The 124,709-nt window shown below is 53.2% G+C and overlaps 3 protein-coding genes and 1 long non-coding RNA gene across 4 annotated transcripts; 2 read left to right on the forward strand and 2 right to left on the reverse strand.

Annotated features, from left to right (window-relative positions):
• Nucleotides 1-4,091: 4,091 nt before the first annotated feature.
• On the reverse strand, nucleotides 4,092-4,901 carry PRLH (prolactin releasing hormone). Its single transcript, XM_032413211.1, has 2 exons — nucleotides 4,802-4,901; nucleotides 4,092-4,255 (listed from the first exon to the last, which is right to left on the reverse strand). The coding sequence occupies exons 1-2, from the start codon at nucleotides 4,899-4,901 to the stop codon at nucleotides 4,092-4,094; spliced, it is 264 nt and encodes an 87-aa protein (XP_032269102.1).
• Nucleotides 4,902-16,881: 11,980 nt separating this feature from the next.
• On the reverse strand, nucleotides 16,882-57,516 carry MLPH (melanophilin). The gene is made up of 15 exons (XM_032407810.1): nucleotides 57,353-57,516; nucleotides 50,708-50,838; nucleotides 37,383-37,604; nucleotides 37,128-37,240; nucleotides 34,278-34,381; nucleotides 32,968-33,084; nucleotides 31,634-31,835; nucleotides 29,332-29,471; nucleotides 25,428-25,613; nucleotides 24,996-25,151; nucleotides 23,442-23,534; nucleotides 22,724-22,801; nucleotides 21,127-21,184; nucleotides 19,008-19,108; nucleotides 16,882-17,044 (listed from the first exon to the last, which is right to left on the reverse strand). The coding sequence occupies exons 2-15, from the start codon at nucleotides 50,815-50,817 to the stop codon at nucleotides 17,018-17,020; spliced, it is 1,707 nt and encodes a 568-aa protein (XP_032263701.1). The 5' UTR covers nucleotides 50,818-50,838; nucleotides 57,353-57,516; the 3' UTR covers nucleotides 16,882-17,017.
• Nucleotides 44,023-46,643, forward strand: LOC116634507. The gene is made up of 3 exons (XR_004299989.1): nucleotides 44,023-44,190; nucleotides 46,292-46,451; nucleotides 46,560-46,643. It is a non-coding gene; the product is annotated as an uncharacterized LOC116634507 (long non-coding RNA).
• LOC116637680 lies at nucleotides 56,380-90,287 on the forward strand. The gene is made up of 5 exons (XM_032413213.1): nucleotides 56,380-56,561; nucleotides 57,367-57,483; nucleotides 57,621-57,981; nucleotides 78,632-78,795; nucleotides 90,039-90,287. The coding sequence occupies exons 1-5, from the start codon at nucleotides 56,380-56,382 to the stop codon at nucleotides 90,199-90,201; spliced, it is 987 nt and encodes a 328-aa protein (XP_032269104.1). The 3' UTR covers nucleotides 90,202-90,287.
• Nucleotides 90,288-124,709: the final 34,422 nt, after the last annotated feature.

A 124,709-nucleotide genomic window follows, 5' to 3' on the forward strand; every position in this document is an offset into this window, starting at 1 on the left:
CTGTGAATTGTGCAAGACTGTTGAATCTCAGATCTGTACCTCTGAAAGAAATAATGCAATATATGTTAAGAAAGAAAAAAAGAAGAAGAAGAATGTAGCAGGAGGGGAAGAATGAAGGGGGGGAAATCGGAGGGGGAGAAGAACCATGAGAGACAATGGACTCTGAAAAACAAACTGAGGGTTCTAGAGGGGAGGGGGTTGGGAGGATGGGTTAGCCTGGTGATGGGTATTGAGGAGGGCACGTTCTGCATGGAGCACTGGGTGTTATGCACAAACAATGAATCATGGAACACTATATCTAAAACTAATGATGTAATGTATGGGGATTAACATAACAATAAAAAAATTAAAAAAAAAAAAAAAAGGAAAGGCAGTCTCCAAAACCAGCCTTCACCACAACTGACAGGTGTTTATGGAAGGTTTTCTGTGCCATGCTTTGCCCACCTCAGCTCCATTCCGAAACCTGTGATGGGGCGGGGGGGCAGTGGGTGTGGAGCACGCAAAGCGATGTGTTCCCCACGAAGACTCCTGGGAATACCACTTCCAGGTCTGCATTGGCCTCAGGTCCCGAGGAAGGCCGGCCTGGGAGCCCCCTGTCCCGCCTGCCGCCTGGGAAGCTGCTCCAGCCCTGCTCAGCCTCAGTTTGGACCTGGCTCCTCTCTGGAGCTGGGTGTGTGTGTGTGTGCACGTGTGTAGGTGGTGGGGGCAGGAGGCTCCGAGGGTTCAGAAGTGGCCCCTCGGAGGAACCCTGCTGACCTGCCTGCGACCGTACCCCTTCCTTGTCTTCTGTTTCTGTGGGAGGGGTGTCCTCCGACCACCCTGGAGGAGTCCCCTTCGCACAGTCAGAAAGAAAACCACAAGGCCCAAGAAGTCACTGAAGTTAAGGCATCAGTAAAGCCAGATTTAATACTTAACCCAACTGCAGTTTCAAGCCCCTCTGGAATGTAACTTTAACCTGCCACACTGGAATTTCCTGGAGGCACTCTTCTGAAAGACCCCTTCGCCTTTACAAGGGCGACCTTGCCTAAACAACATTAATGAATTCCTTAAAAAAAGGGAGGCTTCTCTCTACGTTTAGAAAGCTTTCCCTTTCTGCACCTTGGCAGAGCATCTCTCTGCTGGCTAGACTGGATGCTGCCCCATTCATGAGTCACTTAATAAAGCCAATTAGATCTTCAAATGTTTGAATTTTGTTTTTTAACAGCCCAGAGGGCCCAACTCAGGGATCCATTCTCCTTCTTTAATAAATTCTAAAATTTATTCCTGGCGCTCTTGGGTGGCTCAGTCCATTGAGCTGTCCGCGTCCGACTCTTGATCTCAGCTCAGGTCTTGATCTCAGGGTTGTGAATTCAGGCCCTGCGTCGGGCTCCATGCTGGGTGTGGAGCCTGCTTAAAAAAAATTTATCCTCTTCCCGGGGCTCCCACTGGCCAAATTGAGGACAATCTGAGCATCCAAAATTATTTGTCGGTGTTGAACAAAGAGAGAGAGGTGGGTGGGACCTCCTTTAGAAGAATCCAGCTAATAAATGTGGAAGGAATCGGAGAATCTCCTTTGTGGGACAGGGGTGTTCAGTGGGTGCTTAAATGACTGGCTGGGGGCTCTGGGTAGACCGGCTCCGCCTCAAGCACACAGTGAGCCACAGGAAGGCCCCTTAGAGTCGAGATCTACCTCTATGGGAGGGTCAGGCCCAGCATCTGCCAGAGCGGGGCCCGGACTGTCCATCGGATGAGGTGCAATAGGAGGGACACAGAGCCCTTGTGTCCCCAGTGAGTAACCAAATCCAGCTGAGGCCCTGGATCTCCCTCTCAGACCACAGGAAATGCGGGGACAGAACAGGAACAAAGTAACAACCCTCCGGGTGAACAATCCACACATCACACACTGGATCATTCTACAGGATACTGTGTCTGGGCTCTTGTAAAAGTCAACGTCACGACAAAAAAAGTTCAGGGACTAATGAGCAATACCTAACAGCAACAGTGAATTTAGATTGCAACCTGGTTTCAAAAAAAAGAAAGAAAGAAAGAAAGAAAGAAAGACTTTCTGGCCATACTTGCGGATTTTTGAATGTAGACTAGAAACTAGATGATATTATGGAATTATTCAAAAATGATTTAAGCACAATAATTTTATGATTATGCAGGAGACTGTCCTTATTTTGAGGAGGAACATGTGGGAACATCTAGGGGAGATGTCATGGTGTCTACAACTTACTTCCAAATGGGAAGGGGGAGAGAGAGAGGGAGAGAGAGAGAGAAACTTGGTAATAATTGTTCAGTCTAAGTGGCAAGTACGTGGATGCTCATCAGACTACTTTTTGAACTTCCTTGTGTGTTTGAAAGTTTCATGATAAGTTGTAGGACACATAAACCCCCCGCCTCTTCATCCGTCCGGGGCACAGATGAAATAGCGTCCTGGGGCTGCCCATCCTCACGTCACTGTGTTGCCCTGTCTGAGCCTCACCCTGAGCTGTGAACTCTTTTCTAAAAAAGTGTGCAATTCAGTGGCGTGAGCCCATTTATAGTGTTCTGCAACCGTCACCTGAGTCTGGTTCCAAGGCATTTTCACCCCCACCATTAAGCAGTTACCCTGACAACCAGCAATGTCTCTTTTCTGCACATTTCATATAGATCTGGTCATGCAGTGTATGGGCTTCTGTGTCTGGCTTTTTCCACTTAGCATCACGTTTTCAAGGACCCAAGCTGGAGCATTCAGCCCAACTCAGTCCTTTTTAATGGCTGAATCATAATCCGTGGTGTGGCTGGACCACGTTTTGTTTATCTGTTCAGCTGTTGCTGGGTATTTGGTGTTTCTACCTTTCTGTCTATTGTGAATTGTGCCGCTGTGAACATTTCTGTATAAATATTTGTTTGAACACCTGTTCTCACTTCCTTTGGGGACGGAGCCGGGAGTGCTATGGGCCATATGGTGACTCTATGTGTAACTTTCTGAGGACGTGCCAGACTGTTTTCCTGGCTGCTCGCTCTTCCAGGCCTGGGCCAGCACCTGCCTGCCCTGGGCAGGGTCCTGGCCCTTCCTGTCCCCGCGCTCACTCCACCCTGGGGAGGTGCCCATGTAGCGGGGGCTCTTCCCTGGGAGGAGCTGACCTCTGCCCCCCCTGGGGCCTCCCTGGGGCTGGGGAGGTGCGGCAGCTCTGCTTCCTCTTGATGGACTCCCCTTCCTTGAACTGGAGCAGGGATAGCTGGGGTCTGGGGTCCTGCAGGGCTGCTCTGGGGCCTCTTGAGTGTGGACCGACAGAAGTCCCGTCGTCAGGGCGGGCTCCTGAGACCCTGCAAACAGTGCAGGCAGAGGCCCGCATGCTTTGGGTGTGGAAGTAACTGGATAAGCCTGTCCCCACCGCCCTCCTTCCCGCACTCTGGGTTGGAGTGGGCCTTGGGGAAGGGGTCTACACTGAACACACACACCGTGTTGGCCTGCAAGCAGGTGCTGTGCCTGCCTGAGCTGTGGAATGAGGCGGGTGTTACTCTCCTGGGGTGTTCAGATGTGGAAATTGAGTCTCAGCATTAAGGGCTGGGCTCAGTTGCCTGGTCGGAGGCAGGACACAGGGACATCTTGGCACAATTTGAAACAGGTGGTAAAGGGAAACACTGTGGTTCATCTAAGGTTCATGTCTCCTGCTATTGATTAGAAACAAGCAGCTCACGCTTCTCTTTCTCCTCCGAGTGCTAAGAGAGGTAAAAGAGACTGGGCTTGGAGAGGGACAGGTCAGGCTGAGGGGCTGTGCTCCCCCCCCGGGGCCTCCTGCACGGGGTGGTGCAGTGTGCAGCCTGGGCAGCCGCTCAGAGCGGCCTGGGTGGAGGGTATGATGGGCTGCAGGTGACCCTGGAAGGCCCCACTCCCCGACTCAGTGCGGGGTGCCCTTGGGCAAGTCATGGCACCTCTGGGCTGCCGGGCTCTCAGTGTCCTTCCAGGCTAACATCCCATGAGGACGAACAACTCCCACGTGGCCACCACAAAGACGCACCGCAGCAAGGCCAGCTGCTTTTATTAGGATCGAGGGGGAAGTAGCCCGTGGAGGCGGGGAGGCTGAGGGTTGGCTCCTGGAATTATTCCTCCATGGGCTGCGCTGTCACCCATCCTGGGCGGGCTGGGTGCCTCCTCGCAGGGGGAAGCAGGCCCGCTGGCGCCAGAATCTCGGCTTCGCCCCGTCCCCCAGGGCTGCTCTCCTCCGGCCGAAGCGGCCCACGGGCCTGATTCTGCGGCCCGTGTACCAGGCAGGATCGATGTCAGGGGCTGGGGAGGAAAGAGCAAGAGCCGGGCGTGGGTGTGGGCGGTGCGTCCCCTGACACCGTGCACCGTGTGCTCCCGCGGGTGGCAGGGCCCAGTGCACGCGCACAGCGCTCCCCACAGGGGCCCCCAGCTCACCCTTGCGCACCTGCCCAGGCCACGCTGGGACCCACCTTCACAGCAGGGACACCCAGAGCGGGTGGCGAGGCCGGTGCTGGGTAGGGGGGAGCGTTGGGAAACGGGAATTCAAGCTCACCAGCAACCCCTTCCTCCCCGCGCCCCACCCCCAGGTTCTCGGCCCAGGCCACCCCGGGGGCAGGAAGTGACCCCCTCCACTGTGTGCTGCTCAGGGGCAGAGGCGCCGGGGAGCTGGTGACAGGGCCACTCTGTGGAAAGGCCTGGCGAACGGCAGGCCCCACCCCTCCCGGAGCTGAGGCACTTAGCAAGGCCGGTACCCCTGGTTAGGAGGTGGCCAGGCCCCGGCCACGGTCCCTGGGGGTGGAGGGGTGGGGGCGGGTGAGGGAGGCCGAGGCCCGGGGTCCGGGCACTCACTGCGGATCTCCATGGAATGCTGGTGGGCTTGGCTGGCAGCCCCCTTCAGGGCCAGGCCCAGCAGAAGCAGGCACAGGAGCCCGGCCAGCAAAGGTTTCATCCCCCGGCTCCTCGCTCAGGCCCCGCTTGAGGTGGGATCCCACACGGGAGGGCACACCCTGGGCGGAAGGACAGGAGCAATGTCACATACACGCGAGGCCGCGTGCTCACCAAGGCGGCCGCCCGAGATAATGTGAGCATGGTGTGTGCACGCACACGTGAGTGTACGCGTGTGTACCGGTGTGCGTGAGGGTGTGTGCACGTGTCAAGTGCATGTGTGTGCACACACCTATATGCGGCAGTGTGTGCACGGGCGCTGGTGTACAGGAGAGTGTGCACGCACACGTGAGTGTACGCGTGTGTACCGGTGTGCGTGAGGGTGTGTACGTGTGAAGTGCATGTGTGTGCACACGCCTATGTGCGGCAGTGTGTGCACGGGCGCTGGTGTGCATGCACACGTGAGTGTACACGTGTGTACCGGTGTGAGTGAGGGTGTGTGCACGTGTGAAATGCCTGTGTGTGCACACACGTGTGAAACAGTGTGAGTGTGTGTGTGCACATGCGCCTGTGTGCGTGGGCGTGCATGACGTGAGTGCGTGTGTGTGCAGCCACACTGCCTTGTGCACTCTGATCGGTGCCACAGTGGTCCTGGGCACAGATCCAGCAGGCAAACCCAGCTCTTCGCAAAGCCCGTCGCCCTCGCTGGGACCTCGTTCTCTCCTCTGTCTGGTGAGCGTTATGTGAGGCCGTCGCGTGTGTGTCAGCCTCGGACGGGCTCAGACATGTTTGCGCCGACCCTCTGTCATGGGGAGGATCCGGGAGGTGTACATGCAGTGGGCGCAGGGAGGTGGACTGTCTTGGAACTGCCCTGGTCTGTCTGTCTGTCTGTCTGTTAGGGCACCGGAGGGACGGGCGCTCTCTGTACCACTGTGTGTGCTGTGCGCCCGGGCGGGGAGGGCAGAGGTGAGCAGGCTGTGGGGAGCTGTCCCAAGGCGCCCAGGGTCGCTGCAGAGGTGTAGGGGTGATTTGCCAGCCTCAGACATGGCTGGGGGTGGGGTGTGTCATGCGTGCCGCAGGCTCATGGGCTACGACCCCCGTTTAGGCTTCTTTCCCTCACTCAGCCCAGGACCTCCCGATACCCCCACAGGGTGGGCAGCGGCCGGGAGATGCAGGGGAGTCAGTCCTCTGTCCTTACCAAGCGCACTCACCCTCATCATGAGCCCAGATGCCATCTGCTGTGTCTCCAGCAGGTGGGACCTGCTCTCATGCAGCAGGACCCCCTGCCACCCATGCGGCATGGCAGGACCAGAGGGCTGTAGGCAGCAGGGGCACCCAGAAAGTCCTCGTTCACCCTGCCGGAGTAGAGGCGCTGACCTGCCTAAGCAGCATCCATCAGGCTGACCTGGTACCCAGCCCACAGGGGCCCACACCCTTGGCACTTGGAAGATGCCTGGGAGCCCTGTTTCAGGGAGGACCCCCTCTGCTGACCTTGACTTTCCAGCCTGTCCGAGCCCCATGGAAGGCAATTTAAAATGCACACCTCTTTCTATTTTAGAGGCCTGTTGGGGTGTCACACACCGGGTGGGGTGGGGACCCCCAATCTGGAGGAAATGGAGGTGCCCCCATGAAGCAGAGTAACAGAGAGATCCATCCAGACCGGCTGGGCTGTTTCTTGTCCCTCTGGGCGGGACCCACGCCAGGTGGTTGGCATTGTAGGACCTGCTTCCCAGCCCACTGGAGATTTTTGCCGCCGGCCCTTTGGGCTTCCCAGTCTGCATTCCCAGAGGAGCTGCATGGGACAAATTTGCCTTTTGTCTCCCCCGCAGACCACGCTTGAGCATGGGGGGCTCTGGGCAGTCTGGTGTCCCTCAGATGCACCAACCCCTGGCTGCAGGGAGCCCCCACTCAGCCCGCCAGGGAGGAGAGTGGCCGGGAAGGAGCACAGAGAAACGGCGCGAGAGCTACTCACCGCGGGTCCCCACGAGGGCGGCGGCAGCGTTGATGAGCGTGCTGTGGTGACCCAGGCAGAGCCAGCTCGCCCCTTTTATAACCCGAGGAGGAAGCAGCCCGCCCCCCAGATGCCCCCCTCTCCGCCTCCCCTCCCTCCCCGGGCGGCATCAGGACAGAGCCTCCGCTTTTTTTCTTTCTTCTATTTTTTTAAAAAACTCATCAGCGATGTGATTTGTCCCTTCCTGGGTTATATAATTGCATTTGGGTTGAGTGGTTTTAAAACACATTAGCCTTCTTTCTTCACACTGGCCCTTGGGCGGACGGCAAAGGTAGCAGGAGCGCCCGGCCCGGCACGGCTTCACTGCCCTCAGTCCCCGCCGGGTGACACGCAGACCAGCCTCGTCCTGTTTCTGTGACGAGCACCGTGCTTTCTCCTAGGCCTTCCACAGTCTTCACGATTGATATGTAGAACTAGCAAGTTTGGTTACTGTTATAAAACAAATGCATTAGTTTTTATTATAATTTTTATTGTACAATAATAAACAAATTTGTTTTGTATTATAAAAGCGATTTATATACATTGGGGAAGAATTTAGCGCATATGGAAAAACGAGGGGGGAAAAAAGCACCAATAATGAGGAGGAAGCCAGTCATTCAGCACATGTGATATATCTCCTTCTAGTGGGCTATCTCCCCGCACATTTTCTGGGTACATTCCCTGGATGTCCACATTTTGAATCTCATTGCTTTCATTCAACAGTCATGCCCTCGAGTTGTTAAAAAAAACCCTGTGGATTGATGCCATTTAAAATAGCTGCATAACACTCTGCCATCTAACTGGGACTTAAGAACCCAACTCATTCGTATTCTGAATTACAGAGGGCATGAAGGTTATGTATGTACTGTTGTGTGCAGTGTTAAGGAGCCCCTCCTGGGGAAGAGGCCTCCTGGTGGCTCCCCTCAGATGAATGTGGGGGGACAGCCCCCACTTCTTGCCTCTGTCAGACTTCTAGCGAAAGCTTCAGGGCGCACCTGACCCCTCAGGGGATCGGTCCCACACGCTTCTCCCTTGCCCCACGGCTGCCCATTCCTAGCAATGAAGGTTCTGTGGGCTCCCGGGATGATCGGGGGTCTCGGGGCACAGATGAGGGGGCAGTGTAAGGAGCATGGGGGTGGAGGGCAGGTGGGGGCTTCTACCCTGGGCTGTGGGGTAAGGACACTGGAATTCCTGGGGCAGCCATGCTCAAAAGCTCCTGGCGCTCCTAGTTGGGGTGATGGTGATGCAGGACGCTGTTGTGGGGTGTGGTCCTATCTGGAGGGGGTCCCCTGGGTGGTCCCCACAGATGTGTGCACAGTCCCAGGGCCCCCTGGGGCAAGAGAAACGGAGATCATGGGAGCCCTGGGAGGCTTCCTGGCCATCACCGTGGGAGCGTGTGTGTGTGCGCTTACACATATGTATGCATGCGTGTGCACGTGTGTGCATGTGTACGTGTGGGTGTGTGAGTGCGTGTGCACGTGTGTGCATGTGCGTGCACGTGTGTGGGGGATAGAGAATCCTCCCTTATCAGCTAAGTAGCTCTGTCCCAGCGTGGCGTTGGCGCCTTGCCACTGTGGGGGTCCGCCAGCAGGTGACGGCCTCGCTCCCACCGCCCTCCTGTCCTTGAGCCGCCCTGCGCACAGCGTTCCAAGCCCTCCACTGTCCTGGCCCTCCCCCGCCCCCCGCCCCGGCACACTTGTCTGTTGGGGGTTGGCCAACCTTATCAGCTCTGCGGGCCACAGTCCCTGCTGCAGCCACAGGCCACCCCGAAGGGACCGTTGGCGGCTGGGCACCTGTAGGGACTTTTACAAAACCAGACCGCGGCTGGATTGGGCCCCTGGGCGGCAGGGGGCTGCCCCTGTATTTCCAGCAGGAAGATGACTCACTGTAGGGGTGGGCGCGTCATAGAGGGAGGCCCTCAGACCCTTGTGGAGAGACCGCGTCTGGTTTCTTGAGGTCGCAGTGACCCATGTGCAGGATCGAAAGACCTGCTCCCCCTGCTAGTCGAGCGGGGTGCTTCTCATCTGGGTCCGGCAGCCCCCCCCAGGTCGGCCAGGGCCTGGGATGCACATGGCCCTGCGCACACTGTCTCTTTGTGTCTGGAACCATGAGCTATGGCCATTGCAGGGACAGTCAGGACGGGCTGGAGAGGCCGCTGGGGGCCGCCTGCTGAAAAGTCTCCTGAGCGTTTCACGGTCATGAGGGACACCTCAGAGAGGTCACAGGGGCATGGCTGCCACAGAGCCTCTCCCGGCCCTGCCCTTCCCGAGGCTGGGTCTTGGGTTCCCACTGTCCTGAAGGAAAGTGCCATGAGTCTTACACACTATCTCACTTGGGCCGGTTTGAGTGGATTCGCTCCTTGAAATTAAAGGAGCCCCACATTGAAGAGACCTTCATGAGGGGCTCAACCGTCCCTGTTCTTCACGTTAGCATGATTAAGAGGACCACACTTTTGGAGTGAACTGGATGCTTTTGAGACCTTTGAGCTTTTATCCTCAACAAGGTGGGTCTCCAGGCAGACTCAGCAGGTAGCATGATGATGGGTGGCTGTTTGGGGTTTGGTTTTTAGACCGTGATGGTGCAATGGGTTGAATAGTGTCCCTCCAAAATTCATGTCTACCAGGAACCTCAGAATGTGACCTTATTTGGAAATAAGGTCTTTGCGGATGTAATCAAATTAAGATGGGTCATGCTGGAGGAAGGTGGGCCCTGAATGCAGTCACTTGGGTCCTTATAGGAAGAGGACAGACCCTCAGACACATCAAGGGAAGGTGCTGTGAAGACAGAGTTAGAGATGGGAGTGACGTGGCTATAAACCAAGGACTGGCAATGGCCACCAGGAGCTGGGGGGGAGGATGACATGGCTTCTCCCTCAGAGCTTCCAGAAGGAACCAGCACTGCTGGCACCTTGAGCCTGGACTTCCGGCCTCCTGAGCTGTGAGAGAGTAAATTTCAGTTGTCCTCATCCACCTTGCTTGTGTCACTGTGTGACGGCCCCAGGAAACGGATGCTGTGCTCTGTGTGAAGAGCGACTACTACTTTCTGGTGCTTATTTCTAGAAGAAACTAGTCCTTGTGACTTTGGCCTGTGTGTTTTATTTTTTTATTTTTTATTTTTTAAAGATTTTATTTATTCATTTATTTGAGAGAGTGAGAGAGAGAGAGAGAGAGAGCACATGAGAGGGGGGAAGGTCAGAGGGAGAAGCAGACTCCCTGCCAAGCAGGGAGCCCCATGCGGGACTCGATCCCGGGACTCCAGGATCATGACCTGAGCCGAAGGCAGTCGCTTAACCAACTGAGCCACCCAGGCGCCCTGGCCTGTGTGTTTTAAATATGGGATCCTTCTGGAGGCCGAGAAAGACACGCACAGTCTGACAGGAAAGAGGTGGCCACGGGGCCTGGGAGTCACCAGAGTCCTAGCAGCAGAGTGACCGTGGCAAGTGGGGCCTTCGGTCAGCGGCAAAGCTCCTTCTGACATAGAAGGAAAATCCAAATGCTTAAAAATTTTTTTTTTTACTTACAATCAATTTAACTCACCTATAGCGTAAGATTAGTTTCAGAGGTAGAGGTCAGTGATTCATCAGTTGCATACAACACCCAGTGCTCATTCCATTAAGTGCCCTCCTTCATGCCCATCCCCTAGTTACCCCATTCTCCCCATCCCCCTCCCCTCCAGCAACCCTCAGTTTGTTCCCTGTAGTTAAGAGGCTCTTATGGTTTGCCTCCCTCTCTGTTTTTATCTTATTTTATTTTTCCTTCTCTTCCCCTATATTCATGTTTTGTTTAAGCTCCACGTATGAGTGAGATCATAGGGTATTTCTCTATCTCTGATTGACTTATTTCGCTCAGCATGATACCCTCTAGTTCCATCTATGTGGTTGTAACTGGTAAGATTTCATTCTTTTTGATGGCTGCATAATATTCCATTGTGTATAATATACCATGCCTTCTTTATCCATTCATCATATATACCATGCCTTCTTTATCCATTCATCTGTTGATGGACATCTAGGCTCTTTCCATAGTTTGGCTATTGTGGACATTGCTGCTATGAACATTGGGGAGCAGGTGCCCCTTCGGATCCCTACATTTGTATCTTTGGGGTAAATACCCAGTAGTGCAATTGCTGGGTCATATGGTAGCTCTATTTTTAGCTTTTTGAGGACCCTCCATACTGTTTTCCAGAGTGGCTGCACCAGCTTGCATTCCCACCAACAGCGGAGGAGGGTTCCCCTTTCTCTGCATCCCCGCCAACATCTGTCGTTTCCTGACTTGTTAATTTTAGCAAGTCTGACTGGTGTGAGGTGGTACCGCATTGTGGTTTTGATCTGTATTTCCCTGATGCCCAGTGATATGGAGCATTTTTTCATGTGTCTGTTGGCCATGTGTATGTCTTCTTTGGAGAAATGTCTGTTCATGTCTTCTGCCCACTAAAAATCCAAATTCTTGAGAACATTTTAAAGGACTCATCTTTAAGTTAGAAAGCCATTTCCCAACTATGTGTCATGTGGGAAGCGAAGTTCCCGAGAGCTGAGATCAAGTGTTAGTGAGAGATGAGCAACGCTGGGAGCATCTTCCTGCCCCGAGAGGCAGTGGCCTTGGGAACTTGGCATCGCATTTGTGGTTAATGGAAATGGTGTTCTCCAGCGCTTGCACGTGACTCCCTTCCAACTGGTTCCTGAGTTTTCAGTGTGGGAAATACTAGACGCAGCTCTTATGTGGGAACTGTGCATGAGTCAGTTTTCTCCAGAGAAATGGCACCAATAGCGTATGTGTGTCTGTGTGTGTGTAGAGATTTAAGGAACTGGCTCATGGGATTGTGGGGCTGGCAAGTCTGAAATCTACAAGGCAAGATGACAGGCTGGGGACCCAGGGAAGAGATGATGTTGCAGCTGGAGTTGGAAGGCAGTCCTGGGGCAGAATTCCCTCTTGGGAGACCTTTCTCGCTTAAGGCCTTCACCTGATTGGATGAGGCCCACCCACATTACAGAGGAGAATCTGCTTTACTCAAAGGCTGCTAACTGTAGTTGTTAATCATACCTAAAAACTATTGTCACAGCAACATCTAGACTGGTGTTTGGTCAAACACGAGGGCACCATGACCTAGCGAAGCTGATGCATAAAGTTGATCATCACAGTCTGTTATAAGTTTTTGCAGGGATGTAGTCAAATGCTACTTTCTGCAGCATGACCCTTGCCTTGGGGTTCTGAGCCTGGGCACTGCTGAGCTGCAGGTGTGCAAGTACTTGGGCGGTTTGAGGGGACTTGGCTTGTTTAGCTACCTGCGAGGCTGTCTCTGGGCGGAGTTCGCTGGAGGCGTCTGCAGGGGAATCTAGGCAGCAAGAGAGGGTAAAACCCTACTTTCCGGAGCCGACTGTTTCCTGAGAAGCCATAGCTGGGGGGGGGGGGGCAACATCCGGGGTGGGTTTCACCTCCTTGCCAGGGAGTGCACCTGCAGGAGTTCTAAGTTGAAAGCGAATATACGGAGGGATGTCTGGAGTGATGGACAGGCTTGCTGGTTGAGAGCTGATGCTGACATTCTTGTTGCCTTAGCTTGTCTACATTTTCTGTTTTCTTCCCAACAAAACACAAAGACAGCTCACAGGTCATAATAATTATGTGCAAAAGCAACTTTGGTGCTATGAGCTTCGTGGGCACGTGTAAAGTTCACTTGGCTGGCCTGCGTGCCGGATGCCAGGTGCCTGGGGATCAGAAAGCAAGCACACAAGAATCCTATCCTGTCTTGGGGGGCGGTTATCTGGCCCCCTGTGAAGTGGGCGCTTCCACGCCGTGCTGCCAAGACCTCCAGAAATCGTGGCTCACTATCTCGCTGCGGTGGAAGAACCCTGACCCGGGGTTGGCTTGAGGCCTGATGCGCCGGGGACCACCTGGGAGGCCGCGTACTTCCCCAGCCACCTGCCGGGAGCCAGGCGTGCTGTGGGTGTCTGGGCCTGGACCGCAACGTGTCAGACGCAAGGTGATCTGAGCAGAGTGCCTCCCGCTGCCCACTCCAGACTCACATGAAACTCTGAGGGATCTCCGGGAGACCCGTGCATTCGGCTCCTCATGAAGCTTTTCCTCTTTTCCTTGATAAAGGAGACTGTTGGAGAATATAACTCTGGAGAAATTTTAAGTTTTTTTTTTATTTTTTAAGAGAGCGAGTGAGCGGGGGTGGGGAGGGGCAGAGGGAGGGAGAGAATCCTAAGCAGGCTCCGCACTCAGCATGGAGCCCGATGCGGGGCTCAATCCCACAACCCTGAGATCATGACCTGAGCTGAAATCCAGAGTCATGCCCAACCGACTGAGCCACCCAGGTGTCCCGACTCTGGAGACATTTTAAATGCTAACTCTAATATCCACCCGGAGTCATAACAAAACCACCAACTTCTCTTGCTCTTGGTTAGAAGGAAGGGAGCGCCAGGGTCACTGGTCCCTGCCCCGTCTGTATTCGGCTTCCAGGAAGGATGTCTCAGGAATGACCATCTGCTAGAAAAAGAGACTCAGGAGAATTCTTCCGAATAGTGGAATTTATAGATAGCATGGGGAATTAAATACGAAAAAAATCACCTCTTATTTGAGGCCATGGGGAGCTGTTGGCACGGGCTCCCATATCTCCTGAAGATGCAGGGCACCTGCCTCCCAGCAAAGCACTGTGGACTCGAACCTTCGCTCTGAGTGAGAGACTGGATGGAGAATAGCCTGGGAAAAGACCCACTCAGGGGGCAGGAAACTCTTCCCCTGGTCACCCCTTGGGGACCAGGCCGACTCTCGTCTCTGCTGCCTGTTTGATTCCCAAGGAAGCCCTCCCCAGAGCCAGGGATGCAGCCTCGGGGCTCTGTCTGAGCTGTGAGCAGTAGTATTAGCCCTGGAAAGGCCGGCGTGGAGTGGGTGCTTTGCGGGCTTAACCATTATAGCCACGGGGCGCCCACAGGTGTGCGGTTGTCTTGTGCTTGGGCCCCCAAGTTACTGCTTGGCGAGGTCACACGCACAGCCGTTGTTCTCGAAGCTTTCCGCTGTGTCAGCGCAGGCTGGGCCCTGGGGTGTCTGGCAGTGGCCGCTCTGCACCCGGGCACCCGTCTCCCCCTCCCCCGTCTCCCTTCCCTGAACTGAACTGGTGGAACTGGAGCTTTACTTGCACAAGGGTTCTCTGGCCTTGATGGGGCAGGGAGCGCTAAGTCTGCTCCTAGGTGAAGTAAGGACAGGCACCGGAGGGTGTCCACGGAGGCGGGGGCCGGGAGGACAGGGGGCAGCTGGCTGTGTTGTGGGCCGCGGGGCGGAGCAGGGAGGGAGGCCCATTGCCCGTGCTGCATTCAGAAGTGAAGCGTGTGCCTGGGCCCAGGGCTCCCTGGGTGGCTGGGGGGGAGGCCGCTCCCCTGCAAGTATGCAGCGCCCCTTCTGCCAGCTCCGTGCTCTCTTTTAGGGTCTGGATGGGGGGGTTCCACTCCGTCAGCAGATGAGGTTTCCCAACTTAGCTAGAGCGGGCTGAATGGTGGCTCCCCAAACTCTCACCCTCGCTCCTGGACCCTGTGAATGCGAACTCATTTGGGGAAAGGGTCCTTGCACATGTAATTAGGGTAAAGATCTCCAGATGAGATCACCCTGGATAATCGAGATGGGTCCTAAAGCCAATGACAAGCATCCTCACGAGAGAGACCTGAGACGGACACAGAGGCCGTGTGAGGACGGGGCCGCCGCCTGGAGTGATGCAGCCACAGGCTCAGGATGGCGGGAGCCCCCGCGGCTGCAAGGGGCAGAGAAGGGAGCCTGTCCTGGAGCTTCTGCAGGGAGCCGGGCCCTGCTGACCCGCTGATTCTGGACTCCCGGTCTCCACAGTGGGAGACCCTACTCCAAGCTGTAACGTCTTCAGTGTTTGCCAAGACCGTGCTAGTGCGGGGCGACGCGCCTCTCTCCGAACACGCGGGGGGTGGGTAGTGCAGGGGTGGAGGGCGGCGGAGAGTGCGGGGCCGGGGGGTGGCTGGTGGGGGGCAGACTCGAGAGACGCTGGTGTGCAGCCCTCGCCCTGGCCAGCCCTGCTGCCAGAGTCAGGGACAGAGGCCAGGAGTCGGCAAGCCCTCCCGTAAGGGGCCGGATGGTAGATACTCAACTGTGTTGTTGCAGCACAAAGACAACCCAGACAAGGAAGCTCATGGATGCGGCCAGACTTGCGGGCTCAGGCCTAGACCATGGGCAGGTGTCCTCGGGGGGAAGCAGGAGCACGGCGCTTTGGAGAAAAGAGGCCTGCCTTGGATGGGGTCCCCCAAACCGACAGGCCTCTCAAGGTTCCCGGGTCGCAAAGCTCGTGGTCCAGGGTCTGCGTGGCGGTGCAGTGGGGCTCTGTCCACCGTCGGGGGGAGACGCGCTCGCCCTCTGAGGCTCCCGGGCACCACTTCTCCATCTGCTTTTGGTTCTCAGTTCATTTGCACACAAACACCAAGCAATTTAAGAGGGAAAAGTTAAAGCTGGCCCAAGGTCACTTTAGAAAGTATCAGGATCACCTGGTAGCTTCTCGCTCCAGGGGAGGCTGCCTCACACTCGGGGCTCAGTGTCCTCCTCTACAAAATGGGCTTAAATTTAATCCAAGGATTAAACACGTGAGTTCCTGTGAAGCACATTAACAGTGCTCAGTTGGGGAGGGGGTGCAATTACGGTTACTTGTTCCAAGGCGGCCCCGAGGGTCCCAGCAGGCTCCCCTGAAAACCGGATGAGCCACACAGACACCCAGAAGTAACCGTGAATCCCAGACTGTCCCAGGTGGAGGAGGACTTGGAGCTCACCCACAGCACGGACGGCAGGTGCCCAGCAGGCATCCCTGCTTGGTCCTGGCCCTCTGTCCCGCTGGATGTCACCACAGCAGCGGCAGCACCAGGCCGGACCCCACCCTCCTGCCTGCATGTCCTGGGCTCCAGCATCCGCCTCTCCCACACGCCCTCCGCGCCTGCACCTGGGCATCGATCGGAGGCTCACCTGCCGCCACGTGCTCGCTCTGCCCTTGACCACAGTGGAATTCCTCCCGGGCTGTGAGCCACAGGTGAACCCACAGAATAGCTGCGAGGGGGCCGGGGGGGTCAGCTGGCCATGAGTTCAGTCACTCGTCTGGATGCCGGGTTTCCTTGTCCGACAGCACGCGCGCGCACGCACAGGCACATGCGCACACACACACACACGCACACGCGCGTGCACACACAGGCACACACAGGTGCGCGCCTGCAGACACACGCGCGCGCATGCAGGCACACGTGCACACAGACACGCACGCACGCACACAGGCACACGCGTGCGCGCACACACGCGTGCACACACAGGCACACACACGCACACGCGCGTGCACACACAGGCACACACACACAGGTGCGCGCATGCAGACACGCGTGCGCACACACAGGCACATGCACGCGCACGCAGGCACACGCGCACACAGACACGCACGCACGCAGGCACACGCGTGCACGCACATGCGCACAGGGACACACACGCACACACACACAAGCACACGCGCGCGCACACAGGCACACACACATACAGGTGTGCACATGCAGACACATGCGCGTGCACACACAGGCACACGCGCGCACGCAGGCACACACGCGCACACAGACACGCATGCACACAGGCACACGCGTGCGCGTTCACACGCACACAGGTGCGCGCATGCAGACGCGCGTGCACACAGACACGCACGCACGCAGGCACACACGCGTGCGCACACAGGCACACGCACGCACACACACAGGCACACACACAGGTGCGCGCATGCAGACGCGTGTGCACAGACACGCACACGCACACACAGGCACCCTGCCACCGTGTGGAGTACACACACAGCAAGTGCTGCACCGAGCCAGCAGGGAAAGGACTAAAAGATCACACTGAGAATGTTCTTTTTGCCCTTCAAAGAGTTTAACGCCGTCCTAAAGGGAAGCCAGGTCAGCTTAGATGTTTCTCACGGATCAGAGCGGACCGGCAGGGGTGGGGGCGGAGGTCGTCCGTGAACGTGGGTGAGGAGCCGAGGGTCTGAGAACGCTGGTCCCTCACAGGCGGGGGTCCCTGGTGGACGGTGCTGCGTCCTGTCTCTCCCCGGACTGCGTGCAGCACAGAGCGCGGGGCAGACGGAGGAACTGGACGGTGGGGCGGAGGGAAGGAGAGGGCTGGGGCCCCCGGGTCGCTCCGTCCTGTTCCGACAAAGCTCCCCCTTTAGGGCTGGTGGGTCATCACGGGTTTCTGTGGAGCACAAATACACACTCACATAGTTGTGCAAGATGGGTGTGCACACAGACACCTGTGCACACACACACGAGCGTGCACACGTGCACAGACACACACGTGGGCACGCAACAGATATACGAGCGTGCACACACACAGGCATGTACACATGCACAGAGACACGTGGGCATGCACACATACAAGTGTACACACAGGTGTGCACACACGCAGACACACGCATGCACGCACACACGAGCATGCACACACAGAGTGCACGCATGCACAGACACGTGGGCACGCATACGTACAAGTGTACACACACAGGCGTGCATACACGCAGACACACACGTGTGCACACACACAGACATACGAGCACACACACAGAGTGCACACACGCACAGACACGTGGGCACGCACACATACGAGCGTGCATACACACACACAGGAGTGCACACAGCAACACGCAGACACACAAACACGTTGGTCCGAGGTGCCGGTCAATCCCTGTGCAGTTTCTGCGCAGCGACTCTGCCTCCGCTCCCCCAGCTGGGTTAGCGGCACTGGCCTGTCATCAGAGGGGGTGTACGGATGGCAAGTATCCGGAAATGTAAGGCTCTGAAACACAAGGAGCTGTATTCTAACCTGAAAGCATTTAGATTCTCAAGTACCTGTTGGCCAGTTTCTTATTAGTGGTCATCAGCCCTCCGTCTGGGATGGCCCTGCACTGGCCACAGTCCCGACAGCTCCTTCTGGTTAAAGTGGGCTCGCGGGCACCTCTACCCTGTGCCATCTCCCCCTACACACGTCCCCTCGTCCCCTTGTTGGGGCGGCCAAACGATGGCGGTGTCACCCACCTCCCTGTCGGCCGGCATAAGCTCACACACTTAGGATCAGCCTTTTCGCTGTAGTCGTGCATCCCCGGCGTGAGATGCTTGGAAACCCTTTTTTAAGAATGGAGTTCACGGAGAGAATAAAGCACCGGCAGGAGGCGCGAGTGGAGAGCCACCGGGGTCGCGGGGGTTCGGGCCTTGACTGTGGCCACCGGCACTGAGTCGTCATGCCCATCCCCAGGCTGTGGGCGTGACCTTGAGGTCCTAAGGGATGGGCTCTTCTGAGCTGTCCCGGAGCCATGTCTGCGAGTGCTGCTGGGGCTGCCTCGGGCAGGCAGCGCCCATGCGGGGGGAGCTGGTGCTTTCACCAGCTCTCTGGGGGGGGGCCAGGACGGGGCACTCTGCAGAGCGCTCTCCCCCATGGAACCTGACCCCAGCCTTGACCCCAGCATCTGCACATGTGCTTTGCTGAATGACCTTTACAGCACTCGTGAGCTGCTGGGGCTGTGAGGACAGTGTCCTCTCTCTCTCGTGGACGGTCCCCTCCCCCGAGCGTCCTCACTGTCTCGTGGGCGATCCCCTCCCCTGAGTGTCCTGTCTCGTGGGCGGTCCCCTCCCCTGAGCGTCCTCACTGTCTCGTGGGCAGTCCCTTCCCCTGAGCGTCCTCACTGTCTCGTGGGTGGTCCCCTCCCCCGAGCGCCCTGTCTCATGGATGGTCCCCTCCTCCGAGCATCCTGTCTTGTGGACGGTCCCCTCCCAAGCATCCTCACTGTTTCATGGGCAGTCCCCTCCCCCGAATGTCCTCACTGTCTCATAGGCAGTCCCCTCCCCTGAACGTCCTGTCTTGTGAGCAGTCCCCTCCCCCGAGTGTCCTCACTGTCTCATGGATGGTCCCCTCCCCCGAGTGTCCTCTCTGTGTCACGATGGTCCCCTTCCCCAAGCCGAGACCCACCCCAGGGTAAGCGGGGACCCCTATCACTGGTATATTCTGGTACCTTTAAGAAATGTTTTCAATTTTTCTATAAATCTTTTGCTGATTTCACTTGTTAGTTTATCCCCATTTTCTCTGCTCTGGAGTCTTAACACCAACACGTAAATCTGACGGGTCGGGGAGTTTGCAAGCCGCCTCAGGAGGGAAGAGCCAAGCTTACCGCAAAGCCGTGGTTGGCAACCCCCTTCCGGCTGTTGGGATTTCTCTGCGTCAGGGATCCGCGGTACACCGACTGCCGACCAAAGGAGGCCCCGTCTTTACCTTCAGGGGCACAGAAGCATGTCAGCAGCTGTGCAAACACACTTCTTTCTCCCTTGCCTCGGAGCGAGCATTAAAATCCTCTCTCCTATCTCTCGGCTCCAGAAATGCTCCCTCGGGTGAAACACAACACGCCATTGCGTTTCCTTTAATTCTTGAAGTGCCCTGGGCCTGGGGGGTCTGGGAACCCTGCCCCTCAGAAGAGGGTCCCCCCCCAGGGCTTCGGTCGTGTAGCTGCGGCATTTGGTCTCACATCCTAGTCAACCGTTTGTGTTCATGGGCACAAGTGAGCAAATCCCGGGGGCCTTCCTCCTCTGGCAGGTGTAGTGGGGGCCCTGCCTGACATGCACCTGCTCTCGGGGGGGGGGTGCTGGGCCACGTCTCCTCTGCCCAGCCCCGTGTCCCCTGACGTCAAGGTAGCAGCTTGACATCAGCCGCGGCGGAGTGTTTACAGCACGGAAATTGGCAGAGGCCACACAGCAGGGCTGAGTGTCGCGTTTTGGCAGGGGGCTGGCGAACGAGCTCAGGGTTCCACTGTGGGCGGAGAACGAGTTGCCGGGCTTTGCCCCCGTTCCTGCTCCTAAACTCTGTGGAGGGTGCTGCTAACCCAGCGATCCCAGCTACGGGGCAGTGAACCCTTCCCGTGTGGGGATGGACGTCTGGCACACGGGTGAGAAGCCACCCCGCCGAGGCTGGCCGTGGTGACCGGAGAGGAGTGTGGGGACCAGCAGCTGCAGCCAGGCCGTTTAGTCCCTGGAAAGCCCGCCGGGTCCAGGGGGCCCGGGACCAGGTGAGAGGCCTCTGACTGACACAGGCGCTCGCCCCGTGGCCCCCCGCTGCAACCGTGAGCCTTCACTTGGGTGGTAGCCCCGGGGCCTGCTGGAAGCTCCCCCCAGTGCCGGTGCATGTGCGCCAGGAGCCTCCTCCCAGCTCCGCGGCAGGTGGCCTCGCTGACAAAGTCCGTCACCCCGCTCGTGGCCCTGAGTCCGGGATTTGCCTCAAAGGGCCTCGGGACCAGCTCTGTCTCTGGCCTGACCTGCCCGGGTACGGGGAGCTCTGGGGTGCAAAGAGGAAGCTGCACGGAGGAGAGCTGGGTGCAAAGAGGGGTGTGCAAAGATGTCCCCTGAGGAGGTGGTGGAGAACCTCCTGGGAGGGGACGCTGCACTTGGCCTTCAGAGGGCAGAGGCGGGTAGGAAAGGGAGCGAGGAGCGCTCCGCGCAGAAGGCCCGGCCCAGGCAAAGGTACGGAGGTGTGCGTGCACAGAGCGCTCGACACCCCCATGTGCCTGTGAGGTGTGTGTTGTTCACCCAGGGGTCCCGTGTGGGGCAGAAAGTGAGGGTCTGGAAGGCTGTGCTAAGAAATCCCACTCATTCTGCAGGCAGGTGGGAGCCAACGATTGTTCGGGAGCAGAAGAGGAACATAGAGAGCTCTGTGTGCTGGGACCGTGGCTGTGGGTGGTGAGGGCAGAGCTCAGATGCAGGGACAAGAGGAGACGCCACGGTGGCTCAGAGGCCTGACACAGCGGCGGAGGGACTGGACCCTGACCTGGGAAAGGGGCTGCTTCCCTCTGTGATCCTCGGGCGGGCTGCAAGGGGAGCAAGACACGATTCCCCGACAGCCCGGCCGCGCACCGTGGACGAGGCAGCCAGGCCTATCACCCTGGTCGCGGAGCAAAGTTGATGTCCTGGTCACCACTGAGACATCAAGGGAAGCTAAGTTACCTTCTCTGCTTTGCATGAGAAGGTTGGGAGCTGCTTAAGCCTTAGAGCAGTTTACAATGCAAAACGTGGGAAACGCCAGCGCCACGCCCATTGCGTGCTCAACCAGGCGGGTTCCAGAACACCAACCCACTGGAATGCTTCCTGGCAGGAGCGGCTTGGGGAGTCGTCCTTCAGGTCCCGGGGGCATGGGATGCTGTGTCCCAGAGATTACACAGAAATGCAGAACCCCCACTGGCCACTTTCACACCCTCGAGCTCATCTCCCAGGCCGTCGGGGTTGAGGGAAGCCGCTAACTCTTACCTTGACTTTTCGGGGAATTACCGAACTTCCTTCTGAGAAGACAGGGCGCTGTCATCACCTAGAAGAAAGAAGACATCTCAGGGCTTCATTGAACTACTGTAATCCTTAGCAACACTGGGAGCTAAACTGGGACTTCTCATGGTTCTTCCAGATTCTAGTGAATCCGGTCAGCTGTCTTCTGTTCTTAGGCAATATCAGAACTTTTGTCAATATTAAAATACACGGTATCAATAAATGAAGCACCAAACGCCAGAGCATAAAAGAGACGCTTACATTTGTCAACGGTGGGTGGGAGGGCAGGGACAGCACGCATCTCAGCCCCGCAGACCTGGGTTCAAATCCAGGTACCCCCCACCCACCCCCGTGATGTGGACGACTGTGTGTCCTCTCTGACCTTGTCTGGAAAAGGGGCCACTAGCCCCTTCTCAGGGTTACTGGGAGACTACCTGCTCCTCACATGTCCCCAGTGCCCATGGCTGTTGGTCCCCATGCCTTCCCTTCACTCTCCCGTTGACAGCCTCTCCGTGATGGCATCGTCCGCTCCCTGTTTTGCCTCTCCGGGCACGAGCAGGTGCCCTGACCCCCCTGGAAATCTTCCCAACGTCCGGCCCCCGAGATTCTGCCTGGCTGGTTTTGTGGGCTGCACCTGGAGGCCTGCAGGAGAGGCGTCTGGGGCTGGGCTTCCCTGAGCCAGTCAGGAAGCACCGTGGTCCCCAGAAGAGGGTGGGAGGTCAGGGCCAGGGGGCCTGGGCCGAGACCCCTCCGTCCCTTATGGTCTGTGTGATCTCAGTCAAGTACGTCAACCTCCCTGAGCTTGGGTTGGCTCATCGGGACAACAGGCTTAATCCCAATGCCTCCTCACCAGGTTTGTGAACCTCAAATGGAAGAGCGGGAAAAGCACTGTTTCTACCTGTAAAGAGCTACCCAGCGTCCTTGTCACGATACACACGTGACCGCGTGTTCGCTATGGCTCCTGGGGGCATCAGGCAGGACTGGGACCAGACGCCACTCTCTCTGGGGCACCGGGGATGGCGCCTCCCACCGCACCTCTAACCGCACCACCTGCACCTTGGAGATCGGGCTCACTCCCGGCCGGCGCCTCCCCTGCACGCTGTGAACGGGGCCACCGTCTCCCACACCCCTGGTCCCCGTGCCACCGCACGCGCCTGGGCTCCTGATGCGTCCACTGCTAGAGCACCTGCATCTCCCAGATGGAGCCTGTCCCCAGCCCGCTGGAGCCCGCCTGCCTGCGCAGGGCCAGGAAGAGCCCGGAATGGACGGCGTCCATGAGGGACGGGCGTGCAGGGGTGCACGCGGCCTCCTTGCCCCCATGCAGGACAACGCCCGGTGCGTCCCTCTGAGCCAAACACACCTTGTGTGGGGTTTGCCTCCTTCCCTCTCTGCCTCACCTTCCCGCTCCCCAGCTGGATTTTCCTGGGTTTCCCCCCACAGTCTGACGCCAACCCTGTCCCAGCATGCGCCTCTGACGACGCCGTCCTGCGGGGCTGGCGGAGCTCACACAGTCCATACGGGTCAGCCCACCACTGCCCGGGCTTGTCCCGCGACTGGAAGAGCCGCCCCACTCTCTTGCGACGACCCATACCTCCTCCGCAGGGTCTGCATTAGGATCCTTAGGACTCTGGTCCAATCTCCCAGCAAGTTGGGGAAGAAATATCTGGAGGACAAGGAAAAAGCCTGTACCTGATGGCTGCTTGTCTGACCCCCGTCACAGGGGGGCCGGGGGGACAGAGGGACGGCCCTTCTCCCTGAACACGGGGCCAGGCGCTCAGGGACGGCCGTCAGGCCCCAGCGCACCCGGTTCAACAAAGTAACACACAGAGTAGCCAGTTAGCTTTGAAGTTCAGATAAACAATGAATAAGGTTTGTTTATAAGTATGTTCCAAGTATCGCACGGGAAATACGTACGCTCAAAAATGACGGGTCGTTTATCTGAAGCTCAGATGTACTGGGCATCCTGTGTATCACCTGCAGCCGGACCTGGGGCTCTCCCGGGACCACACTGTGCTCGCCTGCCAGGTTACCCCACCGGTGTGACCGGCCTGGGGACCCCAGCTTGACTCTGGGGAGAAGGGTGTTGGTCCCAGACCTGCCGCAGGGCTGGGGAGGGGCAGCGCCCTCTCTGCCGTCCCTGGAGAATCTGTTCCAGTCACATCCAGCCAGGCTGGCGGGGCCGGAAGGGAGGCGGCCAGCCAGCCTCTTGGTTTCAGGCCCCGGGGTGGGGAGGGCAGCGGCTGGGGGGCCGGGGTGGCTGGGGCTCTGGGCACAAAGTCGGGCGCTGGGGCCCCTGCACTCACAGGGAGGTTGGATTTCCTCCGGGGCTTTCCCGACGGCTTCACCGAGAGCCCTGCAGCCTGCAAGGCAGCAATCTTGGACTTGATGTTGGAGACCTGGCAGGAAAAAGGACAGACACACGGACGTCACTCTGATGTGCCAACTCGACATCACAGTCCAGGAAGAGAAGCCGCCCGTTCACCGATTTTGTTACGGTCCCCTTAGGATAGGGGTCCTGACAGACGTGCTTCCTGGGGGCCCATTTTCATGCATCTTCCATGGTTGTCGGGGAGGGGGCTGCTGTTCTTTGCGGGTCACCCTCCAGACAAGAGCAGGGGGGCTCTGCACACTTTCGGCACATCAGGAAGCCTGGATCCCCCCAGGCACGGCAGGAGGGGCAGTGCCGGGGACAGTGTCACCACAGCTCTAAGGGACAGGGCTACACTCTGGGCAAAGGCTTGGCTGGCATCTGGCAGAGCCTGCCTTCCTGACATCATTTTAAATCGGCCCCCACAGCAGCCAGAGGAAACTTCTGGAAACAGAAACAAGGCCCCATCACCCCTGTTCTAATCCATCCAACGGCTCTCTGGACTCTGCCCTCCTCTTGGACCTGCCTCCTACCCTCTCCCCCTCAATCCCTCTGCCCCAGGCTCAGGGTTTCACTGCTCCTTCCTGAACACGCCAAGTTCAAGACCACCCCAGGACCTTTGCACATGTGTGCTGCCTTCTTCTTGTAATAACCCTTCTTGAGCAGCCTACCTGGGGGCTCCACCGAGCCACCCTCACTTCCTGTTTGCACAGCTCGCTTCAAGAACTGAGCTCCTTGGCCGTTGGCTTGTCCTCTATCTCCTCCCACGAAAGCATAAGCCTCCATGAAGGCAGGGGCTCCATCTAAGAATGCGACAGCTGTGTCTTTTGTGTCCTGCCATTTTCAGGAGTTTGAAATTGTTTGCCGAGCAAGAAGGAATAAAAGAACGCAAAGTCCTCGGGCTGGCTTGTCCCCCTAATGAGCACAGCTCTGGAGACACGCTCCTTACTCCCGGTGGCCACCTGCTGATGAGCAGAAGCGAGAGAGGGCCGTGGGTGTTGGCTCCCCTTGCAGCCTGAGGGGCAGACCCTCTTTCTCTGGGGGTCCCCAAGGGGAGGGCAGGGCAGAGCCCAGTCACCTCGGGTGTCCCTGAGACCCTGGCTCTGTCCTTTGACCTTTGTACGCTGACACAACCCTCACCGGAACTCAAGTCCTGGACCCACACTCGGGCTCACAGGATGGCCCTTGTGTCAGAGTCTGGTCCTGAGCCCCGGCGCTGTCCTCAGACCTAAGCCTGCTTCTGAAGAAGCCCCCTCCTGCTGGGACAGGGAGGGGTAAGCGTCAACATCATTCCTGTAGGGATGAAAACCCTGCTTGCCTCTCACCAAGGCAAATGGGACGAAGACAGGGGTGGTGGGATGGGCAATTCCCACGGAAACCCCCAAGCTCCTATTCCGGAGCTTCGGGTGGGCTGTCCGCAGCCTCCAGAACTTCAGGGCCCACCACGATGCCACTTGGGGAGCCCCCCACCCCCCGGGCCTGGTGCTACCTCGCTCTCCACCTGCTGAACCTCAGAGGCCGTGAGGGCCACTCTGTCCTCCAGCTCCAGCAGCTCCTTGTCTGTGGTCCTGCCGGGCTGCACGAGGTCCTGAGGGTCCTGGGGGGTGGTTTCCTGTCTGTACGCCTGGCCCGCAGCCATGCTCATCTAAGAGAGGGAAGCACGGAACATGACCGCCAGCAGGAGAGACGTCAGGGCCCTCCCCAAGACGGGCCCATCCTATGACACTCTTTCCTCTGAACTCGGGGCTGGCTGACCGGCTGGCTGGCTGAGGGTTAAGCATCCCACGCAGGTCTTGTTGGGGCCCAGGGCCGACCGTGCGTTGGCTGGCTGCCTGGGGTGGGCCAGGGGCTTAGTCACAGACTCTTGCCTCCTGGGCCCGCCTCTGCCCAGGTCCTGCCGAGCCCACTCGGGCGGCCTCACCTCCGGGGCTGCCCCAGGGAGGTCCTTGATGGAGGGGCTCCTGTCCAGGTCTGCCTCTTCCTCCTTGCTCCCCTCCTCCTCGGAGGAGGCCCCCTGGTCACTGATGTGGCTGGTCAGCTCCTCCAGCTTCCTCCTGAGGGTCTCTTCTTCTCTGTCGGCATCTGTGGGCTCGCAGCCCGTGAGACACTGAAACCAACGAACAGATCTGCGTTCAGCTGGTCATCCGTGTGCACCGTGCTCAGAGGCAGGGCTCTGGGAGAAGTCTCCGCCCCTTCTACAGAAGTGCCCGTGCTGGGCCAGTCCCGGCCCTCAGAAACTGGGCTCTGCAGGGTGGGGCACTCCTGGTGATCCTGTCGCCACCCAGGCCAAAGACCCAACTTTTGTGAACCAGACACTGAGCTTTCCCTCGTGGACACTTTTACCATGGGAGGACAGTTCTTCCCTCTGACCCTAAATGGGGCCCCCAAGCCGAGGGACTGGCCGGAGGACAAAGCCACCAGCAGGAATCTGGGGCCCATCACCGCAGAAGCACCAAATTCCCAAGCACTGGAAGGAAAGCTAAGGCCGCCATCCGTAACATGACCTGGGAAGGGAGCGTGAAGCACATTTTGACACCGAGAGTTCTAGAATACCAAGTGAAAGCTGGGAGTGGCACCAGAAGAGAGGGTAAGGGAGTGAGCACAGAAGAAGAGGTGACGAATTCAGCAAGCAAGGAAGCTGAATCTGAAAGGGATGATGCGTCATGACTGAGGGCTAGCTGTTGTCTTGTCACCGCCGCTCCTGATCAGCACAGGAAGGCGCCAGGTCATGATGCCAGGCTGCTCGAACCACAAGTCGTTAGCTGGCAAGAGCCTTGGGTCACTGTGGGCCAGGGGGTGCCAGGTAACAACCTCCAGTGACTAAAATTACAACCTCCTCTCCCCCTGAGTCACCAGAGTCTATTAGCGCCCAGACCGAGACCCGAGAAAATCAATTCTTCCGTCTTCTTCCAAGCCCAGCAGGTGCGTCTTTCCTGCCATTTTCTGTGGCTCACCTTGTTTTCAGAGGGGAATGGCCCTTGAGGGGCGGGAAGATGCTTTTGCTTTGTTCGGTGGTTAATGAGATTGATCTTCACAGCTCCGAGGCTTCCAGTGGGCCAATCTGCCCGAAGAAGAACAGGAAGCTGAGAAACGTCAGCACAAGGGTCTCGGTGAGGACTCAGAGCGGCTGCTGGTAACTGAGCCCCCCTCTGGCTGCACTGGGCAGAGAGGCGGGGATCGATACCGGGCTGCAGGAGTGTGCACAGACCGCTTCTGTCTCCCGGAGAGCACGGTGTGCAAAGGACACGTGGCCGCCACGGCAGACCCCCCGACACGGTCACTGTCAAATGTCACCCCCAGAGTGAGAAAGAAAAGCACCCCAAGACAAGGAACTGGAATGCTCATCTGGGGTTGGAGGAGAGGCAGGAGCTGAGGGGCAGCACGGAGCCGCGGCCCCTCGCAGGGACCCCTGTAAGAGTCTGCCCTGGGTTTTCCCCGGTGCACCGGGCCTGCTGCCCACTTGCCTTTACACAAAGATGCAAGGGGCGCATGCCGGGTGAGCTGCTGGTGGAGGTGGAGTCGGAGATGGGCTCTAAGCATGAAATAGGGAATCGTTCAAGGAGGCAGGAAGGATGGCGGGTACCAGTAGGGCTAGATGCCAGGGCATGTATTTTACTGAAATTTAGTAAAGTTGTTAAATTAAAACTTGCTGAAAATAGACAATTCTAGTCTTTATTGGCGCCTTCTGACTGGGGGCTTCTCTGCCGGCCGTGGCTCTGGTCTCACCTGTCCTGGTCTCACCGCCCCTCCACCGCCAGCCCCCAGCCCTCCCGGACACTGAGCCCTGGTCTGATCAAAGGTCACCTTCCTGCGTAGTGTTTTCCTCGCTATTCCGTAAAAGGGGGTTCAGGCCCCGAGAAGTGTGAGCCACCCTGGGTGCAGAATGGTAGATGGCTTTCACTGCAGACCTTCTCAGGGCCTGTCACACCCTGCTGTGCTCAGGGCAGGGGGAGAGCGCACTTCTTCCAGAGACGGAGGGTGGGCCCAGAGAACTTCTAGCCTGCTGGCTGTAGGAAGCTTCTGGGCGGCATTCCAGGAAAGAGAGTCAGCTGTGCCTGAGGGCACTGACTCTGGAGAGCGCGAGACTCCACATTTCTGTTCTGCTGACATTGTTGAGCCCAGTCAATTTTAAAACATAAAACATACACCGATTCCTCAAAAGCCGTGCAAGGAAGGGCTCCTTCTCTCCTTCTACAAGTCTGCTGCTTGTTTTCGGCAGAGCATTTCCTGGGGCTCGGCGAGAGGATGGAGGTGGGAAGAGCCTCTAACCTTTCCTACGTCGGCTGAGACTGGGGAGCGGCCGGCACCCCGCCTGCCTGTGCAGGTCCTGCCCCATGCGGGCACATATGCTGCTGGGGACAGAGTTCAGCAAAGCCTGGGCCCTGCTGGGCAGCTCCCCTGGTCACCGATGGCTGTGGGCCGTGCTGGGGGGGTGACAGCCAGGACTTTTAGCTGGTGGTGTGCGCTGTGGCTGTGTCAGACCCGCTCCCCCTGGGTCTGAGTGCACAGAGGGTAAGGGGCTGGGGAAGGCCCTAGCTCCCTGCAGAACAGCCCCTCCCAGCTCTGGCCCCCTCGCCTGCCCCTCGGTCCCCTGCCCCTCCCACTTGCTTCTGGATCCGCATCAAGCACAGTTGCACGCATCCCAGCTGCTTCCTGCCTTTTCTGAACACGCTCAACATCGGTCAGTCCTTCCACCTGATAGCCCAGAGCTCAGCCGCTGGGTCCCCTGAGGCGAGGCTCCCCAGGCGCATCCCCCACCCCTCAAACCTCCCTGGGGGAGGGTCTTGGGAGGAGCTCTGTGCCATGCATTAGAACCTGCATCAGTCCCGGCTCCTGAAAATGTGCCTGAGACCAGCTATGGCTAAGCTACGTCCGAGATTCTCCATCCAGAGCGGGGCCCTCCTCTCGGTTTCCTGCTTCCAGTCACTCACTTACAGACGACCCCAATCCCACGATCTCCTCCGTAGGAGTTGGGCCTGACCCGGGGCTTTGGTGAGCGTGTACCAGGCTAGTGGTCATGCTGTCCTCGTACGAAGCACTGTCGTCTTCCCCCAGTAAAGTGTACTTGCTCAGACCTAAATCTGTCTGTACGTGGGACCACGGTTTAAACTCAGTAAAGGGAACCTGGGGTACTCAGAGGAACCCTGTGGTTTAGGTCATAAATCAGGGTCTGCAATGTGAGGGAGTCACACTCCTTTAACAGGTGTTACGTATTCTAAGTTAAATTTTTTTAAACCCTGCATAACACCTGCTAAAGGTATAAAAGGAGTATTTCCTCCTCTTGTCAATGACAGAACACTTGATCCAGTATAAAGTATCTGCATCCAAAGGAATCAAGCACTGACACGAGCTACAGTATGGACAGACCTCGAAAACGTGACGCTGCGTGCAGGAAGCCAGACACGAAAGTCACGCGGTGAACGCTTCCGTCTAGATGCAACGCCCAGAACAGGCGAAGCCCGGAGACAGGAAGCAGGCTGGTGGCCGCCCGCGGCCGGAGGGAGGGGACGGGGAGCGACTGCTCACGGGATCAGTTTCCCTTTGGGCCGATGACGTTTGGGGACCAACAGGAGTACGACACTGTGAATGTACTAAGTGCGAGTGAATGTCCACTTCAGGACACTGAATTTTACGTTCTGTGAATTTCACGTCGATAGAACAGTGGCTATTTTGAAGATATCGCACGCGCGTCTGCTACGTAGGCTTGTGCAAACGTGCAGTTTTAAAGCACTGGAAGCTCTGATGTCTCCGACAGGACTTGGCGTGAAGGTAAAAAGGCTCCACCCAAAGCAGCAGCAAGAAGGAACTGTTCGCAGCCGCCTTACCTGGCTCTGGGACGGGGCGTGGCCTCTCCGTCTGGAATGGCAGGAGGCCGCGCTGGGAGCCCGGGTGCTCTCGTCATCGGAGGTGTCCACGGCGGCCAGATACCGGGAGGGGAGCTGCTCACTCCCGATGGCGCTCGTCCCTTTGGAGTGAGAGTGGGATCGAGTTACGCAGAGCGAAAAGCTGGAAGCCAGTGGACACGTTTTTCCCAATAAGGGAAAACGAGAGATGAGGGAAATTGCAGACGTGATTACAGCCCCCAGAGGGGAGGGAGCCGAGAACCTCAGATCAAAGTCGGAACGGAGCGATGGCAAGCCCTCACACGGAAGTTTCAGGAACCAGGCCCCTGCCTGGCACTCTCGGTGGGGCCAGGGGAGCAGAGAGGTACATGGTCGGCGGGAGGATCACAGTGCACCGCATTCCACCACCGGAACCTGTGTGCCCGGAGTGTGGCCCATGCAGGGCCCGGGGAGCGTCCGTGAGTGGAGGGGACGTTGGGAAGTTTTTCCACATTGGTCACTACGGGCTTTTTCTCATGCCTGACTTTATGTGGATCCGGGTCATCCACAATGTGCCTGGAAATGCTCATCCTGGGCTCCAGATGGGGGGGGGAAGCTTACTATCCCCACGGCCTCACCAAAGGTCCCCAGGGCTCCAGGCAGCCTGGATGGTGCTGCACACACCACCCTGGGAGGTGGGGGGGGAAGGAGGTGTGGCCGGGGCTGACCGACGGGAGCTCCAGCACCAGGGAGTCACCATGCACAGCCCCTTCTGTCCTCGACGGCAGCAGCCCCCACTGGCTCGGTGAGTCTTGCCAAGCACCTGAGCTAGCTTGGGAGAGGGCCCCGAGCTCCAGCGGGACTCCAGCCCCAGGCCCCGCTGGTTTCAGCCTGGGAGACCGCGCGCTGAGGACACAGTGAGGCCGCGCCCCGGCTCCTGGCCACAGGGATAGATAGGATGGAGGTGCGCTGTTTTAAGCCGATAGGTTTGTGATACTACGATCTCGTTTAGTGTCTACAACCACGCCGCACGATAGGCATGAAGCCCTCTTCGCAGTGAGGAGAAACCGAGTCACAGTGGCTAAGCAGGTGGATCGAGTGGCATGCCACGTTCCACCAAACCTCAGATGGCGCACCTGCGGGTTGTCTGATGCATCTTGAGACAACACTGCCCGTCAAACTCCTGCATGTCCCCGTGAGATGCTCCCAGTTTAAGGGATGAGGTGAAAACTGTGCTGGTTGATCAGAAATGCGGTCTCTCCCTCCCTGCCCGCCGCCCTGTCCATGTCCTCGGGTGGTGTGGGATCACGGTGGGGGGGGCACAGATTCTGTGCACGTCCCTGTTCTAGGACTTGTTCAATATAGATTCATTTATTCACTGTTTAGGGGGAATTAAAGCCCCATGTTCCTCCCAAAATGCCTCCAGCATCCTAATCAGCCTGTGGACCATGAGATTATGGTTCCTATAATATAATGAGAAAGAAAAACAGAAAGGGGACCGATTTCCTGGCAGACGGTGTCTTAACCACTTTTCCCGGCAGCTAGCCCCACGTGGCAGCCACGTGGGGGCTCATTAGCGGGAGGGCCGGGCTGCCTCCGTGGTCTCATCTGCTCCTGCATCCGTAGGGTGTCTGAACTCCTGAACCCACACTCCCACAGGGCACAGGAAAAGACAGCAATTCAGGATTTCATTACGAAGCACACTGTCTGACAACAAAATTAAACTGAGCAAGTCTAGGTTCTCAGCACTTGCAGACCTCACGATTCAAAGCTGGGAGCTGGTGGTGGACCAGGGGAAGCAGTGCCCAAACGGAACCTGCCCCGCCTGTCCCCAAGTGTACTGTCCGTCCATAAGTGCGTTGCCTGTCTCCAAGTGCGCTGTCCCTAAGTGCACTGTCCGTCCCCAAGTGTACTATGGGTCCCCAGGTGCAGCGTCAGTCCCCAGGCTTGGACCTGCCCTGTCCTTTGATCAGGATGGTTGGTCCAGGTGACCAGTGATCCTAATCATTTCAGGGACACCTGCACGTCCCTACCCCGAGCCAGCTCAGTACCCTCCCTATGGCCGGCAGCGAGCTGTGTGGCCAGCTGAGGTGCTAATGCTGGGACTCCTGAGTGTTATAAGAGCAGCGCCCAGCCTGGGGGGCGGGGAGCAGGTGTGGAGGGCGTCTACCAGGACCGCACATGCCGGACAGTGCGGTGAAGGAAGGGGTTGCTATCAACCAGCCGGGATGTCTGCACAAATCAGGGCAGTGGACGGGTTTTCCATGGACCGCTTCCCCCATGCAGAGCCCATCAACGGACCTACCAGCTGTGGCAGGAGTCCCTGGGGCTGTCGTGCACGACTCTCCAGGGATGCAGAGCTCAGTGAGGGTGTCCTGTCCCTCAGGTGAGTGGCCGTCCGTCTGCTCTTCTGGACGGGGCTGGCACCCAGGGGCGCTGACATTGGCCTCCTCCAGGGCCGTGGCCTCCGGGGAGGTGTCCTTTGCATGGGGTTCATCCATGAAGGCCTGAGCACACGGGACCTGCCAGGTGCGTGAGGTTTTACTAGGAGGGGCAGCTCCTTGGCATGTGGGTCTTTCCATCCCAGTCTGGAGAGTTTCCAGACATCATTGAGCAAACGCTAGACACCCCTCAGCTCTGGCCCCTTGTGATTCAGTTCCCTGTACTTCCAGAATTCCTGCTGAAAGCCATTTACTGCCTACCCTGTCCCATGTGTCCGTGGAAGGCTGGGGCTCCCGAGACCCTGAGCCACTCATCGTACAAGGGAACACATCTGACAGTCTTGGGGGCTCTGACCCACCTAGAGACTGAAGCCCTGAGGAGGCGGATGGGGAAGTTATTTTTTTGGGGGGGGTGCATTGTTCTAACTGCATGCACCTTAATACTCCCAGAAAGGGAAGAGGGAGTGTGGGCAGGGCTCCCGGGGGGCCCCTCGGCTGCAACCCCAGCACCTCCTCCTCTACCCTTCCTCGGGCCGGCAGAGGGTTCTCTCTGTTGTGCCCTCGTCCCCAAGGCAACAAGGTGCTGAGGGCTTCTGGAAGCCACATGCCCCAGCCCCTTTCCAGCTCGAGGGGGGCAGGAAGGAGGCAGGCCTCAGGCCCTGGAGGCCGCAGGGGCTGGTCTTGCAGCAGCGGGATCAGGCTTGCGGCCCAAAGACCACTGCAGTGCCAGCCCACTGCCCTGCTGTCCTCCCCCCAAAGCGGTCTGTGGATCAGCCTGGGCAGATGCATCCCTGCCCCCGCTCTGGCCTGGACTCACCAGACAGGCGCCCAGGCACATGTCGGGCCCTGAGTCCAGGGCAGACGCCGGTTCCCTGGCCTGCCCTCCTGAATCACAGGGTAGAAGCCTTACTTCTGGGACAAGCAGCCAGCCCGGATCCCCGGCCCCTCATTTGTCCAGCCTTGGTTCCCATCCTGCACTCCTCTTCTCCAAGCTGCCAGACCCATCTCTGCAGAGATGGGGAGTGTGGAGCTTCTGGATCCTGTGCCCCCAGCTCATCTCTCCCCTGGCCTGTCGTGCCCTGATGTCTGCTACAGCCATTGGACCCCTTCCCGGAGCGCCGTCCCCCACCTGGGGCCTGAGCACCTGTCGCTCAGGTTATCCCGGGAAGGACGGGGACAGAAACCAGAGCCCACTGACCTGTAGGCTGTCTGCGGCCGCTGGGACTGGGGACGAATATGGGGGGTGACTGCCAGACCAAGTAGAGTCATCAGAGTCTGCCTCAAAGTCCAAGTCATGAATAGAGAGGCGCTTTTTCTTAGCAGGTGCAGATGTGGGCAAGAGGAGGAGAGTCGGGGTCAGCTTGACAGAGAGGACCAGGGGCCCCTCCGCCCTGGGCAGCAGGGTGGGTGCCTCCGGGGCACATCCACTTCCTGCACTAGACACAAACCCGAAGGAGCTCGAAGGCAGCTTCAAGGGGCCCAGAGGGCTCCCCCTCCGAATCCCCTGCCAGATCTGCATCCTCAGCATCTCTTAGAGTGAAAGGAAACCCCTGCTCAGCCCGAGGGGCCTACGGCTGCCGGATGTGCTAAGGACACAGGTCCCGGAGCACTGCAGCCTCGGGGTGAGGGGTGGGCAGGGCGGGCAGTCTTCTCTAGGGCCGACAGGTACCCTTGAGAGGTGTCGGGCGGGGAGTTCAGGCAAATGAGGGGCACCCACAGTGAGGCCACAGAGGTGGGGGAGAGCTCCATGTTGTTCAGATGAAATCCTCCCTCACGATAACCTTGATCCTTTAAAGGTATTGTATAGGGAATATTCCAGACACTGGCTGGTGTTCTTTAAGCTCACCGAGTGGCAGGAATACAATTTTCTCACTGTAGACTGGCCAGACCTGGTCGGTGTCGAATCTCACGGACGCCGGCCTCCTCCCGGTGTCTCCAACTAAACTCCTTGTCCCCCCCCACCTGTTCTCCTTCCATCACACCCTCCCCAAAACCCCAGGGCATACTCTGCTTGTCGATCACCAAAAATAAGTTACAAAATAAATAAAGATGGAAATAAACACTAATAAAAGCAAGGCTCGTGGCTGGCTATGAAGAAAAGTAAAATGTTCATAGAGGGGAGTCTAAAGGGGTTCACTTCCCTGAAAGATGCCAAGGCCACCTTGGAGGACAGCAGGGTGCCCTCTGGGACCCCTGCCTGCCCTCACAACCTCACGAGCCTGACCCCAGGACCCTGACTGGACGGGTCAAGCAAGCTTCCCTGCAGGCTCTGTGTCCCCAACACCTTGCTTTAGGGTTTCTTATGGTGACACCACGTGCTGAAAACATGATGCTATTTGGTGCTCAGTGTCTCAGAGACTGTCCGGGCATGGCAAAGGAGGCGGGGTCTTTGTGCTCATGCTGTGGGGATTGGTAGAGTCAAGGAGAGTACTGAGATTTTTAGGACATCAGAACCCCAGGCTCCAGCTGAGGGAGGGGCAGGGGCAGAGGTGACTGGGGAAGACTTACCTTGCTGCCAACGGGCTGGGCCTGGGCCACTATGTCCAGTTCTCCGTCTTCATCTGTGTGCTCACTGTCTCCACTTCCCTCACCAGGGCTTGGCTCAGGCCCACCTGCAATGGACCACGCACATGATTCAACCCAGGGTGAAGAAGACTGGGGGCAAACCAACCATCCACCCACCCACCTACCCATCCATCCATCCAACCTGCCCATCTACCACCCGTCCATTCACCCATCTACCCACCCACCCACCTATCTACCTACTATTCATCCACCTACCTACCCACCCATTCATTCATTCTCCATCCATCCACCCATCCATCCTCCTTCCATCCACCCATCCACCCATTCATCCATTTTCCATCCATCCATCCTTCTATCCATCCATCCACTCACTCATCCATTCTTCATCCATCCATCCATCCATTCTCCATCCATCCTTCCATCTACTCATTCATTCATTCTGCATGCACATATCCATCCATCCACCCACTGTGACACATCCAGGCAAGTCCATCTACTGGCTTTCCAAAGACCTATCCAAGCATCAGTTAGACTCGGTCTGAATCCCAGCAGAAAACTACTACTTGGCATCAATTTTGTTGAGGGTCACGCCTATAGGCATTCACCCTCTGTTCATGGACTGTTTCTTGGGCAATCTGTATCCCCGGCCTTGTGGTGGGTGAAGGAGGCCAAGGGCAAAGTCATGTTTTCTCAAACAAACTGCTTTACCTACAGTCATTTCATGTGCTTATCTGCAGACTGCAGACACAGCTGGGAAGGAGGTGAGCCTCAGCCCCAGGGCTCCCGCCCCTCCTTTCTTTCCCCCCAGGCCCCCTGCCTCACCTGAGCACCCAGGTGGCCCCATCACAGCCTCTTCCCTCTGCTCTCCCACTGGCCTGGCCCTTGTTCTCCTTTAGGTCACCAGAGGGGACCAGGCAATGAGCTCTGGGGTTTTAGAGCATGAATCATCGGCCTTCTCTCGGGGCCACGAGGCCACTTCTGCACTGGGGGAGCGTGGGCTGTGGGGCCAGGCCCGCACGTGCTGCCCCTGCACACCCCCCAGCCCGCGCCCAGGCCCTCAGTCCCTGTGTCTTTGGGTGGGGGGAGGTCTCAAGCATGAACAAGCAGGGCATTTACTGGGCTTGAGCCTGCCCTGTAAGCCCTTCTGTACCCCCGAACTCGGACCCACGCAGCGGGCACACTGGGTGATTATTTTGATTCTCTGGACAGTGAGTCTTGAGGAAATTCACCCCAGACCACCAGACAGAAGACACTGAGCTGACCTCTACCTGCACCGAGGGAATGTGGGCATGGCTCCCGGAGGCCCGGGGCGCACGCCTGTGTGTGCGTGTGTGTGGGTGTGCATGTGTGCGCGTGGCCTGTCAGCGTGGAGCTGCCCCCAGGACTGAATGGGAACAGGAGCTCTGTGCCCCTTGTGGTTACGGACTCCTTCCATCTCTCTCTCCACTTGGGACGGCAGTTTGAGCGATACTAACGCGTCTCTCGAGAGCAAGCCCAAAGGATGTCCCCTGCTCCTGACACGGGAGAGAGCTCTCAGCCGCTCTTGGCAGGGAGGTGGGAAGAAACACGAAGCCCTGTGAGCACCAAGGACTTACTGTGGATGTCAGGCGAGCTTCGCGCTCTGTCAGGCAAACCTGGAACCAAAGGAGAGGCACTGGGGAGAAAGACATCCTCCCGAGACCGCGCTTGAGGACGGGTTTCCTCTCATCTCCTTCCTGGCCCTGGGACAACCGCCTCCCGCAGCGTCTGCCCGTCCTGCTGTGGGGGCCTCGGGAAAACACCCCCGTCGCTCTGCAGGTTCACCCGGAGAAGACCCCGGCCGCCCCCCACCCCTCACCCCAGCTGACCAGTCTGCCCTTGGCCCTGGCTGGCCAGGCTTCGAAACAGCGACTTCAGTCATTTCTATTTTTTCAGTTTGTCTACTTGAAAACAAACACGCAACTTTCCTTCCCTGCACCCTCTGTGAGTCAGTGAGCTGTGCTCCCAGGCACCCCCAGGGAGAATTCAGCCCGGCCATCACCCCAGAACACGCGACCCAGGGCCCAGGTGGAGCAGCTGGGAGTCGGGGTTCCTGTTGCCCCACAGCGCCACCTTGTGGTCCTCGGTGGTGACAACTTTGAAACGGGCAGGTGCCAGTTGATTGGCGTTGGCTCCAGCAGCTCTGGACCCGGGCTGGGCATCACAATCCCCACGGCCTTTCACACAACACAGATTCCTGAGCCCACCCGGTCCCTGGAATCGGCACCTCCCAGAGCGAGGTCAGGTCCTCAGGGGTTCCAACGTGGCCTCTGGGAACAGGGCCGCCTTTGGGGTCGAGATTCTCAAACACTTTGCAGTGTGGCTCTCCGCCCTGCTCCCTGTGGTTCTCACCCTTGAGCCCTGGGGTGGGGCCAGACCAAGCTCCTCCAGCTGCAGGAAGACCCCTCGGCCCATCAGACGCACAGGGAATGTTTGTTGAAAAGAGCAAATCTAGGCCCCACATCAGACGCCCAGGGAGGAAGGGCCTGGAGAACGTGTTGTATTAACCAGCGCCTGGTTATTCGACTAGCCACTGAGTTTGAGACCTTAGCTATGAGTTCTCAACCTGCTAGGAAGCCTTGAAAAATAGGATTTCAAATAGTGGGGCTGTGAACAGCATGCAGGACTTCCCAGGGGCCAGGCCGGGGAGCGGTGTGCAGAAATTCGCACCACACAGAGAGCAGCCAACCTTGTACAAAACACCCGAAAGGGACCGACAGGGGCACACACCCATTCCAAAGGATCTGCTTGGTCCTGAAACCCAAAACAGGCGTGGGAACAAAAAGCGACCCCGGTGAGAGGTGCGCTCCTCACCTCCCCCCTGCAGCCGTCCGCACAGGGAGCGGATCACTTTGGCGCTCCCGAAGCGCTTGAAGCGGGCTCTCAGGTGCTGGTGGTACCATTCCAGGGAGCCGATCTTCACAACCCTGCAGAGACAGCGAGCTCAGGCCCGCGGCGCTGTGCCAGGCGGCACACGTCCGTGCCCACCCCTCTTCAGCCAGCCCCACCGGGGGGACACGTCGGGCCCTAGCACCCACAGGGTCCCTTGGACGCCAGGCCGTGGCTTACCTGGCCAGGTGGCAGGGGTCACAGAGCCAGCCCTGCTCCTCCGGGTGGGCGTGGCTGCAGTCTTGGCAGGTGAAGAGGCGGCAGTCCAGGCACTGCCTTTTGGGGGTCCCGACGAGCCGGTAGGGCTGCAGGCAGCGGGCACAGTGGGTCTCATTCAGGTGCGCCGTGTCCGCAAGCAGCTCCCTCTGGGAACTCTCCTTCTTAATCCGGCCCTTCAACCCCCTTAGGAAAATACCAGAAACAAGGAATCTATGAGACGCCTGCCTTATTTTTGCAACAGGTTTTAAATGTTTGCACGCATGTGTGTGCAAGCACACACATGCACACACACACACACAGGAACTTTTTCATATACAGAAAACGGGTCAAGGCACCCCCAGGCAGCCCTCACCATCTGCAGAGCCAGCTCCACGCTCTCACTCTCTCCCAAGTGGGAAGCCCACAAGTTGGGGGTCAAACGTGCAGTTTGGGTAGGCTGGAATGGAAACACCTTATTTTTATAGAAATGAAGTCGCATTTAAACATTTCCGTGACTCTTTACAATCGTACATTTTTCCAGGCTGCATGCCCGTGACTTTCATCCAGTGCCAAAGGGCCATGACCCATCAAGTCTCAGAATCACAGGCTGGGACTGTTGTCACCGCTTGCCCACACCACCTAACTCATGATGGAGAGAGGAGGGACCGAGGTCCTGAACTCTAGCTTTGAGACAGAGCCCGGAGCTTTTCTGATGCACAGCCCAGAGCTCAGAGACTGTGTTCCAGCACCCCGTTTCACCGGATGAGGGTGGGCTTGCAGTCACCTTCCTTGGAGGGGGTGAGGTCGGTGGCTCTGGGGAGCCCAGCAGGGCCAGGGCCAGGTAGGGTCCTGGGGGTGCACCTGGTCAGGCCACATGGTTATTTCCAACCCCAATCTGTTGCCCACTCTAATTGTTTAAGAGGAGGTTAGAGAAGAGAGAAAATTCCAGGTGGTCCACAGGCTGGTCAGAGCTGCCACAGAAGCCACAGAGAAGGCAGCGCTAAAGCTCATTACAAGGGCAAGGCTGTGCTCCTCTCTATAGGGCCCTGCTCTGCACGCTGGCCTGAGCTAAGGGCTCTGTGCAGAGGACAGCACCAGGGAAGTGGGGGTTGGGCTGGCACCCTACTGAGAAAGTGACAGGTCACGGCACTCTCCCCAGGAGGCCACAAGTGTCCTGGGACAAAGACGGGAGGCATCTCCTCGCAAACAGTTTTGGGTCCCTTCCAGCAGGGGAGCAGGCTGAGCTGCCCTCCCCCCCCAGGTTTGTTCCCACAGAGCAAGGCTGCAATGGTCTGGTTTGGAGGGTGTCCAGCGCAGGAAACATCCAACACTAGGATGTCCCGGGAAAACCACGGTCCCCCCAGACCTTCCTGGTGGGCTCGCCAAATTGAACTGACTGGGAAATGTCCCCTCCACATCATGGGCACATTCCATCTGTTCTGGATTTTAGAGAATGTCTGCAAAATGCAGTATTTTTGGTTTTCGATGAGATCCACTTAACTCCATTCTTAGTGACAAAAATCAGACCGACCCTGGGTGCCACTGTCCTGTGGGAAGTCGGTGCCTGTGGTTTCTGAAGGGGACACCCCGGAGCGCGGTGGAGGCGGGAGACGAGGCAGGGCCTCTAGAAAGCTCTGGGACACTACTCCTGGTTTTCAGTGGTGTTGACTGCACTTCACTGATTTCCCGCTCCCAGCTCGTTGCTCAAACACTCTGGAACACGGGCCCACAAACGAAACTCTCGTCTCAGCTTTGACAACCAAGAAAACATGGCCTTGTGTTGGCAGCAATCCGGGGGGGTGGGGAGCTGTCATCCACGGATAAAGCTGCGCTGACGTCCTTGCCCCGAGCCCGGGGGCATAGGCACCTGGAGCCAGGTGCGGAGGGCCTAACCTCCTCCATTTCCCCTCAGACAGTATCTGCATCAGCCAGAAAATCGAGAGGCCACCCCTTCACCTCTCTCCCAGTGAGCGCCCCTCATTCTGCATCCAGGCAAAGCCATACCCCCAGCCCAGCAGGAAGAAGGATGAGGACCTGCAGGACACACACCGAATCCTGGGGCCGGAAGTCCTCTGAGGTAAGAGCCGCGTGGGTGGCGGCTGGACACTGACGTATTTCAGGGGCAATCACACCACCTGGAGCCGCATGGGGAGGAGGTGACGGGGGCCAGAGCAATCCACACACCCTGCCTGTTGGAAACACTGGGTCGACCAGATGTCACCCCACGATGGCTGCATCGGCAGACAAAGGCCCAACATGTAGCTCTCAGTTCAAGTCAGCCCCGGCAAGAAAAGACACCCTGAATGTGATCGACTGTCAGAACCAGAAGAAGACCTGAAACAAGCGTGCTTAGTGCACTAACTGGGATGAAGAGAGGAGGAGATAAAGAAGGAACCAGGCTGAGATGGAAAGACCACAGGCTATGCTCACTGAGGTGGAGGAGAGATGGTCCAAACAAACATGGGAAGGGATGGAAACTGACAATGGGCCGGAATTACCACCGTACATATTACGTCCCACGATTTACAACAGTGGTTCTCAAGGTGTGGTCCAGGGACCTCTGGAGGTTCTCAAGACCCTTTAAGAGGCGCCACAAGGTCAAAACTATTTTAGTAACAATGCTGAGATGTTCTCTCTCTTATCTGAGATGTTATTTCTCCTGCACCCGTGGGGAAGCAATGGCGGCCAAACAGCTAGGACCTTGGCATGGGTCAAGGCAGAGGTACAAACCGGACCAGCAGTCCTTGCGGTGTTTGTCACAAAGGCAAAGAGCATGTCTTTGATGAAGTGTGTCCTGATTCAAGGCATGTCCTTGATGCTACGGTAAGTTACTCATCTTACTAACCTTGACCCTTGAGCCCATGTCTTTTTAATGTCCCATGTGAAGAAACGAGAAGCACGCCCTGAAAGCATTTCTGCCACGTCCTGAAGCACCACCGAGGTCTCAATATAAGGAAGCAGCCAGTTGCTGGAGTTCCAACATGAACTAGACTTTCTTTTTTTCACGAAGCATCATTTTTACTTAAAAGCACAACTAGAAAATAAACTATTCTGACTTGGGTGTTTGCCAGATATTCTCTTAGAAATGAACACTGTGAGCCCGTCACCTTGAGGAAAACAAGTGACGATATTTGTGGCCCACGACAAAACTCAAGCTTTCGAGCACGGAGAAGAATCTTGGGAAATTTATGTCTGCCACCGTGAGCTCGACAGCGTCCATCACTTAGATGTTGCTGATGAGATCAGCGGTGACGGCCATCAATGTGATTTTTTTGGTATATAATGAAATGTGTCACCATTTAGAAACTGTATATGGTGTGACAAAACGTCACATGGATACGAGATGCAGTTTGAGTGCAGGACAGATCGCTGGATTTTAGTTCACTGATATGCGTTCAGATCCCACCGTGCAACTACCTTGAAGAAATCACCCGTTGCTGGGTTCCCACGTGGTATCAAAGCACAACGTCCACAATCATCTGGGAAGAGGGCACCTGGGTGGCTCAGATGGTTGAGCGTCTGCCTGCGGCTTGGGTCATGGTCCTGCGGTCCTGGGATCGAGCCCCACACTGGGCTCCCTGCTCGGCGGGGAGTCTGTTTCTCCCTCTCCCTCTACTGTCCCCCTCTGCTTGTGCTCTCTCACTCACTCTATCAAATAAATAAATAAAATCTTAAAAAAAAATCATCTGGGAAGACTACTGAAACATGCCCCATTTTTCCAACTGCATATCAGTACGAGGCTAGATTTTCTTCAAATTCTTCAGCCAAAACAACATATTACAATACATTCAAAACAAAAGCCAAAATGAGAATTCAACCATCTCCTATTACACCAGATGTGGAAGGGATTTCCAAAAATAAAGAACATGCCGGTCTTCTCATCTGTTTCAGGAAAAGTTATGTTTCATAAAAATGTCATTCATGTTAACATGTAAGGGGTTTACTGTTGTTATTTTTCAATGAATGAATGAATGAATGTTTTTTAAAATGCCTGGTTTTAATTTCCGATAGGGTCAGTATTGACATACATAACCCATATGAACATAAGCTCTTTGGGGTTCTCAATAATTTAAGAATGTAAAGGGACTCTGAGGCCAAAATGCTTGAGAACAGCTGATTCTGGAGCAAGTTTGCTGCCCCAGATACAGAGCAAAGGCTGAAGGGATAGGAATGAGGAGAGAAAGGGCGGCGGTGAAATCAGGGACAGATGGAGGAGAAGCTCAGCAGAGGGGTGACCCTGGCATCAGAAACCCACAGCACTGTGCTCTGCCCGCCGACTTCCAGCCTGCCCTGGGGTGCCAACATCCAGAGCCCAGAGTGGAGGGGAGATGCCCGCTGTCCTCAAGAGAGGCTTAGTGACCTCGCAGGATGAGGCCGGTCTGGTGCAAGGACAGGACAGGGAAAGCAAGTTCCCTCTCAGCCACGACTGGGTGTGGAAGGGAGAAGGGCTAGGGGCGACGTGAAGAGGGCAGACCCACGTGTCCTTGCTCTCCCCCCTTGGGGGGAATCTTGAGGGGAGCCTTGAGGGGAGCACGGTGGAAGCGTGTGAGTACTGGGGACAGCCCAGGACCCAGGGGTTGGTGGTGCACCCTCCAGGGTCAGCTAGGGAGGAACACACGGTGGCCACGGCACCCACGTCCCCCAGCAGTCGCTGAAAGAGGCATGAGCTCGGACCAGGCCTTCTGCTCAGGTGATCCTTAGACCCTGTCCCTGGAGGACAGCATGAGGTGCTGAGAGGCCCGGGGACTGTGAGTCCAGGGTTGGGGAGAAGAGGCCGCAGCACGTGAGGCTGATGGCTGGGATCAGGGATCTCAGGGGTGGGGGCTGGCCACTCCCAACGCCCGGCCAGGACGATTCATAAGTGATGGTCTTCATTCGGGAAGCTGACCTGACCCTCCACTCTGTCTCAGGGACCAGCAAGGAGCCAGTGGGCAGTGTGTGGAGCCAAGACCCCAGCAACTCTGTCACCCCGAGGGCCAGAAGCAGGGGGCGTGGGGATGGGGGACTCTGAAAGACAAGACGAGGGCGTAAAGAGTCGGTGTAAGCGAGCAGAGTGTCGGACACCAGACACCATGTCCCGCTCGGGCGGTGGGGGCCCACGAGCAATCTCAGACGGGCAGTTAAGGAGCTGCTCTTCTCGGCACAGCTTGGGTGGCTCTGAGTTTTGACCGTGCCACGGAAGCAGTGATCCCTGGAAGAATACAGGAAACCTCTCCCAAGCAGGAGAAGAAAAGGAGCGGGGTCTTCAGATCAGGAGTTGCTGGACTGCCGGCCACACACATGCGGACGGCCCGCAGCGCTCGGTTGGGACGCGGCGGGCTCGCTCTGGGGAAGCATGAGCCGGCGGGCCGGTGGCTCTCTGTGAGGCGGGGAGAGGAAGCTGGCGGCCACGGGGCAATTCCCTGTTGTTGCTCTGGCAAATGCCCACACATTTCATGGCTTAAAATAACACGGCCTTTTCATCTGATGGCCCTGGAGGTCAGAAGTCTGACGTGGCGGTCACGGGGCCAAAATCAAGGTGTTGGCAGGACGGTAATCCTTCCGGGAGGCTCTGGGGGAGAATCTGTTCTCTTGCTCTTTCCAGCATCCCGAGGGCGTACTGTTGGCCCACGGCCCCCCTTCCTCTAACCTTCAGAGCCAGCACGGCTGGTGGGGTGCTCCTCACAGCGCTGTCCTTCCCCCCCTTCCTTCCTCCTGCTAGGCCCCTTGTGATCACCCTGAGCCCAGATGGGGGGCCCAGGACCGTCTCCCCAAGTCCAGGCCAGCTGATCAGCAGCCTTCACTGCATCCGCAAGCGCATCCCCCTTCGGCACATGACCTGACCCAATCACAGATTTGGGGGATCAGGAGGTGGGCGTCTTTGGGGGCGCGTTTTTCTGCCAGGGTTCTGGAGGGAAAGTGGGCGAGCGGATCTTACTCCCAGCTGTCAACTCCACAGCCCGTGCCCTTCCTGAGAAAATAACCTGCAGATGTGCTCCAGACGGAGAGAAGAATCCCAGGCGTGACCCCAGGAATGCGGTGTTGGGGCCAGAAGGCACCGATGAGTCACAGCATCAGGATGCTAAATCACGGAAAGCACGGCGCCCAAACTAGGCAGGATGTTCAGTCACAACTGAAGGACAGCGTGGCGTAAGGAGAGGTGAAGAGCAAGTATGTGCATCCAAAGTCCTGACTATATGAATAAATGCCAGGAAGGATAATGATGGGAAACAGAAACTTGCTAACGTTTTGTGAAGTACTTGGAGGAGACTGACCACAGGACGACAAGCAGGACAGGTCTGACCGGTGTGCTGCTGTGAGAGCCAGAGGCCCCTGGTGTCCCGGGAGCCCCGGGGGCACTCTCCGGCTGAGCCTACCCTCCAGGCCCCACGTGGCCCCCCAGCTAGGGGGACCTCACATCCCTTGGTAGCAGTATTTCTAACGCCTGCCTCGTTTGCCCACGTCTCACGCTGGGAGAGCTTTCAGAGAGCATTTCGGGAACCCCGATCTGTTTGTAGAGATTGCGAATCCACAGGTCCACCTGTTTGCCCTTCTCGGGAAGGCTCGCAGGGCTAATATTTGATTTTCAGGCTGTGCCCTTGAAAACAGGGTGTTCTATTTAGGTAAGCTCTGTCCTCGCCCAGGGGCATGAGTCACTGCCTGAGCTCTCTCGCCCCCCGTGCTTTGGGGTTACTCAATCCTTCCCAGCACGGATGCAGTTGAGAAGCCACCTCCGTAGATGGGGGTGCAGCTCAGCAGCCTGCAAACTCGGGACCTCATTGGAGCCCAGGAGGCAGCCCGCAAACCAGCTGTGAGTACGTACGGCCTCCAGAACGCCAGGTGGAGGCTCGCCTCTCTCTCTGCTGCGCATGGCCGTCGGGTCAAGGATGCAGGTGTCTGCAGCCCCCGCTCTTCCCCAGACGGAGGGAGTTAAAGAGCTGGGTCATTCTTTGCATGTTCCCTTCCAGGAGGCTTCCTTGGGTGCTACTCTTTACTTACGTGGCATTAAAAAATCACGCCTATCTTTTCTGTAGCGAAGACTCCTTAATAGCCGAGTAACGAGGATGAATGTTGAACACAGAGAGGAGCGATATGACAAACCGATGCGCGGCAAGATCTCCCCTCCCCCACACAGTCCCACAGTTAACCATTCATTTCTGGACATTCTTCACAGCCGGGGAGCCTGGCCCATCCTCAGCGGCCTCTCCTGGAAATGTGGATAAGAAGAGCAGCTGCGTGGCAAGCTTGTCTAGGGAGTAAATGATCTAACACAAAGCCCCAAGTGCACATCGAAAGACAGCCGTTTGTCTTTCCGTGGTCAGGCACTGTTCTGGGCGCTAGTGACAAAACTGAGTCCTCACTGGGCTTAGACATGGGCGGGGAGACAGATTCTACTCAACAAGTACATGACTCATATATTAGATGAGCCCTGAGTGCTGCGGAGGGATAAGCAGAAGGAAGTAGTGTTGGGACAGTGGTGGCTATTTTAGAAAGGGCAATCTGCGGAGGCTTCTCTGAGGAGGTGATGTCTGAGAAGGGATACGAGTGATGTGAAGGAGGGTGCAACAGGGAGACCTGGGGGAAAGGCGACTCCTGGGGGCCACGGGGAGAAAGACAACAGGGCAGGGAGGGTGGAGGGGAGATGTCCAGCAGAGAGATGGTGTGGCATGAAGCGGGGTGGCTCTGTGTGGCCGGCCAGCCACAGCCGGGATTTATTTTGAGGGCTGAGCCAATAGGGTTTGTTGAGGCATGAAATGTAGGATGACAGGGAAGGAGTGGAAATGACCGCGATTCCTGAGCACTTGACCTCAGCAGCCAGGCTGATTCCAAGATGGGGAAGGGGGGCCTTGGGGGAATCCAGACCTGTCTTAGACGCGCTATCTTAGAGATACTGGTTGGACCCCCGGCCGACGTGCTCCGCAGCCATCTGTCTACCTGCCTCGCAGGTTCTGGGGACAGATCTCGGCTGAGGGCACACACTGGGACCTGCTGTCTAGACCCGCGCCGTCCAATATGGCAGCCACGAGGCACATGGGGCTACTTAAGTTAGTTACAATGAGAAAAAAAAGACAAAGTTGGCTCCCCAGGTGCGTCAGGCGCATTTCAAGGGCTCAACAGGCGCAGGTGGCTACTGGCCACAGCCTGGGGAGCACACGTAGTTAGTTCCTCGTTCCACTGGGCGGCGCGGGTCTAGGGAGCATCAGCGCCACGGTGCTGGTGCGCATCCCTCAGGGAGTGAGCGTGCACAGAGCAGAGCTGAGGTGGGGCCCTGGACCCTCTGAACGTGAATACCGGGGGGTCCAGGAGGATCAGCAAAAGGAACAGAAGGGGCTAGACCCCCAGACGTGAGTGCAGGGGAGCAGAGCAAGAAAAAGCTCAGGGAGCACAGAGCCTCTGTTATTATTAGACCTTTCTCTGCATTTTTAGAAAGTGAAACGTCATAAACCCATACATTTTCACAATCTGCTTTTCCACTTAATACCTTATGAACTGGTCATGAAGATTTATTGCTACAACTTTATTTTTAACGGGCGCCAGGTGATCCATTGTTGAATTCATGGTTCAAGTTGGTTATTTAGCAAAAGCTTGTAATTTTGGACATTAGGGTCTTCCTAGTTCTTCACTCTTAAGATCCTTGCTGGATCAGAATATCCTCTCATCATGCTACCAAACACTCTTCTGTGTCACTGAAGATAATCCTACATTTTTTTAAGATTTTATTTATTTATTTGAGAGAGAGTGAGAGCAAGAGCACAAGAGCGGAGGGGGGGAGGGGCAGAGGGAGAAGCAGGCTCCCCGCTGAGCAGGGAGCGGATGCAGGACACTGGGATCATGACCTGAGCCGAAGGCAGATGCTTAACCGACCGAGCCACCCAGGCGTCCTAAGATAATCCTATGTTTTGTCTCCCTAGAACCCGGGATGGCTCACAGCCCAGGCCCTGCACCGGGTAGCAGACTGGGCATAAAGAGGACCATGCTCTCACACAAGGGTCTGCCCGACTTTAAGGCTTGAAGTTCATCCACAGCAAGACACACGTCCTCATTATATAGCCCACTGCTCAGGACTCGATGGTAGGAAACAGGTAGTAAGTTAAATCTATCCTAAAGCACTTACTGATGCCAAGGTTTTTAACATCCTAATTTTGTATATCTTTGAATTTTTGATTCTTTGGAGTGCAGCATCACATCCTGATGGGAAGCCAGGAATAATAGGACACGCTGTACGGTAAACACCCCACTCCCAAGTCCCTGGTCCCACATGCCAACTGCAGGGAGAGATTTCTATGTGCCTGGGGCTACATCAAAGACGGCATGGCCTCCCCCTTCCTTTTCGTCCACTTCCCGAAACAGCCTGCAAGGAAAGCCCCCCATTCAGGATGCTCTCTATGTGGTGCCTGCCACTCATGAGTTAGAACCTAGGAAAACTCCTTCCAGTCGATTCGGAGGGAAGGCATCTGTGTTGCCTATCCTCCCAAATATCAGGGATCTGGGCCAGCTCATTTGTCATGTGCTTTGACAGAGGAGACCCAAAGATGTGTTGCTTCTACAGCTTGGGAAGAGGTGCTGGAGTCTTTACCCAGGCCCTGTCCCTACGTCCTTTACAGCGGATTGGCACTTCCACGTCTGGGGAGAAATCCACCTAATATGCATTTCTGTTAACTTGTAAATATTAAAGGAAATATCGTTGTTGTCTGTTTTCCAGTTGGTATGTTCGGTGAGCTGGTTGTTTAGCAAACTGCCCCTTGGCAAATTTGCTCCCGGCGAATCAGGCCCAGACACGGCGTCCACCTGACGCACTCAGGATAGGAAAGTTCTTTCCATTTAGTGAACGTGTTTCTTGGTTTCACAATTTCTTCCCTGTTCACTCAGTTCCATCAGTGACTGCGGCAGGTTCCTTGAGCCGAGCCTTCCATTTAGTGTCCCTTCTGGAGGATGGCCAACACATCAGAAACCCACTGGAGCGATTCCCGAGCCGCTCGGTTTGTCACATGGCTACCCAGCTCGTGGTCTCCGGATGACCGATTTCTCCGCTTGGCCCATGACTGGTTCACGGAGCAGAGAACTCGAGTTAGCTGCTTTGTCAACCAAGTCTGGTGTCAAGAACCCAGAGTCTTTATCTTTAGGCTGTCTGAGCCGTGCCCTTTCTCGGCAAAGCTGCCTGCCTGGGCTGGACTTGAACCCACGTGTCCTGACCTCCTGGCACCCATCACGCCCACCCTTGTGCCTCGGGACCACATGCCTGGGTCCTGTGGCGGCCCGGGGTCAGGGGGACACTGCAGAAAAGGTTCCTCACAGTCGGAGGCGGCTTTAGTTTTTGCTGCATATTTAACCAACAGCACAGTGAACAAGAGACGAAACCATCAAAAATGATAAGAACTGTAAAAGCCCTTCCCTTCCACCTCCCTCCCAGAATGACTCTTTACATCCCAAACGTATCACCTGCTAGAGCCGTTTGCACGGCGAGAACCAGTCACGGTAAGGCCAGTGGGCTTCACTGCGCTTGGCTCAGTGTTCACGTGACACAGACCTTCCCCGCCACGGCCTCTCTGCAGCTCATGACACCCCCAGACAGCCGCCTCCGGTCTGAGAGCGGGTATTCCACAGGCCCACCCCAAGCACGTGGCAGGCCCAGTAGACACGGCCGCCTCCGGTCTGAGAGCGGGTATTCCACAGGCCCACCCCAAGCACGTGGCAGGCCCAGTAGACACAGCAGAGCGGGCCAATCCCCCCACACCCCACCTCCCACTTCCACGACTGGCCCTTTCTGAGCAGACGGCATCAGACGCTGCTGAATGAGGGGGGCACCCTGACCATTACTGGCCCCGGGGGCCTGGCCTGGGCCACAGGCTGCACGCAGGACCGGGGGAGTCACGGTCCGCATCCTTGTAGGAGCCTTCCGTTTCCAACAGCGTCGAGAGATCAGCTGGGCCTGTCTCCTCTTGGCAATGTGAAATGACCCAAGGAATAGGACTCACCTTCACGCAAGAAACACAGGGATTTCTGCGAGACCGCTTCAGCTGTCTAGATGAAGGTGGAGCCGCCCAGCTCAAGGGTCTCTGGGAAAGAGGCTGCCTCTTGGGACCTGGCTCAGGTGGTCCTCCGTCTGCTCCCTGAGAGCTGGGTTCCCCTCCTTCCCATTTATCTGTGTTTCTATATATACTTAAAATAAAAGTCGACAACTGCTGGGTTGCCTGGAGGCAGGGTCTGGTCCATCCGAGGGGAAGGGGCTGCTGCCAAGCGGGAAGGCTAGGCTGGCTTTGCTGGCACGAGCTCGTGGCCCTCTGCAGGGCCCGGTGGCCACGGCCAGGGCAGGGGAGCTGCTGTGAGTAAGAGTGAGAGGGCACTGGAGGGTTCACAGGAAGAAAGGAAAGAGAGGGAGGGGCTTCAGCATGTGGAGAAGTGGGTCATCAGAAGCAGAGGGAGAAGGGGCGGAGCGCAGGGCGGGCAGCTCTGGCCCCCACTTGGACCTGGAGGTCGGGTCAGATCAAGGCCTCCTGTGGGCTCCAGTGTGAGGTCTCGAGGGGGCGCCTTAGGGGCTGGCAGTCCCCAGAGGCCAGCAGGGTGGAAGCGGCCTCATGACCAAACCCAGGGGGTGACCAGGAGCCCACGGCAGAAAGGCGGGGGTGCGGGCGGGGCAGGGGGCAGCGGGAGGCCTTGGCGACACCGACTCGGACCCCTCCCCACTGACACCGGGGTCGCCCGCCAGAACCACGCCTGCTTCTCTTAGTGGCTTGTCCATTGTTATGGACTTTGTTCTGTGTTGGGACCCAGAGCTCCCCGCACAGCTGGTCCTTCTCTGTCTCCTTGGGGGCCCTGTCTTTCTCTCTCTGGACTCCCTCCTGCAGGGGTCTCCTCCTGCCTAGTGACGACACACTGGGGTCAGTCGAGTAACACTCCTCCCATGTGAGAACTGTCCTATGTTCCTGGTTCCCTGGACCTGTAAATATGTCACCTCACCTGGCAAAGGGGCCCCTGCAGATGTGATTAAGTTAAGGATCTTGAGGCGGGAGGTCACCCTGGATTATCTGGGCGGGCCCAGTGTCATCACAGGTCTTTACAAGGGGCAGAGGAAGAAGGAGGACGAAAGCGGAGTGAGGGCTGGATGCCAGGCTGGCCGCCCTGAGGACAGAGGCAGGGCCGGGCGCCAGGGAGTGTGGACGCCTCTGGCAGCTGGGGAAGGCATGGACAGATTCGTCCCTGGAGCTTCTAGAAGGAACTCAGGCCTGCTGACACCTTGATCTGAAGACTTCTACCTCCAGAACGATGAGAAATGTACGCATCGTGAGCCGCTGAATTCCCAGTGACTATAGTATAGCCGCCCCAGGAAATTCATACAAATACCATCTATTGGTGACAACTCCACCCTCCCTTCTGAGCGCCCGGCAGCACACGCGTGTGAACTTGTCCCCTTGATGTCCCCCAGGCAACCTAACCGCAACCTGTCTGAACCCTTTCCTGGTTCCCCCAAACCTGCTCCACCTCGCCTTCCCCAGGGGAGGCAGAGAACCCATCCTCCCAGCTACTCAGGCCCCGACCCTGGAGTCTCCCGTGGTACCCGCATGACCGGTTGTGGGCAGACTTGCTGGCTCCGTCCTCTAAGTACAGCTGCCCGTTTCTCGGAGCCCACGGCTTACAGGGCCAGGTCTCACTGTTCCCCTGCTTGACGGCGGCTGGGACTCCGAAGGTCTGAGTCCCATAGAGGCCCCACATGGCTGGCACCCCACTCCTCTCCTACCTCCTCTCTGCTTCCGCCTGGAGTGCTGCCCCCCTCCTCCATGAATCTTTGCTCCAGGGTCTCCTTCTCAATAGGTCTACCAGCTGCCACGGACACCAAGAAAGGGTCAGAAAGGAGCACAGTGCCCAGCTAAGCGTTACAGGTGAAGGGGGTAAATAATGGCGGTGGGTGCTGACTCCATCCATGGCTGCCCATTTGAGGATGGGTGCCATCCAACACACTGGAAAGACAGACAAAGCCAGCCTTGATCCTAAAACCCCTCCATCCCGACATTCTGGGTGTTTCCCTATTTTATCACCTCTAGCTCGCCATGTCGTGGCCAAAGCATCACCTGGTCCAGGAGACAACGTGACCCTGAAGCTGGGTCAAGAGGAAATAAAACTATTCAAGGGACACCTGAATGCAGGCTGGAAAGTCAGGTCCCCTCATTTTAATTAGGAGGAAGCCGAGCCCAGAAAGCGGGACGTTTCCCAGCAGCCGGCTTCCCATCCGGTGTCCTGCACCCATGCTTCCCGTTGTCTGCCCGCCCTGGGCGCCCCGCGAGGCCCCTGCGGAGGACACCGGAGGGGCGGGCTCGGCCCCCCACACTTACTCCAGTCTTTCCTCTTCCTTCCTTCTCAGATCAAAGTCCCGCTGAACCACTTCCCAGACGTGCTTGGCCTCTTCGTCCGTGAGCCTGGACAGATCCAGTTTTCTCCCCATCTCTGCGTGTCAGGATCACACCTGGAAAAGACAGGATCACCGGTGGTCACCCCGTAAGCTTGTGGACAGCGCCTAAGCCATAAAGTAAGAGGCAAAACAGAATGCACCGAGATCCTGGGCCGTCTGTCTGGACCTGGGCGGAAGGCTTTACTAAAACAGGCAGATTTGTGTAGCTGAAATGTGTCAGGTTTATATGTGGAATTCCTGCACCCCTGGGACTCACACACTGAGCCACGGGGCCGCTGTCCCTCCACCGTGAGAGAACGCTGGTGATGTCAGTGTCGAGGGGCGCGCTGCTTTCCCCCGTCCCAGGGTCGTGCTCTGCAGCGGGAACCCCAGAAATGCTGGGGAAATGCTGGAGATGTGCTCCATCCATGGGCTTTTTGCCTTAGAACCCCTGGTGGAAGCAACACCGCCGAAAAGAGGCAACTTCTGCCCAGATTCCCGGTCAAGCTGTGGAGTTGTGGGTACACACCCTGGCCTGCTGAGCGGTGGCCCCAGTGTGACGTCTGTGAGGTCACTATGTCTGTGGGGGGCGAGGGGGGTGTGCGCATTCTTCCCACGGTGGGGCCGAAGTGCCGGCAGATGAGGGGGTGGCTACCAAGCCCGTGGGCAGCACGGTCAGCGGGAGCTCGGTTTACCCAAGGGAGGCCGGCTGTGGGAGCGCTGAAGCCTGGGCGCCCATCGGTCGCCCCGACGCCCGGGCCTCACTCTCCTCCAAGATCCTGACTTCATTCAGCTGCTTAACACGGCGGCATTGTGTGACGCCCTGTTTCTAGGTAACCTGCTGGCCAGGAAGGCAGACTTCAGGTGATTTTATGCCCTATTTGTAGACATTAAACCGGATCCCAGTCCATGTTAAAAGGACAGAGGAAGGAAAATCCAAATGCCAAAAGCCAAGATAAGCAGAACCTTAGAACCTTGCATGCTATTTGGTTTGCCCGGGTGGCTCAGTTGGTGAAGCGTCTGCCTTCAGCTCAGGTCATGATCCTGGGGTCCTGGGATCGAGCCCTGTGTCTGGATCCCTGCTCAGCGCATGGCCTGCTTCTCCCTCTCCCTCTACTGCTCCCCCTGCTTGTGCTCTCTCTCTCTCTCTCAAATAAATAAAATCTTAAAAACAAAACAAAACAAGTGTGCCCCTTGGACCAGCAGCGTTTCCTGGGAGCTTGCTAGAAATGCAGATTCTCAGGCCCTGCCCCAGACCTCCTGATTCAGAATTCGTATTTCAACGAGATTCCCAGGGGGTCATGTTCACACTGGAGTAGGCCGATGTTGCTGGTCCCGGGACCCCTGTGAGCAGCAAAGCTCTAGTGAAGCAGGACAGGGACAGAGAAGGGCTTGGCTGAGCAGAGGATGAGGACGGACCGGCCCTCCCGCTGGCTCTTCCCACAGAGCAGGTACACGGGACTCACAGATGCCGAGGCTGCCGTTACTCTGGGTACAACACTGAGGCATCACCACACGAGGGAGGACTTCGCCCGGGGATTCGAGCGCATGGGGCCGGGGGTGCTGCCCAGAGGGGACCACCCTGCTCACCCCTCCACCCCACCATGCCCGTCCTTTGAACATTTCTTTGCCCCTTCTGGTGTGACTGCTGTGGCCGCATCCGTCCCTGTCAAGCTCCAGGAGGGACAGAGACTTTGTGCTTTCCCAGTACACAGCTGGTACTGTTCCGCGCTCCCAGGGCTCTGGTCCCCTACGAGCTGCACACGGGAGCCCCTCGGCCCGAGGGCGAGGCGGCCACACCCACGCCAGCTCTCCTCTGGGCACCGAGGCTCAGGGGAAGATGCGGTTTGGGTGACCGTTGTGCCGTGGACAACAGAGTTTGAGAACTGCTGTGTGCCTTCGACAAGTCTTCACGGAGGACTGAAATCCGTTTCTCAGGAACGTCAGAGCAGGGGTCCCATCTGTCTGCACTCCCCGGGAATTCTTCAAGCCCACGAAAGACCTGAGTTGGCTTCTGAGTTCTGGGGAGCAACTCTCTTCCAGTTCTGCTGACCATTCAAGCGTTCGTCACAGAGACATCAACAAAACTTGCTCTGTGCTGGGGATGGACTCTGATTTGTTTCACAAGGGGTCAATTACGACAAGTGACCTTTTCAGGGCAGCATCCACATACCATCTACAATGAAAACTTCCTCAGAGTTCCCGTGGCCCTCGACGAAAGTATTCCCTGACTTCTGCCTTAAATCAGTGAAAAATAATTTCTTAATATTTTTTGCACCAAACCCTCAGTATTTCCCCCTTCAAGCACGATGCTGACCGTGAACGATGCATTCCGAAGTTGCCTTGACGTGCCAGAGTCATTCAAACTATTTTCATTGACAGCTGAATTTAGATTTTGGACAAGAAAGTGTTAAAACCAAATTCACTGTTGCCCTTCTCCTAGAATACATGATTTCTGGTTTTTAAAAAATTGGAAGAAAAAGTTCTTTTTTGATGGATGACTGGGGTTTATTCATTTTTCTTAAACCATTTTTGAAAAAAAGATTGTATCCTAAGAAGCACATTCATTAAAGTTCTCTTTTCAGAGCAGATGAAAGATCTGTGAGCATCAGCTGACTAGTTAGCGCCGTCTCCTCTCCAAAGAGACACAATTCCAGGCTTCCTTTAAGAATCTTAGATGGTGAGGGGTGGGCGGGAGAGAAGCCAAACAAAAGGAAACTAGTATACTCTTTACCATGAGAGCCTAGAGGCTGGTAAGCGATGGATGGGAAGGCTGCTAGCCGTCAGAACTGCCTCCCGAGGCTGAGGACATGTGTGTGTCTCCCCTCCGCCCCGGGGCCCCCTTCCAGACTGTTCCTTCTCTTGGAAGCTTCTTGCTCATAAGGAGGGCTTCTTGGTTTCCCAGCTCGGACAGCAAAGACCACCAAGGCCCCGGGGACCAGATGCATGCTGGACCTGGAGGGTCTGGGCACCTCTGGTGAGCGGGTGCCTGCCAGGAGGGGGTGAGCCCCTCAGAAATAGGCTGAGATGTGAACAGGGGAGACCAGCAGGCCGAGGGCGGCAGGCAGCCCCACTTGCTTCTACAGAAACTGTGGCTCCGTGGCTTAGCTCCCTCTTGGAAGTTCTGATCATGACGCTGAGTTATTACGGAAAGTGAACCTATGTTCGCTATGCTCTGTTTAATAAAGCCAGAACCGACATGATCTAGATGGTGAAAAAGAGGCATCCGACACAGCCAAACCAAGCAGTTCAACGTCACCTGAAAATTTACTCTAGTGTTTATGTTTAGCTCCGACCCAACTTCGGGGGTAGAGGGAGAGGAGGGAAGGAAGAGGGATTCCAAAGTTCAGAGTGGCCTGTAGGAGGCTGTGCCATGCTGCGGGGTCGGGGGGGGGGAGCGAGGTTCCCAGCACAGCCAGGGGTTGAGAGACAATTGCCCAAGACCCGGGTCTTTATCTACTGTGACTGAATCTTCCCACTTAGTGAATTAAGGACATGCAGACGCTTTTAGTGCTTTTTGAAAACTATCTTTGGAAAGTAACCTTAAATTGAATGGAGAATACTTTTGACTTGACCAAAAGTCACTGGCATCTTGGGGAGGCTTTTCTGGCACCCCTCTGGCTTGCCTTGGGCTGGTATGCTGATGGGGGCCCGTCTGCCAGGTACGGCCGCGAGTGTGACCCACGTGGGCTCATGGAGCAGACAGCCCTTCAGCCAATTATCCGTCTCCCATCACTACACACTGTGTTTGCTCCCCGGGACCCTGATTCGCCCCTGGAACCCCTCCACCCTCGACAGTCAAGGGGGAGCATGCTTCTGTCCCTGCCCCCGCCTGGGGGAACCTCCCAGGGCGTGTGTGTGGGGGAGGGCTGTCTCCACCAGGCTCCAAGTCATGAGGTTCCTGCGTGAAATGCTTTCAATTTCGCCCGTTCCACTGCTCAGATTTAATCACATTTTTAATCTCTGAGACGGTTAGCCCTCCCTGAGTGTTTCATAGCTGTAATGGAGAAAAGCAAGGATGACATGGAGATTAACAAGTTGCAAAGACAGTGGAACGGGTTTTATAAAATGGATATCCCAGATGCAGACCACTGAATTTCGATGGTGTGTTGTGTTTATCTGTTAAAGAACTGAGTTCAGGGGCGCCTGGGTGGCTCAGTCGTTAAGCGTCTGCCTTCAGCTCAGGTCATGATCCTGGGGTCCTGGGATCGAGCCCCACATCGGGCTCCCTGCTCAGCGGGAAGCCTGCTTCTCCCTCTCCCACTCCCCCTGCTTGTGTTCCCTCTCTCGCTGTGTCTCTCTCTCTCTCTCTGTCAAATAAATAAACAAAATCTTAAAAAAAAAAACAAAAAAAAACTGAGTTCATAGTTTGGCCAAGTTCAAGGAAGTGTGGGCGGAGGCTCCTCCTACATGACACTTGGCTCGACCAACCTCTTGGGTCAGCTGCCCTCTGAGCCCTGGAACAATGGTGATTACGAGTGGTCACCCGCCTGAGCAAATAAAACTGGGAAGCAAGTCAAAGTTTCTCATGAAATGCCCAACTCACAAAGGAGGCAGGAATGCTCTCTGACTCAGAGTCGAGGCTGATAGGTGCTCTTGCTGATAGAGGTGCGGGCACGTTCCTGGGGCAAGGCGGATGTGCCACCTGGGGGGTGCTCTGTATTAACCCTGGCGGCTGTTTCTCGAACACCACCCTCCACGCTGGCCGGTGTGGCTATTCTGTGGCCAAGGCTTGCTGCTCATTAGGAGCAACCAAAGCCCCAGCCCTTGTCAGCGGCAAAATGAGAGCGTTTCCACCCAGAAGCTTCCCCGGACCCCTGCTCGCGGTGCTCCAGGTACCCTTGCTGCTCTAGCAGCAACCGCAGCGGGTAGGCAAGTGGGTGGGCACTCTGTAGCTTGCCCCCGCCCCCCCGCCCATTCTCTCTGCTCTCGCAGGTCTCTGGGCGGTCGCTGGTGATGCTCATCTATACACGCACATAGTTTCTGCATGTGCAGCTAAGGCCTCAGCCCCCGTGTCCACAGCAAGAGCGGGTCCTGGGGTGAGGCTGCAGGATGAGGACAGGGCCAAGACTCAGGAGCTGGCGTCCCATCCCGGTTCAGGCACCAGCTGGCCCTGTGACCTAGGACAGCTTCCCCGCCTCTCTGGGTCTCAGCTTTCCCATCTGTGTCCCAGACAGGGTTGGGCTTTGTGAGCTCTCTAGCCCTCTCCAGCCCTGCACGATGCCGGGGTGTTAAAAAGGGGAGCCTACAGGATGGGGTGGAGGGGCTCTTCCTCCAGAGGTTGCTTCTCAAACAAACAAGACAGTCAGCCCCAGAAGGCTGACCCAACCACGTGAGCGGGCACACACAGGAGCAGGCACCACATTGTCATCCAAGGGCACCGAAGTCACCTTTCCCGTTAGCCTTCAGGGCTCTGAAATCTCTTTACCACCCCAAGCCCCCCACCAGACCCACTCAGCTGGTTTTCATGTTTCAGTCTCTAATGCCTTAATCAATAAGACCCACTGACTTCTCCTCCGTGTTCCTAGAATTGTCCTCTGGAGGTCAACCCTCCAGAGCACCTACCACTGTGCCCATTTTTTGGATGTGGGGGAGGTCCTGGAGATTTGGGAGGGGATGGGGCTCTTGCCCGGGAAAGCTGTAGCCTTGCTAGGGTCCGCAGAGCGGCCCAACAATGAGGCGGAGGCAGGGATGTCCAGCAAAGAGGTGAAGGAGCTGGGTCGGAACGGCAGTGTCATCGGCCAGCTACCGACGGCCTGCAAGCCCTCGCCCTTTCTGCGGGCCTCGGCACATGATGGGCTAGTGGGGCTCACCTCCCCCATTACCACTCCAACCTCTCAGAAAGAAATACGTAAATAAGATTTTAAAAAACACACCACACAAAAAAAGAAAATGTGAAAGCCCCAACCTGACTGAAAATGAAATTTTCAATATTGGGTTGTTAGTAGGAAACAGGTTTCTAAGCCTCAGAAACTTGAGGGGATTTATAAGGGAGGTTTAGCTCAGGCCAGGACCTGGGACCCGTGTCCACTGCCATGCCCATCACCCACCAACCCGTCCCACATCTCTAGAACTAGGTGGGTGGGGGGAGGCGGAAGGAGGGAGTGCTGTATGTAAACAAAAGATGATTCTAATAAAGCTGGGGCTTTGGGAAACCCCGACGAAGGTCAGGACCCTCCTCCCGTGGCAAAACATCATCGGGGCTCTGTCCCCTCCAAGTGGCACCGCAGTGGAGGTGGGAGACTCATAGAAGGCCTTGGGGCCCTGGGAGTCCAGCCTTGAGACTCCTGGGGTGACCGAAGCCTCAGCCCTGTCTGCACTCGGACCCGCTGTAGGCTCTGAGTGAAACCACTGTTTTGCCCAAAATGGGCTCCCTGAGAACCCAGGCTCTGATCAGGGTATCCCTGAGGCCTGGGTTGGTGGAAAGCGAGCGCCCTCCTCAACAGCCTGGCCCAAGGCCTGGGAGCCGCCGGGGGCATTTTCACCCGGGTGGAGCTGCACACATCACCACGGACCCTCCCTCTGCCTGGGTCCCCAGTCCAGGGCGCCACAGTGGCCTCGCCATTCCCCCTTCCGACTGCACACTCACCGGCTCCTTTCTAGGGGCGGGCAGGCCCTGGTGCTGCCCCCGGGGCTGCTCTCTCTGGTCCTGCGCGGGAAGGGAAAGGAAGGCGACCAGGCAGGGCGTCGGGTCCGGGCGCACTGGGGCGAGGCAGGACGGTCGGTGCAGGCCAGGCGGGGCGCGGGGCGCACGGGGCCAGGTGGGGCGCAGGGGGGCCAGGCGGGGCGCGGGCCAGGTCCGGGTGCAGCCGCCCGGGTCACGTGGGCCGAGCCCCGCCCCTGCCCGTCCCGCCCAGCTCCGGGAGCGTGTCCGGGTGCCGCACGGAGGGCGCTGGGGCGCGGGGTGCGGGTGCCGGGAGCGCACCAGAGTCCGCGCCCCAAGCCAGCCTCCGGGAGAAGGGTGGCGGCGGGGAGGGGAGGCTTGAGCCCACACCCGGGAGCCGCGGCGACTTCGTCGGGGTGCCGCGGCTGCCGGCCCCGCCCTCAGCGCCAGGGGACCCCGGGCCTGAACGCGCCCCGGGAGCGCGCCGGCCTTGTTGTTACTCCTACCCAGCTCTGCGGGGGGACGCAGTTCACTCCGGCTTTACCGACGGGGAAACCGAGGCTCGGAAAGAGCTTTCCCCAAAGCCGCCGGCTCATCAGTGGGAATGCCATCCGGTAAGTGGGACTTCGTCGCGCGGGCCCCGTGCCTCTGGCAGCCCTCCATCCTGCCCGGCGTCGGGTCGCGGCCGGGCCGGGAAGCCCACAGCGCCAGGACCCCGCGCGGGGCGGGCACCGAGGCCTTGCCTACCGAGGACCGTCCTGCGGGTCGCGCTGCCGCGGCTCTCGGCGGACTCAGCACACGGGGCGCGCGGACCAGACGGGGCGGCATCGGAGCACGCGGTCGGGGCGACCCTCCTCCGAGCTCCCCGCACCCTCCCCGCCCGGACTCGGCGCTCAGGGGCGCTTCAAACCCAGACGGCCCCGAGCGCCGCCACCAGCCCCAGCCGCCCGTGCTTCGGAATTCCCAGGGACAGTTAGGGGACCACCGCCTCCCCTCTCTTTTCCGGAGTTGGGCGTCTCAGAGCGCTCTCCCCGCCTCCCTCTCGCTTATCAAAAATAATGGAACGGAAAGTACACCGCCTCCCGCCGCGGGAACTGCCTTTGCAACTCAGTTTCCATAGCTACGAAATGGGGATAGGACGATTAATAAATACACAATCGATGCTGTTAGGTGAACACCTACTACAGACGAGGAAATTAAGCCTTATTAGGATCATTGTGATGTCACATTAGATAATATGTAAGGAGTCTTCAAAAGCCACAAAATGCTACTGCAGTTAGTGTTTACCTGGCCTGCCCAGGAAGCACTGCAAGTGAATTTGGGTGTTCAGGCCCTTGGGCTGCGTTAGGATAGGAACTCTCACCAGACATCTTCAACTGTGTGTGTGTGTGTGTGTGTGTGTGTGTAAACAGTTGCAACTTAAAGCGGAGTTTCCACAGCCCATATGAGCCCATTCCTATGTTTTTCATTTTCTTACCATATATTTTACTATTGCTTGTAAAATCAAGGAACCTGTTAAAAGTTGGCATCAGGACTGTAAGTTCCTTAAGGGCAGAGTGGAGGTTTTTTTTTTTTTGTTTTTTTGTTTTATACTTTAGTGTTTATTTACTTAAATGAGTGGGTTTTAAAAAATGTACAAAAGTGATACATGATAAAGATATATGGTAAAGAATATTGACAGTATAAAATGAAAAGTCAAATTCGCTCTTGTTCCTGCTCCCAACCCCTCTCCCCAAAGGCAATCATTGCTAATGGTGTCTTGGGCGTTGTTCCGGAATTATTGTGGGTGTGGATAAGTACATGGACTGTGGATCCAGCTGCAAGAGCTGGGCTCCCAGCTGGGTGTATTACCATCTAGCTGTGTTAACCCTGGGCATGTTACCTCCCCCTCTCCCCCCGGGGCTCACTTCTCCCTGTACATGGTGGGGATAGCAATAGAATCTACATCCTAGATTGTTCTGAATCCATATACATAAAGCTCTTGGATGAAACCTGCTGTGTGGTATTTGCTAAATGCTAACTGCTATTAGTATAGACCCAATTCATTCTTTTTAATGGTTGCAGAGTATCCATTGCATGAGTTTATCATAATTATTTTACAGTTTTCTATGGATGGACAGTTACCTTTTGATGTTTTTGCTATTTTAAAAATTTCTGTCATTGATATTATGGACAATACTTAGTTTCTTGACATATGTGATACAAAAATTTTATTGTACGAACATACCTATCATTGTATATATATACTTATATCAATATATTTATGGAATAAAATGCTAAAATTGAATTGCTGAGTCAAAGATTATGCAATTTTTACGAGGAAATTCTAGAATTAAAACATTTTTAATTGTTGAAACAATCTCAAAATTACAGAAATTTGCAAGTATTACACAAAGATATCCTCCCCTCCATTTGTAAGCTGCTGACATGATTTTTCTTTAGTGTGTATTTTACACAAACAAGGGCAATTTTCTACAAAACTATAGTCTAACCATCAAAATCGTGATACGTTGCTGTCTCTAATCAAGAGAACCCTTTCAAATTTTGCCAGTCATCTCAATAATATCCTTTATTGCAATGGATCCAGTTTAGAATATCCTGATTTCCTACATTAGCTATTTAGGGGAAACTGGAGGGGACAGGGAAGAGAGGAGGGAGAGGTTAGCAGTGGTACTTGATGGCTCCTGGCCAGGATCTCGGCGTGTGCTTGCTTCTTCTCCCCCTGACATTCCTGCCTTGCCTGGTCCTCACCTTTGGGATTCTGCCCACCCCATCTGCTCCCCAGCTTCTTGGGGCTCCCAGTGACCCCTTGGTGGTACCCTCTGGCTCCCTGACAGTTTGCCCCCGCCCCTGTGACTATCCTTCCTTGTTCACTTGCTTAGGGGCTGGTGTTGTCTTTCTCAACACTGTGGCTCAATCCTGTCTCTTGATTGAGTGATTGAAGAGCAGTTAACATACAATGTTATATCAGTTTCAGGCGTACAACCTAGTGATGCGACAATTCTATACATTATGCTCCACTCACCAGAATAAGTATAGTTATCATCTGTCCCCATACAACATTGCTATAATACTGTTATATTCCCCATGCTGTACTCTTCATCCCCATGACTTATTTATTTTATAACTGGAAGTTTGTACCTCTTCATCGCCTTCACCTGTTTGCCCATCTCCCTGTCCCCTCCTCTCTGGCATCAACCAGTTTGTTCTCTGTATTTATGAGTTTCTTTCTGTTTTGTTTTTTCATTTTTTTTTAAAAAAGATTTTATTTATTTGACACAGAGAGAGTGACAGTGAGAGAGGGAACATAAGCAGGGGCGGAGTGGGAGAGGGAGAAGCAGGCTTCCCGCTGAGCAGGGAGCCCGATGCGGGGCCTGATCCTGGGACCCCGGGATCATGACCTGAGCCAAAGGCAGACGCTTAATGACTGAGCCACCCAGGCGCCCCTCATTTGTTTTGTTTTTTAGAGTCTACATATAGTTGAAATCATATGGTGTTTGTCTTTCTCTATCTGACATATTTCACTTAGCATAATACTCTCTAGGTCCACCCATGTTGTCACAAATAGCAAGTTCTCATTCTTTTTTATGGATGAGTAATAGTTCATTGTATGTGTATACCACATCTTTTTCATTCATATCCATCTATTGAGGGACACTGTTGCTTCCATATCTTGGCTATTGTTAATAATGCTGCAGTAAGCTTAGGGGTGGATATATCTTTTTGAATTAGTGTTTTCTGTCTCTTACCGATGATGAAACTGATACCCAGAGAAGAGGTGGTGTACCAGGGTAAGCTTGCCTCTCTAGCCATAAGCTTCTCACTAAGCCATCATGGACTTGCCCGAAATCTGGTTGATGGGTGGACACCAGAGGGCAGTAGAGGGCTCCTCCCCATCTCCTTGTCTTCATGGTGGCTGTCTGGAGACCCTGCCTTTGCTGGGATTTAGGGGCAGAGAGGACAAGGAGGGAAGGATCATTGTCTTGGTCATTCCAGCAGGAAGCTCAGCATGGAAGATGGCCTTTAGAGGAGGATCTTGAATTTCACCTTTTGGGAGGCCCCCATCTCCAGGACTAGTGTGCAGGCAAGTTTCACTGAGGGCTGGGCTTGGACTTAGCCTGATCTCTGCTCATAGCCGGGGACCCCAGGGGAAAGGAGGTCCCTGGCCCACCAGGGAGTGTCCTCAGTCTCCACGGGATGGCTGAGCCCAGGATTTGTGCTGAAAGGCCTGCTGTCCCTGCCCCACAGTCCCCTCCTGAGTCCTCTAGGTCACTGCAGGCGGCTGTTAAAATCCATCCCTCATTCTCCCCTGTTTTGATTCCTCTGGGCCAGTTTGGCATTGGGCTAACAGGGGCATCTGGATTTTTTTGAGGTGAACATACAGGAAATTGAATACATGCAAAATACTGCCCCAAACCCCAGCCATGTCCAGCAAACTACCTGTACGTTACAAGAAAATATGTTTACATCAGATATTGAATGACGTTTTTTTTCTTTTATGAATCTGGAAAGTTGGGGAAAATCCCATTTTTGGAAGCATTCTTCTGGTTCTGTGGTTGTGGGACTGGGCAGGGAATCATAGGGCCTTTGAGGAGGTGTCACCTGACCCTGCTTCAGCCATCTCTTCAGGGCATGGGGCCCTATGACTGTCCCCCACACCTTGGGGGACACACACTGACCCTGAGCTGTGTTTCTCGTGAGGTCAGGACCACTGGAAAGCACCTGTCTGCTGTCTCCCAGCCATCCCCCCACCCACACCCTTGCTACCTGAGCTCTAGCCTCCTCAGATGGCGCCCTCTCCTTTCCCCTGCTCTGGTCCTCCTCCCTTTTTCGTTCTTAGTTCAACAGTCCTCCCTTAGAAAAGCATTTTCTGAGCATCCAGCCCTCCCCACCATCGGACTCTGTTATTCCCTGCACGTTCCTGCAGAACCACTCCCATAATTTACCTGCCATGTATGTGGTGACCTGGTTCACATCTTTGCTCCCCTGCTCTAAGCTCTGGGGGTGCTAGGACTGTGACGTTCATGAACTCTGGTGTGCCTGCTGCCTTACACGGTGCTTGGTACATAGTAGGCCTTTGATAACTATTTGTTGAATAAACACTGTTTGATAATCTTAATCATGTGTTTTGATGATGCCCTTGATTTTTTATTTATTTTTAAAATTTTTATTTTTAAAAGATTTTATTTATTTATTGAGAGCGAGCGAGCATGAGTGGGTGGGGGTGGGGAGGGGCAGAGGGAGAGGGAGAAGCGGACTCCCCTGGTGAGCAGGGAGCCTGATGCGGGGCTCGATCCCAGGATCCTGGGATCATGACCTGAGCCGAAGGCAGATGCTTAACCGACTGAGCCACCCAGGCGCCCCTGCCCTTGATTTTTTAAAGGAGTTTTAATTTAAATTCCAGTTAGTTAACCTGCAGTGTAATATTAGTTTTGGGTGTACAATATAGGGATTCAGCACTTCCATATAGCACCTGGAGCTCATCACAACAGGTGCACTCCTTCATCCCCATCACCTGGTTCCCCCCTCCCCTCTGGTAACGATCAGTGCGTTCTCTAGAGTTAAGAGTCTGTTTCTTGGTTTGTCTCTCCCTCTTTTTTTTTTCCCCTTTGCTGATTTGTTTTGTTTCTTAAATTCCATATATGAATGAAATCATATGGTATTTGTCTTTCTCTGATTGACTTATTTTACTTAGCATAACACTCTTTAGCTCCATCCATGTCATTGCAAATGATGATGCCCTTGATTTTAACTTTGACTGATGGTCATTTTCCAAACAGCTCTGCCCCCAGCACCCAGTGCTCCTGACACCCTCCTAGGGAAATGGGTCTGCTGGGAAGAGGCCCATACAGGGCTCATTGCCCTCACCGAGGCCCGAAGCTTCTGCCATCCTTTTCCTCTTGCTCCTGCCACCCACCGGCCCTTACTGTGTTGTGAGACCTTGGCCCCCGACTCAGCTCAGACTCCTCCTCTCTTGAGTTGGTCTGAGGTCATCCTGGCTTTCCCTCCCCAGGAAGAACGTGCTTGAGAGCAAGAGACGGTTTCCTTCTACTCAAAGCCTGACCGAACTTCCTTTGCCTGTTACTACCCTGGGCTCAAGTGCTCGGAAACACAGGGTCTGCAAATTCATTTTGGCAACGTGCTTTTCCTCATCTGAACACATAAGGAATTCAATTTTGATATCGCTGAGAAGAGGCTCTAATCAGCCAGAGAAGCCCAAGCCAGAAGAGAGCGAAATCTCCTGAGGAATGAAGCCCGTGACTCGAAGACCGTCAAAGCACTTCCAGGGTTCTGGAAGCTTCAGATCATGTGAGGCAGGGGCCAATGAGCACTTGCCTTTCCCTCCATTCGCTTAATTAGGGGCTTTTACTCCCGAGGATTCGGGAATCGAGCAGAAGTGGTGTGAGCCGAAGGGAAAGAATGCAGGCCATAAGGTTTTAGGCTCTACTCTCAGCAGGCCCCGCTGTGAAGGGAGGAGAGCGGGTCCTCACTGAAGACCTACTGGGTGCTGAGCGGGCACTGTGGGTGCCTGATGGTGTCAGCAGCGCTTGTGTTGGGCGCCTGGCCCACACGGCGTCACCGGGGCTGTGGTGAGGAAGTGGAGACACCCGCCCGAGGCCGCGGGGCTAGCGGGGGTAGAGCGGGGCCATCAGGTCTCAGCCCAGGCGAGGGTGTCTCTGAGCCACGGCCCCCGCAGCGCCCAGCACGGCAGGAGGGGCCTCGCCCATCGGGGGCTCAGCCAGAGGCAGGAGCCTGGGAGGGGCAGACCCAGAAGCTCCGAGCCACAGGCCCCGTGGGGGCCACCAGCCAGCGCAGGGCTGAGCAGCGGCTGGCCCCGGAGCGCGGACCGCGGTCGTCACCCCTGCTCCCATGTCACCGCGGTTACACCAGGCACCCGGTAACGACCCTCCCCACCCCTTCTTCACGTCCACGCCTCGCACAGTGACCTCGCTTCAGTTTCGACAGCGTAAGCTGCACTTCACATTTCACGTTCCGCTCCGGTCCGAATGTTCCTGAACGTTTGCAGTGCTGCTAAGGAAACCTGTCACGCGCTCGCTCACTTGGGCTGCTACCACCCGGACCCTCTCAGGACATCCTGATGCCGGCCAGGGCTCGGAGGTCAGTGTCAACAGGAAACCAACCCAGCACCAGGAGCAAGACTCCAGCCGCGCCTCCCCCCGTCCCCTCTCCACCCTGCGGTCCACCCTGCGCCCGCTGACCCTTGCCCTGCCCTTCCCCTATCCCCATACTCACCCCAGTCTTCATGTTAACTAGCCACCTGCTCCCCAAACCCAGTTCAAATGCTCAGCCCCCTCTCCCACAGCTCCTGCTCCCCAAGGCACGCTTGTTTTGGGGAGCACAGATAGGCCTTCGGTCCAGGGTGGAAACTTGATGTCCACCTGCTTCTGTCCTTCCCTCCTGTCCTCCACCCCTCCCAAGTTAACCTTCCAAGCTGGCCCAGATCCCCCCGGCCCAGGAGCGTGAGATAGCTCACCAGTTTTGAAAGTAGTTTCATAAATGTATTTTGGGGTTCTGGAGACACTGATTAGAATTTTCAGGTATCTAAAGTCATTTAAAAACTGTAATAACAACCTAATGCACACTTGGGAACTAGAATGGCAGGGGCAGGTGTCTCCCAGGGCGTGCTGTGGCGGCCACAAGTCCTCCAGGCGATGTTTAAAGAGATCCCTATCTCTTGACACCTTAGGGCAGACTGTGCTGATCATCAGACCCAGCATTTAATCGTTGAGGATGCCAGTGTAGGTTTTCCAGATAAAATATGGGCTGCCTCATTGAATTTTAATTGTAGGTTAACTGTGAACAGTTTTTTTTCAAGTATAAGTGTGTTCTAAGTATTTCATGAGGCATACTTACTTTTACTAAAATATTCATTGTTTTTCTGTAATTCAAGTTTAACCGGTCATCTCATATTGACATCTGGCAAATGTGCGTCAGAGCTACAAAGGGAAAACCCTGGATAGGTTTTCTGTGCTGTAGCCAGGGCCTTGGTAGGGCAGTGGTGGCATCCTGTGACCTGGGATGGGGACATCCGGGTGGATGAGTCTGAGCTTGAACACCCAGATTCTCCAGAACACTCTGGCATGAAGAAGTGGCTCTCCCCTTTTCCCCCTCAGTGCTGGTGCCTGGATACTGTGTGGACACGTCCCTTGAGCTAGCTGTCTGCAATAGGATGCTTGTTCTCAAGACCTGACCCCACCTATCCTTCTTTCCTTTAGACCAGTGACTAGGGCTGGGTCTCAGCAAAGCCCAAGTGGGAAAATAAAATTCCTGCTCTGGGCATAAATGGCGTCTTCATGGACGTGAGCGCAGGTCCTGGCTTGTACATGTCGCCGAGCAACAGGGGAAATGTGTGGGCGCGGACCTTGAAGATAATGAATTGAGTTTACTGATGTGGGAGAGCTTAGCCATGTCCTAGGATCTGACCTCCTGGCAAGCATACTTGGGAGTTACCCAAATACACCGCCGAAGTGGCTCTGCAAAGCTTGGGCCCGTGTAAGCGAGGTGAGGGTTCTGTGGTTGCCTCGTTAGTGTTGAGAAAGAGCGGACAGTCGGGAAGTAGGGATGTGCCAGTGGACTTATCATGTGAGGCTGAAGGCTCTACCACTTGACTGTGTTCCCTGGGAGGGCCCAGAGGACGCTCCCCTCATCAAGGTAGCAAGGAACACAACTATGAGGAGTGCATCTGTATCTCAATGCTGTTATGTTGACCGTAGCTTATGCTGTGGAACTTCACGCCCTAGTGTCAAAGGGGATGTTGGGATCGTCAAATAGAGTTTAGGTGGAGGTGCTCAGCTATCAGAGGCAAGGTGGGCAAAGTTGCCATAATGGCAGCAAGTCCGGAAAAGCGGCCATGGCCTATTGGCCCATTGGTATCAGTGGGGCTGGCTAATAGACCATGGTGTTCCATGGGACTCAAAAGACGAGCATCCAACCAGGACATTGCTTGATTGGTATATGCAGAAGAATTCAGGAACTGGTGAACAGAAGGCTGATAGCAGATGCTGCAGTGAAAAATCCCAACCCCCCCCCCCCCCCCCAGTGTCCAGATCTAAACTAGTTTTCAGACCCAGAGCCCACTGACTAAAGGAGAAGCCAGTCCCCTGGAGGACAGACCTTACAGGGTCACTACGATATACACCATAAATATTCCACATTCCTGTCCCCCAAGGGGCCTACGGCTGCTTACCAGAGTAACTTGTGTACTGGGCGAAGGCAAACTCTTGACCTTTGGAAGGTGATGGGATATAGGCTCTGAGCTGATGCTCATCAGGGAGCCTCCACACCCTCATTAGGAAAGAGGATCGGAGCAGTTAGCTTTTAAGTGGGAAGGAAGCAGCACACCCCCACTGCTGTCTCAGGGCTATCCTAACTCTTTGATCTGTCTTAATATAATCCTCAGGAACCCTGAGCGTCCCTGTCCAACATATTGATATTTCTCTGATTAGACCTGGCACATTAGAAGTGGCAAGGACGCTGGCTGCCCAGCAAAGACTTGAGGATCAGAAGCTGGAAGCAAATCCTACAAGACTCAGGGGTATGCAACTTTGGGGAAATTTTTAGGGGTCCAACGATCTAGAGTAGGCTGGGATATGCCTTCTAGGGTAAAGGCAAGTTATTTACTTTGTGGCCCCTGTGACAGACACCGAGCCACCAGCACTCGATGAATCTCTGGATTTTGAAGGTGGCATAAGCCTCCCTTGTGAATAGGGCTCTAATCTCGTTAGCAAGTGAGTTGGAAGGCTGACAGGTTTGAGTCGGGCTCAGAGCATGGGAGGATGCTCTTCTGTAGCAGGTCCAGGCAATGATGCAAACCTCTCTGGTTGGTCAGGGGACCAGAAGGAACCAGAGGAAATAAGATGGGAAGATTGGAGACAAGGAGGCATGGGTCTCTCTCCCACGACCCAAGATGGGTGCAGGGGCCGTGTGTGAATCAGTATCTCAGGTTAATGCCCACCAGAGGCCATCTACCATAGCAGAGACGCTGAGCCATAGAAGCACGCCTGGGCAGTCAGCCTCAGGGACTCATCCTGTGGAGGTCAGCCTCTGTCCCGGGTCACCTGGGTGTCTGCACCGTGGTCCAGCTGCGCGGCTTCCTCTCCCCAAGGCTGACCTAACTTTATCTTTTGCTGCCTATCTGACTGGTGATGAGCCCTTTATATGGAACCATCCTCTGAGGAGACCAACCAGCCTGGTGGAACTAGGTTAGATTATATATATACATTTTGGGTCACTTAGCGGGAGTTGGTGAGAGACAGGGTTGGAATGTGCGATTATAAAGGACTTAGGATTTTGATTCTGGAAAAAGATGCTGGACTCTCTTTCCCCTGCTCCCCTATTCTAAAAATAACCTAATTCCTTGGAGATTATTCAACTGACAATGATCAAAGGACTCTGAGCATTGGGTGGAAGAGGGTGGAAGGGGCTGGAGATCTCAGGGCTGGAGGAATGATGCTCCCTGGGTTTTCTTTTTATCTGGGTCCCAGAAAGACCTGCGGTCAGAACCTCCCACAGGCAGAGCTTAAAAGAAAACCTCAAAAAGCCCAGTTTCTCCGGCCAAGACCCTGGGAAAGGGGAACCCAACGGAAACTCCGTGAACAGTCCCAGCCTCGCTCGACAACCCGGCCCCAGCAGGCAGTCTGAGCTGTGAGCAGCGACTGTCCCAGCCCCTCCACGACCAGGCCCCCGGCGGGCCCACCTGCCACAGATGCTGCCCATGGCAGCAGGGGCCACAGAGCTGTGTGCCTCCCTGCCCTCCATCCAGTGGCATTAGGAGGCCTGGGCCCAGTGGCTTCTGCCCCTTCCTGCAGCAGTTCACCCAGTGAAGCAGGTGGCTCAGGGCAGGGCCTTCTGCCCCTGCAGCCGATAAAAGCAGGGACAGAGTAGCAGCCCCAGCAACCCTGGGAGAATGAAGAACACCTGAATGACGTGACATGGGCTCAGAGAACTAGGCTGTCCTTGCCTCAACCAAAGCAGGTGATTATCAGCTAAAATAGATTTCGTTGGGATCACGTCTGTTACCATTATAACCCAAATGTCCAGGATACAGCACAAAATCCCTATCATACCAAGATCCGGGAAAACCACCGGCATGGGCAGAGACAGGGCATGGATGCCAGAGCTTAGATGAACCTGATGTTGGAATTATCTGACAACTGAGAGAAGCTGTCATAAATAGGCTTCAGACATCAGTGTCACAAAAGTGCTTCAGCAGGGTTTTCTTTTTATCTGGGTCCCAGATCATTGGCTTATAAAACACGGAGAGTCAGAATCAGGAGGCCAGGATGTCACCACTAGCTGTGTGATCTTGGAAGGTTTTCTAGGAGTGGATTGTCAACTATTACGCTAGGATGCTGGCGACCATTCCCTTAGCCCCGGTGCTGTCCTCCAGGATTTACCCGCGTGGTCACAGGTCCTCCCCGCACCACCCACGAGGAGGGTACCAGGGCTGTCCTCATTTCCCAGAGGACTGAATGGTGGGGAGAGCACTTGTCTGAGATGCACAATAAGAACGAGGGGGACCAGGGACACACATACCCTACCTTCCTGGCATCTGGCCCAATAAACATCAGTGGCTAATATTTTCTTTGTCTTTATTATGCTTGTTTTCTAGGATTTTAAAGGTTTGTGTAAAAACCCTCAGGACAGTGCTCATCACATCAGGGCGTCCTCCCTCCCTTCCTCTCCTTTCTGCCCTCCTTCCTGCATTCTGACCATGTGTCCACCTTTGTTGGGGCTGGAGACACAGCAACGGGTGGAGCTCGGAGCATCCTCCAGGGCCAATCCTCGACAGCGCTAGGACTCGTGGCTGCTCCCTCCAGCTGTCCTGCCCTGGATGGCAGCGTGGGAAGGGACACAGGGAGCCCTGTGAGGCAAAGCCTTAGGGACAGCAGAGGCACAGTCCCAAGCCCGCCACTGGGCCATTTCCCGCCATGACCGCCTCTGCACTGAGAGGGAGTGACAGAGGCCTCCAGCCAGTGGACCCCAGGACACTTAATAGCCGACCTCCTGCCCTAAAGGGGCAGGCAGGGCCAGGGCAGTCATCCTGCTAGGGCCACCTGGCACCTGCCCCTTGCAGCCTCAGCTTCCCCACATTTAACACTGGGACACATTCCCGCGCTCTGGTGTTTGAGCTCAGGGGCAGGGGTTAGCCTTCAGCAGAGTGCTGTGGAGTGTGGACGAGGGCCCCGTGCAGCTTGGATGAGGTCCTGGTGCTGAGCGAACGAGATTCCAGTGCAGCTTGGACGAGGCGGCATCTCATCCTCTCACTAGCAGGACTCTCCCTGCACCCACCTCCCACTAGCCTCCCTTCCCCCAGTCTGGGTCTGGCTGGGGCCTCAAAGGCTTTCCATTTGTGGCCAACAAGCTTCCAGCAAGTTTAACTCAAATGCATAATTAAAGGCAGAGATGCGGTTTCTGCTGGAGGGTGAGCCCCTCACAAGCATGCAGGCGCCCCACCCTCGCACATCTGCCCCCTGGGTGGGACTGACTGTGGCCCTGGTGGCCCCCGCTCTTGGAAAAGTGCGGCAGCCGCAGAGAAACCAGGAAATGTCAGCCTTCTGCTGTCCAGTCCTTCTCTGTGGACCCCCAGGGGCTTCCGACACCTTGGAACGCAGAGCCCCCAGCCTCACGCCCTTTTACGAGGGGATCCTCGTCACAAACCATGCTTTATGGTGGATCAGTGGCGACCGGGACCTGTAAGCCCAGAACAGTGGATGTATTAGGTGACCCTGTTCTTACTCCCTCCCAACCAGACCGAGGTGTAGATAAGTTATAGAAATTTGTTTTATTTTATTTTATTTTAAAGATTTTATTTCTTTATTTGAGAGAGAGTGAGTGTGCGAGAGCACACCAGTGGGGGGCTGGAGGGCAGAGAGCTAGGGAGAAGCAGACTCTCCGCTGAGCAGGGAGCCCAATGTGGGGCTCGGTCCCAGGACCCTGGGACCATGACCTGAGTCGGAACCCGAGAGTCTGAAGCTTAACCAGCTAAGCCACCCAGGAGCCCCTAAATTATGGAAATTTAGCACTGGGCCCTGCAACTCAGTGTTTTTACCCATAGTAGTTACTTGAATGCTTTTTTTGTTTTGTTTTTTGTTTTTAATATCAAATTAAAAAGAAATCTCATCTCCTGCTCCCTGTGTCTGGCTTGTTGGTGGTCCAAGCCCCCCCTGTGCTGGGCCCCTTGGGGAGTCACCCCCCAGCAAGCTGTCACGGGACCTGCTGGGCCTGGCAGCAGCTTATTGCATCACTGGGCTTCCTGATCCTGGAGGGCAGCTTAGGGAATCCTTGGGCCTTCAAGGGCGGGGGCAGGGTGGGCGGGGAATGGGAGTTCTGGGATTTCCCTCCATCCCCACCTACAGGGTCAAGATCCCTGGCCCAGTGCCTTCACAGTCCCAGGACCTCAAGGCCTGCAGAGGCTTCTAGGGACCCACCCACAGCTGCCTGGGGCTGTCCACTCAGGGCTGCCCCCTCTTTCCCAGCCCCAATTAGCAGCTACTGCTAGGAACACTGAACCTCCAGCGACTCCTTTTCAGGCCTGAACCACCCGCAGAGGCCCAGCCCCTGCCTCCTTCCATGGGGCAGACCCGGGGGGAGACCATCTGGCCAGAGCTGAGGGCAGAGGACAACAGGTGGGTGGCCCTGGGGACCTGGGTGGGAGAAGGGGCCAGACAGGACTTTTAATTCTCAGGACGTGAAGGGGTAGAACCTGGGCCTGCCATTTCCCAGGGAACAATGGGAAACTGGCTGTCTCTGTTGGCCGCTTAGTCATGTCATGGGTGGTGTGGTTTCTGGCGTGGGGCCGGGCCGCTGTGGCTGTGGGAGCATGTGTCCCGGGCTCCAGGCAGTTGAGTGAGGGATCTGCAGAGAAGCTGGGGAGGGCTCCTTTTCGCTGCCCATTCATACCCAGCATCTACCCCCTGAGGGGGCTTCCCTGGTGGGTGGGTGTCCTCTTGTAGTTGTCACTCACCCTAACTCTCCAGGGTAAGTCTGAGCTGGGGCAGCTCTGGGCCCCCCGCCCCTATGCCCTGGGTTTTGTTCCGTCTGCTCTCCCCCCAGTGGGACTTGGTAACCTCAGGGCTCCCTGCCCGAGAACAGAGCCCACACTCTCTCATCCTGGCCTCAGGGGGGCTCCGGGCTGTGTGCCCCATGGACCTCCCTGAGTGCCTTTGCTCTGCCAGCCAAAGTCTGGGCAGGAAACAGCCAGAGGAGTTGCCCCCGGACACCCCTGGTGAGGCGTGGGCAGGATTAAGGGAGCCAGCAAGGGAGGCTGACTTGCTCCCGGAGCTGGTCCCAGGGGAAGCCATCGCCCACCCAGGCCTTGAGGGACAGAGGAAGGAGTGGTTCCCGGAAGTGGCTGGAAGAGAGGGTGCACCACCAACATGGTGGGGTGTGCCCAGCGAGGGCCACGAGGCAGGGAGGGAGGACGACAAGGACCGTGGCCTCTCTCCCCTGCTCTCCGGGTCCCGGTTGGTGCCTCTCATTGGCTGAGCCCACGGGGAAGCCCCCCGGAAGGCAGGCCTCAGTAGATGTGGGCCGTAGAGGTCAGAGTCCGGGACACAAAGTCCGGGACACATGGAGAGGGGTGGGAGGGCCTCCAGAGGGCCAAACGGAGGTCCTGCACAGGATTGCCCCACCTGTTCCTGGGCCTCCGAGTTCCCGGCAACCCTTTCTGCCCCTGGATCCTCGGGGTCCCTCAGAGGCAGCCGCTGCTGGTGTGCGATGTCGCTGCCCGAATCCCAGCCACCTGACCACCCTGGTCGCGTGAGCAGCCTCTGGAGAGACAAAGGCTTCCCCTCCCTGTGTGTCTCACACCCCAGCTGTGGGCCAGGTTGTCGAGAATGCTGTCTGCAGAGAGTGGGCGCTCAGCCCAGGTTTGTGGGGTGAATAAGTAAGTAGGTCCTGGGCGTCGCCAACGAGCCTAAGAGAAAGGCCACATCTTCAGGAGTGAGGGACTATGACCCCAGGCTGGGAGGGAGGCGAGGAGCAACCCAAGAGTTTTCCCCTGGGGCCCTGAGAGTGGGGGGCTGCCCTGGCCCTTGGATGGAGCCCCACCTCTGTGCCCAGGACCTAGCTCCTGCTGCCCGTCAGGTGACAGCCATGTGATGCTCAGTGGCTCCCAGCTACTGAGCCTTTAAACCATGCACAGCCCTGTGCTTAGTGTCACTAATATGATCTTATTTGGTCCCCACAGCACTCCTGTGGGGTGGGCACTGCTATAAACACCTCCATTTCATGGATCATGAAACTGAGGCTCAGAGGGGGTGAGGGTCGGAGGGGGTAAGTGACTTTCCAAAGGCCACTGGACAGCGCAGGCGGACCCGGGGCTCCCACTCGGCTCTGTCTCAGAGCCGAGCGTGGCCTCCTGGCCTCCCTGTTGTGAGGCTTCTCCTGAAAGGCCACCGGGCCCCTGGCACACCTGCTGTGGTCCTTGGGAAGGTGATGGCTGGGGACCAACTCTCCACTGAGCCCCAGTTTGGTGGTGATTGGGCCAGGCCCTCGGGGGGAGTCACCCTGGGCTCTGTCAGGCAGCAGGACTCAGATGTCTGCCTCTCTAATGCTCTGCCCTTGGAGACCCTCCTTCCAACCCCCCATGGCAGACTGACCCAGGCCCCAGCTCCCCGGCCTGGAATGGACACCCTAGAGATTCCCAGTGCTGCCTTTCTCATCCCTGCAGCCAAATGCCTCACCTCTCTGCTAGCGAGCTTCTGATGTGCACATCTCTTCCCCATTAGCCTTCCCCGTTCCCTGGGGCCCCGAGTCCCCCAGCTCCATGGCCTGGCACCATCTGAGCCCGGCTTTGCACCTCATCCTGGCCACATGCTCAGACTCCGGCCCCACAATGCTGAGCCTTCAGTGCGGGTCTCCCCCGCGCATCAGGCCGGAGGGTACTTCAGCCTTGGCGTGTAATAGACCACCACCCTTTAGGAGTTCACGTGGGAGAGCAGCACCCAGGTCTGACCCCGAGGTCTATGCCAACTGGTGGCTCATCCTGGAACGGAGGAAAGAACCATGCGTCCCAAAAGGCACATGCTGTAGGAGCCTGATGGCTGCCCGCCTCTGTCTACCGGCTTCCCCAGGCTCCTGGGACAGCTTCCTTCTGAGTCTGGGCACACTCAGTCCTTTAAAGACAGGCTCCCAGGCCAGCTGGTGCCTGAGCATGACCACTGGTTCCTGCTGTCCTCTGATGCCCTCCACTGGCCAGAGCCAGTTACTGAGGCTGACTCTCCAGGCCTGGAGGCCCCAGGGGACGGGGGTGTGGGGTGACCCAGGATCATGCACACTCAAGAAGAGCGGCCACACATCCCAGGCCTAATACCAGCCCCACAGCACCCCCTGATCTGCTCAATGTGCCCATCTGCCCTGACCCGGAACGCATGGCGAGTCTATGCAACCTTCCCAGCCCACCGTGAGAGCTTGGGTGGCTGTAGGCTGCCCATCTGGTCTCCATTAGCGTCTGAGACACCTAGAAGCATAGATTTCTCCTGAGCAGACCTAAGTGGCATGCTTTAGTACTTTAATGTTTATATTCTATTGCTAAATGGCTTGCCACGTCTTTAGGTATCTGGTTTCAACTTGATGGTCTTTGGAATCTTTATAACATCTATGCTTGATTTCACAGGCAGAACGATTTCAGACGTCTGGATGCTAAAGTCAGCCGTGGTTCTGCCAAAGTATCCCCTGTGTAAAATCTGGAATGATGTTTGCCAGCCCGGGAAGCACTCCTCCTGGGAGAGCTTCCGAAGTCAGGTGACCATAGCTCGTCAGATGCATCTGTGTGTCCCTGCGCACGTTGAGTGCAGAGTGCGGAGGGGGCAGCTGAGCCAGCTCCGTCCCCACTACTGCTCAGGTTTGGGCACACCTGCCCTCTCCCACTGTCAGACTAGGGTGACTGGAAGCTGAGCAGAAGCTTACTTGTGGAGAGGAGTTTACCCCACAAGACCTAGAAAAGATGGCAGAATTCCATAGTCATGTCTCTTCTTTTAGATCTAAAGGGAAGCATTTCTAGTATTCTAAAGTGTTGTTTAATTTGGTTCTTTTCCTTTGGTTCTATGAATGTTGATCAAAGCTGACTCCCTGCTTTGGCCTTTCTAAAGAGTTCTATCTGTCTCAGTTGTTTTGAGTTTAGGAGATTCTTTACCAGTATGAGCTAGCTCTCTCTCCTCCCTCCCTCCCTCCCTCCCTCCCCCTCCTCACTCCCCCCTTTCCCTCCCCACCTACTCTCTCTCTTCCTCCCTCGCCAGCTAGTCCCACCTCCCTCCCCTCCCTTTCTATTTACTACCTGTATTAGTCTGCCTGGGCTGCTATAACAAAACACCATAGGCTGGGTGGCTCAAATAACAGAAATTTATTTTCTCATAGTTTTGGAGGTCGGATGTCTAAGACCAAGGTCTCCATCAGTTTGGTTCCCGGAGAGCACTTCCTTCCTGGCTTGCAGATGTTTGTCTTCTTGCTGTGTCCTCACATGGCCTTACCTCCGTGTGTGTGTGTGTGTGTGTGTGTGTGTGTGTGTGTGTGTGTATGTGTGTGTGTATGTGTTAGAGATCTGTGGTCTCTCTTTTCCTTCTTATAGGGACACCAATCCTATTAGATCAGAGCCCCACCCTCGTGACCTCATTAAAATTTATAGACCTTCCTATAAGTCCAATATCCAAATACAGTCACACTGGCAGAGGGGTTAAGGCTCAGCATATGAGTTTTGGGGGGACATATTCAGGCCACAGCACTACTCATTTTTATAAGACAAGAACAAAACACAGCATTCCCCAACTCTCCAGGTTAAAATGCCTGAGCTGCGGTTGCTGTCAGCTGACACAGGTGGCTTCATCACACAGGAATCAGAATTTTTAGGGAGCAGCTGGTTTATAAGAATCCAGACATACAGTGAAAGTAATATGGCACCAACACAGATTGTAGGCCAAGGGCAACCAGCTCAAAGCCAACCCTGGGCCCCCTGTCTTGGTTTATGTCCCCTAGAAGCAGACTCTGAGCACATTTGATGCAAATAATTTATTTTTGGAGGCCACCCCAAGGAAGCACCTGTAGGGAAGTGGGAAACATAAGACAAGGAATTGGGGTGAAAGAGTGTATGATCAAGATGGTTACCACCACGGGCAACTGAAGCCTGTGCCTGTTAGGGGTTGGGGAGGCGAGGGAGAACAGGTCTCAGAGTTACTCCAGCCTGGGCTGAGGAAGCTGACATTTTATTCAACAACTCCCTGTCCATTGTTGATTGAAGCTCCTCTTTTCAGGAAAGATGCCTCAGGCACAGAGTCTTGGGGTTACCATTAAGTAGCCTCCAGTAACAGCTCCGTGTATACCTAAATGTGGCACTGAATATCCCTCTGCTGTAATTCCTTCATGTGTCCTGGGTTGGTCTAGCCCACGGGCAGGGCCTCTATCAAAACTTCCTGCCCTGTGACTAAAGCCCTACCCCACCGCCACCCTGTGGGAAGTGGGATCCCTGCTGAACCTTTCTCATCCTCCTCTCTGCACAAGAACTGGACCCCTAGCAGTGGCTGGGCTCAGGACCATCTGGGCTACTTACTTGACTCTCACTTGTGTCCCATCTCTGGCAGGATCTTCAAAGCATCTAAGAGAAGTTAAAAGAAATTTTGTTCAAATTTGTTCAAAAGGAGTGGATTATGATGTTAGGGTCATTATATAGCTATAGTAATTGAGACTATATGGAATTGGCAGAGGGATAGACACATAGATCAATACAACAAAATGGGGAACCCAGAAATAGACCCACACAAATATGCCCAACTGATATTTGCCAAAGGCGTGAGAGCAGCCCAATGAAGGAAGGATAACCTTTTCAACAAATGGTGTGAAAACAAGTGGAATCTGTGGGCAAAGAGACAAACCTCAACCTAAACCTCATGTGTTACATAAAAATCAACTGAAAATGGATCACAGACTTAAATGTTAAATATAAAACCACTACATTTTTATGAAAAAAAAAAGAAAAGAAAAGAAAATATTTTAAACCAGAGCTAGGTGAAGAGTTAGTCGTTTGACTTGACACCAAAAGAAAAAAGAAAAAATGGATAAATGGGATAAATGTGACTATATCAAAACTAAAAACTCTTGCCTTGTGAAACATTCTATTAAGAGGAGGAAAAGAAAAGCAACCCACTGGGGGGACATATTTGCAACAAAGGATTAATATCTAGAGTATATAAAGAACTCTTAAAGCTCAACAGTGAAATAAAATAAAAACAAAACAAAACCGAAATAATCAGGCGCCTGGGTGGCTCAGTCCATTAAGCATCTGCCTTCAGCTCAGGTGTCCTGGGATCATGTCCCGTACTGGGCTTCCTGCTCAGCGGAGAGCCTACTTCTCCCTCTGCCTCTCACCCTGCTTGTGCTCTCTGTCTCTCAAATAAGTAAATAAAATCTTAAAAAAAAACAAAAAACACTTCCAAACAATCCAATTAGAAAATGGGCTAAGTACATGAACAGACATTTCTTTTTTTTTTTTTTTTTTAAGATTTTATTTATTTATTTGACAGCGAGAGACACAGCGAGAGAGGAAACACAAGCAGGGGGAGTGGGAGAGGGAGAAGCAGGCTTCCCTCAGAGCAGGGAGCCCGATGCGGGGCCCGATCCCAGGACCCTGGGATCATGACCTGAGCCGAAGGCAGACGCTTAACGACTGAGCCACCCAGGCGCGCCATGAACAGACATTTCACCAAAGAGAATACACAGTAAATGAGCACAGGAAAAGGTGCTTAGCATCTTAGTCATGAGGCAAATGCAACAGAAAACCGCAATGAGGTATCATTGCCTGTGAGAATGGCTAAAACAAAACTTGTGATAACATCAAACGCTGGCAAGGATGAGGAGCAGCTAGGTCACTTAACCTTGCTGGTAGAAATGTACGATGGTACAGCCGCTCTGGAAAAGAATATGGCAGTTTCCTGGAAGACCCAACATGCCCTTACCATATGGCCCGGCAGTTGCACCACTGGGTACTTCTTCCAGAAATTGGAAAGGTTTTAGTTTAGGCAAGTAGTTGTCTGGTGCTGAGGGCAGGGGTTGACTAAGAAGAGGCACAAGGGGCCCTTTTGGGGGCAATGGAAATGTTCTGTATGTTCACTGAGGAGGTGGCTACATGGTTGTATGCTGTTGTTGTAATTCATCGAGATGTATACTTCATATACATAGGTGTGTACATTTATCAAAAATTATTGAAATGTACATTTAAATGAGTACATTTTATTAGATGTAAATTATATCTGATTAAAAAGATTTTCCTAAATGTGAGCAGGAGGCTTTTGGGCCAGTGGCTAGAGCTGGTTAGAGAAGTTTATTTTATCTTATCTTATCTTATCTAATTTCTTAGAGGGTGGAGGGGCAGAGGGAAAGGGAGAGGGAGAGAAAGAATCTTAAGCAGTCTCCACACCCAGCACAGAGCCCAACACGGGGCTCGATCTCACAACCCTGAGATCACGACCTGAGCCGAAATCAAGAGTCAGATGCTTAACCGACTGAGCCACCCAGGCACCCCTAGATAGCAATTTTAGAGCATAGTTTCCTATGTTCCAGTTGACAACTGGATGAGATTTATTTCTTAAAAACATTTCTCTGCATTTAACTCATTCCAGCTTGGCCCTAACCATCCCATCCACTGTGACCCTGTGATTAATCACCTATTTAAAAGTGTCCATGGAGGGGATGCCTGGCTGGCTCAGTCTGTAGAGCATGCAACTCTTGATCTCAGGGTCATGAGTTCGAGCCCCATGTTGGGTGTAGAGATTACTTAAAATTAAATCTTAAAAAAAAATTCAAGTGTTTATGGAGGTTGAGTTTCACCCATTCTTGTTCACTTCTCAGGTCAAGTGGGGTTCCCTCAAGATGACATTAAGATATAATTTAGACAATTTTTACAAAGGAGTAGCTTGCTCTTGTGGATATGGAGGTGTACCGCTTGGCTCTCCCTTTAAGGAAGAACTTGCTGGAAAGCTGGAGGAGTGAGTTTGTGGGGAAGCCTCTGGCTTCTGCATCTTTAGGACCCATTCTGGCGTGTGGGCTGAGGCTGCTCCTGTCAGTAGCTCCTGACAGGTTCTGGGCACAGTGGGGGATTAGAGCCTGGCCTCTTCTACCCCATGCAGGACGCTTGGAGGGCTGGTTCCAGGGCTTCCTGCAGACCCGCCATCTTCCCCCATGCTGGTGGCCTCCATCATGGTGGGTCTGAGTTTGTCTCCTCCTCTATAGCTTCCTCCCCTCCTTCCTTTACAGGTGTTGTCCACAACAAGCATCTTGCATCATGGCCTGTGCCTCCCAGAAGACTGGAGGTCACAAACTTGTTTCAGCCGGGATCTAATCAAGACAACAGAATCCATGCCTGTTATTTCAGATAGAGGACACAAAGCAGGGAAGTGTTTCCACGGTGGTGGAAAGAGGTAAGAAGTGGAATACAGAATGATAAGGCGGTCAAGACATGAGCAAGAAAGTCTCTCTCCCCTCTAGGCTGTAGGGACAAACGGAGGAGGAGGAGGTGTTGCTGGACCCCAGGGTCTCGGGCTACCTGGTAGGTGCTGGAGTCATTTCAGGCATGTCAGCTAGGACCTGAGACCCCAGAAGGATGACTAGCAGGTTCCTTGTAGTCAAGTTGGGGGCCACCTCAAACAGAGAGAGAGGGAGAGGTAGAAACACCCTAATTTATCTCCTGCCTGTGTGCCTCCACCAGCGTGGGCCCACACCCACAAGCTAGAAGACGTCAGGGCCTGGGAATTCTACCTCCCTTCAGTGCAGAGCAGAGGAAGGAAAAGTGGGGGTATGAATCTGAAGGGAACCAGGACAGCTTCCAAAACCTCATCCTTGCTAATTTACCAGGAACCTCATTACGAGGCTATGTAGATGGTGGCTGGGGGATGCATGGATGGATCGGCATGTGACGAAGCAAATGCAGTGAATGATTAATAGCAGAATGTGGGTGGTAGAGATAAGGACATTCCTTGTGAGATTCTTTCACCTTTGCTCTGTGTCTGAACATTTCATAATTATGTATTGTTGGAAAAAAGTACCCTCTTTAAGCACCATTTTCGTCTTTCAGGGGGAAGAGGCGGGTAGCTTTCTGGGTTCACCATTTCTTCCCGAGCATGTTTACACAGCCAGCCCTTTCTTTCTCGGCGCTGAGAGAGGAGCGAAGAGCGGTGTGACCCCGGTGCCCACGTGTTCGGGTCTCTCGAATTTCAGTGGGGTCAGAGGCTGCATGCCCAGGGATGGGCTTCAGTCTGTGACGGGCTACGTGTGGCTCGCCCATTGCTTTACAACTTTTTTTTTTTTTTTAAGATTTTATTATTTATTTGGTAGAGAGATAGAGAGAGCACAAGCAGGGGAAGCAGGAGACAGAGAGAGAGGGAGAAGGAGGCTCCCCACTGAGTGGGGAGCCCGATGTGGGACTCGATCCCAGGACCCTGAGATCATGGCCTGAGCCGAAGGCAGATGCTTAACTGACTGAGCCACCCAGGTGTCCCTGCTTTACAACTTTTGAGTTAGTTACTCTCATTTAAAAATCTGAAAAATTCTCATAAAAGTCCGAAATGTCTAACCTCTCTTTGAAAGTGGAGATCTGACAGTGCTGGGCCTGCGTTTCCCCACTGCGGCGGGTGAATGGAGTGGAACCCAGCTGGATCGTGCCCCCTCCAGGCTGCCAGGGCCTCCTGCTCCCTGCTGTGTCCCACCTGGCCCACCTTACTCACTTAGATTTCCTGTCTCGACCCTGAAGTTTGCATTTAGGACACTAGACTCATTAGAGCACTTCTATTTATAATGAGCTCTCTATAACCCCCTCTTTCAGGCCACAATCCTTAAGCAGCATTAATCCACGAAGCCCCTTTGTGACTTGCTATATATCCAGGCGCCACCTCTATTTGCTTAAAACTTTCAAATGGGTTCTTTTAAAGTAAAGGCCTATTTTATATGTTTCTTAAGTAGTAATCCCCATAAAACCAAGAGTTTGGTGTACTCAGCAGGGTCTTTTTTCCCTAACACAAAATAAAACATGGATCCTCTCTTGCACTCGGTGGCACAAGCGCTTCGTTCCAGGCAATGCTGATTGGATTATGCTAAGGCAGATTGCCAGAAAGACTGACCCTGCATCAGTCGTTCCCCAGTAGGGCTTCCCTGAATTACACTTTAGCCATCCCAGGCCATTTGTTCTCCCATGGGCCAGGTTGTCTTCCATGTGAAACTGAAACCCAGAGTACATGGCATGGCCTCTGAAGTCCTTCCTTCTCCAAGAACTACCTGGTTCTTGCCCCTCCTGAGTCCTGTTTTTTTAGTGTTTGGATTTCAGTGCAGCTTCAGTTTGCTTAGGTTCATCCAGGTTCATCCAGAAGAATCCTAACCAGTTCAAACTGTAAGTCCTTTGTCAGGGATGGGGTGTGTGGTGTGAGGTAGGATCATGCAGGAGAGGTAGACAGGGGCAGAGCGAGGAGGGTTTGCTCTGCCACACTAAGGATCTGTCAAGGTCACTGACGGACTATTAATGATTCCTTTCTCAGTTAACCTTAAAACTTGTAGAGATTGTCACGTTAGTCCAACATAGTTGGAAATAGGGATAATAACATCAACAGCAAGAACACTGCCCACATTTACTGAGAGCTCACCATGAGCCCAGCACACACATGATTTAATTTAATGGTCACAAGAACACTGTGAGGGAGCTACTATGACTTTGGCTACTTTACAGATGAAGAACGTGACATTCAGAGAAGTTAAGTAATATGACTAATGCCCCACAGCTGGTAAACGATGGAGCCAGTGATCCAAGCCAGGTCCATTCGACACCCATGTCCCCACTCTTGACTTGCTGCTCACAGGCACTTGATGCTGAATCATTTCCTGTTCATTTGGTGAGTTAATCCCAGTACCTTCCACCTTCACTTATAGGTCAAGTGGTCTTGTTGTTCTTGGATTTCTATCTGGTTTCTCCACCTTTGTGCTAATATGACACCCTGAATTGGGCACAGTGTGTGAAAAGGCTATACAAATCAGCTTGCCCAATGTGGCCAGTTCTGCCTCCCACAATGATACTGTGTGTTCTCCTTAACTAGGTGGGAACCAACAGGGTCACACCAGCGGCCTCCACCCTCGAGAGGAATGAGTTCCTCTTTATTCTGGCCAACACCACAAAATACTCTGGAAAGAGGACAGGAGGCTGCTGTCCTGATGTTCTTCAGCCGTCGTCTTCTGTGGCTTAGTCATGCCCACTGAGTCCTAGAGCCCAGAGGGCCCATGCATGCCATGGTCTCCACACCCAGCCAGGAGCAAGCAGGAAGCTGGGCAGGTCGCACTGCCCTCCAGTGGAGGCCATCCCTGTTTACATACCCACCCACAGTGAATGGGAGTCCGCTTGTGCTCACCAACATAGGGACCATCCTTAGAGGAGTAGATGGTGGGGCAGAGGCCACTGGGGCTGACGAAACAGTCCCCCACTCCTCTCCATTCCTGAGCTTTCCTTGCAGTCATGGTGGGGTCATAGGACTAGTTCTGGCCGATGAGCAGAGGCATTCAGAAGTCACTGTACTTTCTCTAGCTCTCTCCCTTTCTCTCTTTTCCTCTGCCATGCTGACTTTGGAGACCACAAATTGCAAATGATGTTAGCTAGACCTGCTGAGGACTGTGGCCTGAAAGAATGTGGTTGCTAATCCTTGAAGATGGCCCCAGTGAGCCACACCGCCTAGCGTCCACACCTGTTTTAGTCTGTTTGAGCTACCATAACAAAATACCCCAGTCTGGGTGGCTTATAAATGACAGATATTTATTTCTCATAGTTCTGGAGGCTGGAAAATCCAATATCAAGGTGCTGACAGATTCAGTGTTTGATGAGAGCTTGCTACTTTGTAGATAGCTGTCCTGTGTATGTGTGTTCCCCACCCCCGCTCGGCATGGTAGAATGGGCGAGGAAGCTCTCTGGGTCCCTAAGAGGAGGGCCCTGGACTCAAGCCAGAGGCCAAGGTAAGGAAAAGAAAGAATGGTTTTGATCTTCATGCATTCATTCATCAGTCCATCCCTCTGTTTGTCATCCATCCACCCATCCACCCAACTACTCATCCATCCACCTACCCATCCACTTTTCCACCTACCTATTCATCCATCCACCAATCCATCCATCCATCCACCAATCCATCCATTCATCCATCCATCCATCCATCCATCCATCCATCCATCCATCCATCCACCTTTCCATCTGTCCATCTATCCATCCATCGGTCCATCCGTCCATCCATCCATCCATCCATTCATCCATCTATCCGTCTACCCATCCATCTGTCTGCCCATCCATCCATCTATCCATACATCCATTGTCTATCCATCCGTCCATCCATCCATCTGTCTACCCATCTGTCTGCCCATCCATCCATCCATCCATCCATCCATCAATCCATCCATTTATCCATCCATCCATTGATCATCTATCCATCTGTCCATCCATCCATCTGTCTACCCATCCATCTATCTGTCCATCCATCCATCCATCCACCCATCCATCCGTCCATCTGTCTGTTCACCCATCCATCTGTTCATCCATCCATCCATCCATCCATCCATCCATCCATCCATCCACCCAGTCCTTGTTAGAGCTTGCCATGGGCCAGGCCTGGGGATCATTTTAGGGCAAAACAGATATGCCCTTTGTTGGAAACACTTAGTGAATTCCCTCAAATCCTAAAATGCTTGGATTTCATAATCAAGTTCTCTTTTGTACATGAAGGTAACAGTACTGCTTCTCCCCCAAGCTCTTGTTTGGGACCAAGCCCTGTAACTTGTGCTCTGCATCCTTGGGGCTACTTCACCGTCCCAGCAGCAACAATGTAAGGTGGGAACTGTTCAGAGCTGAGGTGCCTGGGGCTGAGAGAGGGGTGCTAGCATTCACACCAGAAGCCAATGCCAACCAGATCTCACTGCCCCCGCCCACACCACCTTGGGCCTTCCCCAGTTCTGGCCCTGCCTGACCCTCTCTGGACATCAGAATGTATCTTCTCCCAGAGGCAATGCAAAGGCAATGCTGCAGGGAAGTGGAGGTATGAAGGTGGTAATGTACTTCCATCACTATCAGAGGAAGAGACGGCCGTGGGTTAGCTTTATGACCAATGGACATAGTTTCTGTGGGAAAGTACATGTCAAGCTCCAAATGACTGACTTGGGAACACAGTCCTGGAACTCAGACCATGTATGAACCAGGGACTGTCTGTAACGGTAAAGATTGTTTATTTTGAATGCGGACCTAACTGGACTTTCCTTTCCTCATTCTCTTTTGTTTTGTTATGCTGTGCGAAGACCCTGTTCTAGCTAATTGGCAAAAAACACACTGTCCCTTAGCAGAGTATACATTTTCATAAATACCCCCTAGAGATTTGTTTCTTCACTATGGAAAATGTAATTCTGTTTTCCTAAGTGACGGGATGTGTTTATGTAGGGACTCCGAGTGGGCTCCAGGCCTGGCCAGATGGTTCTGGCTGTGCTCTGTGTAACATGAGCAGCGGAGCCCTAAGGCCCTCCTCGAGCTGCGTGACTCTTGGGGGAGCAGGGTCTGGGCGGCTGTGTGGCTGCATGACATGCGCACACAGAGCGTACCTACAGGACGCACGGTTCTGCTCCCTGGACACCTTTGGTGGCATTTAGGGCAGAGGAGGGCTTGCTGGAACTGCAGCTTGGTCCTCCCTGCCAAGGGTGAGTCATGCCTATTTTCAGCTGCACCACTCACCCAGGTGGGTGCTAACTGTCCTCTGCACTCGGCATCTCTGTTTCCTTTGTCAGATGGTGAGACAAGCTGAGCCCTGGGCATTTTCCAGCAGATTCATCCATCAAGTATGCACATATGACTCTTAGCAAGGCTGGCAATGTTGGGGAGGGGGAGGAAAATTAGCCATTTTGAGAACTGGTGACATGATGACAGTGACATTCATTGAGTGGGTTTATGGGCTCTGCAAGCCAATTGGCTGGAGCAGGGATGGCAAACAGCAAGGCATATGCTGTGCCCCCCACTTATTCTACCAGTGGCAGACATGACTAAGTGATCATGATGCTCTGTCTTGCTGGGCTTGGACAGCCTCCAAAAGGGGCCTCCATCGATTAGCAATGTCTGTCTCTGAGGGTGTGGGGCGGGAGCTGTGCACTGTTATTTGCCTTCTGGGTTGGAGGGTATTGGTATATAATTTAGTTATTTTATAGAATTTTCTTGTATCTGCTATATCAACAATAGCTTATCAGTGTTTACAGAGCATCTTGTTGGAGGTTCTACCAGGCAGACCCCGAGTTGAGAATTTGGCTGCGCGCAAGGCTGCGCGGGGTGGTCCGGGAGGCAGGGCAGTGGGGCAGGGAGACAGGTGTGTGATCACCCTGGTTATCCCCGTGGGCTACTGGGCCTCCTAGGGACCACGCAGAATTGTCCCCCTCCAGATGCGAGAAGGTGAGGACTTCCTTCTGCTGCTTCTGCCGGTCATGGATTGAGGGCTGCTGTTGGACCCCCAGGGGGCTGTGCATGCTCTTGTGTCCAGAGAGAGCCCTTGGCTGGGAGCGGGGGCCCTGGTGGGAAGTCAGGGCTGCAGGTGGGCACGGTGTCTACTGGGTAGCAGTCTGATGGTGTCGTGAAGGAGAGCAGTGGGTGCGGCCGCCAGCTTCTCGGCAGCCATCGGACCTGCCTGTACCCCGAGGGGAACAGGGAATCGGACAAGGTAATGTCTGTGGGAACGCTTGTCAATGTCAGAGATCTCCATGATCCTCCATGTGGAGATTACGCTTTACGGCTGCCTTCTTTCCGTGGGGTCCTATCTTCCATGGAACTCGGGGAACTGGTCTTTCTGATCCCTCACTTTCTACCCAGCTGGACCACGGGACTGTCCCGTCCTCCTGGCTGTAGCATGTGACCCGAGCAGGGCCAATCCGAGTCTTCCCCGGGCTTGATATGCGGCCCTGGGAGACAGAGGACCTCCGGTCCCAGTGCAGGTGGTCACTGTCCCTGGGTGGTAGGTGGCTGGGAGGAGAAGGGAAGGGCCTTGATGACCTTGTTTGAGTCCTGGATCCAGTTGTCACCAAGACCATTGCTATTCTTGAACTTTTCCGCTTAGGGAGGGGGTCTCTTTGCTTGAGTCAATTGGAACTGGGGTTTCTGTGATTGGGAAGCGACGTTGACCTGGCTGGGGTGCATTTGCCGCCACAGAAGACCTCAGAGCAGCCACGGCCTGACCAGCATCAGGTGTCAGGATGAGGAAGGGTCTCCTGTTAGTTGGATTCACCCTGGGTACGGTGGGGGAGACTTTGTGAGGTGTCTGCTGGGATCCCCCCCCACTCCTGCTGGTGACGTCATAGGTAGCTTCTCTGAGGGGCACTTTTGCAGCTCTTCAGTAAAATCTGGAATTCTCATCCATTCCCCCCAAACACCTGGGTTGGGGAGGACAGATAATGAGCAGTCCAGACGTCAGAGGTCTGGACTTGGGGGCTGGGTGAAAGCCCTCTGACGCCTGGTCGTTCAGCCTGAGAGTGCAGGTAAAACCTGCTGTCTGCTACGTAACCTGTTGCCATTGCGTTTATCATAAGGTGTTCTCAGCGACCTTACTCTGTGCCGCGTCTTCGACGGCAACTGCGCTCCAGGGCACTGGGTCAGGTTTAGCCTCGGGTGTCTCACCGTGCCTGTCCCTTTGGCACGAGGACCCTAGTGCCACAAGCAGGGCCCCCATCAGAAGATTGAAAAGTTGAGGTGGGGGCTCCTGGGGGGCTCAGTCAGTTAAGCATCTGCCTTCGGCTCAGGTCATGATCCCAGGGTCCTGGGATCGAGCCCCGCATCGGGCTCCCTGCTTGGCGGGAAGCCTGCTTCTCCCTCTCCCTCTCCCCCTGCTTATGTTCTCTCTCTCGCTGTCTCTCTCTCTGTCAAATAAATAAAGAAAATTTAAAAAAAGAAAGAAAAGTTGGGGTGGGGGCTGGCTCCTCAAACCCCACAGATGAGTCCCCCCTGGACGATGTGTCCTGCCTCCACCGCTCCCCAGCCCTGGCCCTTTCTCTTCGCGTAGTCTGTAGTCTGCATGCCTCCTTTCTTCCATCAGAGACCACACTCCCCAGCAGTCTCAGGCTCCAGCCCCTCTCAGGACCTCGCTGGTCCTCTAGCCAACATGACTGTCTCTCCTATCCCCCGTCCCCATAGCATGTGGGCTCCGACCTCTCCAAGCCTTTACCTGCTGTCAGAGGCTCTGCCCCATGGCCTGGCCGCCTTTGGGGCCAAATTTCCTTGCCAGAGGAAGGATGCAAGAGGTTGCAGACATCTACTTCTGTTGCAGGGCACAGAGAACCTGCCTGGCACGGGGTGGGCGCTCCCTAGGTAGGGACTGAGCTGACTCCCCTGCAGAGCCGCCTCCCTCTCTCTGTGCAAGGCTGGTTGTCCTTTGTGGCCACAGGATGAGGCAGTTTGGAAAGGCTCAGTTGAGCAGCAAGGGGGCCAGGGCCGCTCAGGGGAAGATGGAGCCTGCCCCCATTCGGCAGTCAGTGAGCCCCTCAGGGGTGGGGGTGACACCGTGTGCTCAGCCTCAGCAGAGATGTTTCCCAGCTGTTGTTCATTTGCGTGGGGGACCCCGAACAGGAAATGGGCCTCAGCTGCAGCGGGAAGGGTCTTGAGTTAAAAGTGAGGGAGATGCGGCCGCTCCAGGGACAGATGCTGGGAGGGACTCTTTGGGGACCCAGTGATGTGGGCTCCGAAGACAGCGGTCAGGATCCCTAGAGCTTGACGTCAGAGTGGGGTGCCTGAGCCTGGTCCCCAGTACAAGGAAGTCAGGGACATCCCCTCCGCATCCTCCCCACGTGCCTTTGTCATCAGAGTAGCAGTGTGTCCTGCGTGGGGTAGGGGCGAGGCTGTCGGGACACGCTTGTTGGGGCAGAGTTTTGGCTGAGCCCCTGTGGGGGTGTGTGTGTCCCTGCAGAGCTGCTGTGTGTCCCGCCAGCGGCGTGGTGGGGCTGGAAGGAGAAACAGCTCTCAGGCTGCTGAGGGCTAAGGCGAGGCCTAGGAGGGACACGGTCTCTGCTCCGTGATCCTGCTGACTAAGGGGTGTCCATCCGATCGCCGGCCCTGAGCCCCACGCTCCACAGGTGATCCTCAACAGCTGCGTGAGCTGAGCACGAATACGAGCACACACGTGCCCAGCTGGTTTCTGACAACAGTGCCAAACCAAGCCGACGGAGGGAGGCTGTCTTTCCAACGGACGGCCCTCGAGCAGTCGGATGTCTGCGGACAGAAAGCGAACCCTGACCCATCCTCATACCTTGTACAGAATTTAACCCAAAGTGGATGCCACACTGAAATGTAAAATGTGAAGCCACGAGACTCGTAGGAAAAACAGAGGAGACAATCTTTGGGACCTACGACCAGGTGAAGTGCTCTGAGATTTGGCATCAGACAGCATATCCCATAAAAGGAAAAAAATTGATGAATTGGACCTCATCAGAATGAAAACGTTGCTCTGTGAAAGACCCCGTTAAGATGAAAAGGCAGTCTGCAGAGAGGGAGAGAATGTCCATGAAGGACAGGCCGGTTGGAGGACCGGTCTTAGGACACAGCAGGGGCTCTTGTGGAGAGTGTCAGCAGAGCGACAGCCCAAGACCCGCGCGTTGGGCACGGCCCTGTCCCGTAGAACTTTCTGCAGCCAAGGAAACATTTGTTGGTGCTGGCTGGTGTGGTGGCCAGAGCCACATCCTCCCCTCCCTGGCCACCGGGGGTGCACGCCTGGCCCGGGGTCCTGGCCTGATTGCCGAGCCCCGCCACAGTGGCTCACCCCATGTGCCCAGGGACTTCTCAGCAACCCCAGGACAGTGTGAGCCAGACCCCGGGGGATCCTGGCTGCAGCCATGGGCAGCAGGTCCCCTAGAGAGCCGGAGGCCCCCACATGGGGAGAGATGGGGGTCAGTCCTGCCTGCCTCCAGAGCAGTGTGAATGTGACGGGCGGGGGCCTCCTGGCTGGTGGCGCATGCTCATTGCTATGGTCTCCCACTGCCCTCGCCGTGCACGGTGGGGTGGACCACAGCCTGGCCGAGGAAGGGGAGGATGTGTATGGGTGCTGGGGAGGGCCAGACCCTGCGCTTCCTCTGCCCTCGTGCCTCAAGGCTTCTCCTCTCACTCAGAGTAACGGCCAGGCCTTCAAGGGCCCCTGACACCTGGCTCCCCTTCTCAACCCCAGCTTCTGGAACTTTCCACATCATGCCTCCAGTCCCCACAGGATCCGGCCTCCCTTTGCCCCAGCTAACATCAAGTTGGTCTGGCTCCTGCTCTGAGCGGAGACTGCCCGAGGGCTGGGGTCCTGGCCTGTTCTCCCCTGTCTCCAGGGCATTGCAGAGCAGTATCCAACACTGAGAAGGTCCTCCGCACACGTGAGGAACGAGTGATCAAACTCAGGCCATGCGTGGGACACGACTCGGGCCCTCGTGGCATCAGAATGAGGCAGGGCGGTGCATCCGGCTGGAGGGCTCTCAGGAGGACTATTCCAGGCCGGTGGCACTTGGGGTCATTTATGGAAGAAGGGGTAGTGGCAGAGGAGTTGCTGGAAACGCTGGGCTCAACCCTGTCGAGACACCAGGAGCCCGGGACGCCTTTCCTTCCGGGCTGACCTCTACGAACATGAGCATCTCGAGCCTGATTCCCTGCTCCCAGTGGGATGTTTTAGCAAGGCCTGGGCCAAACCGGAAACACTCGGATTTCCTGAAAATGGTTTTTAAATCTTTGACAGAAGCGCTAACCTCCAACAGCTGGGTGTGGATGCTGGGAAACTGGAGTGAGACATCAAGATTCCACAGAGGCCGCCACGTGGGGTCTTTGTCCAGGATCATGTATGTCCGGGTGTGACGTGTCACTTGGCTGAGGTCAAAACAGGAGGATGGGACCAAATGCAAACACTCTCCTGGAGGAGGGAGGAAGAGAGGGGGGTGAGAGAGAGAGAGAGACAGGCTTGGGTGGTGGGGGTGCTGCCCAGGAAAGTCAAGGCCTTGACCACGCCCCACCCTCCCACCCAGAACTCTGAGAGTCCACCAGATCAAACTTGCCCTCACCCTGTCATGGTGGGAAGGGAGATAACAAGGAACAGTTGGATAAATACAACTTCCCACTCAAAGACGGGCCTCAGACATATCATGTTATTCCAAAAAAATTTTTTTTTTGAGCACTAAGATAAATTTCCCCATCTTGGCATTCTGAACGGGAGTTTTATTTTCTTTGTCTTCTGGGTGTTCCAGCTGGTGAAAAGTCTGCTCAGATCAGGGACAAGAAGGATCCCAGGAGTGTGGCAACTTCCAGAGGCAGGGGTGGGGCTGGGCGGACTCTTCCTCCTCCCCGCCCCATCTGGGGCCGGGCCTGGCCTGGCCTCCCTGTCGCTGTCCCTCCCTGTCAGCTTCATCACTGGCCTGGGCACATGGCCAGGGGACAGTGAGGCTCAGACACACAGGGAAAGCTAGATAGCTGGGGATCTCTGGGGGTGGAGAGAGTCGCCCCCTGAGAAGCTGGGGTGGAGGAGGGGGCAGGACACCCTCCTGGTACTGTGCCAGCCAGAGCTCCATGAGACCGGGGGCTTTGTGTCTCTCACTGTCTGTCTTCCCCCTGGGATGCTGGGGCTGGCGGGGCTGGGATCATCCCTGGTTTATTCACCTCTGTGTCCTTCCGGCCCAGAACAGCTCAAGACTCATCGACCGACACACAGACAATGAACGGACGTCCCAGCACCTCCAGTTCCAAAGCGAGTCTAGACTCAAGCAAGATGTGTGGGTTCAAGTCAAGTCCTGTGGAACTTCCAGGTGTGGGCTCGAATTCAACACTGCCTAGCGGTTGCTGATTGCAGGCCTCTCTCTTGACCTTCCTGGTTTCCATTTCCCAATTGGGAAGCCATGGGGACAACAGGCCATGATGGCTAAAACGTTGTTGGAGGTGGTCAGCAGGGCGGACGGATGGGAGCACAGCCCGACCGGCCTAGGCAGATGTGGGTGTTTCTCACCCGGGAAGAAGCTCATATGGTATTATTTGCAAAGTATGCAAAGCTACATATGGTATTATTTTCATACCTCTATTAGGCTTCTGAGACGCACCTGCTAACACACCCCAGAAGCTCAGGTGTGTTAGCAGGTGCGTCTCAGAAGGCTACTTTGTCTGTCACACATCACTGCCCATCACCCAGGGCTCCTGCCGAGGGAGCTGGGACACAGTGTCCACAGAATCCCTGAGAGGCATCTACAAGGTCGACCGAAGCAGGAGAGAGAAGGACAGAGGGACAGAGACGCCTGTCGGGGGCTGCCCAGGTCCAGGGAGGTCAGGCCAGGTCTGCTCTACCTCCCACTTTGAAATCAAAAGCCATACAAGTAGGGGGGCCGGCTGGCTCAGTCAGTAGACCCTGTGACTCTTGATCTCGGGGTTGTGAGTTTGAGCCCCACAGTGGGTATAAAGATTACCTAAAATCTTAATAAATAAATAAATAAATAAAGGTGTCACACAAGTTTTCAAAGTCATTCATTTCCAAGTATAACCTTGTTCTCCTTGCTGGGTGATCTGGATTTTCCCCCATGTCCTTTGCATGGACAAGGACTCTGTGTCCCCTCTGGAATGATTAATATACTGAAGTGTCATGAAAAAGCCTTTGAACTTTGTTAGAGTTAGTAGCACATGCATTCGGATTGTCTCCCCCCCTAGTTAAGAAATAAAGCCTCTTCGCAAAACCCATAATATAACCCTGTCTTAAAATTAAGCTCTTTTAGAGGCTGTTTCTGATTATGGTGGTTCCAGGTTTTTCTAATTATTCTGTTCCAAATGTTTATCTTTTGCCCTAATGTGCGGAGGGCTCTGTTTATATAACATTATAAGGTAAAACAGCTGTATGCTTAGGTTCTAGCGCTGCTTGATACCAGAGGCAATTAATGTGCATTGATATTGAGCTTCCAGCTACAGGACTTCCGTATCGTTAGCCAAAAATCAGCCTGCATGGCTTGATATCAAGTCTCTTATTCCCGCTCCCCGATTAAGGAATGTTTTCCTTTGGGAAGCCTAATAGAGGTATGAAAATAATACCATATGTAGGTTTGCATATCATAAACCCTCTGCTGAAAAGAATAACGTGGAGAGCGTCCCCAGCACCATGGGTTATGATGGCTACACTCTTCGTGAGTATGTAAGGCAATTTTACCTTTTAATATAAATAAATGGTTTTTCGTGATAGCAATCAAGAAAAAAAATCTGAATATTTATTATCCTAATTTGGGGAGTTAAACTTCCATGGTTTCAAAAATCTCTGTTGCAATATAATAACTTGTCAAGCCAAGATCTTCCTCCATGCATTCTTCCCTTCCACAAATATTTGAGTACCTACTAGGTGTCTGGCCTTGTATCAGGGGCCAGGGGTTGATGCAATAGGCAGAGTTCCTGGCATCGGGGAGCTGATGCTCCGGTGGAGGGGAACACAGAGGAACGAGGAAGCAAATGACATCAAGAAGATACTTTCGGATGGTGACGTTCTCAGGGGGTGTGTGACCACACAATGCACACACTGCTGGTGTGTGAAGAGTTGGGGCCAGGCTCCCCCCCATGGGGGTTCTCGCTCAGCAAGATCACACTTCCCATGGCTGCTCCCGGGCTGACTGAGCACGTGGGGCTCTGACACAGGCTGGATTCCGCGAGCTGTGGGACCCCCTCCAATGGGACACTTGGGCACAAGGACTTCCTGCCAACCTGGCTGAAGCTCTCTTGGCGCTGCGCTGGAGTCTGAAGCTCTTCCTTCCCTTCTCCTCTCATGGAGTTAGGACAGCCTCCCCGTCTGCAGGCTCATCCTACCTCCTCCTGCCCCTGTCTCTTTGTCCTGCTCGGGTGTCCCCCAAAGACCCTCCTGCGCATCTAATCTCTTCTTGGCCTCAGCTTCTTGAGAGGACTGAACCTACAGAGCCTGTTAGAATAAAGTATGAATATTTAAAAAAGGGTCTTGTGGCAGGGACATAAAAATGACCCTTGATTGGAGGACATCGGACTCCTGTCCCCTTCTGAAGTTCACTAACAGGTTGCTCGGTGCTGCTTACTGTCACTTCTTACTGTCAAATTGACACCTTAGCAGAAGTAAGTTCCCTCCCTCCCTCCCTCCTCCCTCTCTTCCTCACTCTTTCCTCCCTTCCTTCCTTCCCTCCTTCCTCCCTTCCTCCCTTCCTTCCTCTCCCTCCCTCTCTTCTTCCTTCTCTCTTTTTCTTTCTTTCTTCCTCTCCCCTGTCCTCCCGCAGCAGAGAACACTGTCCTGCTCGGCTCACTGTGATCCAGATTTTGCTTGCACCCAGGTGTTTCCTCCGTGGGGTCATCAGCCTCCCTACCCGTGCCCCTGAATACCTTTGCTCCACTTTAGCTGCCTTTGGAACACTGTAATAACCAAGCCCAAAGGAACATCTGTGGAAATCTTAGTTGGAGAATCAGGACTGGGTGTTGCTTAATATGTGGAAAAAATGCATTTTTTCCAAAGAACCATAATCCACACAGTGGTCAGTCCATCAGCATTGCTGAGGTCCTGGCAAAGGCAGGTGCTGGGGAGCCCTACTTAGGATCCATCCATCCTGCCCCCCAAGCTCTTCCCAGCTGTTTGTTACCCCAGAGGCAGCAAGCTCCCCCCACTTCCAAGCCCTTGGCTGTGTGGGGCTCCCCCACTTTGCAATGCCAGGGTAGGGGTGGCAACAGTCCAGGTGTAAGGCAGGGTCAGAATCAGCAAGACGCCTGGGGAGCAGGGAGCTGCTGGGCAGTCAGGGGGACCCGGGGGCTACCCTGCCTAGTTCCCACCATGCCACATCTGGGGCTCCCCAGGCCCAGCCAGGTCATGGGGCCCTCATATGCCCTTCTGCTGTTCACTAGATCTCTCCAGTGCTGGCAGGTCCTGGGAGAGGCCCCCTGACGGGGCACCCACAGCTCTCCTTTCTGCTGAGTGCCTGTGGGTCAAGCTGTGGGTGTTCATGTTACTGACGCCCCTCCCCGAGGCCCCTCTATAGAGGTACGTCATCCCAGGGGGCGCCGGGCCGCCCCGTGCAGGGGTCTGGGTCTCCTGGGGCTGAGAAATCCTCACCTCACTGGGGCTCCAGAAATTGCTGGTCCCGACACAAGTCAGAAGGGTTCTGTGAATTACTTTCATCTTGAATGTGTTCATTATGGAACGGATGGCGCCGTTCAAATGTTCACTGAAGCCACATTTCGTGTGATGGAAAGAATCGTATGCTGTATAATTGTGCATATAATTACATGCAAATCTAGAGATTTAGACGAGTATCAGGATGCAGACTCTTCCACTGCTGGTCTAATGCATTTAACTTTATATGTGTGACTCTTACCTCTGCCGGGACCATGGGGCTCGTGGTGGGAGGAATGTGTGGGACGGAGACGGCAGCAAGTGTCCCCAGCCCTTTGGTCTGTTCTCCCAGGTCCTGACTCTGGGTGGATATTGAGACCTTCACTGGACACTGTCCCCCTCTTCTGCTGGGACAGCCCTCCCTTCGGGACACTGGTCATTTTTGGCCTCACTGGCTGTCTTTGGCTGGAGACCTGCAGGGATCAGGTGGTGCCAGGTCCAGCATCCCCAAGGCACCCTGGCCAAGCAGCATCTCTGGGACAAGTGGGACAACGCTGCTTTAGTCTACACTTTGTTAGTGAATGATCTGGTGAGCCGTGGGGTGTGGTGGCCGGGCGGAGGCAAGCCCCAAGCTGGGGGACTGGGCAGAGGAAGGGTTGCATGGAGAGGATGGGGGGCAGGAGCCCCCTAGCATGGACCTGCAGAGGGAGCCAGGCTGAAGACTGCTTTAGGGGTATCTTAGGGAGTTGTGACTGCTGTCTCCCGAGCAATCCTGAGACACACAGCAGTGCACATCTCTGCTGCTTCTGCTAACGTCTTGGCAGGTGGAGCATGTCTTTGGATAGGACTGCGTGTGGAACAGGGTGCACGAGGCTCCCATCCCGTATCCGAGTCAGAAGGAATATGACAAGCTGTGGGGCAGTGCTCAGGGTGAAGCCAAGAGCAGGGTCGGGGCGGTGGGGGGAAACAGCCAGAGAGAAAGATCTGTAAGCTTCACCATTGCAGTTTGAGCAATACAAATTTTATAGCTTTCTTCCAAAACAGGATTTGAGATGGTCTTATAAACTCATAGAAGGAAAGAGAATGGGAGGGCATCCTTCCCATGATGTGAGATTTCAACACCTTTGGAGAGGTGGTAGAGGGTCCTCACGGGGATACTCGCAGAGGGGCGGCAGCGGGGAGGGCGTGCTAGCCCTGCGGAGCCTGGAGGCGCCCAGGACTCAGGGTGCCGCCTGTGGGGAGGCTGCAGACCTGAAACAGGGGGCTAAGTGGAGATACACCACCTGATCCCCTCTTCCCCAGAGTATCTGCCATTTAAGCATTGCTCCTCTCCTGGAGCCCTCCATCTACCCGACAGACTCAACCACCTGACCCACCTACCCACCCCCTACCGACTGACCAAGAATTCTGCACTCAGGAATTTAATGAGTTATTCTGGGAGGACTCACGTTGGCATGGCCTCTGTTGGTATCCCAGGGCCAAGACCTAGCAGTCTGACTTTTACTGCCCCCTCCCCTGGACCCTGTTCCTGAGGTCCTGAGTTATCGTTGGCCCCGGCATCACCCAGTGAGAGGCCCACCAGCAGCCAGCCCCTGCCCCTGCCCCAGGCAGCGTCACGGCCCTGCGCCCCTGAATGAACACACAGCCGGGAACAGTCAGACATGGAAGGCGAGCTGGCAGCCTGAAAGACAAGAGCAAAGCAGAGTACTCACACACAAAAAAATGCAGAAGAAAAGAACATTCAGAGAGGGACTCGACAGCCATGGGGGGGGGGGTGCCCCTCTGATCTCCCTCCAGAAACTCCCCAGTCGAGGTCAGCTCTGCCCAGCTTCAAGCAGAGGCCAATGATGGACAACATCAGGAGTACGAGGCTCACCCTTTCCGGCCTGTGTGGGACTCCTCTAAGGATGATCTCTGCATCAGCACTCCCCATGGCCCGATGGCCCAGCCAAGCTGTGCTCAGGGCTGCATGGCCCACTTGGGCTTCCCCTCCTGGGTCCCGCTTTCTCTCTCTGTCCAAGGAGCCAGACATGCATCACCGTCTGAAGGCTCTTCTCCCTTCCCGTCCCCTCCCCATTTTATTTTTCACAGGTGTGATGCCCGATACATCTCTTGCACGTCTGTCTTTGCTTCTGCTTTGCAGAGGACCTGAGAATTAGGTGTAGGAGCTAGATTGCTCACAGCCTGGTTGGAGAGGGGGATCCCATCCCAAGTGGTATGTGGGCTGAGGATAGCGCCTGGCTCAAGACGTTGGCCCAGATGCCGACAATTTTAATGGTGGGTGACTTGGAAGAGTGTCCCAGTGAAGCGGACGCCCTGACAAGTGTGATCAGTCTACTGAAAGCAGGGAGGCAACAGTATGTATGAGCAGAGCAGAGATGGCTGGTTATTGCTGCGTTGCATTCAGCACAGCCTTGGGGTTGATATACTTGGCAGTGATGCCACTCCTGCGCTGGACCCTTGGAATGCGAGTAAGAGCCATCATAATGGGAAGACCAAGTGGAAATCCTGGAAAGTCCCCTTACGCCCCTTCGGACAAGGTAGTGAATGGAAAACAATGTCACTTTCTGGAAGCTGGGTGGGGTGGCACGATCCGCACTGCCTTTGAAGATTGTAAGAACGTGACCTTTAAAAGAGTTGGTGGTCCATCTCCCATCACCGTTTATCACCCACCAAGTCACGAAGCTGGGTGTGCCTGGGGGTAGTCCATTCCTCTATGGAAATGGTACTTCTGGGATGGAGCCGGGGCAGGATCAGGGGGCGGGAATGAGCTGCGAGCAGGTGGCCCAGACGCCCACATCCCCTGCCACAGTCGGACGGGTGCCCCTCCTCCAGCTGGCCTCTCTGGCCCTGTGGGGGGTGTGATACAACCCTGCTCAAGGAGGAGGAAGAAGCCCGAGCTTTACAGGCCCAGCTTGGAATCTGGAGGTCAGCAGGAAATGCTCGCCCGCTTGGATTTTAACCGTCACGGGCTTTGCTGCCAACCCGTGTCATTCATTCCTAACTCTGCTCTTCATGTCTGCTTTGCAGATGATCCAGCTGACACAATAAAAGAAAAAATAAAAAACAACAGCAAGATCAAAAGAAAAAGGAAAAAGATAGAAAAAACTCAAACCCAAACCCAGCTTCATTAACACCTTCAGTGAATTAAAGAAGACGTAATGCATCCATGAAACATGAACACAGGGCTATGAGAACAGAACACTCACAGCAAGGGCGTGCTGTGGGGTCAAAAGTAGAGCAGAAACCTCAGTATAAGGCTTAGAAGTAGAAGGAATCCTCTGGAAAATAGTTCAGAAGACCAAGAAACGGAGACAATGAGAGAAGAGCCCCAGGACCCATGCAGGAGCCCCCCTGCGTGAGCAGCAGTGACTTCGGAAACTGCTACCGGGGACAGCGCCGCTCTCCCCGCTGTCAGGACCTCCTGCTCCCCGGGGGCCCCAAGCAGGGTCTCTGGGCAGGTGCATTCGAGAAGGTTCCTGCAGGGAGGGCGGGGGAGCTGCCTGCAGGGCTCACAGGTCCTGCCTGGTCCGGCGTCCGCGGGCCACGTGGCCCCGCGTCACCGGGTCACCGGGACTGGGAGTGGGGAGCAGGGGGCCCCGGTCCAGAGCTGCCCCCAGGAGAGTGAGAGTCCTTTCAGTGGGAGTGCGGGCCTTCTAGGGGGAGAAGCGGGGAGGGAAACTATTTGTGGGGTGCAGGCATGCATGTTTAACTTTTAAATTGAATTCAGGATAATTAACTCAACGGGAAAGCAGGTAAATGTTATCATTTAGTGTAATCATAAAATACACGTGAGGGGCAGAGGGAGAGGGAGAAGCGGACTCGATCCCGGGACCCTGGGGATCATGACGCTTCACCGACTGAGCCCCCCAGGCGCCCCCTCAACTTCGTTTCTGTCACTCTTGTGTTTTGGTTCTCATCCTCATATTTTTAACTATCGAGTGATCGTTATTACTCTGTTAAAAAAATGTTTTTGCGTAGTAGGCTTGTTTTAAGAATCCATTATTTTATCCTGTTCTCTGAGAACTCCTGTTCTCTGTAGATTCTCTGAAGGTTTACTCTGCTCGCTTTCTTGTTTCCCCTTTTCCCTACGTGTGTTGATTTTCTGTGGTCTTTGACCTCTGTGTCAGGCCCGTGTGTAGAGTTGGGGCCTCCGGATGCTGGCGGAAGGTCGTGTGTAGGGTGACCTGGAGGTCAGCCGCTTGTTCGTGAGGGACCCCTGCTATCGTCAGTCTCCACAGCTGACCGTCTGCACCGCAAGTGACCTTACATCCTCGCTGGGCAAGGGGCCTGTGAGCCCCCTTCTAAGGGCAGCTCCTTCTTATACTTTCCTGGGGCTGCTGTAACAAATCACCTCAAACTTCATGGCCTAAAGCAACAGAAATTTATTTTCTCATGGTTCTGGACGCCGGAAGTCTGAAATGAAGGTGTCAGCAGGGCTGTGCTCCTTCCAGAGACTCTTGGGGAGGGTCCTCCCTTCCCTCTTGCAGCTTCTGGAGCTCCAGTCCCAGGTGTCTCTTGGTTTGTGGCCACATCAGTCCCTTCTCTGCATCTATGTTCTCCTCTCCCTGTGTCTTCTCTCTTCAGTCCTTTATAAGGTCGTGTTCATTGTGTAGGGCCCACCCAGTAATCCAAGGTGTTCTCATCTCAAAATCCTTAATTATATCTGCAAAGACCTTTTTCCAAATAAAGTCATGTTCTGAGTTTCTGGGGTTTAGGATACAGACATATCATTCGGGGGACCACCATTCAGCCCACGACATTCCCTAAACTACCCCCACGTCCCCTTTTCCAACCTAAATCCCTGTAGAGTGAGTTCTCTGTGGAGACTTATAGGAAAAGATGAGGGGATGAAGCCGTCTCTTGGGTCTCCAGGGAGCCATTCTGTTCTGTGACACTCAACGGAAGGATAATAAACTGGATGAAGGAGGGGTCTCTCTCAATTTTTATTCATTTAGCAGATGTTTATATTCTTCATGGCACAGAAGGGGTCCAGTGGTGGACTGGCTTCTCCTGGGTGGACGATGGCTCCCTTTGGATGATGCTGGTGCCTGAGTCCTTCTCCAGGCTCGAAGACCCTTGGCTGGACCTTGACATAGGCCTTGCTCCCCCATGAGCTGGCCTTCCTCTGGGTTGACTACTTGTCCAGCCATCGAGCAATGCCTTGATACTCTCTTGCAAGATCCCCTTGATGAAGCACAAGTTCATTGCCCTTCCAAGGTGGGCCTTTCAACAGAGTAGAGCCTTATTCCAGAGAAGGGGCCAGCATGATAATTGTAGGCAATGTATGGTGAGTCAGAAAGGGTCATTTTAGGGAGGTAAGTATTCCTTATAGTAATAAAAACATGCATGAACCCTTAAAAGGAGTGGTAAAAATAAAAGAACAGAAACTGGATAAAGAAAAGGGGTGGGAGAGAGTGTACCAGAAACACTGCACTATTCCTCAGAAGTGCTGACATTTTCTGTTTGGGGCCTGTTGCCTAGCGAAATTCCACAACTGGAGCGTCATTCCCGCTGGATCCAGGGTTGTCCAGAAACCTCATGAGACCAATGGCTTCTACTATTTTAATATGTGGGTCAATGGAAAACAGTTGGAAATCTGGTAGTTGGTTAAATTTTCACTGGCCAGGCCCCTGTTTGAATAGACACATTTACAATTCAGTTAATGCTCTAATAAATTACACCAAGAGGCAGTTAGAACATTTAAGTCAGGCTTTTGGGGGGTGGGCGGGAGCCGAGAGCTGGGGGCCCGCCCCGCCCCCGCTGGGGAGGCACCGGGTCCTGTTGTGCTCTGTTGTGTGAGCTGGACCATCTGCAAAGCAGATGAGGGCCCGACGCCTGCAGGACGAGTTTTGTTCCAAGGAATATTTGCTCCCACCTTTGAAAATGCGATGTCCCACAGAAAGTGAGGTTTGCAGCTTCTCTTGAAACGCTGGAAGTTCTGGCCACTGTGGGCGGACATCTCTGTGGGGCAGCAGTGTGGGTTCTCTTAAGTGCTTCCCCCTTGAATTAACTGGAGAAACTGGGGGTGGGGAAGGGCTCCCGAGATGGGTGGAGTCCGAGAGAGGGAGGCCAGCATCGAGGAACCCCAAACTTGTCTCTGGGAGGTATATCCATGCATAACCCCTTCCCCCCCCACAAACCTGTCTGTCTGTCTGTCTGTCTGACTGGTGTAACTGGTATGGTCCAGTCTGGGAGCCTGGGCTCAGATGTATGGACTCCCTTAGGGGTGAGAAGAGTAGCTGACCCCCTGAACCCTTGTGACATGCCAGACTGAACCCATGGGGAAGGAAGGACATGGCCAGCCCTGAGCAGCTGGGCCTCGGCCTGAAATCCTTCCAGAAAGCTACAGATGCCTTGATCAGTACTTCTGGAGAGGAAACGTCCCAGGGAAGACTGTGTATAGCTGGTTTTGAGAACCTACATACTATAATTAATTAAATGATACATTGGTTAATATAACATAACGTAGGGGCGCCTGGGGGGCTCAGTCAGTTGAGTGTCTGCCTTCAGCTCAGGTCATGATCCCAGGGTCCTGGGATCAAGCTCCGTGTCAGGCTCCCTGCTTCTCCCTCTCCCTCTGCTGCTCCCTCTTCCTCGGCTTCTCCCTCTCCCTCTGCTGTTCCTCTTGCTTGTTCTCTCTCTCGCTCTCTCAATAAATGAAATCTTTAAAAATATATATATAACATAATGTAATATAATACATATATATAATAATGTTATATATTTTTATATTTATACATATTATAGTTATAATAATATAATATATTACTTATATGTTATTATATATGATAAATATAATATTTTAGAATTTATATACTGAGTTTTCCTAAAGTGGTTGAGATTCCTTACCATACATACACATAATCTTTTGTTTTTTTTAATTAGTATTATTTTCTTTTTTTAGAGAGAGAGAGAGAGCAGGAGAGGGTGAGCAGGGGGAGGGGCAGAGGGAGAGAGAGAATCCCAAGCAGACTCCCTGCTGAGCCTGGAGCCCAATGCAGGGCTCAATCTCACGACCCTGAGATCATGACCTGAGCTGAAACCAAGAGTCGGACGCCTAACTGACTGAGCCACCCAGGCGCCCCCACATAACCTTTTTTTTTTTTTTAAAGATTTTATTTATTTATTTGACACAGAAAGAGACAGCGAGAGACGGAACACAAGCAGAGGGAGAGGGAGAAGCAGGCTTCCCGCAGAGCAGGGAGCCCGATGCGGGGCTTGATCCCAGGACCCTGGGATCATGACCTGAGCCGAAGGCAGACACTTAACGACTGAGCCACCCAGGCGCCCCCCCACATAACCCTTTATAAAAGGTAATTGGAATAAGAGAAAGTGAGAGATCAGCTGGGAGAATGGGTTACAAGATCGAGATCAAGAGAAGTAACATTTCTTTGAAAATTAATTACAGAAAGAATCGACCACGTGGTTTCTGAGACACAATTCTTGATGTGTTGGTCTGTAGAATATGGTCTTCGTGATGCCTTTTTGTAGCTGCGCCGGAAGACGCTGGAAGCAGGGTGAAGAAGGTACTTCACGGGCTGGGCGGCTGGGGTCCCTGGAGGCGGTCTCTGCCGGTCAGTGATGACAGCCGCGGCCACAAGCTGCCTCACTCCCGGGAGCCTCTGCCGTCCTGCGCACTCCGAGGCCTGAACAACCAGGAGAGGGGACAGCTTATCGTGGTATTGTAAATTCCTCTTACCAGTTTGGGATAGTGCAAGTGATTTTTAAAAAAACCCATACGTGTCGAGGCACCTGGGTGGCTCAGTAGGTGAAGCGTCTGCCTTCAGCTCAGGTCATGATCCCGGGGTCCTGGGATCGAGTCCCGCATTGGGCTCCCTGCTCCACGGGAAGCCTGCTTCTCCCTCTCCCTCTGCCCCTCCCCCTGCTCGTGATCTTTCTCTGTCTCTCTCAAATAAATAAATAAGTAAATAAATAAATAAAATCTTAAAAAACCCGAAGCCCATGTGTCATTGCACTTTGCCATAACTCAGGTTATCATAACACGATGTTAAGGCTTTGCTGTGGACCTTGTTCAGTGCCCATTCCACACCTCTGTCCCCCCTAACGCTGTGGCAGTGTTTCTATTTCAATAACACCATTACGTGCCCACAGCATGCTGTTACACAGATCAGTGCCAACGATCTTAGACATTACCAACTTAAAAAGCAGCTGTATCACAAAAAAATCCCAATTATAGCCTCACTTTTTTTTTTTTTTTCGGCCTTTTCATGTGTTTTATTGCATTCTAAGTTCTGCCAGGGCTGGGGCTGTGTCTGTTTGCTGGGTGGCGACATCAGCTCCTAGCCGCTGCTGACAAATTGTAAAGACCTAGTAAACCCTGCAGAATTAATGCTGTATCCTCTGATGGACCTGCGTGCACCCCCTTCCTCAAGGTTCCCTGTTGTAAGTGATCTCAGCCGCTGTGGTGTGGAGTAGGCCAGCTCCCGTCGCTCCTTCTGCGGGTCCAGGAGGAAGGACGCGGGCTCCGTGCACCGTACCAGCAAGACACCATGGGGATGAGACTCCGGGGATCCTGGGGGAAGCAGCCCCCACCTTTTTCCAGCTCCTTCTCACCCAGCAAAGACAGCCCCTGGGGGTCATCATGGGATGAAGGAGGGCAGAGAGGGAAGCTTCCAGAAGACACTTCGAGGTCTTTGGAGTCATTGTTAAGTTCTAGTGGCCTGATAGAGATGCCTCTTGAGACCTGGTCCCACTGCTGGGCTTCACGATTACCTCCTGGCATGATGTGGGGGGACAGGAGGCAGGGAGAGCCGGCGGGAGCTGTGGGAGCTGCCGAGAGGGGCTGGTGGGGCAGCGTGACGGTCGTGGGCATCATGAGCCACCTCAGCCCACTCCAGCTCAGCGCCAGACCTGCCACCTCCCCTCACGTTCCTGCCACACAGGAGTGCTTACAGCTCTCTTCACCCCCTGAGCCGTTCCAGGGCCACCCTTCTGCTCTCCCTACCGCCTCTGCCTGCAATGTCCCCTTCACAGCTGCCTCCCCATTTGGACAACTGCTCTGGACAGACCCAGTTCAGGCATTACTCCTCCAGGAAGGCTTTTATGACCCACCATCTTGGGTGCTTGGCAAGGGTCTCCACAAGTGACTGGATTAGACATCCAGGGGCGAGAGGTGGCGTTGGAAGGAGACCTAACATTTTTAATAAGCCCCCAGCTGATTCTGACCTGCAGCCTGTTTACAATCCCTGCGCTGCTCAAAGCTGCCTGCAAAGGATGTGTGTATTTTTTTTTTTAATTTTTAAAAAGATTTATTTATTTTGAGAGAGAGAGAGAAGGAGTGGGAGGGGCAGAGGGAGAGAGAGAATCTCAAGCAGACTCCCCTCCTGGCGTGGAGCCCAACACGGGGCTTGATCCCAGGCCCCTGAGATCATGACCTGAGCCGAAATCAAGAGTCGGATGCTTACCCGACTGAGCCACCCAGGTGCCCCTGCTGTATTTATATATTTAGAATCAGTTCTTCATACTTTCTCCCTGGAAATAAACTTCCAGCCTAAGTGCTGGCTAAGCAAATACCTAATGAATATGCTAACGTGAAAACTAGGCGCGTGGCTGGTTTGAGCACGATGGTGCAGAGGAAGCGGAACGGAGGGCTGGCGGGTGCCTGGCACGTGGCTCAGAAAGGCCACCAGCACGTCTCAGCGCGGGCGACGGACAGCCAGCTGCTTCCTACAGGCTGGGGTTGGCCCCAACCTCTTCGCACGTGTTAACGCACACACAGTATCCGCACAACTGTCTGGGCAAGTATTCCCATTATCCCTACTTCACAGAGGAGGAAACTGAGGCTGGAGAGGTTAAGGACCTGGCCCAGGTGAGTCAGCGCAGCCAGACATCCTGGCTCACAGCTCTTTCAGGTCTGGCTCCCGGAGGTGGGGTCATCGACGTGCTCGGAGAACAGGTGGGATCCGCCCCGGAGTGCTTTGCACCCCTGCCTCCATCAGTCTCTGCTTTGGGTCTCCTCTCTGGAGGGGCGCATAACTTCCGAGCATTTCTGAGGGGGTGGCTCCCGTTAATCAAGGACAAGCCTGCAGAGAAAGCTGCGGGGGACAGCCTTTATCTGCTGCACCTGCAGCTGGTGGGTGATGGGCTCGCCTAGGATCCTAGGGGCTGGGTGGGGAGCCCAGTGGTGCGGCTGTCAGAGCCCTTATCCCTAAGCACTATGCAGAGACGTACCCCATCCCTGTAGGTCTAAGCAATTCGTGAGGTGGGAATGCTTCGGGAATTTGTCCTGGTCTCCGACACCCTGTGTCAATAGCTTCTCTCCACAGCTGCCTGGACGGGATCCTTCCCTTGGGAATTAGAAGGTGATCGAAGGGTGTCCTGAGGATATGTAAGCCTCCCTTTGTGCTGAGAACCACATACATTTGTCTGTGTTTTGGTTCTCTAGCTCCTGGCAGGTCCTGACATGTAAAAGCCCTCAGGGATGGCTTGCTTGTACGAAGAATGAATGAACGAATGAATGAATGGATGGATGAAGCAACGATGCCCCCGTCCTGTTGCCACCAGTTTCCTGGCCACGCTGCTGCTGGGAATCCTGCTGGGGACACCAACACGTCTGTTTCTGCCCCTTCTCCGTCTGTCCAGGAAACAGGCTTGCAGCCCACCTGCTGCCTCCCGGCTTGGCTGGCAGGTTCGACCTACATCTTCGGTGTTTTTTCAAGCCTCACCGTGTGCTTTTCCAGCACTCAGCCTCTGCAATGTGGTGAGGAGGCTGCTCAGGGCTGGAGAGGTCAGATGAGGGGAGGGCGTGGTGGGGACCCACTGGTATGGTCACGGTTAGTGTTTACAGCACCTAGGCTGGTTGCAACCAGTGGAAAAAGGACTTCACCGTTGCTTGTAAACCCTGAATCAGTGGCCACCCTTGCTAAGGGCTTCCTCGGTGAGTATCCCATTACTGAGCCCCTGGAGGGAGGAGGGAGGGCTGAGGTGGCAGCGAAGCGGGCGTGCCTGTGCCAGTTGCTATGAATGGCTGCCTGGCAGTCTGTCTGCTCCTCCCAGGGCGTCTCATCAGCCCCCGCTCAGTGCTTAGCTCCTCCGGGTCTGTGGCTGCGGTGGGCGGGTGGGAGGTGAGCTGGCTCTCCCTGCTTGCTTCCGCCCTTACTCACTGCCTTGTCATCTTCCGGGAGCGTCCCCACCCACCTGCCAATGTCTCCGAGTCCTGGGGCTGCCCACCTTCCTCCCTGCTATCTCCCCCCTCCACCTGCGCCCCCTGCAAGGGGTGCCCGGCACTGCCTTCTCCAGGTGCTCGTCCTCCCCTTCCAGTCCTGTCTGTCAGCAGCGTGCTGGGTCCCACGTCCAGTTCACAGAAGCGACGGCATGGAACGTTGAGCACAAACCCACCGGGGTGCCATGGCAGGGGGCTCACTCTGCTGGGTGCCAAGGATGGCTGTACAGAGGAGGGGATAGTTAAAGTTGTTCTGGGCAGAGAAGAGGGAGAGGTAAAGAGAACACTTCTAGGCAGAGAGAACAGGAAGAGGGGCTATGAGACACCAAGCTTCTTCACCTGTCACCCCTGCTAGACCATCCTGCAGCCTTCGGAACTTTCACTTCCTCCTCTCAACCAACCTCCATGACAACCTTGTGAAACCAGAAAGATGGGCAAATTATTCTCATTTTACCCCAGAGGAAACTGGAGCTCAGGTGGAGTAACTGGCTCAGAGTCCCACGGCCAGTGAGTGGAGAACTGTGTCTACGATCCAAGTCTTCTCGTCCGGTCCTCTTGTTCTTGCTGTGCCCTGAACTTCTTGATTGCTGGGTTGACACAGGATCTGTATTATTCTGTTCCACTCCACTCTATCCTGTTCCGTCCCATCCCATTCTATTCTGTTCTCCTCCTCCTCTCCCCTCCTGCCGCCCCACTCTGGCTCTAAGCAACCACTAATCTTACTGATCCTAGAGATTCGCCTATTCAGACTATACATATAATGGAATCATACAATACCTGGTCTGTTGTGATTGGCTTCTTTCATTTAGCATCATGTTTACAAGCTTCATCCATGTGGTAGCATGTATCAATCCTTCATTTCTTTTTAATGTTGAATAATATTCCATTGTAGGGATAGACTGCATTTCATCGTCTACTCATCAGTTGGATTGTTTTTACTTTGAGGATATTATGAATGATGCTACTATGGACATTTTGTGCAGGTTTTTGTGCGGATGTGTGCTTTCATTGCTCTTGGATACAAAACTAGGAATGGAATTGCTGGCTCATAGGGTGACTCTATGTTTAACGTTTGGAGGAGCTGCCAGACTGTCTTCCCAAGCACTCAGCAAAGTAGTGTTTTCACATTCCCACCAATAGTGAGCGTATGAGCATTTCACCTTCTCTGAATCCTCACTGGGGATTGTCTACCCGTCCTGACAGTTGTGAAGTGGCATCTTGCTGTGGCTTTAATTTGCATTTCCCTGACGGCCAGTGAAGCTGGTTCTTTTCATGCACTTATTGACCATCTGTGTATGGTCTTTGGAAAAATGCCTACTCAGATGCTTTGCCCATTTTTTAAAAATTGGGTTTTCTTGTTATTATTGAATCATAGGAGGTCATTATACGTTCTAGATGCAAATCCCTAATCAGATAGATGATTTGCAAATATTTTCTCCCATTCTGTGGGATGTTTTTCCATTTGAAGGTGTCTTTCAAAGCACGATAACTTTTTTTTTTTTAGACTTTATTTTTAAGCAATCTCTATGCCCAGCATGGGACTCGAACTCATGACCCCAAGATCAAGAGTCATGTGTTCCACTGACTGAGACAGTTAGGTCTCAAAACCCAATAACTTTTAAATTTGATGAAATTCAATTTATTTTGTTGTTGTTGTTGTTGTTGTTCTTTCAGAGTCATATCTAAAAAACCATTGCCTAATCCAAGTTGTGAAGATTTACCCCTGGGTTTTTTCTAAGAGTTTTATAGTTTTAACTCTTACATTTAGGTTTTTGATTCACTTTGAGTTAATTTTTGTATGTGATGTGTTACGATGTGAGGTAGGGGTCAAATTTAATTCTTTTGGATATGGATATCCAGTTTCCTAACACCAATGATTGAAAAGATGACTCTTTTCCCTTGGAATTGTTTTGGTACCTTTGTTGAAAATCAATTGAACGTAAATGTATGTTTATTTCTATACCCCATTTTATTCTATTAATCTATATGTCTCTCCTTATGCAAATCCATTCCATTTGATTACTGTTCCTTTGTAGTTAGTTTTGAAATTGGGAAGAGTGAGTCCTCCAGGTTTGTACTGGTTTTCCAATATTGTTCCGGCTGTTCTTCATCCGTTGCAAATCTCTGAATTTTAGAATCAGCTTGTCAATTTCTACAAAGAATTCAGCCAGGATTCTGATAGGGATTGCACTGAATCTGTAGATTAGTTTGGGGAGTTGCCACCTTAACAATGTTAAGTCTTCCAATCCACAAACATGGGATGTCTTTCCATTTATTTAATTCTTCTTTGATTTATTTCAGTAATGTTTTGTTTTCAGAGTATAACTTTTGCATTCCCGTCATTACATTTATTTCTAAATATTTTATTATTTTTGATGCTATCTTTGATTATTTGGGATTTTCTACTTAGATAATCACATTATTTGTGAACAAAGAGCATTTTATTTCTTCTATATCGGCTGTATATCTTTTACTTCTTTTTCTTATCTTGTTAGACTAGCTATGACTTCCAGTGTGATGTTGAATAGGAATGGTGAGAGAGGACTTCCTTATTTTGTTCACGATCTTAGGGGCAAAGTGTCCAGTTTCCCATTACTAATTATGATGTTAGCAGTAGATTTTCTGTAGTTTTCCTTTATTTATGTCTTGTTGAGAGTTTTTATCATGAAAGGGTGTTGGATTTTGTTGAATATTTTCTCTGCCTCAATTGATACAATTACATGATTTTCTTCTTTAGCCTATGGATTTTCAAATGTTGAACAGGCCTGCATTTCTCAAATAAATCCCATTTCATCATAGTGCATAATTCTTTTTATATATTGGATTCATTTTATTAATATTTTCTGGGGATTTTGCATCTATGTTCATGAGAGATGCTGGTCTCTAGTTTTCCTTTCTTGTAATGTCTTTATCTGGTTTTGATATTAGAGTCAAGCTGACATAGTAGAATGAGTTCCAAAGTATTCTCTCTGCTTCTATTTTGTGGAAAAAATTGTGGGAAATCGGTATCATTTCTTCTTTAAATGTTTGGTAGAATTCACCATCTGGAACTAGTGCCTTCTTTTCTGGAACAATGTTAGCTAATGAGCTCATTTCCTTAATAGATATAGGCCTATTCAGATGATTTATTTCTTCCTGTGTAAGTTTTGGTAGTTTGTGTTTTTCAAGAAATTGGTCCATTTTATCTAAGTTATCAAATCTGTGGGCATGGAGTTGTTTAAAGTATTCCTTCATTATTCTTTTAATGTCCATGGGATCAGTCCTGATGATACCTCTTTAATTTCTGATATTGGTAATTTGTGTATTCTCTCTTTTTTCCTGGTTGGCTTAACTAGAAGTTTATAAATTTTGTTGATCTTTTCAAAGAACCAGCTTTTGTTTTGATTTTTCTCAGTTTTTTTTTTTCAGATTTCATCAATGTTTCCTCTAGTTTCTATTATTTATTTTCTTTTGTACTTAAAAAGAAAATAAGTTGCTCTTATTTATCTAGTTTTCTGTGGTAGAAACTTAGATCATTGAATTTTGGTCTTTCTTCTTTTTAATATATGCATTTACTAGAACAAATTCCTTCTAAACACTGTGTTTTACTACATTGCACAAATTTTTATAAATTACATTTTCACTTTCATTTAGTTCAAAATATTTTAATTCCTCTTGATGCTTCTTTGACCCTTGTGTTATTTAGAAGTTGTTTAACCTCTAAATATTTGGAGGTTTTCTAGATATTTTTCTGTTATTGATTTGCAGTTTAATTCTATATGTGGTATGATTTCTATTCTTTTAAATTTGCTAAAGTATGTTTATGGCCCGAAGTGTGGTCTATCTTTGTGAATATTCCATATGAGTTTGAGAAAAATGTTTATTATGTTGTTTGATGGAGTATTTTTAAAATATCAATTAGATCAAGGTAGTTGGTGGCGATGTTCATCTATATCTTTACTGATTATCTGTTACTTAAATCTTTATCATTTATTTAATTGATTTATCAATTACTGAGAAAGGAGCTTTAGTCTTTAATTATAATAGGGGATTTGGTTTTTCTCCTTGTATTTCTATCAGTTTTTGCCTAATGTGTTTTGATGCACTGTTGTCAGGTACATACATGTTAAGGATTGTTATCTCTTCTTGGAGAACTGCCTCCTTTCTTATGTAATGCTTCTCTTTATCTCTGATAATTTTCTTTGTCCCAAAGTCTGCTTTGTCTGAAATTAAGATAGTTATTCCAACTTTCTTTTGATAAATGTTAGCACGGTGTATCTTTCTCTATTCTTTTTTTTTTTTTTTTAATTTTATTATGTTATGTTAGTCACCATACAATACATCATTAGTTTTTGATGTAGTGATCCACGATCCATTGTTTTCGTATAACATCCAGTGCTCCATGCAGTACATGCCCTCCTTAATACCCGTCACCGGGCTAACCAATCCCCCCTCCCCCTTCCCCTCTAAAACCCTGTTTGTTTCTCAGGTCCATAGTCTCTCATGGTTCATCTCTCCCTCCAATTCCCCCTGCCCATTTTTCCCTTCCTTCTCCTAATGTCCTCCATGTTATTCCTTATGTTCCACAAATTAGTGAAACCATATGATAATTGACTTTCTCTGCTTGACTTATTTCACTTAGCATAATCTCCTCCAGTCCCATCCATGTTGATGTAAAAGTGGGGTATTCATCTTTTCTGATGGCTGAGTAATATTCCATTGTATATATGGACCACATCTTCTTTATCCATTCATCTGCTGAAGGGCATCTCGGCTCTTTCCACAGTTTGGCTATTGTGGACATTGCTGCTATGAACATTGGGGTGCATATGGCCCTTCTTTTCACTACATCTGTGTCTTTGGGGTAAATACCCAGGAGTGCAATTGCTGGGTCATAGGGTAGCTCTAGTTTAAAATTTTTGAGGAACCTCCACACTGTTTTCCAAAGTGGCTGTACCAACTTGCATTCCCACCAACAGTGTAAGAGGGTTCCCCTTTCTCCACAACCTCTCCAACATTTGTTGTTTCTTTCCCTGTCCATTTTTGCCATTCTAACTGGTGTAAGGTGGTATCTCAGTGTGGTTTTGATTTGGATTTCCCTGATGGCTAATGATGATGAACATTTTTTCATGTGTCTGTTAGCCATTTGTATGTCTTCTTTGGAGAAGTGTCTGTTCATCTCTTCTGCCCACTTTTTGACTTGATTATTTGTTTTTTGGGTGTTGAGTTTGAGAAGTTCTTTATAGATTTTGGATACCAGCCCTTTATCTGTAGTGTCATTTGCAAATATCTTCTCCCATTCTGTGGGTTGCCTCTTTGTTTTGCTGACTGTTTCCTTTGCTGTGCAGAAGCTTTTTATCTTGATGAAGTCCCAAAAGTTCATTTTTGCTTTTGTTTCACTAGCTTTTGGAGATGTATCTTGAAAGAAGTTGCTGTGGGCGATGTCAGAGAGGTTATTGCCTATGTTCTCCTCTAGGATTTTGATGGATTCCTGTCTCACACTGAGGTCTTTCATCCACTTTGAGTTTATCTTTGTGAATGGTGTTAGAGAATGGTCGAGTTTCATTCTTCTGCATGTGGCTGTCCAATTTTCCCAGCACCATTTATTGAAAAGACTGTCTTTTTTCCATTGCATGTTTTTTCCTGCTTTGTCAAAGATTATTTCTCTATTCTTTACTGTCAATTTATCTGAGGCTTTATATTTAAATTGGGGTTCTTATAGAAAACATAGAGTTGGGTTATTTTTTAAAAGATTTTATTTATTTATTTGAGAGAGAGAGAGGCATACATGCACATGAGTGGGGGGAGGGGCAGAGGGGGAGAGAGAAGGATAAGCAGACTCTGCACTGAGCACTGAGCCTGAGGTGAGGCTGGATCCCATGGCCCTGAAATATGACATGAGCCAAAACCAAGAGTTTGAAGCTTAACCAACTGTGCCACCCAGGTGCCCCTAGTTGGGTTATTTTTTAATTCACTCTGACAATTGCTGTTTTTACTTGGCACGTGTAGACCTTTCCTATTTTGAGTAATTATTGATATAGATGGATTAATATCTACCATGTTTATAACTGTTTTCTATTTATTGCACTTGTTCTTTGTTCTCTTCTCCCCACTTTTATGCCTTCTCTGGTTTTAATTGAGCATTTTATATAACTTAATTTTCTCTTTCCTCAAGATATAAATTATACATCTTTAAAAAACCTTGGTGGTTGTTCTAGAGTTTGCCATACAAATTTACAAATAATCTGGGCCCAATTTCAAAGAACACTACACTGTTTCACAGACAGTGCAGGTATCTTAGAGTATTCCCAATTCCCCCCTCCTGCACCTTACAACTTTGCTGCCATTTATTTCATATCCACATGCTATAACCAGCTGATACATTGTTGCTATTATTATTTTGAGCAATTATCTATTATATCCATTAAGAGTAAGAACAATAGCAGATTTTGTTTTCCCTTTGTGTATTCCCTCTCTGATGCTTTTCCTTTCTTTATGAAGATCCAGGTTTCTAATATCCTGGCTTTCTTAGGCTCAAGGGATAAGCACAGGCTGGTGCTGGAAAAGTGTTAAGAAACCCATGTCTCTATGGAGACAGAGGAATGGTCAGTAAGGGCAGGAGGTGATGGATTTCAGTGGGGCCATGGGGTCAAGCTTGCTTTGGTTGGGTGGATTAAGGACACATAACCCCCAGAGTCCAATGGAGCAGTTCAGCAGTCTTTCCTAAAAGTTCTTACCAAGTTTGGGACAAATTCACACTTATTTTGGGGCCAATGAGAGAGAGAATTTTGCCCCCAACCCTGCACTTACTCCCCTTTAATTTTTGTATATCAAACTTGGGTAAAATACATGTTCATTATCTTGGAGACTTGTGACACCAAACAAGTTTCTTAAAGTCTGTATTGAAACTTCAAACGTTCTAATTTTGGATATGAACCCAGGGCTGGCAAGCTAACAAGGAAGGGCAAAGGAAACTTCTTTCTTTCCCCATGCAGCTTGCAGACATGTGACTCAGAGCCACTTAGGAGATGTGGGTGACATGAAGGAAAAACCAAGGTTGATTTGTTATGTGGAAGAAAAATCTCATTACTGTGTATCTTCCAACAAAGACCGAAATAGTGAAAAGCTGCCTACATTTTGAGACTGAAAATAGACAGAGTAGAGAAAAACTTGATGTTCTTTTCAGGAAGATTGTGGTTAAGGGTGGGAGAATGGAGCAGCCCCCAGAGAGAACCACAGAAAAATGAGAAGGTTGTGAAGACAGACCCTGTGAGTCGCAGGGTTGGGGAACCAGGAGACTGAGTTCTGGAGCTGGCTCTGCTGCTAGTTCTCCTTGTGCCTGGTGAGTCATGATCTTTTCCTGCCTTGGTTTCCTCATCTGTAACTGTGAAGAGTTCGTATTAGATGCTCTCTCAGGGGGCCTTTGATTCTCAAATTCTCCAGTTCTATGGATTGACACATTCTGACATGATGTGAGTTTCTCTTCTTCCATTGCACCAGCCGTTGGAACAGACTCGTGGGGGATGAGAGGCACTTACTGGACTGAAGAGCAAGCTGAGAGTTAACGCTTGTCTCCTTTGCCAACCGACAACATCCAATTAAACTGTGAGGAGAAGTGGTTTTGGTTGGCAACGCATTTGTTCATGTGCTAGGAGTTGAGAAATTGGATTTTCTTTCAGGTCTCTTACAGAATCAATCTGGGCAGACATCATGGTATTTTAAGAGGAGGGAGAAGTAAGGAATGTTGAGAAAGTTGTGAATGGAGGAGGAAAGCCAAATGAGGGGCTGTGGTTGTAGCCCCGTCTCCCCATCCCCATCCCAGGCAGCTGTAGGGCTGAACTCTGGACCCAGCTATGTTTCTTCATCTCTCTGTCTTGGGAGGATGTTCAGGGCTCAACTGTCTGGGTTCCCATCTCTACCCTGCCATTTATTAGATGGGTGAGCTTGGGCAAATGTCTTAATTGCTCCACACCTTGGTTTCCTCATCTGTAGATGACAGTGGTGCCAGGGGGACCTCATGGAGTTGTCGTGAGGTTAGGTGAGGCAAGCATGTGATGCCCTGGGCACTGGGCCTCCATTTGATGGTGGTCATTATCACTTGATGGGGGTGGCAGACGTCCCTGCAGAGTGTCAGAGCATATGGCAGATGAGGCCTCCTGACCTTGGGCCCCAACTTTCAGAGACCAGGCCTCCCCACAGAGACTCAAGGAGCTGAGAACAGGATGAAAGCTCAAGGAGGCCCCTGATGGCAGACAAGGAGTTGGTACCATTGGGTAGTGAACAGCACCAAAATCAAAATCAATCATCCAACCAAAACTAAGACTTGAAACTCAGCCTTCCTCATCTCCTCCATTAACAGAGAAGAGCAGAACAGGCAGGCCTGTATCTTTACAGGAGATTCTCAGCCATGCTAAGGGCCCAAGAGAAGTTTCTGGCACTGGGAGGGACAGTTGCTTTGGGAACAGGTTAAGGGGCTCAAGTCAAAGGGATGCACCAAACCCCCTAGAATGGCCAAGAAGGACCACAGTGCCTTTGATTTGCAGAAGCTTTAATAGCCAAAGTACAGATGTCTCTAGAACCAAGTGGTAGGACATGTGGGAGGGTCTGGTTGACACAACTTCCCTAGGATCTGGAAGCTCAAGTATGGGGACTGGCACTGAAGATTGATGAGTTATGAGTTGGTTTGCAACCTCTGTGTCCTAACTCCCTTGGAGATGTGCAGCGTCCATGTTTGAGGAGTGGTAGGATGTGACAGAATAATCCCCTGACCTGCCCACCCTTCAGGGCTCTTAAAACTCATCCCAAATGTTCATGGGGTATGTTGGGGGGAGTGTGGACCAGTGAGATGTGATCCTGGCCTCTTGCCTCTGAAGGTTCTGGGGCTCCGCTCTCCTCCCCTTCCACAAGGATGGTTATGCTTTTTATTTACTTTATTCTACTTCTACATTAAACTTGTTTAAATTTCTTAGCAACTACACAAAATTTGTTCATTATAACTTTTCTTGGTCACCATATTTATTTTTTAAATGACAAATTAAATCAAGAGGAGCTGAGCTGTACTGGGCTATTTGGATTTTGTGGAAAGTTACTATGACATAGAGTGGCTGGTAATATCATCCATACCAAGGAGAATCATTTTTCAGTAAATAAGTTCTTTTAATGGAAGTTTTCAAAGAGCTCATTCAGAATGTGGGGTGCAGGTAAAACGTGAAGTGTATCATTTGCTCTGGAGGAACACAAATCTTGACATGTTTAAGGAGAAGAAGGGCATGGGCAGATAAAACACTTTTATCTTAGGGAATGATCTTCCACCATCTTTGCAGTAGGTAGCAGGTGCAATCACTGCTAATCTAGTCTATTAGTCAGCTGTGCTAGGATAACAAACCATCCCCAAATCTCAGTGGCTTCCAACGTTGAATGATTATTTCTTTGTCATGTTGCATAAGGGCAGCTATGGGTTGGCTTCAGGGGCTCTATGCCACACATCCTATAGTCCAGAGAAGCCTAACCTGGTGAAGCAGCTCCTATTTTGGACACACTGGTTTTGCAGCAGAAGAGAATGTTAGTGTTGCAGAAATCTGTGATACATTTCTGGGTCTACCTTAGCTAGTCATTCCTAGCTTGTCATGCCTGACAGTGGGGTGGGAATTATAATCTGCATGGAAGTAGGTGCTACAAATCAAAGGCAATTGGAGGGAATGTATACTCTTCTCCTGGGGAACAGAATGAATATTGGGTAGTGGGGACAACAATACACTCTACCACACCCAGTGTGTTTTCCTCCCTTCCTTGTAAACAAGGCAAAAGCAAAGAATACTGGAAATTTCAGATTGCCTTTGCATGGTGGAATGGATGGGTCATTAGCTGGAATCCTTACATCAAATGCAGTGCACCCTGCTTACTAAGAGTTCGTTGAAAGAGTTAAATGATGACAAACATAGATGCAGTTGAGATGATCATGTGTCACATCCTGTAGTCGCTGTTCTACATGTGTTGTCTCAAATAATTTGAAACACAAAATCAGCAGTAAATTTCACTGACAAAACAAGGTACATTTGGGGCGTAGCTCTCAAAATGGTCTTTTGACCTTTTCCAAGCAGGAAAAATTTCTTGGAACACAGAAATGGCAGTTCATTTGGCATTAATGAAGACCAGATATTTTTAGCCATGTTTAGAAGTGGAACTCCTTTAAATAAGCCCTTTTTCTTCGAAGAATGATTAAAATGCTTCTTCTGGAAGGCATAATGGCACGGCACAGCTGAGACGTCTCAGTCCATGCCTGTGTGGGGCAGGGCTTGCAAACATCATTGCTGTCTGGCACACACTGCACTCCACTACAGTGTCCTTGAAGCTGAGACATTGGGACACAGTTAAAGCATCTCTCAATTATGTTTGGGTTGTCATTCACTATTATGGGCTTCCGCCATTTTGCAGGACATTGTGGATTTCAAGTAAGGGTGTCAATGCTTCTTCTTCTCCTTCTTCTCCTTCTCCTTCTTGTTCTTCTTTGTTCTTGTTCTTGTTCTTGTTCTTGTTTTTGTTGTTGTTGTTCTTCTTCTATTGATGAAAATGGAACAACTGTGTTTACATAAATTTATGCCTGGAAGTTTTTAAGGCAAACGATACATTTCTCCAAATTGAAAAATCATGCTTTAGGACATGTCAACTCAATGCTGTTGTTAGGGACCCCCTCCCACTTTTCCAGCCTTTCATTATGGTCAGAAAATTTGGAAACAAAGTATTAAATCCAGAGCTAAGTTATTTGATTTTCTTTCTGATTCTGTTTTTCTTTCTTTTTAAAAAGAAGTATGTATTTTTTTTATATAAATTAAAGCTCAGCAACCCTCTGTCCCACCCTTCCCTTCCTGAAACCATTTTCACTCTTTTTGTTCTTTCTTGTTCTATGTTCATCCGTGTATCTATGTGAAATGCCTGTTCTGTTCTCAGTGTTCTCAGTACAAAGATCTGACCTCCTTCTGTGGACACGAGGGCTTAGCTCTCTTACCTGCACCACTCCCCTCTTCCTGTTGATAATCGTGTCACGTGTTTTGGCTCAACAATTCTTCTGACATTATTATGAGAGTTACTAACAACCTCTTCTCTGGTTTGCTTGTCTAGGGGCTGACCCATGTTTCCTCCCCAAGCTTCTTTCAGTCATCAACAAACACTACACTAATCTATGTGCTTTCTACGTTCCTGGGGCCTCCCTTTTATAACCCCCCACCCAAGCACTCTGGTCCTGGCAGGCTGTTGTCCTTCATCATCTACCTGGAAATGCCCCTTTCCTGAATCTTTTCTTAGATCCCTGCCTCCCAGAGCTCATGTTTTCCTCTTTTTTGGTTTTCTTTCCCCACATGGTGGAGCACATCCTTTAGCAGACTCCTGAGAAAAGGAACTGGGAAATAATTATTTGAGATCTGGCCTAATGGTGTCTTTATTCTACCCCTGTGTTCTATTAATAGTGGTCGGGTGTAGCATTCTAGGGTGGAAATATTTACTTCTTGCAGACTTCTGAAGGCATTGCTTCATCGTCGCCCTGTTTCCAGCATTGCTCCTGAGGATGTCTGACAGGTCTTTCGATCCCTAATGCTTTGTATAAAACTCCCATTTTTTATTTTGCATTTTACCTCTTAGTAAGGTTTTAGAATCTTTTTTCTTTATTGTGTTTGTGAAATGTCACAGTGACGTGTCTTGACAAGGGTCCTTCTTCATTCACCATTTCAGTGTTTGGGCTGGAAACTTATACTCTCCAATTCCAGGATTTTTAAAAATATTATTTATCTGATAATTTCCTCCCTATGGTTTTCTGTTCTTTCATTCTGTGATTCTGTTTCTCAGATGTTGGGTCTCCTGGATGGGCCTGTAATTTTCTTGTCTTTTCTCTATTTCTTATTTTCTCTCTCTTGGAGTTTTGGTCATACTCTCTGAGGGATTTCCTTTAGTTAATCTGCCAAAATATTGATTTTTTTTTTTTAGTTTTGATGACATTTTTTCCTATTTTTTGCAAATAAAAATTGTATATATTCATGGTGTACAACATGATGTTTTGATATACATATACATTTGAAATGATGATCATCATCAGGTTAATTAACATATCCATCACCATACATAATTATCAGTGTGTGTGTGTGTGGTGACAATACTTAAGACCAACTCTCTAGCAGATTCCAAGTATACTAAACAGTGTTATTAACTATCATCACCATGGGGCACATCAGATCCTAGAATTTATCTTAAAACTGCGTCTGTGCCCTTTGACTAACTTCTTTCCAGGTCCCCCATCCCCTCAGCCCCTGGTTGCCACTGTTCTCTGCTTTTGCGAGTTCAGCTTTTTTTAGAATCTACACATAAGTGAGATTTCTTTTTTTTTTTAATTTTTTTATTGTTATGTTAATCCCCATACATTACATCATTAGTTTTAGATATAGTGTTCCATGATTCATTGTTTGTGCATAACACCCAGTGCTCCATGCAGAACGTGCCCTCCTCAATACCCATCACCAGGCTAACCCATCCTCCCACCCCCCTCCCCTCTAGAACCCTCAGTTTGTTTTTCAGAGTCCATCGTCTCTCATGGTTCTTCTCCCCCTCCGATTTCCCCCCCTTCATTCTTCCCCTCCTGCTACATTTTTCTTCTTCTTTTTTTCTTTCTTAACATATATTGCATTATTTGTTTCAGAGGTACAGATCTGAGATTCAACAGTCTTGCACAATTCACAGCGCTTACCAGAACACATACCCTCCCCAGTGTCCATCACCCAGTCACCCCATGCCTCCCACCCCACCCCCCACTCCAGCAACCCTCAGTTTGTTTCCTGAGATTAAGAATTCCTCATATCAGTGAGGTCATATGATACATGTCTTTCTCTGTTTGACTTATCTCGCTCAGCATAATACCCTCCAGTTCCATCCACGTCGTTGCAAATGCATAAGTGAGATTTCTTATGGTGTTTTTAACTCCTAAAAGATTTCTTTTTCAGTAAATAATATCATTTAAAAAATAACGTCCTTGTCTTGTTTCCTGGATGCAATATTTTTTCTTTGCTTTCTACGAATGTTCATTATTACCCTCTGGAAAGTTTTCTCTGCTTCCTACATTGTCTCTGTTGCCTTTAAGTTCCTTAATCAGTGAACTACTAATTAATTAATTTCTGTTGGTTAAGTGTCTGTTTCTTATTTATGAGTTTTCCTAGAGGGCTTGACTGGTGGTCCGTATTTAAGAACGGGCCATGAAAATCTGGTCGGAAGCTTTGTGTTCGCAGGTGGAGCTTGTCGGAATAGGAGCTTCACAGCGGCGTGAGGACCCACCTATTTTTCTGTCGGACTCTCTCGATGAGCCTCTGAATATGTTTTCTTTTGGCTCAGTGAGTTTCTTTATGGAGTAACTTTGTGGTTTCTGCTGGGACAGTGTTATGAGTTGAACTGTATCTCCCAAAAAGGACAAGTTCAAGTCCTAGCCCCCAGGACCTCAAAATGGGATCTTTGGAAGTCGGGTTGTTGCAGAAGTGATTGGTTAGGGGGAGGGCACCCTGGAGTGCGGGGGCCCTGATCCAACATGACTGGTGTCCTTAGGAGACAGACACGTCCAGGGAGAGGCCATGTGACCACAGAGACAGAGCCTGCGGTCAGGTTGTCACAAACCAAGGAGCACCTGTTCTCTCTGGAGCTGGAAGAAGAAAGGAAGGATCCTCTCCTGGGGGCTTGAGAGGGAGTGTGGCCATGCCGACACCCGGTTTGGACTCCCAGCCTCTGACGCTGAGAGACACTAAACCTCTGGTGTAGCTCTTCGTGACAGTAGTTTCAGGACACAGTTCCAGAGGGTCCAGGCCACTGCTCGCAGCTTGCTGGGGAGGCCCCGGGGCAAGGGGCTGGGAAGGGACAAGTCCTCCTCAGGACTGTGGGTGGTAATCAGTGGCCCTCACCCCTTCTGTGGTCAGTGTAGCATCTCACCTTGCCCTACTCTGTGTCCCGTGTCCCCAGGGCCTGGACCTTCTTTGGTTTCCTTGCTGTTGAAAGGAGACTCCTTGTTGCTCTGCGGGGAGGAAGGGGTTATCCGCACGGGGCAGGGATCTCGCGCCCGCGTCCTTCCCACCCAGACTCCCAACTAATCCTTGTGTTTTCAGCCTCAGCTCACTCTTGAAAAATAACTGGAACCTCCCGTTCCTGAGCCACCTGCTGCCCATATCAAAGGTCCAGTGATCAAGTCCCTCCATTCTCCCCATGGGAGTGAGGGCGCCCTCTGGTGGCCCCCAAGCATCAGCTCTGTGCGTTCCCCCAGACCTCCTCCTTTGGCCTCCGTCTCACCTGGGGTATAAGAAGGTCCGGAGGGAAGTCTCCATGTCTGATGCATCTGGGCATCTCCCTCATTTCCTGGCACAGCATTTTCACACAAGAGCCCCTCAGCACACATGTGTGGAATAAATGAAGGAACTCAGAAGACATGGAAGCTGAAATGAGTAGACATTTGACTTTATGCCCAAGAGAAAATCAATCCTAAGGTTGAGATTGCTAAAAAAAAAAAAGAAAAAGAAAGAAAAGAAAAGAAACCAATCCACCCCTCCTTTATAAATGGAAATTTATATTTCAAGGTTTAAAATAATGAGTCAAAATTGGAATTTTGGTGTAGTCTGTTAATTATAAAACCAAACATCTCCTTGCTAAGATTTTTGAATTCCAATCCACTGCAAAAGTTTCTTGGCTTGTTTCACATTTGGGTTTGACACCCTTAAAATTAATCGGCTGAGCATGGTTTATAGCTCACAAAATTCTGGAAAGAATGCTATATTTTTAACTAGGCAATTTTACACAAATTTTCCTAGAGCCAGCTCAGTGCTGGCGTATTACTTCTGCTCAATGCAATCTTCTCATTCCCCCAGACAGAGGGAGCTAACATGTTCCCCCAAAGTTACTTGTTCAAGATAAATATAAAACTCCTCCTGTAAGACATTTCCTCATAAGAACATACACTGTTACAAGGTATTTCCCAGACACTGAAGGCCAAAGACTTACTTTAGGACTCAAAGCCCTCCCTCATGTCTCGCTGGGTGGATGCTTTTGTGAGCATCTAATTTCTCCTTTCGGTTTTCGAGTCCATGTGCCATTCAGTGCCAAAGACTTCACTTCCTGATTAGAAAAATGATTTTAAGAAAAATCACAGAAAATCAGGATGGGGTCCATTTTGACTCTAGCTGAACTAATCATGGAATCCCTGCCGTAATTATGCAGTGACCTGACTGATCTGCTAGCCCAGGACTCACATTAGGAAGTTGCCCCGTGAACAGCTTTTATTCATGCATCAGCAAGACTCCTTTGGTTACAAGTGTTGGAAACCTGACTCAAATTAGTGTAAAAAATGAATAATTTTTAGGCTCACATAATCAAAGGGAAAGTTGAGATGGATAGGGTGAGACAAAGTCTGGGGTTGACTCGGTTTTAGACATCTGGACCTGGGAAGCTGTGGTCCTCTCTGTCCCTTTCTCTCCTCTCTGCTTTGTTCTCTTGGGTTAGTTTCCTCCAAATAGCTGCAAATATGGCGGCTCCTGGCATCATATCAGAGACCGCCTGAGACTGGCAGGCTCTAGGCAGCCAGAAACCCTGGAGAAGAGCTTGGTTTGGACCCCCTGTGTCATATGCTCTTCCCTGGATCAAACAGTGGAGGTCATGCTGGAAGGTTCTGCAGGAACAGCACAGCTCTCTTGAAGCACGTGTTGAGAGGGCATCAAGCACATGATGATGAACACAGTATTTTCCTTCATAACCTCCTAGCCTGGTATGTGTTAGTGATTGGAGGTGAAATGTCATTTAGCTTTAGACTCTCAAAACTTGCTACAACGGCATTATTACAGGGGTGGACCGGAGCAGTGGAAGGGTTGAGTCAATATGCGTGCCTAGGGAGTGTGGGAGGGGGTAGCCAGCCCACCGCATATTTCCCATCCTTGCCCCTGAGCTTGGGGTTGGGTGGAGCTGAATCTGGAGAGTCAGGTGTTTACAACCTGGGGCAGGGAAAGAAGTGGAGGCTGGGAATCAGGCAAAGGCAAATATGGTTGATAGAGCCCTGGCCCCGGGGGGGCTCCGTGCTGGACCTGTCCCGACATCGCCGGGCACAGCTGCCACTCACTTGTTCTGCAGATGCGGAAACTGAGCCACAGAAAGCTGAGCTGACGTGCCTGAGACCTGCGGTTCGTTAGGGGCATAGAAGGCCCTGGGGCCTCGTTCCTGCTTTCCACGATGCTGCTCAGGGAGGCTGAAACGGGCACCCAGGTGGAGTGACGAATGTCAGCTGCCCTCTGGCTGTGGGGTCAGCGGAAACCTCAAATCCTCCTCTTTGGTCGGGCTTACAATCTTTCTTCTCTCGAAATAGTGGAGTTGCGTCTCTGGAGGATTTTACATTAGGCTCCCTCTGGAATCTCAGGAGGCCCCTGGCCAGGGAGGTGCACTCCAGCCTCTCGGGCAAGTCTGTGCACGTAACTGCTGGTGCAGGTGCGTTCTGAAAATGGTGGACTCTGCGAGCAGGCAGAGAGCCTTGAGACTCTCCCTTCCAGCCACACTTGGTCTCGTCTGGGAATTTGAATTTTATCTTACAGGCAGAAATGCCCATTAACTTGCCTTGTCTTTCCTTTCTCCGTGCCTTCCAAGCATCGGCAAGCGCAGGATTCAACGTGCAGGACTGTGCAAACTCCGGAATGCTCACTGCACTGGCCGGGAAATGCGCTTCGACCGTGTGCTCTAACCCTAGAACCCACCCCTCTCCACCCTCACCCAAGGAAGGTGCCACTATTTGCCTCTTTAGTTTATGTCTCTGTGGAGATTAATATGCAGCTGATGACAAGGTGTTGTCCTTTTATTTTAGGAATATTGTGATCTTAAGATTAGGGCCAATTTTGCAGAAGTGGGATTCTTCTTTTCCTATAATGCTGTAGTCTTCATGCCTGCTTGTTATTTGCCCAATCTATTGATGCTTGTTGGGAAGATCCTTTCTTGGTCTCAAACTATACCTTGGGGCTGAGGACTGGGGGGTGTTTGCTGTGACCCAGAAAAGGCCTTTTTAAGTGTGGAAGGCAGTGAGGCACGTTTTGGCTTGCCAGGGGATCATGGGCTCATCTCTCAACTGGGGATGAAGGTCACAGTGACCGGCTTCTGGGTTCCTTCAGCTATGTTAGTGCTCTCTAGTGGTTATTATGGTGATGGGGATGGGGGTGGTTGTAGGGAACCTATCTGGGGAGGATTATGTAAAATGGAAATAGGTTAGTTCTGGTCTTTTCCAGCTGGTTGTGAATCATTCGATGTCCAAGGTGTCTGCCCATAACCTTCCTCAAGATTCTCACAAACTAAATGGGTCTTCCTCTCAACTGAGATGCCGTTTACAATTTCAAGGTGATGTCAGTGGTGTTATTTACATTATCTTTTCCATGTTGAGTGAAAATGGTTTTTGAGAAGAAATCATTTCACATTTAAAAAATGAATTTAAATTCTACGTAAGTGTATTCTTCCACATTATATTACAGTACAGATGAGATGTTGCAATTTGTTTTAATAGTCTGTATCTGTGTGGGTTGATTTTATGTGTTTGCTGGTTTGGTGGAGACTGCAAATGGCAGATGGAATTTACCGGAAGAAATGCCAAGGGAGAGGTACAAAAGGAACAACAACAGAGACAATCTTTCGAGAAGAGGCTCGAAGCCTGAGAGGCAAGCAGGTACAGAGTCCTATGTGTGATTGAGCTGGAGACTGATGAAGTACAATAGGGCATCTACTATCCCATTTGGGCCTAGCGTGATTTCTTTTTGCCTGTCAAATGATATATATAAACACAGCTGTTAGACCTGAAAGAAAGTTCAGAACTGATGTAATAGGTCTGTGCTGCTCGGGGGTCGGCAAAAGAAACAGCTCTAGCTCTTGTGAGCAGAAAGTGATCCATGGTGGGGGAGACGGGGGCAATGCAATGCGCTTGGGGCTGGGCCGCCGGGAACCACTCCCCAGACTTCCTAGCCTCTCCTCTGGCCCATTCTGGAAGGTGGGGAGCCAGGGCCTGCGCCGGAGAGCCTGCATGACCACCCCCTAGGGCAGGGAACAGAGAGGGGATGGGGACGGACATGGACACGCTCCTTAGCTACTGCCTGGATGCTGGGATGGGGAGACAGGCCGCCGCTGCCTTCCCGACTTCCCCTCAACTCCCAGGCCTGCGATGGGGCTCTGCGGTGCCCGGCCCAGCCGCCCCTGACCCCACGGCCCCTTGGCACCCCGCACGCGGTAGTTTCCCTTACAGTTCTGTCTGCCACGCACACTGCAACTCCTCCAGAAGAGACAGGTCCTAGCGGCCAAGGACAAGCCTCCAACGTGGGTGCAGGTGTGACCCATTAGCAGCAGATAACCCACACTGGCTGGGGTGGGTGCCCCGGCCTATGAAGGGGTCTGGGAGAGGGTCCCTAGCGCCTGCACGCTCTGCTGGCCAGAGGAAGAAAGACCAGCAGAGAAACCTCCGGCGCCTACCTCCTCTTCTCCTATGTCACAGCAGCTCATGGAAGTGGGGAAGCCTAATTCCCACCCGGAGCCCTAAACACTAGCCAGCCTGGGAAATGGGGTTTATGCCTCCCTAACTTGTGCAGAAAGATATGGGACGAGGTGCCAGGGCCGGTTCAACACAACATTTAAGGGGAAGCTGAACTGAGAGACTGTGGCTTCTGAGGTCCCTCAGGGGGCCCAGACTCAGGATCCTTGGGTGTTTAGGTCGGTGCTGATATTTGAGGTGGTTTCCTCCTGGGACCACATGGCAGACAGGAACTTAGACATTTCAGTGAGAATCTCAAAGCCCAGGGGTTAAGTGAGGAAACCATAGGAGCCAAAATGCTCTCTCTAGTGTGTACAGGGGAGGATGCTGGAGGTTTCCGCCACCAGCTTCTAGAAGTTTCTTCAGTCACTGGCAGTGTTGGAGAGGGTCTAGATCCAATGCTAGATACAGATAAATATTACAGAGTATGGTTCCTGATTGAACAGGGGTCCTTCACGTCTTTAAATCTTGTTCTAAATGATGTATCGTTTTTGCCTTTTAAATAACAGTAATTATGGGATGAGCAAGTCACAGGAATAAAAGATACCCCATAGGGAATATAGTCAACCGTACTGCAGTAGGGCTGTATGTGAGGGATGGCAGCCACACGCGTGGTGAGCACAGTGTGATGTGTACACTTGTCCCATCACTATGTTGCACACCTGAAATTAATGAAACATTGTGCCTCAACGGTACTTCAATTAAAAAAAAAAACAAACACCCACTTATTCCCATGACCAAGGAATGCGTATTCTTAGCTATTTTGAAAGGAACTCGTTGTATTCTTGATCAGAGAAAGGATCCACCGAAAGGGAGCACCTAGCACATGACTGTGCACTCGGCCTCGTGAGCTGGGCTGTTTGGAAGAGGAGGTTGTAATCAGAGCTGCCTTGCTGGCAGCAGGTGATGCCCGGACACACGGCTCTCCACAGTGCCCAACCCGCGGACCCCAACCAGCCAAGCGCGGCGAGTGTCCCAGGCGCACGGGGCCCAAGTCCGCACCTGCCGTGCGCACTGGGCACCCTGCGCGGGATGTGGTCTTCCCACCCGCCGCAGGGACAGTGTGGTTCCGGCTCGGAGCCTCTGCTCATTGCTTCTTCACGTACAGGCGCTGGGCAGGGAAATGGCACAGTCCAGGCCTCCCTCGCTGTCCCCCAGCCAGACGTTCTTGGAGCTGAACCCCAGGGCACAGAGAAGGGGCGAGGCTCCGGCGCCGCGGGAGGGGAGTGTTAGGTGGGCGAGTCTGTGTGTGTGAATGGGGGTGTCGGTTCTCCGATGCCCCGAGTGGATCTGCGCTGGAATAAAGGCAGCCAGAAGGGAAGTAGGAAGCACAAAGCGGTTTACTAAGGACAGTACACTCTCAAGGTGGGAGAGAGGGCAGGTCTTTTGTTTTTATGTAAGTGGGGGTCTTGGGTCACGGACAGGACAGTGTGATCTCTACGGGAGGCTCCTGCCCATCATCAGGAGGCCTCCTCCCAGGGGTCAGGAGGGGGAGTTTTTGACCCTAGGCGGGGGGGGGGGGGGGGGGGGGGGGGGGGGGGGGGGGGGGGGGGG

The sequence above is a fragment of the Phoca vitulina genome, unplaced genomic scaffold (assembly GCF_004348235.1).
Source record: "Phoca vitulina isolate PV1807 unplaced genomic scaffold, GSC_HSeal_1.0 scaffold1, whole genome shotgun sequence".
NCBI classification, from domain to species: Eukaryota; Metazoa; Chordata; class Mammalia; order Carnivora; family Phocidae; genus Phoca; species Phoca vitulina.

What these genes read in the sequence shown, in the direction of transcription:
- MLPH (XM_032407810.1), bottom strand. Translation starts at nt 50,817, where the DNA reads ATGGGGAGAAAACTGGATCTGTCCAGGCTCACGGACGAAGAGGCCAAG. An exon ending in CGGACGGCTGCAGGGGGGAG is followed by an intron (nt 34,382 to 37,127) that starts GTGAGGAGCGCA and finishes GGTCCATTGCAG; the next exon opens with GTGGGCCTGAGCCAAGCCCT. An exon ending in GGAGGAAATCCAACCTCCCT is followed by an intron (nt 22,802 to 23,441) that starts GTGAGTGCAGGG and finishes CTTGTCCTCCAG; the next exon opens with ATATTTCTTCCCCAACTTGC.
- PRLH (XM_032413211.1), bottom strand. Translation starts at nt 4,901, where the DNA reads ATGAAACCTTTGCTGGCCGGGCTCCTGTGCCTGCTTCTGCTGGGCCTG. An exon ending in GCATTCCATGGAGATCCGCA is followed by an intron (nt 4,256 to 4,801) that starts GTGAGTGCCCGG and finishes TTTCCTCCCCAG; the next exon opens with CCCCTGACATCGATCCTGCC.
- LOC116637680 (XM_032413213.1), top strand. Translation starts at nt 56,380, where the DNA reads ATGGGGCTCTTGCCCGGGAAAGCTGTAGCCTTGCTAGGGTCCGCAGAG. An exon ending in ATCAGTGGGAATGCCATCCG is followed by an intron (nt 57,982 to 78,631) that starts GTAAGTGGGACT and finishes CTTCCTTTACAG; the next exon opens with GTGTTGTCCACAACAAGCAT. An exon ending in TTCCACGGTGGTGGAAAGAG is followed by an intron (nt 78,796 to 90,038) that starts GTAAGAAGTGGA and finishes CTTCCGGCCCAG; the next exon opens with AACAGCTCAAGACTCATCGA.